The sequence below is a fragment of the Urocitellus parryii genome, chromosome 2, assembly GCF_045843805.1.
Source record: "Urocitellus parryii isolate mUroPar1 chromosome 2, mUroPar1.hap1, whole genome shotgun sequence".
Lineage (NCBI taxonomy): Eukaryota > Metazoa > Chordata > Mammalia > Rodentia > Sciuridae > Urocitellus > Urocitellus parryii.
This window is the reverse complement of record NC_135532.1, coordinates 211,987,819-212,104,217: the sequence shown is the minus strand read 5'-3', so window position 1 is coordinate 212,104,217 and position 116,399 is coordinate 211,987,819. Positions and strand designations below refer to the sequence as shown.

Sequence of the window (116,399 nt, the reverse complement as noted above, 5' to 3'; positions counted from 1 at the left end):
ATAACAAGCTCAAGGACAAATAATCATTGTAATAAAGGACTCAGCTGCCAGTTTTCTAATTTTTAGTTCATTCTCTTTCCACCACACCAGGATGCACTCGATTAAACATTCAACTGAATGTTTAGTTAAGAATAAATCTGACTCCCAGCTTTTGGCTGGAGGAGATGAAGGTATAACTTTCTTCTATGGTCCAGCATTCAGGTTCAGCCAACATCAGTCATCTTTTCACCTAAGTGCAACCCAAGGAAATCAAAGCTGCACATCTTGTGTGTGCCAAGTAGATATGGAAGTGGATATCGTATCCGAGTAAGCTCCCGAATCAGTCCCCTGGGTCTGCCTTCAGAAAAGCAGATGTTGGCATTGACATTGCCAAGGCAGTCTGTGGCTTCCAATGAAACTGACAGTTCAGACTAGAAAGAGCCAGAATGAGCTAGCACCTCTCTCTTCTGCCCTGATCATCAAAGCTCTTGCCAAATCATCCAGAGATAGAAAGGGACATTTATACATGAAACACATTGAAAATATCTCCTTTTATGACATTGTCAACAACACCTGACAGGGGCAGCTGCTCTTTATCCCAGAGAAGTGTCCAGAATCATTAAAATTATCCTGGGGAGTTCTCAGTGTGTGGGCTACAACATTGATGGCTGCATCCTCATCACATTAAAGATGACCTCAAAAAAAGTATGGTAGATGGTGACAAAGGAAAACATTTCATTAAAGGACCATTTGACAATGAGAAGGGAACAAAAAATAATACAACTGAAATCATCCAAATGTACTCTTTCCGAGTCTGACAATACAAACTCAAAGTTTTCACAATCATATAATTAATATTTACCAACTCTTCTGTTCTTTTAGGAGCGATGATGTATTTTTTTTGGGGGGTGGGGTACTGGGGATTGAACCCAGGACCTTGTGAATGTGAGGCAAGCATGTGAGCTGTATCTCCAGCCCTAATGATGTATCTCTTGACTCTTTATCAAACACTTACAAGAGATCAACAAATCCAAAACACAAGTAAAATCCCTTCCCACCACTGAAATCCAAAATAACTACATGGTATTTTAAGAATGCAATGGAATTATACTAATTCAATCCAGAAAGGACTCATATGCACATCAAAATATTTGCAGATTAACAATGTTTCTGAGTGGTACCAGTATGTATAAGGTTTTGATTCTTTTTAGCAATAAAAGCTTTTACTTTGTTAATATGCCTTCTGTTCCTGTGACAAAATACCTAAATAAACTCATCAATCAACTTAAAGGAGGAAAGGTTTATTTGGGTTCATGGATTCGATCCATGGTCACTTGAACCCACTGCTTTGGGCCTGTGGCAACACAGTACATTGTGGTAGGAGCATATGATGGAGAAGCCTGCTTAATTTATGTCTGCCAGGAAGCAAATTAAGATAAAAGAGAGACAAGTCTTGGAAGATGTCCAAGAAGATATGGATAGGGAAAATTAAATCTTAATTAAATATCAGAAAGAAATCAAAATGATAGGAAATAAAAATCCTCTCTCTATAATAACACTGAATGCAAATGGTCTAAACTCTCCAATCAAAATATATAGATTGGCAGAATGGATTAAAAAGCGGAATCAAATCATGTTGTTTACACGAGATCACCTTACAGAAGAAGACACCCATAGGCTGATGGTGAAAGGATTGAAAAAAGACCCATCGTGCAAATGGAGACCAAGAGCAAAGAAGATTACCTGCTCCAGTATCTGACCAAGTAGACTTCAAGCCAAAATTAATCAGAAGAGACAAAGAAGGTCATTTCAATCTGGCTAAGGGAATCGTCCAACAACCATATATAATGATCATAAATATTTATGCCTCAAAAATAAAAAGAAATTATTATCAACCTTTAAAAATAAATAAACAAATATTTATGCCTTAGACATCAGTGCAATAATGTTGGTGCATCTATGCACATAAAACAAACCCTATTCAATACAAAGAATCAGATAAACCTAAATACTGAGTGATTTCAATATACCTATCTCATCAATAGATAGGTCATTCAGACACAAACTTAGTAGAGACTCTTAGAACTAAAAAAAAATTGCTATGAATCAACTGGGCCTAAGAGACATCTACAGAACATGTACCCACCAACAACTGAATTCAACTTTTTCCCAGATGCCCCCAGAACCTTCTCTAAAATAGATCATATTTTAGGTCACAAAGCAAGTCTTAGAAATTACAGAGAGAGAAGGGGTGGGGGACTTCTTGTATCCTAGAAGATTGCAATGGAATGAAATTAGAAATAAATAACAAGATAAAAACAGAAAACATTTTAAAATGTGGAGATTAAATAATACCCTTTTCAATAAGGTTATAGAAGATTTGAAGAAATAAAAAAAATTCTGAGAAATAAAATAAAACATGCCAAAATCTCTGTGACAAATTGGTGCAATCACTCTGGAAAGCAGTATGGTGCTTCCTCAGAAAACTTGGAATGAAACCACCATTTGACCCAGTTATCCCACTCCTGGGCATATACCCAAAGGATTTAAAATCAGCTTACTACAGTGACACAGCCACATCAATGTTTACATCAGCTCAATTCATAATATCTAAGCTATGGAACCAAACTTTATGTCTTTTTTTTTTTTTTGAGAGAGAGAGAATTTTAATTTTTTTTTTTTTTTTTTTTTTAGTTTTTGGCAGACACAACATCTTTGTTTGTATGTGATGCTGAGGATCGAACCTGGGCCACACTCATGCCAGGGGAGTGCGCTACCACTTGAGCCACATCCCTAGCCCAAACTTGATGCTTTTTAACAGATGAATGGATTGAGAAAATATGGTATATTTACACACACAATGGAATATTACCCAGCCATAAAGAAGAATAAAATTATGGCATTCGCCAATAAATGGATGGATTTGAAGACTATAATGCTAACTGAAATAAGCTGATCCCCAAAATCCAAAGGCCAAATGTTGCTCTGACATGTGTGTGTTACTTGACACATAGTAAGGGGGGAAGGGAGGGAAGACTAGAAGTTCCTGGGATTAGACAGAGGGGAATGAGGGAAGGTAAAGAGGAGGGAAGAGGAAAGACAATAGAATGAATCAGACAAAACTTTCCTGTGTTAATATATAAATACATGACCAGTGAAATTCTACACCATGTATAACCACAAGAATGGGATCCTAATTAGAATGTTATATTCTGAGTAACAAGACAAAGATGGTTCATTGAAAAGATAAACACGAGTGATAAACCCTTAGTCAAATTAACCAAAAGAAAGGAGAGAACAACCAAATCATTAAAATTAGAGATGAAAAAGAAGATATCACCAAAGACACTTCTGAAATCCAAAGAATCATTAGGAAATATTTTGAAAATTTATACTCTATTAAACAGGAAAATCTAGGAAATATTGACAAATTTCTAGACATATACAACCTACTAAAATTGAATCTTGAAGATATAGAAAACCTAATGACAGCTGGGCGTGGTGGCGCATGTCTGTAATCCCAGTGGCTCAAGAGGATCACAAGTTCAAAGCCAGCCTCCCCAATGGTGAGGCACTAAGCAACTCAGTGAGACCCTGTCTCTAAATAAAACTCAGTAGTTGAGTGCCCTTGAGTTCAATCCCCAGTTCCAAAAAAAAAAAAAAAAACTAATAAAGACTAATAAAAAGCAACTAGATTGAAGCAATAGTTAAAAGCCTTCCAATAAAGAAAAGCCCAGAGCCAGATGGATTCTCAACCAAGTTCTTCCAGACCTTTAAAGAATAACTAATTCCAATCTTCTGCAAATTATTCCATGAAATAAAAATGAAGGAAACACTCCCAAATTCATTACATGAAATCAGTATAACCCTAATACCAAAACCAGACAAAGACACATCAAGGAAAGAAAACTACAGACCAACATCCCTGATGAACACAGATGCAAAAATCCTTTAAAAAAAAATACTAGGGCTGAGAGTGTAGCTCAGTGGTAGAGTCTTTGCCTAGCATGTGCGAGGTCCTGGGTTTGGTCCTCAGTATCACATATAAATAAAATAAAGGCATTGTGTCAAACACCACCTAAAAAATAAATATTAAAAAAATAAAAATTAAAAAATACTAGGAATCCACATTTAAAAACACATCAAGAAGATAATACACCATAATCAAGTGAGTTTAATCCAAGAATGCAAGGTTGGTTCAATACACACAAATTATAATTCACAACATAAATAGAATTAAGGACAAATATCATATGAACATCTCAATAGATGAAGAAGTGGCCTTTGACTTACTATAGCATCCGTTCATGTTAAAACTGTTGGAGAAACTAAGCATAGAAGGAACTTACTTCAACATTATAAAGGCTATATAGGACAAAACCAAAACCAAAAATCATACTGAATGGAGAAAAACTAAAAGTGTTTCCTCTAAAATCAGGAACAAGACAAGGATGCCCACTCACACCATTTCTATTCAATATAGTCTTAGAAATTCTAGCCAGAGCAATCAGGCAAGAGAAGGAAATCAAAGGGATACAAATAGGAAAAGAAGTTAAACTATCCCTGTTTGCTAATGATATATGATCCTATACCTAGAAGATCCAAAATACTCTACCAGGAGACTACGAGAGCTAGTAAGTAAATTCAGCAAAGTAACAGAACACAAGATCAACATTTCTAAATCAATAACTTTCCTATATTCTAATAATGATTTTACTGAGAAAGAAATGAGGAAAACCACCCCATTCACAATAACCTAAAAATTTACATATGCTTGCAAATTAATATAACTAAGGAGGTAAAAGATCTCTAGTTATGGTTTTGATGTGAGATGTTCCCCAAAAGATCTCATGTGAGACAATGCAAGAATGTTCAGAGGAGAAATTATTGGGTATTGAGAGTCTTAACCCAATCAGTGAATTAATCCCTTGATAGGGGTTAACTTAGTGGTAACTGAAGGCAGGAGGAGGTGGGAATTGGGGACATGCTTTGGGGTATATATATGTCCCTGACAAGGGGAGACCTGTCTCTCTGCTTACTGATCATCATGTGCGCTGCTTCCCTCTGCCACATTCTTCTGCCATGATGTTCAGCTTCACCTGGAACCCCAAGGAATGGTGCCAGACTTCTATGGATTGAGACCTCTGAAACCATGAGCCCTCAAATAAACCTTTTATCCTATACAATTGTTCTTAAGGACCTGATCCTTAAGTCACAGCAGCAAAAAATCTGACCAAAACAGAAATTGGTACTGAGAAGTGAGGTTGTTGCTGTGACTAACCTAACCAGGTGGTTCAGAAGTTTTTGGTGCATTTTGGAATTGGTGGGAGGAATTTTGAGATGCTTAGCATTACAAGCTGGAAATCCTTCCGATTGTTGTAAGTGGAGCTTAATGGCCAATTCTGGTGGGTGCTCAGAAGACTAGAATGCCAATAGGACCGTGGACAGTGAAGAAAGTTTTCAAGAGGTTTAGAAAAGTAGGACTGTATTAGAATTTGGTGTAGAGGCCATTCCTGTTATGTTCTGGCTAAGAATTTATCTGTATTTTTCCTGTGTCCTGAGACTTTCTGTGAGGCTGATTTTAAAAGTGATGGGCTTCTTAATCTGGTGGAAGAAATGTCCAGACAGCATAGCATTCAGGTGGTGACATGGATATTGCTAGCAGCTTTTAGCCAAGTTTATTGTGATATTGAGGAACAGAAAGCAAAGCAGAAATATTTGAAACACTTGGATTTGAAAGGTAGGAGTAAAACTGCGTCTAAGGAAGTTGCAGTTGTTAAAGACATTACTGCCACTAATCCTAAAGATTTAGCCAAAGTTAACAAGAAAGAAAGTTTGGGAGCATCTCAGGAGCTGGCAAGACCACATTCATCCCATGTTCAAGGAAGTAAAAGTGAAAATTCTCTTGAAAAGAGACAAGTGGGGAACATTTCTTGCTCAAGGGGACCTAGGAAGTTTTTTCAATGTGCTCACTTAGAGGCTGCTGCAGGGTCCGTGGAAGCTTGAGAACTGCTCACAATGGTGGCAGACCTTGGTATCAACCATGTGGTACTTGGTTCTGCAGGAATTCAGGCTGCTGGAGTTAGGGGATCATGGAGGCTTACACCAAGATTTCAAAGGAAAGCCTTGGAAACCAGGCAAAGTACACCAGGGTTGGAGTCCCTGTGGGCACTTCCTGAGAAGGGAAGGTGTGGAGATTTGAGGAGGAAGTTGAAATTGCAGTGGAGACACCCAAAATTAAGAAATGTCAGTAACGTGGGACATCATTCTAGGAAAGCTGCAGGAATTGAGCAGAGACAAGCCAACATAAAGGCCACTTGGACTGCAACCAACAAGGCCTTAGGGTTGGAGCTACATAAGCCCTTTGGATAGGACATCATGCTCTGTGCTCCAGATGCCAAACACAGAATGACAGCTCTTGTTTCCCCAGCTGGATTTTAGTCTTGCTTTGGTCCCATCCCTTTTTTCTATGCCCCTATTTTTGTGAATGGAAATGTTTACTCTGTACCTGTATATATTGGATACGTGTAAATTGCCTTTAATTTTATAGGAGCTCACAATGTGATATTGCCTTGAGGCTCAGAGAAAACTTTGGACTTGAACTTTGAGCAATCTCAGAACTGTTCAAATTATAGGGACTCTTGGAAATGGACAAAAAATATTGTGAGATAGTTGTGAGCTTTTAGGGGCCAGGGGTGGAATATTATGGTTTTGATGTGAAGTGTCCCTCAAAAGCTCACATGTGAGACAATACAATAGGGTTTAGAGAAGAAATGATTGGTTGTGAGAGTCTTATACCAATCTGTGAATTAATCTCCTGATAGGGGATAACTAAGTGGTAACTGAAGGCAGGTAGGGGGTGTCTGGAGAAGCTGGGAACTGGGGGCATAGCTTTGGGATATATATTTTGTATCTGGTGAGTGGAGTCTCTCTCCCTGCTTTCTGATCATCATGATAGCAGCTTCCCTCTGCCACACTCTTCTGCCATGATGTTCTGCCTCACCTAGAGCCCCAAGACATGGTGCTGAACTTCTATGGACTGAGACCTCTGAAACTGTGAACCCTCAAATAAACTTTTCCTCCTCTACAATTGTTCTGATCAGGCCCTTAAGTTATAGTGGCAAAAAAAAAAACTGACTAAAACATATCTACAATGAAAATTATAGAAAAATGAAGAAAAAAATGGAAGAACTTAGAAGATAGAAAGACCTCCCATGTTTTGGGATAGGCAAAATTAATGTGGATAAAATGGCCATACAACCAAAAGCAATATACAGATTCAATGCTATCTATCCCAGAACTAGAAAAAATACAAATGGCCAATGGACATATAATAAAAAGTTCAAATCTCTGTCAATTGTGGAAATGCAAAGCAAAAACAACAACAAAATTATATTGAGATTCCATCTCATTCCAATCAGAATGTCAAACATCAAGAATATAAATAATAAATGCTAGCCAGGCTATGGGAGGAAAGGTATACTCATACTCAAACATTGTTGGTGAGACAGCAAATTAATACAACCACTTTGGAAAACAGTATGGAGATTCCTCAATAGAATAAGAAAAGAACTATCATATGACCCAGCTATCCCACTTCAAGGTATTTGTCCAAAAAAACTAAAATCAGCATACCGTAGTGATACAGGCACATCAATGTTTATAGCAGCATAATTCACAACAAGCAAGTTATGGAATTATCCCTGGTGCCTGTCAACAGATGAATGGGTTAAGCAAATGTGGTATATATATATATATATATATATATATATATATACACAATGGAGATTTACTTAACCATAAAAAGAATAAAATTGTGGCGTTTGTCAGTAATTGGATGGCATTGAGGAACATCCTGCTAAGTGAAATAAGTCAAAGACTAAGAATATCAGGAGTCCAATGTTCTCTTTCATATGTAGAAGCTAGAGCAAAGTAAGGAATAAAACATGGGGGTGAGGGAGAATCTCTTGAAAATAGAAAGGAGGTCAGTGGAGTAGAGGAAGGGGAACGAGCTAGAGGAGAAGGGACAGGAAAAGGGAGGGACTGTGGAATGAAATCGAACAAATTATGTTATGTACATAAGAGAATATACTACAGTGAATTTGACCTTTAAAAAAAAGCACAAATTTAAAAAACAACAAATAAATAGAAGACCATGAGAGTAGAGAAAAGCAAATGGGGGAGGGAAGAGGGGAAGAAAAGAGGAAATAATAGGGACCAAAATGGAGCAAATTATATTCCATGCATGTATGGTATGTCAAAATGAATCCCACTATTATGTATAACTATAATGCACTGATAAATATTCATTTATTTATTTATTATTTTTTGGTACTGGGAATTAACCCAGTGGTGCTTAACCACTGAGCCACAACCCTATCCCATTTTATTTTTTTTTATTTGAGACATTTTATTTTTTTTTATTTGAGTCCCACTAAGTTGCTTAGGGCCTCGCTAAATTGCTGAGACTGGCCTCAAACTTGCAATCCTCACGCTTCAGCTTCCCAAGTCATTGGGATTACAGGCATACACCACCATGCCCTGCTAAACATTTTTTTTAAAAAAGAGAGAGGAAGAGACTGGGTCCCTAGTACCCCTTCAAGGGTATGCCCCCAAAGACCTAATTTCCCACTGTTATGAGGGATATTATTTTTAAGAGTAGGGGCCTTTCACATAATATGCTTGATTCTGAATTATGATATATGATACACTCATGGTTTAAGTCACAATTTTGTGATATATATTTCTCAATACAGTTCAATAAGCATTTTGTGAAGAATTGGTATTTTCCAGGCTAGTGTTTCTGGGACTAAGTTGAGTGTAGGATACAAGTGCCTCATAGGGAAAGCACTCACTGAAACCAGTGACACAAGGAGAAAAGTCTAGACACCAGTTTACTTTGCCAATATCTATGATTTCATACTCAGATCCAAATTGCCCTTTTAACTTTAGATCCGTCTTTGTGAGGAATCAGTATCCCAAAAGTCACAGGTCTGGCCAAATGAATTGAGATACCCCTGCCATCAATAAGAACATGTTTGAAGAACATACATGCTCTCTGTTTACCATAAGCCATTGATTTATAGAGGGACATATATTCTTCAGACCAAAGTTGAGTGGCTACAGCTGGGACAGTTTTAAAATCTGTGTGAGGGAGAGTAGTAAAGAAGGAGTACCAGGCAGAGAAGAGTCAAAACATGAATTGCCAAAAGAGGATGTCCAAATGGACAGGTTAAGTTTTCCTCTGTGGTCCGTGATGAGATCTTCCCAGGGTCTCATGAAGCATTTAGTAAAAGCCACATTCTCTACCAACACTTCTGGAGTTATGTATTTTGTGGATGCAAAGAAGTGGTGAGTCTGAAATCCAAGTTGGTGGTGGAGTGACAACAGAGGCTACCCAAAGAGTGCAATCACCTTTACATGTGACACCATTCCTGAATAGTGTCACAAATACCAATAACAGAGGGAGTTGCAGTGGGCATCCAAATGGGCAGCTACTGACTCGAGAGGTGGCGGGATTTTCTGATCAAGGTTAAAGTCAAACTTTTCCATTTGATCAACTGAGATACATTTGATGTTTGCAGAGGAAAGGACAAAAGTAAAATTGCATGGGGTATAGTGGGAAGTGGGCCACACCTTAGCCATTCACCACTGAGCAGTACATCATTAACCAAAGGTTAGAAAAAAAGACTCCAGTCTCATAAATGGCATCTAACTGTTGTAGTGTCCTTTCATCTTGGTTGTCTCTAACCCATTTAGCTGGGTTGAGATTGTCAGGTAGTATCTCTGGTACTCAGTTTCCTCCTCTAGAAGAGAGACATTTAAAATCAGTGCTCTCTAAAATTTCCTACAATTCCACATTCTTTAATTTTTGGAGATGGAGCCAGCTTCTAAATTTAAAGTAAAATTATTCTAGAGTTCCTTCCCTGGTTTTGATTCAGTAAAGAGTCAACTGGTTTGTAATGAACCAAAAATACATTTTACAGCAATCATCAAGAAAAGAACAGAATGAAGATAATCCCTCGTCTTTTTCCTTTGGAAGCCAGTTACCAACGCAACCTCCAATTTTACTGCCAAACCCACTTAGTCATCAGATATTTGGTACCCAAGCAGAATCCATTCAGTCCCTGATTATAGCGTGAAACCTGAGGCCACGCAGAAAAGTGGGAAGGAAGAGATCATGTTTTGTTCATCAAAACACTTTTCAAATTAAGCCATCACATCCTAAAATAGTGGATTAGAATCACCCATCAGGGCTTCTTCCTGAAAGCATGTAAATGCACAGTCCTTGTTTAGAAGCGGAGTGTCAATTACTGTGCAGATACTAAAATGACTAACAGAACGGCCTAATAAGACACCTGTCCATTTCCCTTTTTTTTTTTTTTTTTTTTTTTTAGCTTACCAACGCTCGATGCACAGGAGTTGCCTGTCACAGCCTTTTGCTGACAGTTCTGGGTGTGCTTGAGCAGTGATAGCATTCAAACTAAAATGGAGTTTCAGCTATTTCCATCCTCTTCTTAAAAATACATTTGAAGAATTACAGTAGTAACCACAAATGAATGGCTGCCCAGCCTCTCAAATGAGATACAAAAATAGCATGGTTAAGTCCATCAAGAAAAGGAAAGCTGCCCATCACCACTCCAGTTAAAAATGAAGAAGATTTCCTAGAAGAGTCCCTAAATAGAAACTGACATTTTTCTGGAAAGAAAGAGTCCAGTGAGGGTCAGAAGATTATCTCCTTTGGAGATTCTAGAATCTCAAATCTTATAATTTGTGTTGATGTTAATTGTTGTATTAAATGGAAGATAACACATCCATAGCTAGGACAGGTTTTACAGCTGCTCTTATGTCTGTGATACAAGCATGCATCATTAGACAGCAAAAAGCATTATTCAAGAAAATCATGCCAAATTAATCCAACAATTTAAATTAAACAAGTCTGTACTGTCCTTTACGAGTTCTCTGAAAAAGGAAGTTACTTCTACATCAGAAAATCATTCCTGAATACAACAAAAGTATATTGCTTTAAAAAGCCTTCTGGGCTTTAGCTAATTCACACCCTGAATGGTAAAATTATTTATATATTCAAATTTTTAAAAACAGCTCTCTGCAGAGTCTAATTAGCATGCTTTTAGAATCCTCTCTCCAAATTTAGAACCTGAAATTCACAATGAACAAGAATGACATTCCCTTTTTAACCAGAAAAAGTAAATGAAGATGAATCCAAATAGAGACGGGATAGTATTTTATAGTCCCTTTGGGTTCTTTAAATGGAGATTTTAAGAAAATTTTATCAGCCATTGATCCGAGATATTTTTAAGAGCTGGTCTTTAAGGACACATTAAAAAACCAAAGAAAATAACCATTTGTAAATAGGTCTTCCCACTTTTATCTATATGGGCAGTAGAAAAAAACTGAGCACGTGTTATTATATTACTAATGTTGGAGCTAGAAGAGTTCTTTTAGATCATCTAAATCATCCCCTGCTTTAACATATGAGAAAACTCACCCATCATTTCCATTTACTTTTATATTTTTAAAATATTTACACCTGTGAGTTTTATTGATATTTTGATGCCAAGATCCTGATGTCATTTACTTGATTCTTAAATTCATGTGACTTATTAAGGTAAGAATCTCATGACTTGTTTAATGACAGAGCTAGTATATCTTGAGACCCATTCTAGCATATCCTCACACAGTAAAGAAAACAACAATCATGAGTTACATATTCTCATTGTCTACTGTTTGTACATGAAATATAGAAAGCAGTAAGAAATGACAACTGATTGAATCAGTATCACTGAAGGAAGCAGTACAGTATCTGTAGATAAATTCTGCAGGGAGCCATAGGGTAGAGGCTTAGCCACCAATTCACTGCATTACCCTGAGCTAACCACAGTTTCTCTGATTTTCAGATTACTCGACTGTCATTTTTTAGGTTTAACTAACATTTAGATAGATCACAGATGCACCAGACACTACTTGAAGGATTCTAAACAAATAATTCTAAACAAATAATTCATTTCATTCTCACAATAACTTATGAGCAGGGCCAGCTTCCTGGGCGGTAGGACACAGAGTCTCATGTCCAGAAGGGTCCCACATTTGGTTTAATTTTCAGCTGCTGCCATCTTGAAAATTGAATAAGGGATCCAGCATGCTCATTTCATTGAAATCTGAACAAGGGGCTCTGTAAATTATGTAGCTAATCCTGTCAATAAGGTAAGAACCATTATCACCCACATTGTATAGATGGGGAAACTAAGGTGAAGAAAGATTAAGTAACTTGTCCCAAAGCTGGCTATTATTGGAGCCAGGTTGCATGCCATGACCATCCACTGCAATTAAGAGAGACATCGGAAGCCATTAATGCTGAATTCCCTGACACTTCTGCTATTCCATTAAAGTCCTTTAATAAAAAAGAATGTTGATTCATTCTTTGCTCCTTCCATCAATGCTTTTTATAGGTGCAGAGTTGCAGTGGATAAAGAAAAAGAGATGCATTCATAAACAAGCCAAATTTGAAAAAAGAACTGCTTAGCTAAATGAAAGGTGAGAGGGTTTTAGATGGTTGTGGCAGGGGCTTAGCTATTTAAATGACAAACTAAACAGGATACCTTTTGGCTATTTCAGACTCTGATCCTCAAATTAGAGCTTTTAGGAGTGGGATCCAGAGCCCTACATGGAAAAGACCAAGTTAGCCAGGAATGGTAAGGCCATAGCAGAGGCAGGACACATCAAAGGAAGCCCTCTGTACTTCCTTTTATAGATGTGAAAACAGCCCAACCACCTGCTTGTCCAATGGGCAAACATAAATAAAAAACTTGCATCCGCTGTGGATCAAATACTAAGGAAAAGAGGGCTCTGAGTCAAAGGTCAAATCCCTTGTGGAGAGAAGCATCTGGTCTCCTGGGTTCCCAGAAGTCCTCTTCTACCCTTTTCATACCCACCTTCTACCTAAAGTAACCTTGAGTGTTCCACTTTGACTAAAATCCACCAGCTCAGAGCAATGAAATATGGACCTTCCTCATTAAACCAGGACCTGATCTACACCACATGAGTTCTGAGAGGTTGTTTTATTATTATTACTATTATTATTATTATTATTATTAATTATTTGTCATGTTTCCATCTTCACTTTACTTTTTTAAATAAAACTTTTGTTTTATTTCTTACAAAATTAACCTCCAAATATAGGCCAAGGTTAAAAAAAAAAATTTGATCTAAAATAATGCTTCCAAAGAGAACCAAGAAAATTACTGTTCTAAATTAAGCAGTCTTCATTACCAAAACTTTACCCAGTACAGACCAGAACCATGTGAGTAAGTCTGAACAGACTTAGTAATTGATAGTGAAACAAGCATTATATGAAAATGAATGGTTTTAAAGACTCAAGAGTTCTCTGACAAAATGCCCATTTTCTGATTGAGTTAAGTAGAGCCAATGAGTTCTCATAGTGCTTTAGACTATTGTGATTTTCTAATTGACTAATAAAGGTCTCTGTGCCTGCTAATATTTAATCAATTAGGCAACCACAGTGCCTTCAGGGGGTTCTCCCAACTATCACCCTGCTCAGAACTACCTAAAGAGCTTTTCCTGATCCCAAATCCTTTCTGCCTTTGTATGTCACGGGACACCCTGTCCCTCCAATCTGGCCTGGAATTCCCTTCAATGACTTTACTGTTCTGTGTGTAACAAAGAGTCAGAAAACACTAACTTAAAAAGAATAAGGTAGAAAATGCTCAGGTGGAGGTCATGGTTGGCAACCAGGGAACACAGAAAACTGTCTCGCCTTGATTCTTGAACCTTCCGCAGCTGCACAGCTCACCATCTACTGGCATCACTTTATTATTCTAGGAAACTTTTTTTTTTAGTTGTTGATGGATATTTATTTATTTATTTATTTATTTATTTGTTTGTCAGTGCTGAGAATCAAACCCAGTGCCTCACATATTCTAGGCAAGTGCTCTACCACTGAGCTACAATCCCAGCCCCTCTAGGAAATTCTTGATGAGGAAGATGTAGTTTCAAATAACTTGAGTGTTTCAGAAAATTTCTACAAATTCACTTATCTAAATATGAGGATACTCACTAGTGTTCATTAAAGAAAAAAACAAAACTTCTCAGAACAACAGATCCCTTGACCAGGCTTATCAAATGATTCTTGGTGCTTCTTGACTGGTTTCACAAATCTTACTATGCCCCAAATTCTGAAACATCATATAACAAGCTTTGACCAATCTAAACCAAGCCCCACCACATTAAAAGACTTGTCTTAAACCAGACCCAGAAGTATACTACCTTTATTTTCTTGGCCCCAAGAAACCACTTGAACACTACTTTGCTTTATCAACATTTTTGAAATCTAGGGATCTTTAAAGGGAGTCAGTAATCAGTACTCCTTTCTCCTCTGCTACTGACTCCAACACTTTGGTCTTCTCCAGCCAAGCAACAAGCTACTGGCAAGAAGGCCTAGGAGTCTGTGGGAGTTGCGGAGAGAAATGGTGCAAGGTTTCTCCCGGTGAGTCAGGAGAGGACCTGGAGACTAGCAGTGGAGAATTGAACCAGACCTGCATGGGTCTATAGATCTCTGGGGAAATGGTCTCCCTGTCCTTCAAAAGGTGAACTGAGTCCTCCCTGACCTTGAGGCTGGGAAAGCATAAGAGAAGAGGAAAATAATTTTTCCTTCAGATGTCTCAGCAATAGGTTATACTTGCCTATATCTCTTCTGCCTGCCCATGAGACTTGGCTGCCATTTGGAGACCTGAACAAGCAGAACTATACCACAGTGAATGGACAAAGAAAAACAGACCCACATAGAAGAAGACTCGGCAGTGAGAGAGAGAGAGAATCAGACTGTTCAGATTTAGCACACACCAACAGAAATAGAAATGGAAGAAAATACCTTGGGGAAAACAATGAAGGAAGTCCAAATTCAGGTCCAAAAACAGTTTGAAGCTAAAAATTATAATTTTCCATCTAACATTGCATGAGATGAGTTGGAAGAAAGGAAGATCATATTGAGAACCAAAATAGTGGTGGAAAATATCTAATGGAATAAATAGCTTGAAGCACAAAGCAAAAATATAAATAGATATAAATCACAAAGGAAAACAACCTTGAGAGGAAAATGGCTATCATCCATAAATTCTACATCCAAATCAGCTACTATATAAACAATAACGAAGCTTCCAAGGCACAGAGGAAGATGAAAAGAGAAAAAAAATGAGGGATATATAAAGATAGGTGCTATGTGTGTGCATATATATATGCATATATATACGCACACACATAGCTTGATAATATATATGTGTAAATGAATAATGGAATAATATCTGGAAACATAAATAAATTACTAATAAGTTAATACTTATGAAATTATATAACAGTTTCTATAGTTTGATAGACATCCCCATGAGGATGGTACTAGTATTAAGCCCTTTTCACCAAGGAAGAAACCAAGGCACAAAGTGATTAAGTAACTGATACATAGACACAAAATCAGGAAGTAGCAGAGCCAGCATTCAAACCCAAACAATTTTGCTCCAAAGATTTTATACACAAGGTCTCCAGTAACTCTTTTTTATTTTATTTTATTGTAACATGTCATTTAAGGGAATACTAGTGTTTTCTTCTAAATAGGATGTAAAATTTGTTCCAAATACTCTTCCTCAGTGCTGCCTGTCAAGAAATCAAATGTAACTGTGATATAGCAACCCTTCCCAGGTATATTGACAAGTATGTGTGTGATCTCAGAATGCACAGGTGACCTAGATATGATAGGACAACTGGTAATGGTGGATTCATTTACATTGTTCACACTTCTATGTTCAGTGACTTCTAAAGAAGAAATATGCAATGAGGAGAAATTCTAACATTTGTATAGACTCAGAAGTTCTCAAATATTTCACCCAGTATTGGAATTGAAAGTTGAAGTTGTGGAAGGGGAGATTGGAGAGTAGAAGGGCCATAGGTCTCACCTAGGCAGAGGGGGAGTAAATGTATTCTGTATGAGTCTGCTCATCAAGGTGGCAGTGAAGCATGGTGAGTAAGACATGTTGGTAAGGGAAATAATTGCTGTCTTGTCTTCAAAAATGGTAAGGAAATATATATATATATATATATATATATATATATATATATATATATATATATAAGAACCAATAAGTATGAACAAAATGGAAAACACAATAACCATCAATGGAAAAACAATGAATGGCAACTTGATCAAACATACCAAAAAAAGGAAAAAGAGAAAATAATAGTGTAAAATAAATAACAAGGACACTGGGGATGTAGTTTAGTGTTAGAATGCTTGCCTGGCATGTGTGAGGCCCAGAGTTCAATTCCAAATTTAAAAAGAAAACTGAATAAATAATAACAAATAAGATATAAGGAATTAAAGTCTGTGTGTTAGACAGCCTTTTGGCACTGTGGCAAATCCTGAGAAACTACGACTTAGAGGAGGAAAGGTTTATTTTGACTCACGGTTACAGAGGTTTCAGTCCACGGTTGGCTGGTTCCAGTGATTTGGGTCTTAGGTACTTTTGAGTCGTATCATGGCAGCAGGAGGGTGGCAGAAGAAGCTGCTTAGCTTATAACAACCAGAAAACAGAGAAAGGGCGGGTGCTGAGGAAGGGGCTGGGGAGCAAATAAACCCTTCCAGGGCATGCCCCTAGTGACCTACTTCCTCCAACTACCTCCCATCACTCAGTAGTCTATTCATCTGCCATCAAATGGATTAATCTATTGACAAGGTCAGAGCCCTCCTGATCCAATCATTGCCTAAAAGCCCCACCTCTGAACCTTGCTGCATTGGAGATCAAGCTTTCAATATGAAACTTTGGAGGACATTTCAGATCTAAACCCTAATGGTCTAATAGATCAATCATTAAACAACTGGGCTAAAAGCCAAATCCTAGCAATACACCAGTCCTCTCTTAACTCTGGGGAATGCATTCCAAGATACCCAGCAGATACTGGAAACTGTAGACACTCTGAGCCCTGAATATACTACACTTTTTCCTATATGTAGATCACCATGAGAAAGTTTAACTTAAAAATTAGACTCAGTAAGAGAATAACAACAATAACCAATAAAAAATAGAATAAATATAGCAACATTCTATAGTAAAAGTTATGTGAATGACATCCCTCTCTCTTCCAAAGTGGGAGATGGTGCAGTGCCTGTGTGCTGAGATGAAGTAGAATGAAAGATGTCCTCAGGATGACAGGCAATATAAAATATATAAGTTATTTCTTTCCAGAATTTTCCATTTAATATTTTCAAGTGGAGTTGAAACTGTGGGTAACTTACCAAGGGGCTACCTGAACAACATCTAAAACAATGTGATAAAGAAATATTTCCCTCTGTAAGGGTAGAGGAGTGCATCCAATTTCATTCCTTCTAAGAACTGCAGACACAGAGCCTTAGGAGAGTTAGAGAAGAGACAGCACAGTTTGGGTTTGAGAAGCAGGTGTAAGAATGAAACACAGTTTAGTGCACTAGAAGATTTCAGCTATCAGTGGTTAAGGAGAAGAGCCAACTTCATCTGCAGTGCAGAATCCTCCAGTGGCTCAGGAATTGATGGCACCAGGTACCTCTGGCAGGGGCCAGAGATGGGGGGGTGGGTAGATTGGTATCTGTCCAACACACAGTCAGGCCTTTGCTTCCCTTTCAACTCTGAGTTTCTTTCCCACCCCAGGAGAAAGTGGTGCTTTATCCTCTGGAAAAAAGGGAAAGAGCAGCAGTCTGCATACATCAGTCTAGAAAGTGGGGGATTCTTCAATCCCCTTGTCCTCCACATCCACAGTGCTTTTGGGCAGGAAAATGAAGATGGTTGTCAGAGGAATCAGACAGGGAGGATCTAGGCATGTTGAGGTGGGGGATAGGTTGGGGGAGGGGTGTGAGGATCTGAATGTGTCCCCAAATCTGTGTATTGGAGCCTTAATCCCCAGTGCAGCAATGATGGGAGATAGAACCTTTAGGTCATGAGGGCTCTGCCTTCTCAAAAGGATTGATGCTGTTAGCACAGAAGTGGTTTCATTATCGTGAAAGTAGTGTCCCTGTAGAGACAGTACAAGTTTCTCTCTCTGTTACAACACTTGTAACATACTTGGACCTCCCGGCCTCCAGAACCATAAGCCTATACATTTCTGTTCTTTTTGAATTACCCAGTCGCAGGAATTCTGTCACAACATCATACAACACACTTACCTGGAAGGGGAGGGAGGCAAAGTTCCCAACAAATCTGGACCCCACAGACTGCAAATTTACCACTCAGAAGGGCCTGCCAGAGTCTGACTCTTCATTCTTGATGAAGAGCAAACACCCAAGGAATGTTTCTCACACGGGAGACAAAGAGGAGATATTTAAGAAGACCACTGACAGTGAAAAATATTTTTAAAGTGGACACATTCAGCTAGGTGTGGTGTGGTGGCACCCGGTAATTCCCGTAACTCAGAAGGCTGAGGCAAGGGGGTCACAGGTTCAAAGCCAGCCTAAGCAAGTTAGTGAAACCCTGTCTCAAAAAAAATAAATAAATAAAAAGGACTGGGGATGTATCTCAGCCATAGAGTGCCCCTGGTTCAATCCCCAGTACCCAAAAAAAAAAAAAAAATTAATATTGATATATATATATTGATCTATATATGTACATATATACATATATACACACACCTATATATGTCCACATGTATATTTAAGAAAAGATATTTTTTTTTAGAGAGAGAATTTTTAATATTTATTTCTTAGTTCTCGGTGGACACAACATCTTTGTTGGTATGTGGTGCTGAGGATCGAACCCGGGCCGCACGCATGCCAGGCGAGCGCGCTACTGCTTGAGCCACATCCCCAGCCCCAAGAAAAGATATTGTATCCAAGAAATCCAAGAAACAAGAACAGAAAACAAGAAATGGATTTCAGTTGCATAGGATACTTATGGAACTGCCAAAGTCCATTCTTTTACCTATGTCAACAAATGTTGACAGAATGACAGAAAGAACAATTGAATAGTGTGAGATACGGTTTTACCACAAGTCTTACACTTATGAAATTCTTAGCACCTCCTATACAAACAATTTTTTAAAGCTATCTCTGATTTTCAAGGAAAATCAAAGTCTATTTTTCTATTATTAAACACAATTAATTACTAGATGCAATGGTAATAATACCATTAATTAATAATAGCATTAATTAACACCATAAAAGTAGCATTACACAAATGTTCGGTCTGTACATAATGGAAGCCCTTCATTCTTGGGACTCACAGCACTTAGCACTCACCCTCCGTATCCCACACCCTGAGCTTTTACTAGGAAAGGGCTGGGGAGCAGAGGTGAGAAGAAGAAACAAGCATCCCCACCCAGGTTGGACAGTTATCCTAATTTGGAAAGGAAATGAAGACTGCCATGGAATGATGAACATTTCTCATAGGAGCTGGGGAAGTCACAAATGTCAAGTTTATGGACTCTTTGCTAGAGCTGCTCTTCCCAGAATCAGAAAATTGCTTGGGTTCTGGCTAAATGGAATTTGGACTCATGTTGAACTTTGGAACTCTAATGAAAGCATTCACACATTTCTCATTTTGATTAATTTTCAGACTATTTGAGTTAACTGAACTCTGCGCAGTTACTCTATTTCACCTAACCTCCTGGATATTCTGCCGTCTGATATGCTAAAACAATCATATGAATAACACCAACACTTATACTTTACTTTAATGGTTTGCAAAATGTCTTCTCATCCTTTCTCTCAGTAGCTCTTTTCAGTCATCCTGTGAGTTGGCACCAGCAAGACAGGGATCATTATGATGATGCTAATTTGACAAATGAGGATGCTGAGACTCAGGGGAGAGTGGTGTGTCCAATCATACCCAGGTGCTGAGAGTTAAACTGCAATTCAAATTCAGTTCTTGCAAGGTCACATTCATATTAGTATATAAACAGGGAAATGTGCATGTTTTTATGACACTGGTAGGTGTGCCAATTGGTGTAATGTTTCTGGCAGTAAGAATCAAACACTTTCAAATAGGGCTAGGAGTGTTGCTTAGGGGGAGAGCTCTTGTTTAGCAGGTACAAGCCTTAAAAAAATCTGTTTTAGTCAGCTCAGGCCACAATAACAAACAGACTGCAGGGAAGAAAGGTTCATTAACAGAAATTTATTTCTTGCAGTTCTGAGCTGAGAAGTCCAAGATCAAGGTGATTCTGCTTTTGCCGCTCTCTGCCTTACAGAAGGCCACCTGCTTGCTCTTTTCTCACATGACCTTCTCCTTGTCTGTGCAGGGAGAAAGCGAGCTCTCTGCTATCTCTTCTGTAAGGACTCTAATCTAATCAGATAGGTGCCCCACCCTCTGATCTCACTTAATAACTTACTTAAAGGGCCTATCTCCAAATAGAGTAACATTGAGAGGACCTCAACATTTTAATCCTAGAGGCCACAAACATTTAGAATATAACAATATGCACCCCTTTTGAGCTGGTGATTCCCCTGCTAGGAAATTAACTAAAAAAAAAAAAAATTAAATGCATTTACCAAAATATATTACCAAGGAGGTTTCTTGAAAGCAATGTTGTTGGACATAATACTTTTCATTTCTGAACTTTGGTTTACTCATACCCAAAAAGAGAGATAACAGCAATACATACTGCAGGGAGCTATGTATATAATGAAAGTCTAACACAGTACCTAGAATATACAGCTTCCACATCAGTTAAAATATTTCCATTAGCCATAAACAGAATACTCAACAAAATCATTCCAGAAATGACATTGGTTAATTTAGCAATTCAATAGTCAGGGCTTTGCTTTAGCTTCACCTGTTGTTTTCATAACTTTACTTCCTCATGGTCTCAAGACAGCTGCTGCAGCTCTACCTTTCACAACTTCCAAAGGCAGGTCCAAGTGGCAGGGTAAGGAAATTTTCTCAGAAGCTCTCAGCAGGCTCTCCCAGAACTGCGTTACTTGCCTACCCTAAGTCACTCCAAAAAGAGACAGAGTTATCATTGTTAACTTAAACTATTTATATAGCTAAAAATAATTTAAAATGGGGATACACGTGGAAAATCACTTTCGGGTAGGCTACTAGCCATGTCTCCACTGTTTCCTTCTATTCCTGAGATTTCTTCTTCTGTCTCAGACCAAACCTCTTTCTAATTCAGAGTTTGATACACCTCAGGCTTTAAATCCTAACACCTTCGTCCTCTTAGCAATCAGTCCTACGGCTCTGAATTCTCTTTTCTCTAACAAGCCACAGCTTGGGTAAGACTGGTCAAAGCAACTCCGAAATAGCAGGGAAGGGTCTTAAAGGCCTGGCAGAGTAGACAAGTCCTCAGGAGGCAAGGCAGACAGCAAGGCAGAGGCCTGCTCCAACAGATTGGCCACACTAGAGACTCTGGGTCCCAAGAGCTCAGTGGCCAGAACCAGCCAAAGGCAGGAACGTCTGGAACACAGAGCCAAACAGAGTGCACTGAACAGGGCTTGGACATCCTGCCAGAGGAACCAGTAGTAGTAGTGATTCCATTCTAAACTTCACACACTGGACTTCAGCCTGATCCTCTAGCCAGAGGTGGTGCCACAGGGTTGCCACACATGGAGGGCAGATACTAACAATGCAGGGGACCCAAAGGAGCACATGGGACCAAAATGCACTCAGCAGTGCTCTCTCAGCCATGATCCCCTTGCCAGGCCCCATCTACCTGGGAAAGGGGACACATTTTTTCTGAATATTAATTCCACTTCGGTGCTTATGAAAGTCTCTGAGCCTCACCAACCCCTGGGCCACCCAGAGGAAGCAGCCTTTTCCTAATTTTTTATGAAGGACCTTTGGGTTACTTGCACCCCTGGCTGGCTTGATCCTAGAGCCTAGGAATGAGAAGTCAGGGAAGTTCAAGAGACCCCAGCTCTGAGAAAAGCAAAAAAGGCCGGGAACTGGTCAAGCTGAGACTCTCAGTGGTATTTGAAGAAGAGGAACGCACAGAGGGAAGGATTTGTTTCTGCCTTGTCTTGCACTAAAATGGAGTCTCCTATAACTCTCTTCTACCCAACTTCTCTCCAGATAAACAGGTGCTCCTTCTAGAGGATCCCACACCATTTAAATGTCCTTTTGATTATTAATCATGCCTTGCATGTTCTGGAGTATTTATTCCTTCTATTAAAATGTTATGTTTCTCAAAAAAAAAATCACTGACCACATATTACTTGGATTAGTGTGTACAGAGAAACTCCTTCTTGTCCTGGTCTTTTCAGTTTTCAGCTCAGAGATGGAGGAAGCTCAGTGGACAGTGACAGGAGAATGAAGGGCTGATCTGATTTGCTGAAGGTTAATCCTCAGCATGGCATGGGGGACAGGGAATGGGGATGGAAGAGGTGAATATCTGCAGTAGAAAGATCAGGGGAAAAAAATCCTTCCTTATAGATAAAATTCCCTGGGGCAAGCTTTGCTTCCCGTGTTGGAGCTGTAAAAGGCAAAGGACAGGATCAGCCTGGACGTGATCAGTCATTGGGTCCTACTGGTGCTGGAGAAGTGGGTGCAAATCCAACGGCTCCTGGTGGGATAGATACTTCCAATGACACTCTCTTCCCTTCTCGGCAGACATGCTTCTCAGGATGAGCAAATCCTATCTGTGGCTCCCCAATCTCCTGTATAGGAACCTTTAAATGGACCCAGAGTTTTTTTGGGTCCCCAGAGGTTTTTGAACTGGTTATTCACAAAGTAACTATGAAATCTATCCAGTATAAACCTGGGCCCCTGGCCAGTGAGTTGCCAAGGCATGAAAAGATTTCAGGAAGGATGCTGTTTGGAAAAGACGGTACATGCAGAAAGAGAATCTCCACCTCTGTTACAGAGGATTAGTTGGAGGACATGCTGCATTTCATAGCAGACGTACCTTTGTGCTGATGCTTCCTGGAGTGCCATAATTAGACGCCAAGCACACATTCTGCCCTTAGGCAGCTCAACAAGTACCCAGCCCTTTCCTGTGTTTGATTCCAAATACTTCCAGCTTGGGACAGTATCGAATTTCTACACAGGACTTCTCTAATCCAGACAACCTTTCCCTGCTTCTGCAAAGAATGTTCTCAAGTTCAAGGTTGGTGGAGAAGGATGGTCAGGGCAGAATTGAAAACAGCAAAGCTTGCCTCCAGGTGGAGGGTTTACTTGTTGTTCTGTCCACCATGAAACTGGAAATGAAATGACTGCTGTGTTCACCACCAGCATAGACCACAGGGGATGGGATGGGAAGAAGTGTCGGTAGCTTAGAATTGTGGAACAGGGTTTTTCAACCATGCTGTAAACCATAGCTCTTGTTTAGAGGAGAAGTGGAAGATAATTTTGAAAGGAGAACAGAAAGAACCTCACAGAAGGAAAAAAGTAACATTTTGTTTTCAAAGGGTGGCCTACAGTGGCACTGACCCTGCTGGCCAGCCCAAGGACCACTCTTTGAGGGCAGGTCCCTGGAGGACCCAAGCCTGAGACTGGTGTATAGGAAAATGTGTATTAAGAAGAAGGGGAAAAGGGCTGGGGATGTGGCTCAGTGGTAGAGCACTTGCCTGGCATGTGTGAGGCACTGGGTTCAAGTCTCAGCACCACATAAAAATAAATGAATAAAATAAAGGTCCAACAACAACTTAAAAAAGAAGAAGGAGGAAGAAAAATACAGGCATGGCAGTGCATACCTGTAATCCCAGCAACTTGGAGGGCTGAGGTAGAGGACCCCAAGTTTGAGGTAAACCTAGGCAACTTAGCCAGACCTTGTCTCAAAATAAAAAATAAAAAGGGCTGGGTATTGGGGTTGTGACTGTGGCTCAGTGGTGCAGCGCTCACCTAGCACGTGTGAGGCACTGGGTTCAATCCTCAGCACCACATAAAAATTTTAAAAAATAAATAAAATAAAGGTATTGTGTCCATCTACAACTAATATATATATATATACACACACACACACATATATATATATATATGTATATGTATGTATGTGTGTGTGTGTGTGTGTGTGTGTATATATATATATATATATATATATATATATATATATATATATACTTTTTTTTTAAGGGCTGGGTATTGTAAGTCAGTGGTAGAGCGCCCCTGGGTTCAATCTCCATTACAGAAGGAGGATGGGGGAGAGGTAGGGGAAGGAAAGAAGGAAGAAAACAATATCACTGTCAAGGCTGGAGTTTGTGATGAGGACTCTCAAATTAAAACCACTGGATGGGTTGGAAAAGCTATAAAGGATGGAAAGCGATGGCCCTTTTGTTACACAGCCATAGACACCTAATGCAGGGAAATTGGGCAAAGATTCCTAAAAGAGATCAATGGAACTATCCTCTTCACCTTGAATTTGTTGTATCTACTTATGACCCCGCCTACATCTCAGAGTCAGTTTCCAAGACAGAAATCAAAAGAGGCAAGAGAAAGAATATTTGATCTGTTTTGTGACAAAAACTGGCCAGAGTAATGAAGAGAGAAAATGCAAAACGCAAAGTCCATGCCTCATCTGGTCAATGCCAGCCTGAAGGTGGGAGTGAGCCCAGCAACCAGCTTAGGCCTGCGACCTCCTTAGGCCCTTCGTAGCCACAGTGTGGACAGCTTCCAAGGTCATGGTGAAGACATCAGATGTGCCACCGGCAATCACGTGCAGTCTTTGGACTCTTTCACCTCCTGGGCATTTTCAATTTATTGTGGGTGTTCTTAGAAATCTAGTGCAGCCCAACTCACAAGTTTTGACCTTTTCCTATGAACACTGGTGCCCATTTGGAGGGGAAGAGGTGGGAAGTGGAAAGTAATTTAAAGTGGTGTCAGTAAGAGACTATGCTACAAAAACCCCCAAAAGTACCAAGTTCCATTGACACATTCCCCAATTCCCTTGACAAATTAATATGTTTTGGGGAGAAGTCGATTTTCTTTTGTTTGCAGGGATACTTTGTTCAAGTTGAGAGTTGAATAATTAACACAATGTTAGCTGCAAGTAATCAAATCCCCAACTCAACGAACAACAGTAAGGAATTTAACTGTATTGAGCACTGGGGTATTGCAAAGGGAGGGCAGCCTCAGGATGGATAATCCAGTGGCTTGATGACTTCATCACAGACCCAAGTTCCTTGCTTCTTTAAGCTTTGTTATTCTTACTGTTAGCTCTATCCTCATTCTGATTTCTCTCATGGTCATAAGGCTGCAATAAGGGGTCATGGCTAGATATGACAAAATTCAACATGAAGAATTAAGTGTCTATTCTTATGTGTTTTTTCTTGGAACCTTAACCAGATCCCTCTGTATTAGGTGCTATGTAAAGATGTATCTATAGATAGGAAGATATAGACATAGATACATAAACACACACACACACACACACACACACACACACTCCAAACGTTGGACAATTAAAGGAAGAATTGGCAAACTTTCTTTCTGTAAGACAGGATCAAATAGTAAATATCTTCAACTCTTCGGGTCATGTGATCTCTATCATGATTACTAAACTCTGGAAAAGCAGCCACAGATAATATATAAATCAATAGACATGGTTGTGTTCCAATGAAACTATATTAACAAAACAGACAGCAGACTGATTATACTTGGCTTTGGAGCCATCCTTTGCCAGTCCCTGTCTTAAAACAGCCACCAAATCTTACCTTCTGCAACTTCTGTGGGTCAGGGAGCTGGGAGCAACTTAGCGAGGTGGTCTGGCTCAGAGTCTCTCATGAGGCTGCAGTTATCCAAAGGTTCGACCAAGGTTGGAGGCTCTGCCTTCAAGATGGCCTGTTTCTGTGGCTGTTAGCAAGAGGCCCCGCTAGTCCATGTCATGGACCTCTCCATAGGGCTGCTGGAGAGTCCTCAGAATGTGATGGTTTGCTGCCCCCAGAATGTGCAATCCAAGAGAGGAGGAGGGAAGAAGCCATGATGCATTCTGTGATCTAATCAGGCATACTCTGCTCTATGCTCGATTTTAGAATTAAGCCATTTATCTAGCCTGCACTGAAGAAGGGAGGAATTAGTCTCCCCTTCTGAAGGGTGAAAAGATGGTGATAGCATTCAGTCAATTTTCGTGTCTTAGTCAAGTGTGTGATCCATTTCTAAAAACTGAAATTTAGCATTTTCTTTGAGGTCTGTGTCCCACCATGTATTAAATGTCCCTGATGTTGGGTCTTCATTTAAGTCAATTGACCCAAAACTACCAAGAATCTTTGGTTACTGTGAAGCCACAGGTCTGCCATGAAATGTGATACAGTTTGTGTACTGTGCAAGAAGAGGCACAGACAAGGAATGAATTCTAGCCTGCACTCAGTTCATGAAGTCTTATTTCCAAAGGAGGAAGATAACTTTGTGTTTCTTCTGTCCAGAGGAGATAACTGTGTAAGGATCCATGCAAGGTAATTTATATGCTAGCAATGATCCTGAGATGTTATTTACATGATTTGCTTCCTATCTTGTTTGGATCCTGACTCTGATATCCACCACATTCTGAGTCACTTTTTCTGCCAGTTTGTTGCTCACACCCAGAGAGACAGTCCTTTGAGGTTCAGGTAAAAAAGTAATTAAACTCCTATTTGTAATTTTTAATTACAATTAAGCAACAAAGAAATTAATTACTATTAGATAATAGATTAACACCATCAAATGTTTATAATTTATAAACATGCATGAAATCAAACGTTTTTACAGATGCATCATCAAGAAGAATTAAAGACTATTGTTTTATATTATCAGTCTAAGTTATTGATAAAATTTTGTAATGAGAACAGAGCCTTTGGGTGAACAGTAATCAAATAATCTGTCTAGGTACCACTACAACTTGACCCAACATCTAATTCAAATAAATAAATATATAGCAGACACTCTGTGGTAGGCAGCCTGAAAGATGCCCCCCAAAGATTGTGCTTCTTGCTTTTCACACCCATATAAATGACATTTTGCATGGTATATCATGTAGCTTTACCTAGATAGATCCTGAGTTGGAGGTATCCAGCTAAACTCTATCCACAGAAACTGAAATTAAAAAAAAAATGTTTGCTGTTACTCAGAAAGTCAAGGGTCAAATGTTTTCTCATATGTGGAAGTTAGAAAGGAATAAAAATAAAGATGACCTCACAGAAACAGAAGGGAAACCAAGAGTAGATGAAGGAGATTGAGAAGAAGGGAGAAGGGGAGGGCATGGGGAAGTACTAGTTACAAAATCTGCCAAATTATGCTATACAATGTGCATATATATAAGTCCTACTTATATTTGCAATTACAATGCACTAATTGGAATAATAATAATAGGATATAAGTAAAGAAGGAGAATCAGAGAGAGTGAGAGGAGGGAAAGGGAAGGTACTAGGGAATGAGATTGATGAAGTTACATTATGTGCATGTACAAATACGGCATAATGAACCCCACTAATGTGTATAATTATAATGCACTGACAAGAAAAGTTTTTAACATGTTTGCTGTTTTAAGCTGCTAAATTTTGAAGTTATTTGTAGTGTAATGATAGACACCTAATACATTCTTGTAGGCAATGTGTAATAGCCTCAAACTTGCAACAAGCAACAACTCTGCTACCTAGCTAATGTCATCCTCATAAGTAATGAGGAGACAGAATGTTTAAATGACTTTCCCAAGTTCAAACCCCACAAGCAAATGACAGGATTGGAACTTTAAATCCAGTTTGACTCCAAATTATCCCACTCATAATAGATTATTTCCCTTACTAGCTATATGTTACCCATACCTAGCTATATGACTTTAGGTAAGTTATTCCAACCTCTTAGTAATCAATTTCCATTTGAATTATATTTATATCAAAGAACGTTGAGAGCAGGGATGAGGAAATGAAGTCACTTAATTTAGCTGAAGACATGCAGTCAGGTCTTAAAACACCGAGATTTGTGTATTTCCACTGTGTGTGCAGCTGAGGCAAATAGCCTCCTATAGGGCTGCCACTCAGTGTGTAGAGTGGGAGACCTGTTTCTAAGAGGAAAGGAAAAAGAGGCTCCTTTTTATTTATTCTTTTTAGTAATATATGACAGTAGAGTCCATTTTGATATAATTATGCATAGAATATACTTTATCCTAATTAGAACCCCCTTCTTCTGGATGTACACAATGGTGGGGTTCACTATGGTGCATTCATATATAGATAGATAGATAGATAGAAACATAGGAAAATTATGTCAAATTCATTCCAGTATCTTTCGTATTCCCATCTCCCCTCCCTACCCTTATTCTCTTTTGTCTACTCCAATGAACTTCTATTCTTCTCCTCCCTCCCACTTTTTATGGTTTAGCATCCACATATCAGAGTGAACATTAGACCTTTGGCTTTGGGGGATTGACTTATTTCACCTAACATGATAGTCTCCAGATCCATCCATTTACTGGCAACTATCATAAAGTCATTGGAAGAAGAGGCTTCAAACCTGCTATGACCCACTGCCATGTCACAGCATCTTCACAGAGATCCTCCCAGCTGTAACGAATGTAATCAAGGTAACCAAACCTACTTTTGCTAGGACTCAGTGTCCACACCCTTAATACATAGGGAGCCTGACACATTGGAACAATGGAGGGAAAGATAGCAATGTAGTGTCAAAGAGGTCAAGAGTGTGATAATTAGGAAGGGAATGAAGGGAGAGGGAAAGGACAGAAACTGGGGAATGAAATTCACCAAATTATGGTATTTACAACAACAAATCCCAATATTATGTACAATTATAATGCACCAATTAAATTTTTTTAATTGTGGCTGTATTCACGAATTCTGAGATTTTGCTTTCCTTTATTATTACAGTCATTTTAATTTATTATTATTAAAGTCAGTTACCACTTTGATATGTGAGCTGTTTCGAATCTTTCAACTCCTTTAATGGTGCCTTAAAAACTCCAGTGTTTTAAGCTGCATCTCAAGCTAAAAAGAGAGAGAATTACTGCCCTAAATCTTGGAACAATAGCCTGTGGGGGTGGGAGGATTCCTTCCCATATGAGCTATGTCAAGATACCTGCCATTTGGGCATCTTTGGGAGATGAATGAACAGGACCTTGAACTCTGGCTGCTGAGAAGCTATGTGTAGAAGTAAGGATGCCAAGTGCGCATGAGTGAGCAGATGAGGTAGGTAAGGAAAGAGGCCCAACAACAGAGCCCCGTAGGGCTTCATGACTCTTGGCAAGGCAGTCTGGGTAACAACACGTGGTCTTGGCCACTTGTCATCCACTCACTTTTTGGACAGCTCTGCCGCTTACTGGGTAGGTGAACACAGTCAAGTTATTTGCCTTCTCAAAGAGGATAACAAATCAGGTTTAGTAACATCAATAAATAAATATGGCTAGAAGAACAAACCATATCTCAATAATAACCCTAAATGTTAATGGCTTAAACTCACCAATCAAGAGACACAGGCTAGCAGAATGGATCACAAAACAAGACCCAACAATATGCTGCCTACAGGAGACGCATCTGATAGGAAAAGATATTCATAGACTGAAGGTGAAAGGTTGGGAAAAATCATACCACTCATATGGACTGCGGAAACAAGCAGGAGTGGCCATACTCATATCTAATAAAATAGATTTCAAGCCAAAGTTAATCAAAAGGGATAAAGAAGGACACGTCATACTGCTCAAGGGAACCATACACCAACAAGACATGACAATCATAAATATATATGCCCCAAATAATGGCGCAGCTGTGTTCATCAAGCAAACTCTTCTCAAGTTTAAGAGTCTAATAGACCACCATACAATAATCATGGGAGACTTCAACACACCTCTCTCACCACTGGACAGATCTTCCAAACAAAAGTTAAATAAGGAAACTATAGAACTCAATAACACAATTAACAATCTAGACTTAATTGACATATATAGACTATACCACCCAACATCAAGTAGTTACACTTTTTTCTCAGCAGCACATGGAACCTTCTCAAAAATAGACCATATATTATGTCACAGGGCAACTCTTAGACAATATAAAGGGGTAGAGATAACACCATGCATCTTATCTGATCACAATGGAATGAAACTGAAATTCAACGATAAAAGAAGGAAGGAAAAATCAAGCATCACTTGGAGAATGAACAATAGGTTGCTGAATGATCAATGGGTTTTAGAAGACATCAAGGAGGAAATTAAAAACTTCTTAGAGTTAAATGAAAACACAGACACAACATATCGGAACCTATGGGACACATTGAAAGCAGTTCTAAGAGGAAAATTCATTGCTTGGAGTTCATTCCTCAAAAAAAGAAAAAACCAACAAATAAATGATCTCATACTTCATCTCAAAATCCTAGAAAAAGAAGAGCAAAACAACAGCAAAAGAAGTAGAAGGCAAGAAATTATTAAAATCAGAGCTGAAATTAATGAAATTGAAACAAAAGAAACAATTGAAAAAAATTGACAAAACTAAAAGTTGGTTCTTTGAAAAAATAAATAAAATTGACAGACCCTTAGCCATGCTAACAAAGAGAAGAAGAGAGAGAACCCAAATTACTAGCATACGGGATGAAAAAGGCAATATCACAACAGACACTTCAGAAATACAGAAGATAATCAGAAATTATTTTGAATCCTTATACTCCAATAAAATAGAAGATAGTGAAGGTATAGATAAATTCCTTAAGTCTTATGATCTGCCCAGATTGAGTCAGGAGGATATAGACAACCTAAACAGACCAATAACAATAGAGGAAATAGAAGAAACCATCAAAAGATTACCAACTAAGAAAAGCCCAGGACCAGACGGGTATACAGCAGAGTTTTACAAAACCTTTAAAGAGGAACTAACACCAATACTTTTCAAGCTATTTCAGGAAATAGAAAAAGAGGGAGAACTTCCAAATTCATTCTACGAGGCCAACATCACCCTGATTCCGAAACCAGACAAAGACACTTCAAAGAAGGAAAACTACAGACCAATATCTCTAATGAACCTTGACACAAAAATCCTCAATAAAATTCTGGCAAATCGGATTCAAATACATATCAAAAAAATTATACACCATGATCAAGTAGGATTCATCCCTGGTATGCAAGGTTGGTTCAATATACGGAAATCAATAAATGTTATCCACCACATCAATAGACTTAAAAATAAGAACCATATGATCATCTCGATAGATGCAGAAAAAGCATTCGACAAAGTACAGCATCCCTTTATGTTCAAAACTCTAGAAAAATTAGGGATAACTGGATCATACCTCAACATTGTAAAAGCAATCTATGATAAGCCACAGGCCAGCATCATTCTGAATGGAGAAAAATTGAAGGCATTCCCTCTAAGATCTGGTACAAGACAGGGATGCCCTCTCTCACCACTTCTGTTCAACATAGTCCTCGAAACACTGGCCAGAGCAATTAGGCAGACGAAAGAAATTAAAGGCATAAAAATAGGAAAAGAAGAACTTAAATTATCACTATTTGCAGATGATATGATTCTATACCTAGCAGACCCTAAAGGGTCTACAAAGATGCTATTAGAGCTAATAAATGAATTCAGCAAAGTGGCAGGATATAAGATCAACACGCATAAATCAAAGGCATTCCTGTATATCAGAGACAAATCCTCTGAAACGGAAATGAGGACAACTACTCCATTCACAATATCCCCCCAAAAAATAAAATACTTGGGAATCAACCTAACAAAAGAGGTGAAAGACTTATACAATGAAAATTACAGAACCCTAAAGAAAGACATAGAAGAAGACCTTAGAAGATGGAAAAATATACCCTGCTCATGGATAGGCAGAACTAACATCATCAAAATGGCGATATTACCAAAAGTCCTATATAAGTTCAATGCAATGCCAATCAAAATCCCAACAGCATATCTTGTAGAAATTGATAAAAGAATCATGAAATTCATATGGAATAATAAAAGACCCAGAATAGCAAAAACAATACTAAGCAGGAAGTGTGAATCAGGCGGTATAGCGATACCAGACTTCAAACTATACTACAGAGCAATAGTAACAAAAACAGCATGGTACTGGTACCAAAACAGGAGGGTGGACCAATGGTACAGAATAGAGGACACAGTAACCAATCCACAAAACTACAACTATCTTATTTTTGATAAAGGGGCTAAAAGCATGCAATGGAGGAAGGATAGCATCTTCAACAAATGGTGCTGGGAAAACTGGAAATCCATTTGCACCAAAATGAATCTGAATCCATATCTCTCGCCGTGCACAAAAGTTAACTCAAAATGGATCAAGGAGCTTGATATTAAATCAGAGACACGGCATCTGATAGAAGAAAAAGTTGGTTATGATCTACACGCTGTGGGATCGGGCTCCAAATTCCTCAATAGGACACCCATAGCGCTAGAGTTAACAAATAGAATCAACAAATGGGACTTACTCAAACTAAAAAGTTTTTTCTCAGCAAAAGAAACAATAAGAGAGGGGCTGGAGATGTGGCTCAGCGGTAGCGCGCTCGCCTGGCATGCGTGCGGCCCGGGTTCGATCCTCAGCACCACATACCAACAAAGATGTTGTGTCTGCCGAGAACTGAAAAATAAATATTAAAAAAAAAATTAAAAAAAAAAAAAAGAAACAATAAGAGAGATAAACAGGGAGCCTACATCCTGGGAACAAATCTTTACTCCACACACTTCAGATAGAGCCCTAATAACCAGAATATACAAAGAACTCAAAAAATTAGACAATAAGATAACAAATAACCCAATCAATAAATGGGCCAAGGACCTGAACAGACACTTCTCAGAGGAGGACATACAATCAATCAACAAGTACATGAAAAAATGCTCACCATCGCTAGCAGTCAGAGAAATGCAAATCAAAACTACCCTAAGATACCATCTCACTCCAGTAAGACTGGCAGCCATTAGGAAGTCAAACAACAATAAGTGCTGGAGAGGATGCGGGGAAAAGGGCACTCTTGTTCATTGCTGGTGGGACTGCAAATTGGTGCAGCCAATCTGGAAAGCAGTATGGAGATTTCTTGGAAAGCTGGGAATGGAACCACCATTTGACCCAGCTATTCCCCTTCTCGGTCTATTCCCTAAAGCCCTAACAAGAGCATGCTACAGGGACACTGCTACATCGATGTTCATAGCAGCTCAATTCACGATAGCAAGACTGTGGAACCAGCCTAGATGCCCTTCAATAGATGAATGGATAAAAAAAAATGTGGCATTTATATACTATGGAGTATTATTCTGCATTAAAAAATGACAAAATCATAGAATTTGGAGGGAAATGGATGGCATTAGAGCAGATTATGCTAAGTGAAGCTAGTCAATCTTTAAAAAACAAATACCAAATGACTCCTTTGATATAAGGGGAGTAAACAAGGACAGGGTAGGGACGAAGAGCTTGAGAAGAAGATTTACATTAAACAGGGATGAGAGGTGGGAGGGAAAGGGAGTGAGAAGGGAAATTGCAATGGAAATGGAAGGCGATCCTCAGGGTTATACAAAATGTCATATAAGAGGAAAGGAGGGGTAAGACAAGTTAATACAAATGGAAGAAATGATTTACAGTAGAAGGGGTAGAGAGAGAAAAGGGGAGGGGAGGGGAGGGGAGGGGAGGGGGTATAGTAGAGAATAGGACAGACAGCAGAATACATCAGACACTAGAAAGGCAATATGTCAATCAATGGAAGGGAAACTGATGTGATACAGCAATCTGTATACGGGGTAAAAGCGGGAGTTCATAATCCACTTGAATCAAACTGTGTAATATGATGTATTAAGAACTATGTAATGTTATGAACGACCAATAAAAAAATAAAATAAAATAAAATAAAATTTAAAAAAGGAAGACATTATAAAACCTCCTTCATGTATTATTGTGAAGATAAAAGAAGATCATTTATTTGAAAGGACTATGCAAGGTGGACCAATAGTGGGAATTCAATACATACACAGTTTTCTCCTTTTCTATTCATTTTATTTTCCTCAAGAAATTTAAATCTAGTATATTTTCTTTAAATCACTCCAGCTGCTCATAGAGAATACTGTTCCTCTGCCTAATTTATGAGAAATCCATTGCTTTTGTAAATACTTATCACATTACTTGCCCATAATGCTTATAGAAGAAATTATTATTTTCAAAAGAATGCAGAAGGAAGGCCATGATTTGGACAACTGGTAACAAATATGGCTTGTCTACTGGTGTAAGAACTGAGTTGTCAGCTCAGCTCAGGTGCTTAGCAAGTGTCTCAAGGGCAATTGCAGCAACAATAGTATCATTGAAAATAAATTTTTGTTTTACTCTGTCCTTATACTTTGTGTACAGTAATGTTTTTAATTCACAAACATTCTTTTCTCTTTTCTTCCTTTCTTCTCATTTTCCTGAGACAGCCTGTAAATATCTATCTGCCACCACATAGTTCATAGACATCCCATCAATGTATTCAATACCAAACTTAACATCTAAGCAGCAGTTAGGAAAAAGTCCAAGGTCTTATCACAGCATGCATGATCCCTCCAAATTTGTACTACATACTTTGAATGGATATTTTTTAATTCCATCATCCTTTCTTTTTTTTCCCCCTGATAATTGCAATCCCTTCTCCCTAAGGTAGGTTCCTCCCTCCTACTTGTGATTTTGGTAGGACATCCCCTCCCAGTGCTCCTCTCCTCTCTCAGCCATAGTCATTGGCTTAGGGCTGTATGCAATGCTCATCCAAGGTCCAGAGTTCTCACCCTGGGATTTTATATGAATTCTGGAAGAAAGGAGACCTCACTTTTCTTTGCAGTAGTGAAATTGGGATGCTGTAAACCTTGAGGTATCTGCAATCATAATCTGTCATTCCCCAACTACATAGAGGAAGCACTTCTTAAATGAGGGACAAGAAGACCAGCACGTAGAGGGAAGCAGAGGAGAGGAAGAGAGCAAAAAGACAGTTGTGATTATTTCATTTCACTATACCTGAGGCGACTCTGCCCATGGACTTCTCAGTTCTGTCAGTCAATTATTTCCCGTTTAAGCTCCTATAAATGAGTCTCTGCCATCTGGAACCATATGTTGAATATGGACACATATTCTCCAAACTCACATGGAGCTATGCTCCCCCTCACTGTCCATGCCCCTGGCCACACTGAAACATTCTCTGCCCATGGTGATTTTCAACACTGGATCTTAAATACATCAACCCTCTTCCTGGAGCCCTTGCCTTCAGATCTCAGCTTAAACATCAATTTCTTACTGGTCTTACTGGCTGCCTGGCAGCCATTAGGAAGTCAAACAACAACAAGTGCTGGCAAGTATGTGGGGGAAAGGGTACACTTGTTCATTGTTGGTGGGACTGCAAATTGGTGCAGCCAATTTGGAAAGCAGTATGGAGATTTCTTGGAAAGCTGGGAATGGAACCACCATTTGACCCAGCTATTCCCCTTCTCGGTCTATTCCCTAAAGAGCATGCTACAGGGACACTGCTACATCGATGTTCATAGCAGCACAATTCACAATAGCAAGACTGTGGAACCAACCTAGATGCCCTTCAATAGATGAATGGATAAAAAAAATGTGGCATTTATACACAATGGAGTATTACTCTGCATTAAAAAATGACAAAATCATAGAATTTGCAGGGAAATGGATGGCATTAGAGCAGATTATGCTAAGTGAAGCCAGCCAATCCCTAAAAAACAAATGCCAAATGTCTTCTTTGATATAAGGAGAGTAACTAAGAACAGAGTAGGGACAAAGAGCATGAGAAGAAGATTAACATTAAACAGGGATGAGAGGTGGGAGGGAAAGGGAGAGAGAAGGGAAATTGCATGGAAATGGAAGGAGACCCTCAGGGTTATACAAAATTATATACAAGAGGAAGTGAGGGGAAAGGGAAAAATAATACAAGGGGGAGAAATGAATTACAGTAGAGGGGGTAGAGAGAGAAGAGGGGAGGGGAGGGGAGGGAAGGGGGATAGTAGAGGATAGGAAAGGCAGCAGAATACAGCAGACACTAGAATGGCAATGTGTAAATCAATGGAAGTGTAACTGATGTGATTCTGCAATCTGTATACGGGGTAAAAATGGGAGTTCATAACCCACTTGAATCAAAGTGTGAAATATGATATGTCAAGAACTATGTGATGTTTTGAACAACCAACAATTAAAAAAATTTAAAAAAACATCAATTTCTTAGGGGGGTCCCACCCAACGCTCAGCTAACGATCACACTTGGTATAAGCTCCCATAATACCCTGAGCTTCTGCTTTCATAAACCCCACCCTACTTATTACTTGCTGTTTGTCTTCACCAGTGAACTCCAAGCTGCATGAATCCAGGAACTGTGTCCCTGTTGTTCACTGACATTTTCCCTCCACCTAGACTAGTGCTTGGCCCAAAGTAAGCATCTAATGAACATTTTGAATAACAAACAAATGTGTTTTTCTTTTTATTTTCTCATTTGAAGTTGACAAGAAATATATGCTTTATCATTATATTTTCAAAGCATATTTTATGTCTTCAACCCTACTTCTTAATACAATCAAGTACATATTAATTTCTCTGTGTTCCCACAGAGAACTCCCATTGAGAGTTCAACTCTCAATCCAGCTCATTTCCCACTTGCTTCCAAAAAAATACTTTTCCATATAAAAATGAGAAGCTCCACAGGTCAACCAGGGGTAAGTATCATTGTTCTAAAACCACTTTACTTATTCCTCTAAGGAACAGCAGATACCACCAAGTGGCTTCTCTCTAATTATTTTATAGGTGCTTTTTAGCTAATTTTAATGATCTCAATGAAATCGTTCCTTGAAACTTTTAGTCCTGCTTCTCAAAGTGTGATCCCTGGACCAGCAGAACCAGCATTACCTTGGAGCGTCTCAAAAGTGTAGAATCTCAAACCCCACCCCAGACCTATATAGAACAAGAAACTGCATTCTAACTAGAACCTCAGATAATGTCTAGTCACTACTCCAGAATAGCCACATCAGATGTTTTGTACCATAACATTTGAATTCAAACCACATGGGTTGAGGGCAGACTATAGGTAATAGAAAATAAAACTGGTGTTGAACCATCGAGTGTTGAGGTGATAGATTAGGACAATGAGACAAACTGAGAGTAACAATCAGACCTCTGTTCACTTATACAAAGGTGCAAGCAATAGACAAAAGAGAAAGGTGCCATTTCCCCCAGGCCCCATGTGTCCCCAGAGAATGGTGTCAGTTGAGGATTAGATGGCCTGTAACACAAAGAGCTGACTCACACATAGAAATAATCCCCTAAAACATGTGTACTTTTTTATAGACCCTTAGGCTGGGAGAAGAAAAGAGGAGAGGATGGGAGCAAAAAGATGCAGAGTCAAAGTAGAGCAAAGCTCCTGAGCCAACATTCCCAGTAAAGAGGCCTGGGAGGGAGGCACCTGGGCCAGGAGTACTCCTATGTGTATGGGGGAATGTGGGAACTGTGTCCCTGTAGGCCACTTTCTCCAGAAAATTAATGCACTAGCCAGCACCAAGCCTGGTGTGGGAAGAGCCGTTTCCCTCCCTGAGGCCTGCCAGGTGAAGCCTTGCTAGTGCCTGAAATCACACGAAGGATTTTGTCCTGGAGCCAAACTCCTTGCCCAGCTGATGCAAATGTTGCACTATTTAACAAAAGACTACTACGACGCTCCATTGGCTAAGCAAAGCAATCTGTGAACCAATACATATCAATGCATTTATCTCTGGCAATAGCTCTCAAAGTGTGGTTCCAGGACCAGCAACATCAAGCATCACCTGGGAACTACTTAGAAATTCAATTTCTTGGACCCCACCCTAGATCTCCTAAGTCAGAAAATATGGGGATGAAATCAAGCTGTCTGTGATTCAACAAGCCCCCTATAGTGACTGTAACAGCAAAATACCTCAGACTCAGCACTTTTGACATGGGTGCCAGAAAATTCTTTGTTATAAGGGACTATTCTATGCATTGCAGGATGTCTAGACAAGCCATGGCCTGTAGGCAATAGATACTAGTACTAGCCTCCTTGATGTGACACCCCAAAATATCTTCAGCCATTGTCAAACATCATGGGGAGAAACAAAATTGTCCCCAGTTGAGAACCACTGCCCTAGAGTATTAAATATGCCCTAGATTGGTCTAAGCCTCAATCATGGCATATAACACACACACAAAAGTTATATATATGCACTTAAGTATTTAGAGATACATGACAATTTGACATAAACTATCATTTGAATAATTTAGAGTTTACAAAGTGTTTGCACATATTGATCATTTGTAATTCTGCAGGAGTGGTAATTATCCTTATTCCAGTATTAGTGGTAAGGAAACTGAGATTCATACCGGTTACTGGTTGTGACCAACATCACAGTGACAGAATTGGAATTCAAACACGGGTCTCTGTCTTTCATAGGTGAAGATAATTATTTCATTAAACGAGTAAGGAGGAATATTTTTAGCCTTTAACCGTATTAGTACTTTCGTAACAAATTCAACATTAGCTGAAAAATAATAGCTATAGGAATACTTGGATTGTTCAATATGAAAAGTGTGTTGTGTATCCAAGATTAGGTAAGCCTATCCGTTGATATTGGCATGAGGTATAACATGAGCTAACTCTTGAAAATAAGTCTTATGATAGTCATTGTGAGCCTTAGAGATATCAAGAGATTTGTACTCAAGTCAGAGAAGTAAAAAATAGCACAATTAAACAAATTCAGGAATAGTCGTGCTCCCTCAAATCACACCCCTCTGGTGAGAATGAAATCAGAATCCCAGTGTGTCCACGGGATTAGAGAGGAGAACACCCAGAACTCCAAAGCCATTGTCCTGCTCTGACCCACGTCCCTGCAGAAGAAAGTTCTGCCCAACCAGACGTGGGCTCCCACAGAGCCATGTGTAAAAAACCTTCAAAGTCCGTGACTTTCATAAAATGGATGGGACACTCCTGCAGAGGTGAGCTGGGGATTTCCATGGGCACAGTAATAGACTTTGGCTTCTGAGTGTCCAATCGCCAGTAGCCAACTTGCTGACCTTTGGATGGTCCTCCGACATGGCCGAACTTGTTGCAGAACATAAAACTGAAATGCTAAATAAAGAGCAAGGCCAAATCAAAGTCATGAGGAGACAAATGACCCCACACAAACCTTTTGATGTCAGTTCTTTTTTGCCCTGAGAAGAATTTATAACCCCTTGCCTCCTCTTTAGAAAGAGCTGTTAATGATCCTATAAACTGGAGTTTAAATCTGGAAACATTTCTAATCAAGGGAGAGAGCACTGAATTTGGAGTCCAAAGCCCGGGTTCTGGTCAGGAATGTTCAACAAACAAACCACTCAGCCTTCCTCAGCCTCTGGGTTTTCTTTCTTTTTTTTTTTTTTTTTTTTTTCTATAAAACAAAGATCTGATTAGGGAATTTCAGAAGCTATAGGATTTCTGCCACTTCTAGAATTCTCCCCCTCCCCCTTTTTTTTCAGTACTGTAGATTGAAATCAGGGGTGTTCTATCACTGAGTTACATCACCAGCTATTTTGTTTGTTTGTTTGTTTGTTTGTTTTAAGACAAAGTGTCACTAAGTTGCCCAGGCTGCCCTTGAACTTTCAATCCTCCTGTTCCTGCCACCAGAGTAGCTGGGATTACAGGTGTACCCTACCATGCCCAGTTCTTGCATTATTACACTGTTGTGTGGTATTATAAACAAAACTTGCAGTTAGAATACCCATGACTTCGGAGACAGTATGCATAAAGTTACAGAAGCCAGGATTTGGAGTCATTCAGATCCAGCTTGAGATCTTGGTTCTGCAGTATTCTAGCTGGATAGGTTAGACAGCAACTCTAACCTTCCTCAGTTTCCTCATCTTCAAAATAAAGGTGATAATAACAGTCCCCAACTCAAAGGGCTATTGTGAATACTAAATGAAATTATATGAGATAGCCCCGGCACATGGGAAGTATTCAACAGATGGTGTTATACATTTGCAAATGGAGACTCAGGAGAATAAAAGTGAAAAAGTTTTATTAAAATCTATACCTCATATTGTGACTAAGAGAATTAGCACTGAAAAAAAAATGCACTGGCTAAAATATGTTTTCATTCTATAAAAAAAGATCTCAGAACTAGTAAATGACAGTCTCTCAACAGGCCAAGCCACATGTTTCCTGCATGATTCAAATTGGTATATAACAGACATAAAAGGTCCCTGCATACATAGCACCATTTGGTAATACACAGTTTTCTGCTAGCTTAGTTGGACTGGAGCAATTATAAATGTGGAAAGGAAAGTGTAGATATGTGCTGTCCAATACAGTAGCCACTAGTCCCATGTGCCTTTTGAGCTATTAAGTATGGCCAGTCCAAGCTGAGATGTATTGCAAGTGTAAAATATACATCAGATTTCAGAGACTCAGAAAAAGGAATGTAAAATCTTGGTTAATACTTTTATATGTCAGAAAGATAAAAATTAGATAAATTCATATAAATAAAATAAATGTCAAGGGGCTGGGGATGTGGCTCAAGTGGTAGCAAGCTCGCCTGGCATGCATGCGGCCCGGGTTCGATCCTCAGCACCACATACCAACAAAGATGTTGTGTCCACCGAGAACTAAAAATAAATATTAAAAAAATTGTCTCTCTCTCTCTCTCTCTCAAAAAAAAAATAAATGTCAAATATACTTTCACCTGTTTCTTTTTATTTTTTCAATATGACTAAAATTTTAAATTATAAATGCAGCTTATGTTATATACCTGTTGGACCACACTATATAGAAAGAGAGAAAGAAAACAAGCATATACACAAGAAGAGGGAAAAAGGAAGCCCTGTGGATGCAGAAGTTTGAATTTAAAAAAAAAAAAAAAAAAGTTCTAAGGGATAGTCTTGATGACTATCCAAGTAGAGGAAATCACCAAAACTAATCTTTCTGTTAGCAAAAAAGCTAAAAGTTACACTTAGGCATTTTACATATTCATTCTTCAGCATTTGGTAGAGGAAAGAAAAGAGTTAAATCTTCTCTTCTTTGGAGAGTGATTTTTAATCTTATAAAACATCTTGTTTTCTTTCAATGATGGGGAAGATGTAAAAATAGGGAAAGTGCACCCTCTGCAGGCAACTTGGTAATATTTTTAAAGAAAAGAAGGCACATTGAAGCTCTACAAATATAATGAATAAACGAATGTCTGAGGTACATTTGACATGATTGCACCTATTGTTTTCACCATCAACTCAATAATGATGCTAATCAAGGTCAGGTAACAAGTTTGACAGTGTGGAAATTGTAAGTGAATCATGTCAACCCCTTTTTTCTTTCCTTCACAACTACCCTATTTCCTGGCTTCTCCATTTCCTTCCTTCTTTCCTTCCTTTCTCCCTCCCTCCCTCCCTTCCTTCCAACTAATTTTTTATTTTTTCACTTTTCAAATAGCTCACGAACAGTTATACATTTTCTTCCCAAAATATAGAAGGTACAAGGTCAAGCTCAGCTTAGATGTTTACATTGTTTGTGTCTATGCAGATTCTTTTTGCAATTAACACTTCAGAAGTAAGCCATCCTTATTTTTAAGAGTATGAGTCTGGTTGTCAAGAAAACTCTCTTTGGGATGATGAGATTCAGTCTGGGACCTGAGAAGGAATCATCACCATGCTAAGGTCTGGAAGAGGGTCATTCAGGCAGAAGGTACAGCTGTGAAATAGCCCTACAGAGGGAAGGCATTTGGGCTGGGGATATAGCTCAGTGTGTAGAGTGCTTGCTGTGCATGCACAAAGCCCTTGGTTTGATCCCTCACACCAAACAAACAAACAAAAAAGAGGGAATGCATTTGGCATGTTTCAGAACAGAAAGAAGGCAGTGTGGCTGAGGAAGAGTGACCAGAAAAGTAGGAAGATGTCAGGGGCTAGATGGTGCTAGATCTTAAAGGCTCTGGTATAGAGTTAGTGCAATGCCATGGCATTAGAGAGCTTTTGTCTCAGTGGATATAAAACTAAATGATATGACATGCACGAAGCACTCGGGAGAAGGTGCAGAGCAAAGTCTCAGCAGGAGTGATACCATCACTGTCACTGTCGTTATATAATAAAATCCTGACATATATAATACCATAAAGTCCAAAAAATATTTCTTCTTATGAAATTCAGAGTCAAATTATTGCTAGATTAATGAAGTGAGAAACTGAGCAGAGGATAGGAGTAATTGCCAATCACCATATGGCCAAATGTTCATTACCAGGGAAATGCTTCATTCTATTACATTTTTATTATCATTGTCATTTTCACAATCAATATTATCATCAAAGAAACTGAAGTCAATCTTGGGCCCACAGTGTTTTAAGTGAAATCGGGGCTTAATGTATTTGAAGATCAGTCCAAACTGCTGTGGTCACCAAGAAATGACATCAATATTACCCTGGAGCTTCTTCACTTATGAGGACCTACTGTGTTTCAAGATTGGTAAGGATCCTTCCATCATTCCCCAGAGATGAAAAATACTATGGGATGTGAACACTGAGAAGTCCATTTCAAGCTAGAACCCACGTGGGTGTGCCAAAGATTTTTTCTCGTCACATTCTATCATCTGTGCCTTCCCTGTTCTGTAAGAATACCATATAAAGATGTCCTCACCCCATGGATCATTTAGTTTACTAAATCATGGTTTATTTTTTCCTCAGGATATCACATGCTATTTTAGAGTCTGTTTTCAAAAGGTCTTAAATGACTTGGCTCAAAATTGGTTTTGTATTAAGGGAAAGAACCGGTGTCCCAGAGTTTCAATCAGCACCTTAGCAAACAGGCTATGACCTCCCACAATCACCCAGAGATTGCCCAAAATAATAGTTAAGAGACTTGTAAGGTTCATTTCTTCCTGCTATTTTTTCTACATTTTTCATATCCTGCTTTCACCGAAGACAGGATTACAGGTGATAATCTTATCAGAAGGGATTGGAGAAGGGCGATGGGCAAATCGTAAGATCTGCTGCCTCATCCCATATTATCTTTACAGCAATAATTAGCTAAACCACTCAGCTGCTTTGCATGGCACTAATTTGGCTACCCAAGTTGCCTTTCATTGAGCAAGATAAAAAGTTGATTCTGCATCAAACCCATCACAACATTACTTCAAATACTAACCATGCTATTGGCCTTCCATCACTGTTAAGTATGGTAATATTTTATTTATATATATTATCCAGGAGGGTGACATTTTCCATATAAATGAATTTTACAGACTAGCAAAGTTCATCCCATCAAGAACCAACAGATTTTTTAAAGACTGGATCATTTTGATAGAATTTAAATGTATTTGTATGTTCAATGACTACTTAAACAAGGTATATGGATCTTTATTTTGTTTATAGCCAATGATCACGTTAACTGTAACACCCTGACACATGGAATGGCTTCACTAAATGGCCTCAATTGTGTCACGGGTTCTTTAGGTCTCCTTTATCGTATGATAGGTCCTTGTCTGGTTGGTGATTAGGTATCACTTTTTAAAAAAATTTTTTATTAGTTGCTCAAAACATTACAATGATCTTGACATATCATACATTTGATTCAAATGAGGTGTGAATTCTTATTTTTCCACGTTTACAGACTGCAGGATCACATTGGTTTTACAGCCACGTTTATACATACAGCCATACTAGTGTCTATTGTATTCTGCTACCCTTCCTATCCCGCCTCCCCTCCCCGCCCCTCTCCTTCCATCACCTATCTCTACCCACTCTACTCTGACACTTTTCTCTCTCTCTCTCTTTTTTTTCTTCCCCCTCACACCATCTTATATGTAATTTTGCATAACAATGAGGGTCTCCTTCCATCTTCCATGCGATTCCCCTTCTCTCTCCCATTCCCACGCACCTCTCATCCCTAATTAATGGTAATCTTCTTCTCATGCTCTTCCTCCCTGCTCTTTTTTGAGTCGCCCCCCCTTATATCAAAGAAGACATTCTGCATTTGCTTCTTAGGGATTGGCTAGTTTCTATCAGTAAGCCTGACTGATCTTAGCTTCTGTGTTCCCATTCCTGTTCTCATTTGCTCTGTGTGAAAAACAAGACCATGAAGCTTATGGGAAATAATGGTATTATTTTATAACAACTCTTGAGTCCAAAAGAACCTGATTAAGGGCATAAGATTAATTCCATATCTTAAATGAGAGAAAATATTTAGGCTTAAAGAAAGGCATTTTTCTTGCTAACTTTATGTTCCTTTATCCTTTCTGATTATTGCCAATGTTCAAAAGTCATCTTGAGATAAATGTGCATTAACATATTTTCTAAATATAGTCAACTGTACCTCTCATTTCTTGCTTCCAATTTCTAAGTAAATGTTCTTATTAGCTCACAAAGTTAATTTCTGAATTCTGTTAGACTATATTTTCCTAAATTGTCACAAACCACTGAATAATGATAGAAAAATCTTTTGGAAGGGGTTCTTGATAGCCATTACCCTTCTTCTGCATCCAGATTCTTGGTGTGATTTAGCTGTCACTTCAGTGAGTGCAGTTTGGCACTAGGTCAGAAGAGTGCATATCTGTTAAGGAACAGGAAATGGTCCATCAAATAGCAATGAGAAGATGTAATAGCTTCAGCAGACTGCTACATAAATAGACACAGAGATCCTTTCTTGAATCTGTTCCCCTGAGACTAATGACTGACCCTAATGAAAACTCTAGTGGAAATCTTTGTAATAAAAATAGCCAAAACATTAAGAATAGGGCAAGTGAAAATGACGATGGCTAATAAGCATTTGAGCCATCAAACATTCTTACTAATCTAACCACAAAAATAAGTACTGACCCATGGGCTAAGTACCTAAAAGAAATCATAAACCATCTTATATGAATCAATTAGTGTGTGAATCTTAAGGGGAAAAAAATTCTGCAGTGATCCTTAGTTCCCTTTATTGTTTTTAATGGAATCTATGTATAGTAAGAAACTCTCAAGCTTGTTCTATGCTTTGTTCTATGTTACTTATAGTGTTATACTTATACTTATTGTGTTTCTAGTTCAAGGAACAAGTTGTAAATACTTCCCTTATGTTGTTAAAAAATAATTCTGTTTAATATCTAATAATTTCTGTAGAAATTATTAAAAGCTCCAACTTTTTTAATCATTCCCAATCTACAAATTTATACACTATCACTTTTAAAAAATGTATTTCTACCTCATCTAGTTCCATATGGATTTGATATAGCTTATAAAAACAAATAATATCAATAAAGTTATTTTTAAAGTTGAGATAGTCTGGGCAAAAAGAGAACAAGCAAGAAAATAATAAAACCAAATGCTAAAAGTAGTATACACAAATTTTGCACCATAACCATATAGTCAGTAAAGGTGGACTACGCATTTGGCTCTAAAACAATAAAATTGCAAGATTCATAGAGCCCATAAAATAAGAACAGTGGCTGACTGAGATAAAATTTCCCCTTGGATCATATGAAAAGGACACTATGTGATAAAATTATTGACCTACAAAAAACCAACCTACAATAGAAACAATCTTGTTTTGGTGTGTTTTGTTTCATCAAATTCAGGTCTTTAAAGAACTAGAGTTTTGATGCCCTCTTTGCCCAAGGGCAAAATTTATTATCTAAGTGAGAATGTACCATATGGCATTCAGAGAATTTCCCCCAAATATAGATATTTGCAACTAGGTTTTTGATAAGAATTGACTAAAAGATAGTTAAAAATTATGTTCTCAAACTAGGATCCAGGGTGCAGATGTGCAGCGCAATAGAATACGGCAGAGAAGATTGAAAAACTACCAAAGGCAAACACCAAAAAACCTTTAGAAAGAACTGATATCTTGCTTTCCATAAATTTCTGAATTCATTTCCAGACATGAATAAATGTGAAATTAAGGCACTAGACCTCTTCAACGCAAAAACATTACCACACTAATTTTTCATGGGAACTTTTTCAAAATAGATATTATTAGTCATTCACTGTGGCTCAAAAAAAATCAACAACTCAGTAAAATACCAAATAGACAATTAATTTCAGTAATATTGCTTTCTAGTGAATCCTTCAAGATAAATCCAGCCTAAGGGGCTGGAGTTGTGGCTCAGCAGTAGAGTGCTCACCTTGCACGTGTGAGGCTCTGGGTTCGATCCTCAGCACGACATAAAAATAAATAAACAAAATAAAAATATTGTGCCCATGTATAACTAAAAAAAAAGCTTTAAAAATGTTTTCCTAAGATAACTTGCTGAATGGAAATGTTGAACACAAAATAAACATATCTTGGAACCCTCTTGCCAAAAAGTATGAGTGGGGATTTAGAGTGGGTGTGGTGAATTGGCTGTATTATTGCCCTCAATTTTCATATTGATGCTGTCATCCATCGTGGACTCTGGGCTTTGTCATGTGACATAGTCTAGCCAATGGGATGGCAGTAAATTGACAAAATACCTACAGTTGCTGCTTGTTTTGTTTCTTTGAGAATAAGCCCAGGCAGCCTGCTGGAGGATGAAAACATGTGAAACAAAGCTGAATTGTCCCTTGCCACAGACCCCTCATCTCTGCTGTCAGCTGCAGTCATTAATTCAGAAACCAGACAAGGATCAATGAGGGGTGAAGAAAAGACAAACGGATACACATAAAGAGAAGAAGGTAGGGCCAAGTGGCAGCCAAACTCTGATGGAGTTTGACTGACCCAGAGCTAGCTTAGCACATTTATTATATAGGTTTGATCAAAAGGTTATTTGTGGGAAAGTTTCAGCAAAGCCGCAACCTCAAGAACATAGGACTGGTGAGACATTAGTGTCATCTTGTTATGCTCAGAATCCTCTATCCCTGGGAGTTAGTGTCTGAACTCAAGGTCCAGACTGATAACAGCTGGGTGCCTTTGCATAGTAGCCTCCTCTAGCCAGCATCACCATAGCAACTGGGCTACCTTGACTTGCACCTTTGCACAGGAAGTTACTAGGGCAATGCAGGCCTGAGGGAGTCAAACCATGATTCAAATCATCACTCTCCACAGACCCAGACAAGATCTCCTGACCTGCCAACTCCCTCCCTAGCCTACCCCCTAGCTTGGTGAAGATCCCTGCCCTACTCAGCAAAGCCTAGAAGATCAATCAAAGTATCTACTTAGGCATATGAATGTACAAAGTGGCTGTTGTTTTAAGTCACTGAGTTTTACGGTGATTTGTTGCATAGTAGTAGCTAGCTAATACAGTGTCTGAATTTTAGCCATTCTTTATGTCATATTAGAAAACAGGATAAAGAGCTCCTAAAGTCATTTTTAGAATTTGACAATATTAACAGATAATAAATATCACTTTTACTCTCCATGTGAGGAGGGTGGTATTCAATTAATTTATCCAAAAGTAATGTTAAATATTGCAAAACAAGTTAAAACAAACAGTGTGGTCAAACATCTCTGTTCACTGATTTTTAAACAATCATTCAATTAACTAGGAGACTTTCATAGAAAATTCAGATGGAAATTCTACATAAGAACCAGGACTTGGGTTCAATATTACATATGTATGGTCTAACCTACAACTGGTTCCTGTGCTGCACAGAGTAGATCACTGAGTAAAGATAAATAAAAGTTGCAGTCTTATCTTGTTTTAGAAATATTCCTGCATAAAATATATAAAGGAAAAGTAATTTTCTTGCCAAAAGGCTGCTCTTTACACAGAATATTGGCCTGAGAAACACAGACTGCAATTTGTCATGAGAAACTGGCTCAAATATAATAGAGAAAAACTAATAAACTAATACATTTATAATTGAAACAAAGAGTAGAATATTTATCTTTTTTTTTAAAAAAAGGGGGGAGGGGTGGGTAGTGGGGATATACTTTATGTTGATTCATACCAAACAAAGTTGGAAAGGCCCGTTAACAACAAATCATAAACAATTTAATAATATAAAATAATTCACCAGGTAAGGTATTTAATTTGGTCTTTTTAATCTGCAAGACTATAAATTGAAATGTTTCTTGCATTAGTACATCATGCAATTTATTTCAAAGTATACATCTGAGAAAAGGGGCCCTCTTGTATTGCTTAATATTGGGATTTCTCTAAATTGTTAACAAGTTTATTTAAAAATATTTCCTGACACTCAGTTCTCACTGCTAAATATATGCCAAGAATTAATATATAAAATAAAAAAAATCAGAAGTAAAAATTATATTTGGTAAGATCCTGAATGGCTTCTGGATCTCATTTCAGATTAATTTAAATTTAAATTTAAATTTAAACCAAGACTAGCCATGGTGTTTTAGCTTCTTAACAATCACAAACACAGGGATTTTGTCAATCAATAACCCATGTAAAAATAAAAATCCTTCCAGATCTGATAAGCAGAAGAGGTTTAAATACAGGAATCAGATGCTTCAAAAATCCATGATGCTAACATGAACCTACAGGAATCATCCCAGATGTTATAGAACTGACCATCTTTGTGAAGAATTAGAAAGCTGGGGAATCAGGAAATGACTCAGGGCTGACTGAGATCAAGAGCATAACCATGACATCTGTGGCCCAGAAAAGGCAGAATGAGGAAGCTGTCACCATCCCCATGGCTGCTCCTCCACACCTGAAAGGCTGGAGAGCAAATACCAGGATAGTGATATCAAAACACAACATCTCAGGACTCTGTTTGCTAGGAGAAAAGCCCAGGTAGCATAGAAATAGACCCTACCATCTTCCAGTCCTCACTCACTTGTATTCAGAACCATGACTACAAGGGGTTCTGGGAGATACAGCCTCAGCTTTCACACAGTGTAGGATCTCACACTTGTGACAATACAATATGTCCACCCAGGAACAGCAACTCCTAATTTTACTAAAAGAGGAAATGAGAAGCACAGTTTTAGTTTACCAATAGTCCATTCAGAAAACCTCAAAGGAAACTTCTCTCTAAAGTCACTTGACATAGAGATTTCATCCATCTCCAGATATCCAAGATGTCACCAATAGAATTTCAATGTGTCCTACTCTATTTCACCCCTCTCATCCACACAGGGTAGCCAGCTCAATCACAGATTGCCATAAATAGGCACCAGAGCAACCAAGCCAACATTTAAAGTAAACGAAAAAAAAAAAATCAAAGCTTTCATCCAATCCAAGATCTTGGTTCTTGGAAAGATAATACACAGGAAGTGATTAACTATGATACATTTCATTTCTTTTCACCTAGCCTGATCCAGAAGGACTTTAGGGAGTTTACTCTAGCACAGCCTAGGATAGATTGACTAAACTGTTCTTAAACTCTGAATGTGGGCTATACACAAAGTACTCTTTGAAACAAACAACCACAGAATGACACGCTAAGGTTACAGTCACCTAGCCCCTGGTTACCAGTGAGTACATCTGGAATTCTTGGTTAAGCCAAATTATCCATGAAGGCTTATAGTGTCCCCTGAGGTAGTTGGACACAAGAATTCAGAAGAATCTGGGACTTTTTGTTGGAGACTGAATTATTCATATCCTCTCTCTTGGATATTGGAACACACAATACACAGAGACCCACCTACAGCGGCGAGTGGAGGGTGGGGAAGTTGAAAGGCCCCAGAGAAAAGCAAGCAAGCGAAGCTAAGAAGCAGAGAAGAGAACAGGAGGTCAGCAGTTTCTCAAAGTGAAGAGAAGCAAATGTCACTGTAGTAGAAGCCATTGAGGTAGCGACAAGCTAGGTATAAGAATGGTAAGTCAAAGACACTTCACCAACGGTAGCATAATTGAAAGTTACCCTACTTCTAGGAGAGTTTTTTCTTAATGTTTTAGTAATTCTTCATAAACTCCACCCACAGTCATGATCTCAGCATATAGTTTACCTGTCCTCATAACCTTGAAGAGCCTAACTCATATACCACTGCCCCCAAGATGGAGGGGAAATTGCTTCTCCAGGTTTATCCCGTATGCAAATGAAGTAGGTGAGACATTTACCATCCAATTTTTCCCTATGGTCCCCATAGAAGTAACTAATGGCAAAAATCTCTCTCTCTCTCTCTCTCTTTCTCTCTCTCTCTCTCTCTCTCTCTCTCTCTCTCTCTCGGTTCAGAAAGGTTTTCACCAGTTTTTGATAAACTGAGTATTTAAATGGCTCTTTCTTTTATGGAGTTCATAGAATAAAGGAAAGTCCTAAGATTCCAGAAATATGGCCCAACATCCAAGCAGTTTGTGGGTAGTCTGATATCAGCAATATATGCATCAGGGCAAATCTCATCAGATATATCAGAGAAATTAATCAGGACCAAAACCAACAATTCCTATGAGCTTTGAGCATAATACTCTATGTTATAGCTTGAATTGTGTTTCTGATATATATATATATCCTAATCTCCAAAGTGATTATACATGGAGGTAGGGCTATAAATGGGCAACTAAGGTTAAATGAAGTCATAAGGGTGGGATCCTGGTACCATGGGATCAGTGTCTTTGTAAGAACCAACACCAGAGAGATTGCTCTATTTCTATTCTCATACACACAGAGAGAGGAGGTCATGTGAGCACACAGAAAGGTGGTGGTCGCCTATCAGCCAAAAGAAAACTCAGGCAGACACCTTGACATCCATAGCATAAGGGAGGTGATAGTTGGGTAGGACCTGTAACAATTCCCCCTCCTACCCCAATAAAACTGAACTCACAAAGAAGTGAGTTGTGCTCTCCTCTTTGCGTCGACCTATCTTCTCCTTTGGGGGTGACTTTTTCCTAATAGACTTTGCTATAGTTTGTGTCTTGATCAAAATCTTCTCTTGCAAGAACACAAGAACTGTGAACTCAACACAAATCTCCATGAATACGATCATCTTGTGTTTCAGGAAACAAACCATTCTGCTAAGACTCTAAGATTAGTTGGGCACAAGGCGTGGACTTCTCAGCCTCCAGAACTATAAGAAAATAGGCTCTTGTTTAAGCCACTCAGCCTATGGGCTTGTGTTTTGGCACCCCGAGTTGATGAAGTCAGAGTCAAGGAGGCATCACCTCCCTGCTCCCTACAAATTTGGGGGAAAAATTGAGCATAACTAGCTCATCCTTATCCCTGTGAAAGATTCTTCTCCTGTGCCCCTACGATAACTAGGAAAGTAATCTAAAGCCTTGGATTTAAGGGTTCCTGCAGCCAAAGGATTAATACAGTCAGAATAGACTTAGTAACTTTGTTTCTTAAATAAGATAGCATGTGAACCTTATCTTAGGGTCCCAAATATGCTGTATTCCAGTAGAGGAATCTTATTTGTTGGAAGAGAAACAACAACCCTCAGCTAAATAACAAGAAATAAGAGAGAATAAACATTGGTCACAGCATAGGGATTGATATCAGCAAATGGTGAATCTGTCTCTATGTACCCACCAGCTCTCTCATCTGAACCCAAACATGCCCCCTACCACCAGCATTTGAAGCAAAGGAAATGTACAAGCTATCTAAACCAAGATGCCAGCCCTGACGCTGAGCTCACAGGAGATTCAATCACCTGGAAAAGATCCTCTTTCATTGTCACCACAGAAAGTATCTGGTGTGGCAACTGAAACCATCTACACCCACACAGCTTGTCATCCTCATTAGCATGATTTTGCTCTTCCAATGCCTTTATCAACATGAAGACAGAAATTTCTTTATTTCCAGAAACATTGGCCCAGGAAGATTAAAGCTGAAAATAATTGTATTATTAATTCTAGAAACTTCCTGAAAGATCTACCACCTCTTCAATAGAAAGCATCAAATGATGATTTACACACCAAAAACTCCTCAAAACTCTATCTGCCGAAGTCCGGCTGCAGCAAAATAACCGGGGGGTGACGAACAATTTGTGTACCTTGATACAGCAGGAGTGGGAGCCGTTTATTGTAGGACAGGAGGGGTATATATACATTCCACACAGCTTATCTAATTAACATAAACTAGACAGCAGTCAACCAATAAGGAATCTCCACACTTAATGGCTCGCTGGCGTTACTTCACAAACCACTCCCTCTGGCAAAATGCCAAGCGCCATCTTGACTTGTTTACGGACCCTAACATCTATCCTCAAAATCCTTACCTCACAGTACCCATCATTCTTGTATCATGTTCCATATTCAAACCTACCCAAGCCCCTTTATTGAAAGACCTGTCTTAACTAGAGTTTAAAAATTCATAAATGTCCCAACTTTGCTGCCTGCCACCACTGAGATGCTCCTAAGATTCTGTCAAGGTGCTAATCCTGATTGCAGTAAGAATAAACTTAGGGGCTGGAGTTGTAGCTCAGTGATAGAGCACTTGCCTAGCACATGTGAGGTACTGGGTTTGATCCTCAGCACCACATAAAAAAAAATAAATAAAGGCATTATGCCCATATACAACTTTAAAAATATTTTTTTAAAAAGAATAAACTGGGCTGGAGTTATGGCTCAGCAGTAGAGCACTTGCCTAGCACGTGCGAGGCACTGGGTTCGATCCTCAGCACCACATAAAAATAAATAAAATAAGTTAAAAGAATATTAGTTTTGTATCCTCAATATATTGACTCCATGATGTTTTAGGGAGTCAGCATTTTAGAGATGTCAGGAAATAACTGAGAGTGCCGCAAATGTTTAAGATGTTTGCAGGATGAAGCAAGAGAAGTATTACTTCAGAGGAATGGACAGGAAGTGTAAGCATCCAAATAGTGAAATGGTAAGATGGGCCTCACTGAGGCCAAAAGTCATCACTATGACTGGAGGGAATGTCTCTGCTATGGAGCCAGAATGTCTTTGTGTGAATGCGAAGGCCATGCAGACAAAGCCTTGTGCCAAACTAATCTTAGTCTTAGCAGAATGCTTTGTTTCCTGGAACACAAGATGATTCACATATTCACAGAGATTTGTGTTGTGTTCACAGTTCTTGTGTTCTTGCAAGAGAAGATTTTGAGCAAGACACAAACTATAACTAAGTCTATTAGGAAAAAATCACTCCCAAAGGAGAAGACAGGTCAACTCAAAAGGAGAGCAACAACTCACTTCTTTGTGAGTTCAGTTTTATTGGGGTAGGAGGGGGAGTTGTTACAGGTCCCACCCAACTATCACCTCCCTCATGGTTATGGACTGACAGACTACATTAACTAATAGCATAAGGGCAACTCTCAGTCATCTTGGCCCAGCTCACAGGTTCTTTTTTTATTATTTTTTATTTGTTTTAATTAATTACACATGACAATACAATGACCTTGACATATCATACATTTGAATCCGATGGGATATAATTTCTCATTTTTCTGAGTGTACAGGTTGCAGAATCACATTGGTCATGCAGTCACGTATATACACAGAACAATAATAATGTCTATTTCATTCTACTATCCTTCCTTTCCCCCCATCCCCTCCTCTCCCCTCCCATCACTTCTCTCTACCCAATCTAAGGTAACACTATTCTCTCTCTCTTTTTTTTTTTTTTTTTGTTTCTCACATCTTCATACATGTATCTTGTATAACGATGAGGGCCTCTTTCCATCTTCCATGCAATTCCCCTTCTCCCTCCCTTTCCCTCCCACCTTGGAAAGCTGGGAATGGAACCACCATTTGACCCAGCTATCCCTCTTCCCGGTCTATACCCAAAGGACCTTATACTCAAAGGACCTAAAAATAGCATAATATAGGGACACAGCCACATTATAGCAGCACAATTCACAATAGCTAGACTGTGGAGCCAACTTAGATGCCCTTCAATGGATGAATGAATAAAAAAAAAAGTGGCATTTATACCCAATGGAATATTACTCAGCACTAAAAAAAAAAAGAAGATCACAGGTTCTAATTGGAACTTGTCTTACAGGATTTATTATTAGTGGGCTCTGGTCTTAATCATCCTGCTTTGATGGTCTGGGAATCTCTGGTCTGTGTTGTTTGTTCAAGGTCTTGCTTAGGATGTTTTAGTAACAGAGCCCTTGTGAGTAACCATACCTTAACCTTTTGGTTTATACCTCCTGAGTTTATCTATCTCCCTTCTATTGTAAAAGGAATACATTATAGAGCTTAGACAAAACCGAGGTCCTGAACTAGTTGTCTTGTCGGATCTTGTGACACCATTAAGGCAAGGCTGTTGATTAACTGATTTATTCTACCCTAAATATTTTCTGAAACCTCTGATCCACTGCTCAGAGTAACCACTACCTAACAATGGGATGTCTGCAAAGAACTTTTCTGAGGCCATCTCCCTCTCACCTCCCTATCTCCCCTGGGGCTCTGTCAAGAGGCAATTGCTCATCACCTTCAACCTTACTGATGCAGTATGGGTCTTCTTACACAACCCCTTCACACCATAATAGCAGAACACAAAACCCCTTAGCTGCAGTCTAGAGTTAGATCCTCAGCAACCCTGTCACATGCATTACAACTTCCTGATCCCTTTGGTTACAGAATCATTCTTTATGATGGGTTAGACCTTGAACTCAACAAGCTGCCATCTTTGGTTAATCTTCACTATCTATCTTATTATATCTATATTATTATATCTTTAACCAACAATCAGGACTTGATCTTGGCCTTGCCTTGTCTCATGTGGTGCTGGACAGAAACTGTAAGATGGACATGCTTGTCTGAAGCCCAGCATCCTCTGAACTTCAGCCCACCCCATAGAGATAAGGTAAGGAGGGAGAGATTTACAGGCAGATTAAGGTGTAAAAATAACAATTATATTAGGAGCAGAGCACTTAGTATTGTTCCTCCCAACTGCCTTAGCCTTGTTTTTCCCCACATTTTTTATTGGCATATTATGGTTGTATGTAATGGTGGGATCTGCCGTTACATATTCACACATGCACACAACATAAGGATAGAACTTGGCCAATATCATTCCCCAATGTCTCCCCTTTCTTTCCCTTACTCCCTCCTCCCCCTGGTCCCTTTCCTCTACTCTACTAATCTCCCTTTGATTTTCATGAGATTCTACCCACTTTTCTTTTCCTTTTTTTCTCTCTATAAGAGAAAATGTACAACTCTTGACCTCCTGAATTTGGCTTATTTCGCTTCACGTAATGTTTTCAAGTTCTATCCATTTTCCTGAAAATGACATAATTTCATTTTTCTTTATGGTTGCATAAAAACTCCATTGTGTATGTGTACCATATTTATCTATTCATCCATGGATGGACACACCTAGGCTGATTCCATAGTTTGGCTACTGTGAACAGTGCTACGATAAACATGGGTATGCATGTGATGCAGCAGTATGATAACTTTAATTCTTTAGGATTAATACTTTAGAATGGCATAGCTGGGTCACATGGGGTTCCATTCCTCGTCTTCTCAGGAATCTCCATACTGATTTCCATAGTGGTTGTACTAATATGCAATTACATCTTCACATCCTCTCCAATATTTATTCTTGTTTGTACTCGTGAAGGCTGCCATTCTGACTGGTGTGAGATGAACTCTCAGTGTAGTTTTTATGTGTAGGTTCCTAACTGCTAACCAAATTGAACATTTTTTTCATGTGTCTGTTGGTGGCTTCCTTATTTACTCCTTTTCCTCATCATTGGAAATAGTTGGTACATTACTGAAATGGAGCCAAAGATAATCCATCAAAAGAATATCATTCTTTTTTCTGCTTCTCCACTCCAATTCAGTGCCAGCAGTGACATAAATAAGTCTGTGTTTTCACATTAAGCCATATTCTCCATAGTCCTAGGATACTCTGAGTTCTAGATGCCTGACTCCCACCTCTATTTTCTTGATTGTTTCCAAACCAGGAAAAGGAACAGGGATATAAATTATTGGGCCCCCATTAAACTCAGAGAAATGTGATTAAAACAGAAAAAAAAAATGTAAGTTTATAAAGGAACATTAAGAGCATTTTAAAAAAAGAAACTGGAGTAAAATAACAAGTCAACATAAAACAAGTCATAAAATCAAAAGCCAAAGAGAATGAATTAAAGTTTAATGGAAAACAAGATAATCTAGTAAAGTGAAATAAATAATACAAAAGGAGAACAAGAAAAGCCAAACAGCTGAAGATTTTTTGGAGTTGATAAAAATAAATATGAAAGCCAAAAAAAAATTAAACCATGGAGATAATGCAAAAACATTACAATACTAGAGATTAAAATTTTAAGGCAAATAGTCAGGTATAGTAGCAGACACCTGTAGTCTCGTTACTTGGGAGATTGAGACAGGAGAATCACTCGAGCTGAGGGGTTCAAGTCAGCCTGAGCAACATAAAGAAAGAAAGAAACTTTAAGGCAAACAAAAGAAAGATGAAAACAAATGATGAACTCAGTCCTTATTAGAGTTGAGTCGGATTAGAAATCCCGAGCACCAGGTGGAGCTGCTCCTAAACGGGGAGTTAGGAGGAGTCAGCTCTCTCTCAGGGGCTGAAAACCATATTTTCAATTGGCACCTAACGTGATGGTTCCAGGCTCTTAGATCAAAATATCAGAAACCTAGAATTTCTTTGACCTTTTTACAAACTCTCAGACAAATCTTGATTGTCTTGTTTGTTCTTGGGTTTATCTGCACACATGCCTACACGGGAAGAATAGAGACCACCCCTATTGTGTCTTAGTCTGTTTGGGAATCTATATCAAAACAACGAAGACTGGGTAGCTTATAAACAATAGAAATTAATTCTAACAGTTCTGAAGGCTGGAAAGTCCAAGTTTAAGGTGTGGACTCACAGATGATGCTTTCTAGCTGTGTCTTCACATGATGGGAGGGCAAACATACTCCTTGGTTCTCTCTCTCTCATAAAGGCACTAATCCCAGTAATCACCTTCTAAAAGACCATAGATGGGATTAATACTCTAACATTTGGAATTTGGGGGTGGGGGACACAAACATTAACCTTCCAATTCTTTGGTCTTTTCCTCTGGACACCCATTTGTTTGTCCATTAGCTCATTTGACAACCGTTTATTGAGACCACATTCCATACAATATCCAGTTGTTAGTACTGGTGACACAAATCTACCTATGGTTGAAAAATATTATAAATAATGTTTGTCATTACAAGTGAGGTAAATGCTGGAAGGAGAAGCACAGAAGCCATCACAATGACAAGCAGGGAATGTCTGGGAGTCATCAAAGGTTTTCTAAGGAAAGTGTTTGCTTAGAACAAACTAAGCCAAAGGGAGAGGAAGAACATTGTAGCTAAAGAGAACAGCCGGACTGAAGACTCCAGGGCACAAGGGACAAGCTGAACAACTGTGACCAGAAGACCTGCAGAAAGGCCAAGAAGAAGAAGATGCGGATGAAATAAGCAGAGGCCAGAAGCTAGATCCTAAAACCACAATAAAGATTTGCATTTTCTTTTTTCTATTTCCTTTTCAAGTGAGGAATATTTGACCCACTCTTTGAATCTAGTGGAAATGTTGCCCTTGATGTTTTGATTCTGTAGTTATTAATATAGTTCAACCCAAAATTAACAAGTTTTTTAAGCGGGTCCCCTCCCCACAGCACCACGGCTTCTTTTCCTCAGCAAGGCGACAGGGGCTTCCCCTCAGCCGCCGCCGTCCCCGCCGGCCGAGCTCCGCCGCGTCCGCGGCCAGCGGCCGCCATGCAGTTTATGTTGCTTTTTAGTCGTCAGGGAAAGCTCCGACTGCAGAAATGGTATGTCCCACTCTCAGACAAAGAGAAGAAAAAGATCACAAGAGAACTTGTTCAAACCGTTTTAGCACGGAAACCTAAAATGTGCAGCTTCCTTGAGTGGCGAGATCTGAAGATTGTTTATAAAAGATATGCTAGTCTGTATTTTTGCTGCGCTATTGAGGATCAGGACAATGAACTAATTACCCTGGAAATAATTCATCGTTATGTGGAATTACTTGACAAGTATTTTGGCAGTGTGTGTGAACTTGATATCATCTTTAATTTCGAGAAGGCTTATTTTATTTTGGATGAGTTTCTTTTGGGAGGGGAAGTTCAGGAAACATCCAAGAAAAATGTCCTTAAAGCAATTGAGCAGGCTGATCTACTACAGGAGAAAACAGAGACTATGTATCACAGCAAGAGTTTCATTGGGTGTAAGAAAGCGTACTAGAATACGTGCTGGAGTTCTGACATGCATCAAAATGTAGTAGGATATGTGAATTCAGTTTGTAATTATAATTTTGTCAAGTGTGTTATTTATATTTTAGCATTACTTGGAAAGTCTCAATTATATAAATCCTAAAGGATGGTCCCAATTTTTAAACAAATGTTTTCATAGGGAATTTTGCTCTGATAGTGATCTATCATTGGGGCTTACAATTTATTTTTCATTGAAAAAATTAGGTATTCATTAAATACTGTGAATTTCCAATGCCACTGGTACACAAGTAGAATTTCCCTATGAAAACGAAGCTTCATTAAGGAAGTATTTGGGATGTAATTTATTATTAACACTATTATTTTAATTGCTTGCTATTTCATTTTACTATATATTCTGAGTGGGGAAAAAAGGGACAGCTGTCTCTTCAAAAATGTTTAGAAATCATCTGAGAATTAAAATATAACTGGCTTTTCTTCTTAGATACTTTTTATTTATGGTTGTGTAAGTTTAGGAATCTGTTACTTTTTTAATACTTTCCACGCATTTGTAGCCTAATAATTCAGAGTTCCAACTTGAATAAATACTAAAAGGAGGAGACTTTCAAAACACTCACATAAGAAGTTTTAAACTTTTTAGAGTCATAAACTTCTGGTGGGGGTAGAATCACTTAAAGAGTCTAAAGGGTAAAGAGCTCTCTTCCTAGGAAAATAGACACAGAATTTTGCCTCTAATTTCAGGGAATTTTTGGAGGCCCAGGACATCTCTCTGGGACACTCTAGGGTCAGTTTAAGACCCCACCTCAGGTTACCTTTTCCCCTTGTTGATGTGAGAAACATCTTGTTATATAAGTTTTTAGGCATAGATATGTAACAAATCTGTTTGAAGGGTTCTTTAAAAATCTATTTTGAAGATTTTTAAAAAATTTATATCCTTAGTCTCAAAGTTGCATTCTTTGGATTTTTTGTCTTTGTAGCTGAGTGAATATTTAAAAGCCTTTATTGCTACTTAAAATACCATATGGTTGACTACTTTTCCCTTTGCTTAGGGAAGATTTTCCTCTGGGATCTCTGCTTGATATAATAAAATCCTGATGAACTCAAGACACTGTGAAAGAAAGTATTCTAATTGAATTTTCAGTTAACTCAGAACTGACCAAATGTCTTACACTGGAAATCTTTTCAGAGTTATTAGTAAATACAGTACTGTAGGATTTTGTAGGATGTCAGTCATCATTTTGTTCGTCATACAAAGTTAAAAGATGAATCTGAATGCCTGGGCATTGTTTAAGAAGTTAAATGTTCAGCCATAAACCAAAGAACAAAAGTAAACAAAAACTCAAGTTTTAGGCAACTTTACTGTGAACTAAATGTTCTAGAAATCTGATTGTGTCTGTATCAGTTTGTGTACTGTGTATAAGAATATATGCATTTCTCTTGTAGCCACGTCATGAATATTTTAATGTCCCTGTGTACTAAATGACTACTCATCGAGTATGCAGAATTTCACAGAGGAAATAGAGAGCTGATATACTTATGAAAGAAAATATCCTCAGCTTGCTGACTATCTTGTAAAAATAATAGAACATTTCAGAACCAGTACCATTACAATTGTATTTTTTTCCTGTTTGCATTCCTCTTTCCTGTTTTATTTCATTCTATATATGATCTTGATATAACTTATTCCTGTTCACAACTGATTTAAATTCTTCTGACAAAGTATGATCTGTGAATGTTTTAAGTAATATTTCATCTTCAACACATGCATGTTACTATTAATGAACCATTTGTGATTAATCTTAAAAGAGGAAAACATGGCAATCATTATTGTTTACCAAAGAGACTATGACTGAATTACTCTGTCAAAATAAGCAGTGCCATAATATTTAGTTGTTCAGTCTTCAATTGTTGAAGGGGGGGAAAAAAACTCTAGTGTGATTGTCTTGCAGACTGAGTTAAAATGTTCTAATGTATCACATGAAAGGGTATGTGGAAATAATACAATAAAATAAAATTAATTTGTACTAGTATATAATATTCAAAGTTAAAACATTCAGTTAAGAAATTTTGTAGTGCCACATTTATTGAATCACATTTGTGCGATATAATGATATTGAACTATCAGAAAGCTGTGTCAGAAAAGTCTCTTCTGCACTATTGCTCAGTGGAAAGCCCTTTCCAAGTATTAATACTGAGCTAATTTATATACTTCAAAAATTCCAATACTGTTCAATACTTAAAGTTTATATTTTACTATTAATAGTTTTCTAATATATTAAGTCTTCATTTAAATATGTAGTGCTTTGTTAATTATGGCTTTATATTTCTGAATACTAAAATTTTTAACATTGATCACTATTGTACATGCTTTTAATAAAACGTGTAGCATATTTTATCATAAAAGGAAAAGTACCAAATCATTCATTATTTTAATCTAGAGAATTTAAAGACTGAGTTAAGTAAGTTTTCATTACACAATAACTTCAGATGATACTCAAACTAGTTTATCACTGAAAGAAAACCTACCAGGAAACTTTGTATTAGGCAGGTAACAAATCAGTTATTTCCATTCTTGCCATTCTTGCTGTAATACACTACATTTGACGCACTGGGAAACATTGATCTTTCATTTCCTTTTTTTTCCCCTTCATCCCTCCCCCTGCCCTGCAACATGTTATTCATCTGGTTTTAATGCTGCATAAATATGCATTGTCTCATGCCTGTTTGCTTTGGATGCTGTGTGCTGAGCTGTAACAAGATGTTGCTTTTGTTATCTGTATACAGCTGCTTGCTTGAAATCAGTAGATTCTGAAATAGCTTTTCTTGCATGTCTAAAATAAAAGTATTGCATGTAAAAAAAAAAAAAACAAGTTTTTAAATATAGTTAATATAGTTCAACACAAAATTAACAAGTTTTCATTCAAAAAACATGCTTCTTGAAATTAAATAATTTTAATTCCTTGATAAATTACCATACATATTTACCTCAATTTCAATTTTCCCCATTTCCTGTTTATAAAGTTAATGTAAGCTCAATTTTTATTGTAAATTTTCAAAGAAAATGTGTTTCGTCAATTGTTTTGCCCTCAAGTTTAATTCAAGGATCTGGTTATAAATTTTCTAAAGGTTTGATTTCTCATAGTGATTTTTTTAATTAATCAGATTTTATTAGATATCATTTAGCCCCTTTCAGTATTATTTTGTGTCAATTATGTTTGTAAGTAATATTTTGAGTTAGAGAAATGTGTTTTTATTTATTTTTTTAGCTAATCCATGATATAATCTTGAATTATTCTATTGTTCAGGGCTGATCTATTTAAAGTAGTTCTCACACTTAGCAGTCTCAGAATTCCTCTAGACTCTTAAAAATGTTGAGATTCTCAAAAACCTTTTGTTTTTGTGGGTTATAGCTATCAATAGTTGCGAATTACGAATTAATCTGGTGCCTTTATGCATTCGTTTTTAAAATTGCAATAAAATCACATATTCACAGATGTATTTATTAAATATAACTATTTTCCAAAACAAAAGAAAATGAGAAGAGTGGCATTGTTTTACATTTCTGCAAATCTTTTATATGTGGCTTAATATAGGACAACTGGTTTCTCTTTCAAATTGTTGTAGTAGCACACATCATGTGGGACTCTAGAAAATTCCGTACCAGAAGAATAAGAGAGAAAGTACCTCACTGTTAGGATGAAAATATTTTTGTACTAATGGATCCTGAAAAGGTCTTGAAGAACCTCAAAGTCTTTAGACCACACTTCTGAGATCTGCTGATCTCTGGCAACGTTTCCCAATGTATTTGACGGACAAGGAAACATTCTTTTCATAATTATATATTTTAAATGCTTATTAGAAAAAAATGTAACTCATGATACACTTGACACATGCGATTATTTTTTAAAGCGCACTAAGTCTGTCCCAGTTTAATTTATCCGCATCCAAGTCAAGAAACCCACCGAAAACGTTTTGCGTTTTGTTTCCTACAGGAAGAATGCATTGCTTCCACTGGGAAACTATTTTCTTTGAAATCAGCTGTGTGTTGATGTAGAAAGACACTGCAGTCAGGCTTGGAAAAGGTTTTGGGACAGTAAAAGGGTTTATATTTCCAGGAAGTAAAAAAGAGGAGCATAGATAATGGTTACGAATGTGCACGTTGCAATCCGGGTGATCTAGGTAGAAATCATTTGCTCTGTGGTCTTGGGTATGATATTTACTATTTGTGAGTTTCCGTTTCTCTTCTATAAAATGGAGATGATAATATTAATTTGTAAGCTGGATCATTAACAAAGATACTGCAGGTAAAGCAAAGCACACGGAACCTGGCACCTGTGAGCACTCGACAGGCAGCACACCTTATTAGTGATTTTGATTGGCACCTTCACATTCCCAGTGCCTCCTTCAGTTCCCAGCACAGAACTGACACCCATCGATAGTTTGGGGGGGATGAAGACAGGGGCACCGTTTCAGGACTAAGGGCACACCTGTCCTGACACGCTGATGTCTGGGTCTGGAAAATTATAAGTTTAGGAAGTGTGGTTTATTGGTCAGAAATCGCAAACACGCTGCGAATCTGCCCTGGATCTCCCTGCGCATGCGTCAGCCCAAAAGCCCGACCGCGCTCACGGCGCTCGGCAGGATCGTTCGACCTGATCGAGGATCGTCAGGTCGGCTCTGGCTGCTGGAGCTCCTCTAGTTCTCGCGAGGTTTCAAGGCAGGCGGTCGGCTGGGGAGAAAGGAGGGACGGGAGGCGGTAGCACGCAGCGTCCCCAGAAGGCTGTGCGCGCCTCCCGCTTCCTCCCCTTCTTCCGATCGATCGCGTGAACGACTCTGTGCAGGCTGGCCATGGCGCTCCACGTCCCCAAGGCCCCGGGCTTTGCCCAGATGCTCAAGGAGGGAGCGAAAGTAAGGGGTGGAACGAGAGGGTGAGGTGGGAGAGCCGGCATGGGGTTGTGGTGGCTGTAGAGAAGGAGAAGGGCCTACTAACGGGCCGGGCATGCTACCTCTGGCACAGCGACCGAGGGAGAAGATTCCAGAAAGGGAGGAGTACTCGAGAGACTCGGCCGCCAAACGCCGAGTCTTTTTTATTCTCTCTCTGCTGTCGAGATCCGAGGCAGCAGTATGGACGACCCACACAGTCTAGCTGGGCGAGCGTCATGCTGCTCCTGCGTTTTCCCCTCCAGTACAGCGGGACTCTAATATTAGACTCTCCTCCTCAAAGGGATTTGTAAGAGTGAAGTTGAGGAGATGAAATTGCTTTGGGAACTGTGAGGCCGATTAGCATACAATTCATGAATTATTGGTACCAGGAGGGAGAAGGAGCAGGCGATCCCGACCAGAGGGCGTAAGAACAAGAGCCAGCCAGTTCTTAGTTGCCTCTTTCCGAGTGAGAAATTGTGTGGTTAGTGTGACAGTCCAAATGGATTCTGGTCCCAGCTCATTGTAGCCAAGTTGACATAAAACGTGCCTCTCAGCGTCCTGTTTTCCTCATCTCTTTTTTAAATTGAGGAAATTGGAGCAAAAAGTGGTATCTCTGAGTTCCGAGTGCCTTATTTACCTGTGTAGCCCACAGGATAAATGACACTTTGGTCCAAATGCTACTTAGTTTTATGATCTTGAATGTGATTTCAGGAACATAGTTTTTAAAAAATGTATCTTAACTGCACTTTGAAAATATTGTCTTTTGGATTGTCCAAATTGTCAAATAGTGGTGTTCTTTTTTTTTTTTTTTAATCTCCCACTTTTATGTGCTTCATTGAAGAAATAGATTAGTGTGGTTGAATATAAGGTTTTATGGGAGGTGGAGGGAGCTAGGTTCTTGGTTATAGGATGCACTTTGGAGGTAATTTGTATACCAAATAAATGTCAGGGTATGATGTATGTGTTGGGATTTCTTTTTGAAAATAGTTTTGATTGCTCTAAAAATGGCAGGCTGAAATCTTAGGTTTGAATTTGGTATTGGTAACTCTGAAAAGATAATTTACTTGAAATATTTTATCTCCTTTTTCTAATTGGACTTAGTTTTCCTCCTGTCCTCTTCACTACACACAAAAAAAAAATTAAGAGCCTATGTTTGTAATGTGCAAGTAGATCTCTGTAGTCCCTAAAAAGCATACTGCTTTATTCATTTCAAATAATGAGGAAATTGTGTGGAGAATTTTATAAATATCAAGCAACACGTTTTACATGTGTAAATCTTGAATGATTAACTCAACAATCCTGTGAGGTGGATACTATTATTATTGCCTAGATTTACAAGTGAAAAAATTGCCCAAGGTCTTGAAATTAGCCAGAAAGCTGAGATTGGTGACCATGGTTGGTTTTATGGGAGGTGGTGTTCAGACTCTGAAAACCAAGTATGGAATACTTACACAATACTTGATTTTTATTAAAAGAAAAGCAAAGATATCTTGTGCTGGGAAATTCTTGTTTATTGTCTTATTTTATTTTACAGCATTTTTCAGGATTAGAAGAGGCTGTGTATAGAAACATACAAGCTTGCAAGGAACTTGCGCAAACTACACGTACAGCATATGGACCAAATGGTAATTTCCAAATTCATGTTTTAAAAATAGAGTAATGGAATCCTTTTTATTTTTCTTTCAAACTTGTTCTGAGGATTATATTTACAGTATTGCTTTGAAAGTTTATTTCATTATTCAGTAATACCAGTACATTCTTGTTTGTTTGTTTATTTATTTATTTATTTATTTATTGGTACCAGGAATTGAACTCAGGGGCGCTCCACCGATGAGCCACATCCCCAGTCCTATTTTTTATTTTATTTAGAGACAGGGTCTCACTGAGTTGCTTAGCTCCTCACCTCTCCATTGCTGAGCCTGGCTTTGAACTCGAGATTCTCCTGTCTCAGCCTTCCAAGCCACTAGGGTTACAGGCCTATGCCACTGCACCTGGCATATTTCTGATTTTTAATCAGCAGCTTAGATCTCCAGAAAAATAGCCATCGAAATGTTACTTTTAACATATTGAAAGGATGTAAAAATTACAGCACTTCCACTTCCCACCCCTTTCCCCCTTTTTTGAGACAGTGTCTCCCTTAGTTACCCAGGCTGCCCTTGAATTTGTGATCTTCTTGCCTCAACTGGGATTACTGGGATTACAGGCCTGTGCCTGGCTCTTGAACCAATAAAGTGACATTATGCTATGTGCACACCTGTAATCCCACCAACTCAGAAGGCTGAGACAAGAAGATTGCAAGTTCAGAGCCAGCCTCGGCAACTTAGCAAGTCCCTAGGCAACTTGAGGAGACTTTGTCTCAAAATTTTAAAAAGGGCTAGGAAGATGGCTCAGTAGTTAAGCACCCCTGGGTTCAGTCCCCAGTACCAAAATTCAAATTAAAAAAAAAAAGTGGAAAGGGGACATAAGATTTTTCTACTCTTGCCTTCACCAGTTGAAATAAAGATGCAGATCTGTGAAATAAGAATTAAAATAAATATGAGTAGATTATTTTGGTTTTTATACATGTTAACATAATTTACATTTATGGAACACTTTTTGCATGCCAAACATGTTGTAAACAACATGGAAGTCCACTGTAAGATTACTTGCTAAATATTATGGGAAATTAGGGGGGAAAATATGAATGTATAATCAGGGATTATACATGGGCTCTGAGATAGAATGGAATATATATTGATTTTTTTTACAACACTGTTTTAAGAAGTAAATACATATTTTGTTTCTTAACTATGTTTTTCTGGGTATTTGGGGAAATATTTGAGTAATTGATTTTTTTCTTTTTTGACTATTATTTTTGAGGAATGAACAAAATGGTCATCAACCACATGGAGAAGTTGTTTGTGACAAATGATGCAGCCACTATTTTAAGAGAGTTAGAAGTAAGTTACTACTTTTTGAAACAACCAAGAAATGTTTTGATGACATCAAAAATTATATTTTATCATAGAAGGAAATTTCTTACTTCAGATTGAATAATGAAGGGCTACTTTTTTCCAACTTGAAATTTTATTATGCAGGTGTATAAACAGCTCTAGGTTTAATGTTTTAAACTCATTTTAAAAATCTATTATGTTATTAATGTTTGGAGGAATTATGATAAGGTACATTTGCTAATAATGTCAAATTGATTTTAGAGTGACAATGAAATGAATTATTCTATAATATAGAAACAGCTAATGAGCAAAACTTTTTTAGTCAAACAATTTGGCTTTATGAAAATAAAAACAAAAGTAATCCAGACACTAAACACAAATTGGAATTTTGCTTTATTCAGCAGCAGTTTTGATGTTATAGCCTATAGAACAAATACTTTTTGCAGGGTTATAAGGAAAGTCTGGCACCTAAATGCATATAGCCATTTCTCTGTAGCTGCCTTGTAATTGAAGGATATGTTCAACTTCAGGAAATTTTCCTGATGGTTAGCCTGTAAAGAATTCAATCTTGTGTTTTAAATGAAACTGCAGATAATTCAACATCTTAACAGTATTTTCAAGGACATATTTAACTCCACAGATTATTTGTGGAAGAACCCCATTGTAAGTGTTGATTTCATACACTGTGATGTTCTCGGAAGTTATTAAAATATAATAAGGATATTATTAGGATAATACCGCAATATTAAGTATGTTTTTTATGGTTGTCAATAATTATTACTTGTTTCTATACAAATATCTAAAATTGACTCCTAAGAACAAAATTATGTAAATTTGTTGTAGCCTTTTAAGAAAATTTTTACATTTCTTTTTATAAACCAGAAGTGATAGCCCTTATGGCAGGAACATACAATGAAATTAATATTGAGGCTCTTAACCAAGTCAAGTAAAATGTCTGGTTTTGTTCCTCTGAAGATATTTAATGTCTAGATCTAGTGGTTGGAGTTGCTTTATTTTTTAATTTAGCACATAATAATGTGCTGAACCTTATGAGTTGTATGTAATGGATGATGCCCATCAAAAGAAGATGTGTTGTGAAATTGTTTTCATTTGTGTTGATAGACCTAGAGGGACTTGGATTTTCTTGTGACCACACTTTTAATAGCATTTAATGATCAAATGGAATTACCTGGCATATAGGGAAATTAAAGTCTATTTAAGAAATGGAAATTGATGATTTTATGTTACTGTAAGGATCAAAAATTTTCACTTGATATTTCTTCTTATACCAGGTACAGCATCCTGCTGCAAAAATGATTGTAATGGCTTCCCATATGCAAGAGCAAGAGGTTGGAGATGGCACAAACTTTGTTCTGGTATTTGCTGGAGCTCTTCTGGAATTAGCTGAAGAACTTCTAAGGATTGGCCTGTCAGTTTCAGAGGCAAGTGCTCATTTTATAACTTATCCCTATTTAATTTTTGTCTGTATATACACTACTGTTTAAAATTTAAGATCGTTATCAAAGGAATAGCTAACATTATTGAGCTCTTTACTCTGTGCCAGGAAATACAGTACAATGTGCTTCACATGCCGTACCATTTTATCATCAGAAGAATCCTGTTAGTCCAATTAAACCCATTTTATTTTAAATGAGGAAAGTGAGACTTAGTTAGAAAAATATTGCACAAGATTCTATACCTCGTAAGTGGAGGAGTTGAAATTCAAATCTGGGTTGTCTCCAAAACCTATTCTCTCTCATAACTAGTAGGCTCTGCCATATATTAGTCTGTAAGTATACTCATTTTATATCAAAAATACCATATTCTTGGGGTTACAAAAAAGAATTACTTTAAGTCATGTGAAAATTATGTGTTTGAAAGAAGTACTTTTGTTTTTTACATAGGTCATAGAAGGTTATGAAATAGCCTGCAGAAAAGCCCATGAGATTCTTCCTGAATTGGTATGTTGTTCTGCAAAAAACCTTAGAGATGTTGATGAAGTGTCATCTCTACTTCGTACCTCCATAATGAGTAAACAGTATGGAAATGAAGCATTTCTAGCCAAGCTTATTGCTCAGGCATGTGGTAAGTACTAGTAAATGAAAGGATTCAAAATTAAAATATCTAATATGACTAATATTTTCTGTTACTTCAAAAAAAATTTTTTTTTTCCTTTTTGTCTTATTTTCCTAACAGTGTCCATTTTTCCTGATTCTGGCCATTTCAATGTTGATAACATCAGGGTTTGTAAAATTCTGGTAAGTTCAGAAAATTTATCGACATTCTCTAAAAGTTTTTTTTTTTTTTACAAAAAAAAAAATTGATCCAGACTTATATTTAATCTCATGTTTTAGACACTTAGTGCTTAATTATCTTTTGGGGCATTGTTTTACAACATTTAGTATTAATAGGTTGTAATGTTATCACCAATTAAGTTTAAGTGTATTGACATGTTGTTTCCCTGTTGTCAATTTTCCCTGCCATTCTTTTGGATTAAGAATAGTGTACAAAACAAAATACTAATTTCTTTGCCTTCTTTGTATATGCTGGATTATAACAATAAACTTGGATAATTTTGAGTGGGGTGAAATCTGATTTTTGCTCTATATTAATAAAATTCACAATGTAAAGATAACATCAAAACATTGAAGCATGTTTTTGATAAAAATTTTTTTATGTACTTTATAGTAGAAATGGTTTAGCACATTGGTATACTGATTATCGTGGTTGAATTTAGCTTATGTGATATGTATGCTCTCTGTGTATTTGTACATGTGCTATGTGTTTTCTGTCTGGGATGCACCTTGCTCATTAAATTGCAAGACTATTAGAGCATAATCTTTAGCCTCACACATTCCTGTAATATCAGCTACTCAGGAATCTGAGGTAGGAGGATCACAAGTTCAACATAAACCTGGATAACTTAGTGAAAATATCTCAACACTCTCAAAATAAAAAAGGCTGAGGATATAACTCAATGCTGGAGCACTTAGCACAAGTTCCTGGGTTCAGTTCCCAGTACCACCACCAAGAAGAAGAGCTGATTTTTGTTCTCTATTCAATCTATAGTAGTAATAGCTGTTCCTGGTTTATTGGCACCAAATACTTCGGTGAGTGGATGAATAAATGGTTAGAGCAGTTTTCTACCTTTGGTTCTTCTTAGTACACTGAGGGACAACCTCCCCTTCATAAGTGGCTCATTCCCGTGGTGATTCCCACCTTGAGCAGAATGGTCTGCTTTATGCCTATCATCCCCTTTTGTAGCCCTGGGTCTCTGTCTTGGTGTATTGCTTCATTTTAGAAAAGGCTGTATTTGATAACATACAGAGTCAACAGTTTGGCATTAATAACGATCTTGGTATTCAATTTCTTAGGGCTCTGGTATCTATTCTTCTTCAGTATTGCATGGTATGGTTTTTAAGAAGGAAACTGAAGGTGATGTAACATCTGTAAAAGATGCAAAAATAGCAGTATACTCTTGCCCTTTTGATGGCATGATAACAGAAACTAAGGTATGTAAACTTCAAACCTTCTTGAAATTAAAGTGAAAATTTGGGTTAGCTTTTCATATTACCATTTTAAGTTTTGATGTAGAATTTGCTTTTAAACTAATAAGTACCTCATAATTACTGAAAATTGCAGGATCACATTTATTTTTTAAGCCAGATTTTATATTCTTTGATATAAAATTCAGTTACTAAAAATTCTAAATTTGAAACATTAGATGGCACCAGGTTGGTTCATAGTCTATCATACAGCTATTGGCATTTCAGCAAGTAAAATAAGGTGAGCACTCTGTGTGCTCTTTGAAAATAGTTTAAATGTCAACATTTGGTAAAATCTGAAAAAAAAATGCTAATATAATTTGAAATTTTTAATTGTTTTTAAAAATATATGTAAAGTTTTAAGTTTGTATTTAGCTGGACTCATCCCTGCTATTCTTGAAATTTAAAGTATTGCTTTTGAAAGGTTTAGCTGGATTAGGGGAGAGGAGTGTCCATTTAGGAATGATCACAAAATTTAGGAAGAGTTTGGGAATCATGTCCTTTCTAGTTTATGTTAAACTGTTTGATTTTCATAAAAGACAAAAAAGGACACCTGTCAAGCATAGCTAAAATTAAAGTATTTCTCCAATTTTTCCACTGAAGTACCTGTTGAGGAGCATACACATCTGTTTTAGGAGTGAAGAGGAACAAGCTGAGTGTTTATTAATATCATGTATTCTGCTTCATAGTACATGCATGTTTATTTTCATGTTTTCTCCCAAATTCTTAGGTTATTTCTTAAGTTAAATCTCATCCTCTGCATTTGAACACCAAAGTAGTGAGGTGGTTTTAAAGAGAATACTTAACTTGTTTTGCCAGGGAACAGTATTGATAAAGACTGCTGAAGAATTGATGAATTTTAGTAAGGGAGAAGAAAATCTCATGGATGCACAAGTCAAGGCTATTGCTGATACTGGTGCCAATGTCATAGTAACAGGTGGCAAAGTGGCAGACATGGCTCTTCATTATGCAAACAAATACAATATCATGTTGGTGAGGTAAGAGCTGCATTCTGTTAACCAAATTATAAATGATTTTTAGGTGTTGAAACACTGAATAAGTTCAGCAATTCTGTGAAGGTAGTTAATAAAGGGAAATAACTTATAAGATCAGATAAATTATTAGATCAAATAGCAAAAGAATTTAGAGGGATATCAATAAGTAGAAGAGGAAACTGAAAAGGCATTCTGGGTAAAAGGAACAGCTTGAGACAATACACAAGCCTAGAACTTTGTCAGCCAGAGTGCAGAATAAGGAGGGTGCCTTGTAGTCCATGAACACATCTATAGAGAACACTAGAAAACTTATCCATTCCCATTCTTAACACCTAGTCAAACGTGCAAAGTGAATCACTGTACTCTTCCTTATATGTGCGGTCGTACACAACAAAGCAAAAGTTGTATGTGTGCATACATACCAGGTCCCTGGTGTTTTAGAACTATAAACCTCTGATTTCCTAAAGTGCGATGGGAATAGGAAAGGTAGTAGAATGAATTGGACATAATTTTCCCTTGTTTATATATGAATAGACAGTCAGTGAAACTCCACATCATGTACAACCACAAGAATGGGATCCTAATTAGAATTACGTTATACTCCATTTATATATAATATGTCAAAATACACTACTGTCATATATATCTAATAAATAAATAAAAATATCTCAGCAGAACTGGGTAAGCCAAATATGCAGGAGAGTAGGATTTAATTGTGTTCAAAACACTCAGAGGTAAATAATAGTTTCATGCTATTTTATACATGACAACTCACATATCCAAAACTTGATGTGTCTTTATATACTATATGGTTGGAATTAAATGTTGTATTAAGGTCCTTTTTTTTTTTTTTTAAGGCTGAACTCAAAATGGGATCTCAGAAGACTGTGTAAAACAGTTGGTGCTACAGCTCTTCCTAGATTGGTACGTATTTTGAGGAACAATCAAAGATAGTTGCATATATTTGAATTTTATTATAACAATCTCTTTTTTACAGACTCCTCCTGTCCTTGAAGAAATGGGACATTGTGACAATGTTTACCTCTCAGAAGTTGGAGACACACAGGTGGTTGTTTTTAAGCATGGTATGTAATAATGGCAAAATATGTTTGTGCAAATGTAAGTTGTTTGTTTTCTTTTACTTAATCTCTGAATATGTTTATTGACAGAAAAAGAAGATGGTGCCATTTCTACCATAGTACTTCGAGGTTCTACAGACAATCTGATGGATGATATAGAAAGGGCAGTAGATGATGGTGTCAATACTTTCAAAGTTCTCACAAGGGTCAGTATTAACAAGAAGCTTCTTTAGTAATCTCTAATTAGTCTTAAAAACGTAGTTGGTGCTTCTTCAAAATGAGTGGTTTAGCCAGGCATGGTGGTACTTGCCTATAATCTCAGCTACTGTGGAGGCTGAGACAGGTGGATTTTTACCAACGATTTACCTTTCAATTGCTGAAGAATACGATAGTTTCTCAAAATGATCATATGAAGGACTTAATAGCAAAGCAAGGCTATTTCTTTACTGTTAAATAGTTCGTGTTTTTTTTTTTTTGTTTTAATGTACTAACTTCATTTGCTAAAGCATTGTTGTCAGTGCCTAGAATGCAGATAAAAGACAGGACTGTCCCCATTCTTCACTTTGGTCTTCCTTTTTCATGTACTAGATACTTCAGAAAGAAAATTTGTCTGATCATTTTTACCAAGTTCAAAAGTAGATTTTGAATAACAATGACTGGTTGAAAACTTAGTCTGATGGAGTATTAGAATCTGAAAAGATTAGTGAAACTACCTTTTTAATGTTTTGTTTTTGTTTTTCTGTTTTGTCTGGCTTTTTGAACAACTTACAGGATAAACGTCTGGTACCTGGAGGTGGAGCAACAGAAATTGAATTAGCCAAACAAATCACATCCTATGGAGAGGTATGGCTTTTACTGTGTAACTTTCTTCTCATTGCTTGAATAAAAAGCAATAATAAACACATTTTGTTTTAGACATGTCCTGGACTTGAGCAGTATGCTATTAAGAAGTTCGCCGAGGCATTTGAAGCTATTCCCCGGGCATTGGCAGAGAACTCTGGAGTTAAGGCCAATGAAGTTATCTCTAAACTTTATGCAGTTCACCAAGAAGGAAATAAAAATGTTGGACTAGACATTGAGGTATTTGATAAAAAAACATGAACTTAAATTGCTTTGTGAATGCACAACCTAAAAATAGGAGCAGTACATATAAGGGGAAAATCAGAAATAGTGAACTGATTTATGAACAATTTGTTTTCTTAAAAGTTAGTTTTCAGGAGAAGGGAAATAGCATGGATGGTGAAAGGAGACCCTCATCATTATACAAAATACATGTATGAGGATGTGAATTTGGTGTCAACATACCTTATATATAATCAGAAATATGATAAATTATTGTATAATGGTGTATTAAGAATTATAATTTAAAATTTTTAAAAATTAGTTTTCATTTTATCTGATAGAATAAATTTTTAGTTTTCCTTTTATTGATACTCTTATTGTGTGTATGGAGTAGTATTTACACATGGTTACTTGTCTGGTACTTAGGAGTCATGCATGCAGGTTTTTGGTTTTGAATGTAAGCACTTTCACTGAAAAGAATTTAAAATGAAAGGATGGAAACTGTTTTGTGTTTGACAGGCTGAAGTTCCTGCTGTAAAGGACATGTTGGAAGCTGGTATTCTAGATACATATCTGGGAAAATATTGGGCTATAAAATTGGCTACTAATGCTGCGGTTACTGTACTTAGAGTGGATCAGGTGAGCAAAAGTGAAACTTTGGTATCTAAAAATGGTAGTTTCAATATGGTTCAACGGTATGTTTTTACAGAACTAGAATATAGCATAGTTCTTTGTTTTCAAAGGAATGTTTCCTTACCCTCACACCTTAGATGTTCAAATCCCATCCCCCATTTTTAAAATTTTTTCTTCTCCTGTAGTTTTAAATTATACTGAAAATATTGAGTAATCTTAAATCCATTTGCCACAAAATTCTCAAAGTAATTATTAACCAATGAACTATTTATAAATACTTTATAGAAAGTTGTATTTGTTAGGGACACAGAATATATACAGTAAGTAAAGAAAATCATGTGAAATTAAACTTGGAAGAAATCCTAGGTGAAAATTAATAGACAACTAGACTTATTTCTAAGCACAGTATGGACCAGTTAATAATTATTATATAACAAAAGTAAAATATATATATATATATATTTTTTTTTTAATAAGGACTCTTTCATAACTGGAGAATGAGCAAAAATGGAACTGGGTATCCACTTTCACCTTACTAGAAATAAGTAGAAGGGCTAGGAATGTAGCCCAGCAATAAAACACTTGCCTAACATGGGGAAGGCCCTAGGCTCAGTCCCCAGTACCAAGCAAAAACTGTTTTGTTGTGCCAGATTTGTTAATAAGAGGATTCTGAATCTGCTTATCAGGTAGTTTTCAGTAAAGAATATGGTTTTTCAGTCAAGATGAGAGAAGCCTAAGGAATTGTTTATTCTAGAAATGATGTGTTAAAGGAGAACCCAAAATAGAAGGGGACAGGAGCAACTTAAGTAGACTAAGATATGTGGTGAAAAGAAATCCTGATAGTGGAAGTTCCTTAACTGAGGAACTTCTCTGAATGCCAGGTAAGACTATAAACTTTATCACAAAGAAATTTCCTAAATTTTGATAGTAGGGATGTTATTGGTATGTGCCCTTGGTTTTTGCACTCTGCACATAAAGATATATGAAGAACCCATCCAACTACGTTAGCCAAGCTGGGGTTAGAATAATTACCATCTTTAAAAGTTAGTCGTGCTTGATTTTATGCAGTATATATATTCTCGAAAGAGACTTTATTATGAGCAGTAGTTGATGTAACAGGAGCTGGATCTTTTTTCAAATATCTCTTTCAACTCATGCTCAAAGGAAGTATAGTACCCAAATAGATAACATCAACATCGCCTAAGGTCTTGCTAATTCTCAGACCTTACTCCAGACCCACTGAATCAGAAACTCTGAAGGAGGTCGAACATGCAGCTTTAATAAGTTCTCTGTGTAATGGTGATGCCTAATAAAATTTTAGGAACCACTGTTATTTTTATGTTGTTGGGGTTCAAACCAAGAGCCACTTGGTTGGCAAGCACCCTCCACACTTAGCCACATCCCCAGCTCCCTTAGGTTTAGACTTCTTATAGAGGCTTCTGAAAACAGGTGTGAAATCTATTGGAGTGGTGGTAAAGATGTTTCATGTTCATGTTGCTTAAAATAGAAGTCAAACCCCTTGATGTTGTACAGGATGATTTCTTCATATAAATTGGGAAAGCAATGCATAATAGTTCAGCTTAATAGTTTATATTAGCTTCCCCCAAACTTATTTGAGGCCACTGCCACCATTTTTGTTTTTTAATAAAATCTTTAGATATGAAATCGTTATACTGTACTTGGGTAAAATGTTGCTTTAGCACATTTTTTTTAGATAAGCTGAAGAAAGTCTTGTGGCTTATTTTTTAGTTACCAGCGAACTGGTGCTTGAACAAACACTTGTTACTATTTGGTTCTCGTTGGTAGGAGAAAGTTTTATTGTTAAACTTTTATCTATCAACTACTTCAGATTATAATGGCAAAACTGGCAGGTGGACCTAAAGCACCTAAACCACAAGGAAATTGGGATAAAGACGGTTGGCAAGACGAACCTCATATATAAATAACAAATCAGGTGCCACACTGACTGGTTTATTCCAGGGATGCATGCAAAAACTTTCACGTTTGCTTAAGTTATCAAAGTGCTTGTTTTGGAATGTACTTTACTAATCTGTGTGGGCTTTTTTTTTTTTTTTTTTTTGCTGTTTTTACCCCACAAGCAGGAAGCTTTCTCACTCCCGAAAGTTCACTGTAATTTCTAACAAGGAAGCTAGAAAACTTTGTGCTGTGGCGTTTCATATGCAATATATATAATTGATTGCTTATATTAAGAGGATTGCTCCATCTTATAATTAGGCCAATAGAAAAGTATTCTTAATTTGTGAAGTTTGAATTTATAAGCACTTTTGTGTTTTACAGATCATCATGGCAAAACCAGCTGGTGGGCCCAAGCCTCCAAGTGGAAAGAAAGACTGGGATGATGACCAAAATGACTGAATAGCCTAATTTTTACTATAGGTGAAGGTTGTATTTGAAGTAGTTCACTAGGAATTGCCTAATGGTTTTCTTATTCTCCTTAAATTAAGAAGTGTTTTGTGTTTGTATCCTTGGCTGAATGATAAAATAAATGTGTTTTACTGTAAAAGCCTGTCTGGTGACCAGCTACTGAATTTTTTTCAATCTTGTAAATCCCAGTAATTCTACAATGAAATTGATTGACACAGGTGCATTAAAATAGATTGGAGATCATGATCTAGAACTTATGTATTCTTGTATTTTTATAAACTGAGAAATACATATTTTCAAACCCTTTCATCATTTGCCTATTTTCTCAAAAGAAATATAAAACAGTATTTTCAAACATTATCATTATATTTGTTACTCAACTTAATGGAGTCATCACATTAGCTGTGGGACTTCAGTCACTTGATGTGTGTAGTGACCAACTGCCCTTGCATGGCCTGTTGCCTGGTTTTTTAAATTTCAGTACAGCCACGCCTATGCAGTCACATGTTGTCAGATGCCACTTTCCACAAAGGAATGGCAGAGTTGAGTACTTGTGACAGACCAAATGAGTCCAAAAATCAGAGTTTAAGTATCAGGCCCTTGATTGGAAAAGTCTGCCAATTCCTGGACTAGATTTCCATAGTAAGCAAGTGGATTTTCATAAAGCAGATCCTCTAAGATCAGTAAGGAAAGTTGAAAAACAAAGACCATGTACAAAAAGATTTATTTTTATAGGATATGTGCTATTACATGTATTGGTGACATAGGCCCTTCCCTTGAATAATAGTTCAGAATTATATTGTTTTTGGTATTTCAAAGGATTTGCTTTTTTTGGTACTGGGAATTGAACCCATTGGCGCTTTACCACTTAGCCTCATCCCCAGCCATTTTTATATTTTGAGACAGGGTCTCCCTAAGTTGCTGAGGCTAGCCTTGAATTTGTGGTCCTCCTGCCTCAGCTTCGAGTTACTGGAATTACAGGCCTAAGCCACTGCACCCAGCTCAAAGGTATTTTAGAAACAGTTTGGTTGACTGGTTTTTATATAAACTCATCAGAGGAATGATGCAAAGTTTTCTAATTCATAAAATTCTAAAATGTTGAACTATACAAGAAGTTCTGATAGGCTTGATGTTCTAAACCTGGTTGTAACTAACCCAGTATTGGCTAACTTGGGTAAAAAAGGAATTTTTTAGAAGGACAATTTGCAGACTTCCTCTTGACATGCTGGCATAAAAGAGGATTTGGTATCAAACTACAGTCTAAGTTTGTCCTATGTTATACTTTGATAACAGCAAATATTTAATGTTATCTAGTGCAGTCAATGTAACTTAAAATCTAAAGTAATAAAACAAGTTTTGGGGGAAGTCAGTTTATTGATGGGTCATAATTCACCACCCAAACATTAAGCACAGGAATTAAATAATTCAAATTTACTTTTCAGAAATGAAGCGAGAATAAAAACCACTATGACAATACAAAAAAAAAAATTCACTGAATTTTTAAGTGCTTTCCCTTTGATACTTAAATAAACATGATTTCTTCTGTCAGGTATTTAGTATTAAGTGAACATGATTTATAGTCTTTAATTTTTTATTGTTACTAATAACAGCCATTACAAAAAAGCCACAAATGCATTTCCAAAGAAAGCACTTTTTTGTTGTTACAGTATTCTCTCATAGAATAAGAGGTATGCTTGTGAGTTTAGAACTTTAGCTGTAGGCACAGCTTGCACATGTGTGTCGCTGATGTGAAACCACTGCCCTTTGGTTGATTCCATTTCAAAATCTGTCAAGAAGAAAATATAAAATTAAATATAAATGGGAAAATTCAAATTGATTATTTTCTGATTTTGCCATAATCTGCTTAGTGCCTACATTTTCCAGGACAACTTACCTTGTGGAATATCTCCATGAAGAATGAGATTAGAGAGATGACTATTTGCAGTTCTTGCCTTGGCATAGGCAGTGTAATGCCCCGACCTCATGGTACCACTGTGTTCAACAACTCCATATAATGAATATAGTACTCTTGTGTTTTCTTCTGCAACATTCTTTAAAAATGAACAGAATCCAAAAGTTAGTTCTAGTTCCATTTGTACAGATGTCATTGGCAAGGTAAGTTTACACTATTCATCCTTTCAGAGTGTAGAAATTATTCATGAGTCTGAACTTAATTTTCTCCCTTACTTCTTCTTAGCCTACAGATACTTCTGGGATTTTTTTTGTTTGCTTTGTTGTTGTGGGTTCCCACCCCCCCCCGAAAGTTGGCATTGCTGTTTTCCTGCTGCAGAAACCATAAGCCATGAGCTGCAAGTCCTTAACAAAACAACAATGTCATCTGTGTACCAAAAACCAACTCACATTTTTAGATGCCCTCTAGGGACAGAAGCACAAACTTTTAAGTACTCACTTTCCTTTTTCTTTAAAGAACACATACTCTATAGGGCTAACAATAAGGACAAGCATTCTTCAAGACAAGGACCAATTACAGGTTACTCTCAAAAATCCTTAGAGTATCACAATCACTACATTCATCTTTATGCCTCCATATTCACCAAAGAACTTTTTACTTCATTCTAAATCCTGTCAGCTTTCCAGATACTTCAGTGCTCACTGGAACCCTCACAGAATTTTCATTACCATTCCATTTTAGCTACTTATCATGGTCAGAACTAGATTCTGGGCTTTGGTCATCACTCAGAACTGTTGAACTTCAGAATCTTACTAATCTAGTTTCAGTCCATAATTCTATTCAACTTTCACCTCAGGTATTCTTACTATTTAACAAATCATCTAGTCCTCCTTTTATTCTGGCCTGTGAGACTTCTTTTGTCATCATTGTCCTCATCACCATTTGCAGTACACACTTTGCTGTTCAGGATGTGTGTGAAACAGCAAAAGCGGGCACCACCTGAGAATTTATTAGAAATACCATCTGGAGATGGTATTTCTCCACTCCAGCCATACAAAATCACTTTGTAGGTCGGATTCCCAGGTGATTACCTATGCACATTTGAAGTGTGAGAACTCAGACCATATGTGAGCTACCTGATTCTTCCATGGATGCCCTCCACAGCTATGGTCCCAACTATTCACCACTTCCTTATCTCCAATCTTTTATTCTCTTACTAACCTCACCTCCCACTTCAGAAAAACTGGGACACAGCCTACCCAACTCCAAGTTGTCCATTCTCAAGAAACAATCCTCTCCCTTATGTTCAAAGACCAAACTCCAACCCTCAGCCCTCCTAGCTTCCTCTGATATCTTCAACTTCTAGATTTTCCTCTAGGCTTACAAACCTACTTAAGTCTTAGAAATTTTTGGAAATAATCTTCAATGGTCCACCTCTTTTCCTTTTCAATAAAGCTTCTAATAATATATACATACTTGATCTCCATAACCCACTGAAGTTCCAATGCTATTCTTAAAAATTCATAGCATGACCTCTATGCTGTCTAGTTGTTAGTTTTTAGTCCCTTTCTATGATATTCTTGACACTCAGTTCACACTTAGTCTTTCCTTGAAACTTGAGCACATGGCAATGGTATTTTAGGCAAAAGATGGATTCCTGGTGACCTTGTATTCAAAAGTAATGAGAGGTATTTCCACTTACCAGCTAAAGTAACCTAGCCTTGTGGTGATAATAATAATTATAATTTACTCACCCACTCTGAAATCACACCTTAAAGAATTTTAATTGGGAGGGAGGAAAGTAAATTCTCATCATTTTAAAATTCACACAGAAAGTATCCTCTCCTACCTTTGCCCTGTTCACTCAGATGTTCAAAACCTCTGCCCTTGGCTACCTGATCTTTTTCTTCAGGCTCTATATAGTACACAAGTGATCCCATCTCACTACTTTTTTTTTTTTTTATGTTTTAAATTTGTTCTAATTAGTTACACATGACAATAGAATGCATTTTGACACATCATACATAAATGGAGTATAACTTCTTATTCTGGTTGTCCATGATGTAGAGTTACACAGGTGGTGTAATCATACACACACATAGGGTAATAGTGTCCATTTCATTCTACTATCATTCCTACCCCTATACTCTCTCCCTTCCCTTCAGTCCCACTGTTTAATCCAAAGTTTCTCTATTCCCCCTTTCTTTACTGTGAATTAGCATCCACATATCAGAGAATCCATCTCACTTCTAATCACTGCCTACATGATTTCCAAACCTGTATCTCCAGCCCTAAACTCTCTGCCCTTGGGCTTCAGACATGTTTCCTAGACATTAACCTCATGAATATTTCAAAGATATCTGATACTCACTGTATCCAAAACTGAACTCATTGTCCTTTCTCCACTTTCTAACCTGTTCTTGTATTTCCTAACTCAATTTATAGCATTCTGTCTGCCTATTCATACAGGCTACAGTAGTCACCCTCAACTGCTTCTGTGCCACACTAGCATCCAGGTAAAGGCCTCTGTCTCACCTTGCAGCACCAAGCAATTCTCAGTGGTTAATGTTGCTGTATCCTGAAATATTCACCTTCCCTTTCCCCTGCCCTACTTTATAAGCCTCATTACTTACTGAATAATCCAACTTACTACCTCTAGAATTTCTCTCCTAAAACCCAGTCTTCATATGTCAGCACATAACCTATGTTTTATGTATATATATAAAACCTCGTCACCCCATTGCTTTAAACTCCTCAGAGTCTCCTTGCATTACTAAGAAGTTCCTCATCATGAAACTCTTCATTGCTATCTCACCTCTCAGGCTTCATTTCCCTACTTCCCTGTACTTTCTATAAGCTAGTCTAGAACTGCTAACTTTGCCAGTCCCTACACCCTATACTACACTGTTATGCCTTTGTTCCTGTTGTTCTTTGTGCCTGAAGCACTCATGTCATTTTGACTCATCTTACTAACTTTTACTTTAAATATTAGTTGATGCATCGTCTACTTTGCAGGGCTTTCCGAGAATCACTAACATGTTGGATTAAGTTCACATGTGTTCTATGTATAATAATCTGAACATTCAACCATATTTATCTGATTTCTCTTTAAAGAATTTGCTTTAAAATAAGACCACTCTCACCTACCTTACATTTAAGGGTACAAAAAGGAGCCAAATCTAAGATTTCCGGAAACTTTATGTGTTTGTTAACTTTGCGTAGGTTAAAACCAGCCTAAAAGAGAAGGACAAACAAATTCAATTTCTTACCCTAGAAAGGTGTGCATGTTAAGTAGTACCCGCCTCCAATATCCAAACATGAGCATATAGTCCTGGTTCAGTCTTGGAGATTTGTTTTTGATCCCAAGTTGATTTTTTTTGGCTAAGTGCACGTATCTCTCTCTTTCATTCACACACACACACACACACACACACACACACACACACACACCAGAACATTAAGAAAGCTGGGCCAGGCATAATGGCTGCAAGCCTGAAATCTTAGCAACCAGGGAAGCTGTGGCAGGATCATCACAACTTCCAGGTTGAATGTTTCTGCCTCAGTCACCCAGAAAAATCAGATTAGAAGTTTAGAACAGAATTTGAAAGTCACACTGCTATTGCAAGAAAAGACTGGGTCACCAAAATGATGCAAGTCCAAAGTATCAATATCTTTTTATCAAGGATCAGTAAAAATAAAATGTAATACACAAAACAGAAAAATAACTATAATATTCCTGAGTATGAGATTTAAGTATTACATTACCTTTTTAAGTCTGGAATTAAGGTTAAAATAAGGTACTATAAAAAGAGCAGCATGAGTTCTAAGAAAAGTGAGGAAGAACTATACCTAAATGCCGTCTCTTCCTCTCTGACAAGCACTTGCCCATATATATATATATATATGTGTGTGTGTGTATATATATATATACACACACACACATACACACACACATATATACTTATTTCTTTGAAGACAGAATTAAAGAAAACCAAAGAAACATATTAATATATTAAAACAATAACAGTAAATATTATATACTTAAAACAAATCTGGGATAACAAATGGTACCTGCTGAAATCTCTTTAAATGAAGAGTGAGAACAGGAGGAGCAAGAGAAATTAGCATCTGCTTTTTGGCATTGGTATAAACATGTTTTCTTTCACCTAGAGAAAAGGACAAATTTTAGCAAATGAAAGATTATTTTTGACTTCTGAAGTATTCAGTTTGCTATAAAATCAGATATCTAAAGCAAGGATCAGCAAACTGTAAAGGAAAAGATATTAAATATTTTAGGCTTTTGGATCAAGGGGCAAATATCCAAGGATGTTTTCTAGATATTTTATATAGAAAACAAATTTCCCATAAATTTTTATGGATGAAATAAAAATTTAATAAATTAAGTCTTGAGTGCACTCTACTAAAGAGAAGAACAAAATTACTTTAGATGACACATAACATTTTGGTTTGTTAGGGTTTGAAGTGGCTGTTTCCTTTCATCACAAAATTTACAAATATTCGCTTATAAAAAACATTTTTGAGGGCTACAGGTATAGCTTAATGGTGGGGGGCCTGCGTAGCATACATGAGACCCTGGGTTCAATCCCAGCAAATGCTTGCTCTCACAAATTTATTTTTAAGTGGAACATCATCAAATTGGTTGACTAGAAGTGCCTCATGCATTTCCCTCCACAAAAAAAAAGAGCCAAAAAAAAAAAAAAAAAACTATGTTTTAGCTCAGATACCACAAAAACACAGGTAGATGCTCAAATTTAGCCTATGGACCTTAGTTTGCCACTGCCTTCTCTAAATCAAAAAATTCTATATGGAAAAAAAATTTCCCACAAAAGCAATATGTTTCCTTTTTATATCTACATGTCAATAAATTAAAAAATAGGATTTTAAAATACTTCAACCACTTTTAGTAAAAGTCCTCAGGAATTTGTAGCCCTTTCCTCTCTCACTTACCTAACTTAAAAAAATAAAAAAGGGAAAGGGAGGAAAAGAAGAGGAACTGTCAATGTCTGTTTCTTATTTGATGGAAACTGTACAAAAGGATGGTCACTCTAGTCCTTTGCAATAGACACATCACATAAGTACGCTAAAAAGTTCAAGCATGACTTCCTGGATGCAAGGGAAACAAAGATCATCACAAATGCCGACAGGGAGCTATGAATGCAAGGAAACACTATCTGTCAGGAAGCTGTGGTGATTGCATTCCAGTGGAATAATCTACCTCTGAGAAAGGTGATGGACAGTACACTGTCCCACTTAACCTATTGCTGCTGTGATATCACAGAATACTAGTCACCTCAATAAAATTCTTCTTTCATTCTTCCATTGAAACATTTACCTTCAAGAAGGCACTTATTCATGCTATCCAAATCCTGATAAGATCACAACAGAAGACTACTCCATCTCTACAGTGCAAAATGTACCCCTTCATATTAATTTTATTTACAGTAAGAAAATCTAAATACCTTTTGTATTTGCCTTTGGTCCATTATATTGCCTCCGTGTGCAGACTTCACAAAGCAGTTTATTTGCATCTCGAAGTTTCTCATTACGGGTGAACTGATATAAACAATGTTGAACTGAACACTCATCAGTGTTCAAAGTGTCTCTATTTGCAAGAGTACAGAAAGCAGTTTCTGGATCTTCATTTACAACCTCATATACTTTTGTCCCAGAAGTATGACTGTCATTCAGAATCTCTATATCTATTTCATCAGGTTGAAGAACAGCATTTAAGTTAAGGTTTTTGAAACCACTGGAAATGTCCATCTCTCCATTACTCCCTTCTTTCAGAAAGGTACCATTTAAATTCCTAGTACATTCAGAGGGAGATGATGCCAATTCCTCCAGATCATTATCCATATCGATATTTTTAATATCTATTTCCTCTATGGACTTTTGATTGTCAGTTATATTTTCTATCATTTTTTCTTGTCCATTCAAATCTTTTTGATTAACACAAAATTCTTTATGTGTAACTTCCTCTTGTGAAATATAGTTGGATTTAATTTCTACTTCTTCCTGAAGTGACATTTCAGCCTCACATTCATTGTCTTCAGGATGGTCAATGGTACAGATATCATTTAAATGAAGAACTTTTCCTTGAATTTTTTGTTGCCTTCGTTGGTTCTGTGTAAAAGGAATATAAAACATTACAAAGGCGGGGGTGGGGTGGAAGGGGACAAAGAAATGGAGACACAGGAATAGAGCACATGTACCACATCAAATTTTGCTATTTACTGATCAAAAATAATTTCATAAGGAGGAGTTCACTATCAGAATCTCATTATAAAAGTTCCTTGGCTATCAGGGTTCAAATAAATTATGAAGAAAAAGTCTTAATATGAAATCAGAAACAATCAAAAAATTGTTGCACTGGGGAAATAGAAATATGCAAGGCATAAACCCTTTTTTTAAGAGAAGTGATCTAGACAGAGTACTACAACTATTAAACTCAAGCAGCCAAGCATTACACAATGTGGTAGATTTTACTGTATTCTCAACAAAAAGATGTATCCATATAACTTATGATTATGATTATTTGGTCAAAGTTTCACTAAGATAAAGAATAAACTGGGCTGGGGATGTGGCTCAAGCGGTAGTGCGCTCGCCTGGCATGCGCGGGGCGCTGGGTTTGATCCTCAGCACCACATAAAAATAAAATAAAGATGTTGTGTCCACCGAAAACTAAAAGATAAATATTAAAAAATTCTCTCTCTCTCTCTCTCTCTTTACAAAAAAAAGAAAAGACGCGTAAGTACAGGACTGCTCTGGACAGAAGGATGGATGACAAAGTTAATGAAAAAGCACAGAGGTCACCTGGACACATGTACAGAGGACAATTAAGGATTTTCCCCTTAAAAATCATTCTTTTCGCTCTTTTTTTTTTTTTTGCCTCTGTAGCCTATTTCCTCTTGAGAAAAACAAAGCTATTTTATCAAAATTCCTGTTTTCTGAGTACCTAAAGACCCAAAGGTGTTGGCATTTTTGGCTGTAATTCAAAGGATAGTCTCTGTGAGGTTAATCTATAATACCAAAAAGATGAAGAACAACACAAGATGACACCAAACACTCTAACGTGTCAGTAAAAACAGAGGAACAAACAAATGAAAAGAACAAACAAATGAAAAATGGAAGAATAATTCAAAAAAAGAAAAGATAAATAAAATGGCTCTGAAACATGAAAATATGTTTAACCTCATTTATACTAAAACAAATGCAAAACAAAATTGCATTGAGATAGTATTTTCCACCTACTAGACTAGAAGAAAAGATTGTATCACCCTGCTATCAAGATCAGAAGAAACAAGTGGTGGTGTGAATATAAATTGAGACCTTTGTGGAAGACAACTAGAAAATATCTATTGAAACTACAAATGTAATCCTTCTTCTCAAAATTTACCCTACAGGTGATATAAATACAGGATTATTCACTACAGCAATGACCAAAATTGCAAATACTAAAAACAACCAAAATCAACAGAGAAACAGCTAATGAATTATAGTACATCCATGAAACAACTATAATGCAGCAGGGAAAAAAAATGAAGACACTTTCTATCCTGAAATGAAATGGCATCCAAAAATCTAAGTAGGTATATAAGCAAACAAAAAACAGGACCAGAACAGTGTTTTTAGTAAAAAAAAAAAAAAAAAAAAAAAAAAAAAAGTAAAGTTTCTAACATATTTGTATTTCCTTAAATTTTCCAAAACAAATTCCAGAAGAATACATAGAAAACTAAAGACAGTAGTTATCTATGTCATAAAATGATAGTAGATGACTTAAGTTACTGTATATCTTTATATATTTTTAAATTTGTAAATGTCAAGTGTTAACAACTCAAAAAACCAAGTTAAAAATGAACTGTTTATTAAAAACAGTTATCACACATGATGCCAGATTAAAAAAAGAAATGCAACTTTTCTTTACATACACTCAAAGCAATTTCCCTGCAGATAATACTAAATGAGCTAATTCTATAATTGTCAAATTCAGACAACTCAATAGTTCAGAATGTAAAATAAAAGCATGATTTTTCCAGTTACACACCTTGGCTTGCTTTTTCGCTTGCTTCTTTGCTTTTTTCTGTAAGTGCTTACTTGTTCCTGAAGGAATATCATGTCTCTCTTTTATGTAACTGTCATTATCTTTTTCTCCCTCGCTATCTTTATCTTCATCCTCCATTGTCTTTTTCAGATTTTTATCATTTATACTTTTCTTACCACTCTTAAAATATGGAGAAAATATTGGTTAATACCAAAACTTTACATCCACCTGGTGGTTGAAAGAAAATTCATATTACCCCAAATTTTTTTACTTCTATTTTATACTAGTTTTACTTCCAAAATATTTGAAAACATGCCTAGGACAAAATGCATTCATCTCACTTACTAGAAAGCAATCTTCACATACTGAGAAAGAAAGCAAATAAAACAGCAAAAAAGGAACTTCACATCTAAGTGTAATAGAAAGGAATGCAATGGATGTTACTAACTACATGCTGTATCACATTGTAAATGAGTCCATTTCTAAATGTCTTTTCTGTTCATAAATGATTTATGTATCAGACTGCAGGTACTTCTTTTAATTCTTTTCTTTCCTTGTATGTAAATGATAGTTTTACAGAAAAAGAGAATAAAGTAAGTGTGGTATGACTTTAACCACTAAGTAATGAGGCAAGGGATCCCTACTTCACAGGAAGTTGAACGATTTATCCCACATTCATGAAATGTCTCCTTTTCCCTACAACCACTTAAAGGTAAGCCAAACCAATAAGGCTTACAATTGAGATAATAATATCTATTTAATATTTATGTACATAAGACTGCAATGGATCTGTGGTTAGCCTTAAATAATAAATAATAATTTTAATGGGAGGAAAATACTTCCCTATGGGTAAGGCAATCAAGTTAATTACCTATGAAGAATTATATACATATCACCCTTTCTTTCTTAAAAGAAAAATATATCCCATTTTTGATTCAAATCCAAAAATCTATTCTATCGAAAGTAAATTTACGAAAAACTTCTTCATGGACTAGTAATAATAAATTTGAAAAAGGTGACGAGGTTTTTTTCCCCATAAAAAATCTAACAGAAACAAAAAAAATCTACTTCAACAAAATAAATTTTATAGTCTTACCTGATCATCTAAAACTGGGAGAGACAAATCAAGGAAAGATTCATGAACCAAAGAAACCTTAACCAAACAAAAAAGAAAATGTAAAAGGAAGGAAGAAATTCACATTAAACATTACATATCAAGATCCTCCCCATTTGGGTGAAGAGGAAGTAGGTTTTAATAACGGGTTATGAAAATTTGAAATGAAAAAAATACACAATTTTGAGGACTTCAGATTAGGGGAAATAAATTGAAAGATTAAAGCAACTTCAAATTTTAGAAGTGCTAAAATTTTCCAGCAAAAAAACCATACACATTTGGATAGTTCAACAAAGAATATTCTATGAAGTTAGATATTTCCTTTTTTGAAGGGAACAATAAACTGTTTTCAGGAAACATTAATGAATACATGCAGCCCACACTATATCCACTTACAGTGCTACACTCATCACACATGATTGTACTAGTCAGTTCACCACCAAAGATACGGTCCACAAAACTTGGTATTGATTTTTTCTTTTCATAATCTGTAGGGAAAAAGTTTGTAATTACTTTATGTAATTACTTGAATAAGAAAAGATAAAACTATTTACTTACCTAACTCTAAAATTTTTCATTTCTTATCCAATAATTTTTCCTCCATTCATAATTAGCATTATTTATCTTTATACTATAGAAGTCAGCAGCTACATATACTCTGCCTCTAGACATAACACAACTGAACACAATCACCTTTTATGAATTAAGAAAAGAAATGTTCTTATGGATGATCTCTTAGTCAGTGTGAACCAAATAGTGCAAGTCGTGAGACTTTCTATATACTAATACCTCCAATAGTAAAATAAGCAGATCAGACGAGGATGAATGTCTAGCTCTAACATTCACTGATTTTCTAATAAAGGCATTGGTACCAAACTTGGAGACAAAATGCATGTAATTTACTTTGTAAACTCTAAAACTGAACTACTTTTATAATTAAAAATAAAAAAACTCAGGAAAATATTTCAGATGAAATCTTCCTTTTGATTTTTCGAAGTTCCCAGAAAGAATCTTGATACTCTTAATGTAAGGTGACATAATTTTATTACCTAATCACTCAATTTTCCAAATATATAAAATTTATATGTATTATTCAAATGATAAGTGTCCACTGATATAAAAACATACTTTTATAATAAATGGACACAGGAGCCACAATTCTCTACTACTGGCCAGGCTCTCTAGGGTACCAAAAAGGTAGAATTATCAACAGTTGATTGGAACCACAACTTTATAATACAGTACCTCTTAGTCACTTATGGCCATTTAAATTTAATTAAAACTAAATATCAATTCAGTTCTTCAGTTTCACCATTCAGATTTCAAGAGCTCCAGAGCCACACGTGGCTAGTAGCATCTACACAGGACAGCATGTGGAAGAGTTCCATCACCACAATAAGATCTACTGGACATATCTGTCCTAAATCTTTATATGTCACCCAACAGTAAAATCGAAGTTGGCTCTATGATTAATAACCAGCTACTGACAACTCATATTAATGTGATTCATTATTTACTATTAATTATAGTTCTAAGTTTTTTAAAAACAAGACTGTGATATCATCTTAGTTCAATCTTTATAAATTTCAGTATAATAATGCATAAAGAATAAACCAGAAGTTAATTTTTTTAAATATTCACCTATGGAGTACTAAATAATTTTTAAAAATCAACAGTGATGTAGAGAAATTATACGTTAATAATTGAGGATTTGAAATACAAGTGCCGGCAATCTTGTCCTAAGGTACAGAGGAATTCAACTATAGTGTTTTAGTTCAAAAAATTAGACATTACCTTTAACTTTATTTTTTAGTTCTTCATCCAATTTTTCAGTAGAATTACCAAATGCTTTAAGAATTCCTTTACTCACTCTCTAAAAGTAATAAAATGGATATATATATACTATTAAATTTTAAAGTTAATTTCCTTAGAAAATATGTAATCAAGAAAGGATCAAGACGTAGCTCTCCAGATTTACTGAAATAAAAATTAATTCTTCCAAAATCACATTTTCAAAATTAATTCAAGGAGCTAAAAAGAATTATAACTCTAACACAATCAATAACCTGAAAAAAGGTACTATCTTATCATTTCAAGATCTTAAGTCTATGTAAACCAAAGCTTTTCAAAGCATGCCCACTTCCTTAGGAAACACATTGAAATGTCTTATCCTCGAAAAAGAGTGTTTGCATGAGAGCTATAGGAACTGACTCCAGAACTAGATGTTCAGCTCTGCCTTTACAGGCTGAGACCTTGAACTAAGTACCAAACTTCTCTATACACTAGATTCAGTTTTATAGAATGAGAAAATAGTAAGAGGACCTACCCCACCGACTGGTTGTGAGAACTACAGACAACAGTGCTCCACTAAGTGTAGCTCTAGTATTAGTTGCTATTATGGTTACTATCACCATTGTGATATTATATTAATTATATTCACATCACCAAATACATTATTTTACATCCTGGCAACAGACAAATTTTTCTAAATGCAACAAATGTTCCTTAAGTTTTATAAAATGAAAATGCTTCTTACATTCAAAAAACTGCTCTTAATCACACTCGGAAAAAGAAGAAAGGTATGCTGCAACTGGGAACTGGTTGGGAAAAATATCAGTTGGTAGAGCTAGTAAAATAGGACCCTTAAAGAACAATGTTGCTGTAAACCAAATCAGGTAAACTAAAGCATTATGAAAAGGAGAATCATTTCTAATTCTCTTGATCTATTCTAATGAAGAAAACATTAGTTGAAAAAAGCCAGTACAGAAAAAAAAAATTTAAAAGTACAATAGCTTCAATGACTAGCTTCCACTGCTTAATAACATTTAAATAACAAATAGCAGACAAGCTCATGAGATGGGATTATAAAATATGGTGGTAATAATATGCTAACTTGGTGTTCTTCTGCTCTCATCCCATCCAGTAAATAGCGAAGTAGCTCCTGGCTGTCTTGCTGCTGGTAGCCTTTAAACCGCACTGCTCTACAGAAAAGGAAAAAAGAAAAAGAAAAGCAACAATGAGTCAATTAAAACATGAAGCTATTTTTAAGAGACCTTAGGATCCTATCTTAATATTAGGGTGTCCCAGTTTTCTCAAAATTCCTGTTTAGTCTAATAATGCCCTTGGCAGATGTAATTATCACATAAAGTTCAATTCTTTAAATACAAATGAAATAAATTATAATTAGTATATATATTTACTGGGTTGACTCTAACACCATTAACTTTTAAAATTATTTCTCAGCATTTTACTGATGCATTAAAGGCACAATCAAGTGGATACTCACTTTTTACAGACCTGAGCAAAGAGTTCTTTAGGTGTCACAATTCCCTTTTTGGTCTCTTGCATCTCATTAAGAAACTGGCTCATGGCTAAAGTAAGAGGACCTGGAGGCTCAAGGTTTACTTCTAAGGGTTCCTGAATATGGAAATAAAAATTACATTTTTCAGTCAAATTTTAGAATCACTTACTCTACCCAAATGTAACTAGTTAACATATATTACCAATGTTCCTGATAGAGTTGCTCTATTTAAGTTTGAAAATTATATAAAAAGATATAGAAACATGACAGGTACAGTGGTGCATGCCTGTAATTCGAGAGACTCAGAAAACTAAGGCAGAAAGACTGCAAGTTTGAGGCCAACCTAGGTGACTTAAGGAGACCCTGACTCAAAATGAAAAATAAAAGGGCTGGGGATTTCACTCAATGGTAGAGTGCTCCTAGGTTCAATCCCCACTAACACACACACACACACACACACACACACACACACACACAAAGATAAAAGAAACTCTATGGTAAAAGACTATCTTATAAAGAAGTCAGCTCTATTTTAGTTTTAGACTATCAGGAAGTTACTACCAAAGAACTGAAAAACTTAAAGCAAAATGTAAATAATAAAAATGAATTCATTTGGCTATAAGTCACTTTAAAAGATGTTAAAACGAAGGGCTGGAAGTATAGTTCAGTGGAAAAAAATTTGTCTAGCATGTGTGAGGCTCTGAGTTTGAATCCTAGTACCAAGAGGGGGGGTAGGGATAAAAAAAGACATTAAGAACAAAAATGCAGGCCTAGAGTTTCACAAATATCAACATTGCCAAAAGTGAAGCAGAGCACTAGCTCACAAAGCAAACAAATGTAAAGGCTCCTCATAAATTCCATTAGCCTGTTCATGTTTAATTTAGTAGTATAAAATAAAAACAAAAGGGCTGGGGATGTTGCTCAGTGGCAGCATGTGCAAGGCCCTAGGGTCAATTCCCAGTACCATGGAAAAAAAACAAAAAGTACAAAATTTTAAAAAAGCAAAAACAAAGAAGTAATGTAGAAAATTGTTTTCTTTGAAAACAGTTCAGAACATAGATATTCACAGAGGAAATTTATAAAAGTTTTTTTAAAGTACATACTGTTAGTGCCAAATCAGGTGGTTCAATTTTTACAATTGTTCCAGACATTTTCACTTCTTTCAGTAACTCTCTAAGCACTGGTGTTTGTGACAAATTCTAGAATGAAGGATGGAAAAGGGAAATTACATAAAGGCAAATTAATTCATTCAAAATTTCTTAAGTGTGCATTCTACCAAAACATGAAATCAAAACCAAAACTGAAATGAAAAGTCATGACCTGTTCTTTCCCCGACTCTGGCTAAAACCCAATTCTGAGCTTCTTCATCACTTCAGAGGGACATTCTCCTTCATCACCTGGTTAGAAGTACCTATCCTACACTACCATCACAATTTTTTCACCACCACTTTTAATTACATTTTTGTTTTTGTGGAAATTATCCTGGGCTTTCCTGACCAAATGCAAGCTCCAATAGGCAGGAGCCATGATTGCTTTAAAATCCCATCACTCCCATTCACTACTATGGTTTATTCACATGCAATAAACAATTACTTGAGTTATGTTGAATGCATAGAAATAAATTTCATGGGGAAAAACTTGATACTATAAGTAACAAACCCTATATTTCAAAAGGGTGGGGTGGAGGGGTATGACACTGTCACCTGCATAACTGCATTGAAGAAACATGTATTTCCCAAATTACTGAGTCCTTTCACGGTTATTTGGGAAGAATTCATGGGTGGATTTTCTTTAGTCATGTTTTCCTTCTTTTCTCTTTCTTGTTCATTTTTACTCTCTTTTTCTAATTTTTTGTTTTCAAGTTCAATGTTTCCATTATCCCTGTCTGCTTAAAAAAAAAAAAAAGCAGCAAAAAAGGCAAAATATGAAATATCCATATCACATTCAAAGTTATACTTGAAACAGAGCATTAGAATTCGTGACTTTTACCTAATGCCATTGTCACCAATTTTAAAATTTTATTTTATGTCCACATTCTTTACTTGTTTGTTTTTTATTGTAATTTCACAGGTAAAAGAAATGTTCACTTGTAGAGAATTCTTATGTAATAAAAAAGGGAAAGTTTATATGAAAATGTATATTGTTTGGTTTCATTTGTCAACCAAATGCTTATATCTCTTCTGAAATTTGTTTATGCATTCTTCTTTTTAGGATATTTACCTACATTTATTAGATAATGCTTAAAATCAAACAATTCCAGGAGCCAAAAATCAATTCTCAAAAACAATTCTCTATCCTTGTCTAGATCTGACAAAAAAAAAATTGGACCACAATTATCAAAAACATAAGCCTAAAGTAAATGCTGTATATCAAACCAATTAATTTAATTATCATGAAGAAACCGAGAAGTATCTGACCATTAGAAGGAGTTACAAGTCTTTATTTTATTTCACGATTCACTATAACTTTGTTAAAAGTATACCACCTAAATACTATATAAAACAGATCAATAGTAACCCCACAGTCAAAGTCTCCATCCAGACTGTCATCACATATAACTACTCATTTCTCACAACACTATAATGCTTCTCATTCTAATACCTCATAATGGCATAATTTTTCAACATTTTACATTCTATATCAAAAATAGTTTCAGAGTTTTAAAGTCAGTCACAACTAACCATTATGCAGCTACATGTAACATCAGGTAGCACAATAAATAAGTCTAAATATCAGCAGATATATAAATCAACATTATAGTATCTATTAAGAAACAAATTATTTTACCTGGTTTGGGAATTATAGTACCAGCTTGTTTTCTAACATAATCAACCACTTGGCCCAATCGGTTTGAACTACTATACTGGACTTCATTATCACAGAGGTAACACCTGTGTCCAAAAAGATCACAGAAGAAAAATGATAAATTGAGAAGCAAAAAAGGAGAGCTAGATGACAATTCCTGAAACCCAAAATATGTACTGTCAAATTATTCTATTAAAACAACTGAAAACAAAAATTCTGTTTTCTAAGCTGGGTTTGGTGGCACAAGGGACTTGGGAGGCAGACGCAAGAGGATCCCCAAGTTCAAGGGCATCTAGTGAGACCCTTTCTCAAAATAAAATTTAAGAAAAAGTGGCTGAGAATGGAGGTCAGTGATAGAGTACCCACAGTTTGCTCTCTAGTAATACATAAACATAAATGCACAAAATCTTTTCCTGAAGACTATGAAGACTATGTATGTGTCTGTGTGGCGCTGAGAATTGAACCTAGGGTGCTCTACCACTATGCCACACCTCCAGCCCTATTTTGAGACAGGGTTTCACTAAATTCTGAGGTTGGCCTTGAGCTCATAATCCTCTTGCCTCGGTCTCCCAAACTGTTGGGATTACAGACCTATGCCATTGTGCCCAATGAAAACTACGCATATTATATATGTAGCATAGTTCTAGCTAACTATTAATAGGAAATCTGGTGATTTCTTTTAATAGTTAGCTAGAACTATTCTACATATACATACTGTTAAAAACTCCAGACATTTTACTGGACTGGTTATCATATTAAAGTCAAGTCATTTCTACACATAATGTAAATACACATTATTTATTTTATTTTTTATTGTCTTTTTTATTATTTTTTATTTTTTTTTATTGTTGGTTGTTCAAAACATCACATAGTTCTTGACATATCATATTTCATACTTTGATTCAAGTGGGTTATAAACTCCCATTTTTACCCCGTATACAGATTGCAGAATCACATCAGTTACACTTCCATTGATTTACACATTGCCATTCTAGTGTCTGTTGTATTCTGCTGCCTTTCCTATCCTCTACTATCCCCCCTCCCCTCCCCTCCCCTCTTCTCTCTCTACCCCCTCTACTGTAATTCATTTCTCCCCCTTGTATTATTTTTCCCTTTCCCCTCACTTCCTCTTGTATGTAATTTTGTATAACCCTGAGGGTCTCCTTCCATTTCCATGCAATTTCCCTTCTCTCTCCCTTTCCCTCCCACCTCTCATCCCTGTTAATGTTAATCTTCTTCTCATGCTCTTCGTCCCTACTCTGTTCTTAGTTACTCTCCTTATATCAAAGAAGACATTTGGCATTTGTTTTTTAGGGATTGGCTGGCTTCACTTAGCATAATCTGCTCTAATGCCATCCATTTCCCTCCAAATTCTATGATTTTGTCATTTTTTAATGCCGAGTAATACTCCATTGTGTATAAATGCCACATTTTTTTATCCATTCATCTATTGAAGGGCATCTAGGTTGGTTCCACAGTCTTGCTATTGTGAATTGTGCTGCTATGAACATCGATGTAGCAGTGTCCCTGTAGCATGCTCTTTTATTATTTTTTTTAATATTCTTTACTTGTAGTTGGACAATGCCTTTGTTTTATTTATGTATTTATTTAAGTATTTATGTGTTTATTTATAGTTTTGATTGTAGATGGACACAATATTTATTTATTTACTTATTTATTTTATTTGCTGCTGGGATCAAACCCAGTGCCTCACATTTAAGAGGCAAGTTGATCAATCACTGAGCCACAATCCCAGCCCTATTTTATTTATTTTTATGTGGTGCAGAAGATAGAATCCAGTGCCTTATACGTGTTAGGCAAGCACTCTACAACTAAGCCACATCCCTAGCCCCACATAATTTAATTTATACACATAATTTAAACTACAGACCTACACCAACAAAATAAATTTTACAATTAACAAATGATGCTCACTGAACACTGTTTTGAAAATAGTTTTGGCCGTGATCGTATAGTGGTCAGTACTCTGCGTTGTGAAAATAGTTTAAGTAAAAATCTGTTTTAATGATGTAAAAACACAGAAAAATACATGCCAGTCTGACATTTATTTTCATACAACTCATGGTCAAACTTTTACTTTATTCTCATTTATCTGAAATGTGTTCTTAGCATTGTAACCTTTAAACTAAAGACAACCCACCGTATATTTTATAATCTCATAAGCAAGGGGCTGGGGATGTGGCTCAAGCAGTAGTGCGCTCGCCTGGCATGTGTGCGGCCCAGGTTTGATCCTCAGCACCACATACAAACAAAGGTGTTGTGTCCACCGAGAACTAAAAAATAAATATTAAAATTCTCTCTCTCTCTCTCTCTCTCTTTAAAAAAAAAAAAATCTCATAAGCAAGAAATCAAAAGAACAAAGATTTCTATATTTTCTATATGCTGCAATTTTATGTGTATACAAAAGTTGCAAAAGCATCTCATAACACCACATCACCTTCTCTAGCCTTCTGTGATGGTAAACACTGCAAGAAGTTTACCTTTCATGCTCCTTAAACATCTTCAAACAATTTCATTTTCCAGTATTTAACATAATAGGCATAGGAACTAACACTCACCACACACTCCAGTTGTCCAAACTGAGAACCAGACAGTGTGGCTCTGATCTTGGTATCATATAGTGCTTCAAAGCATGCTGCTCCTGAGAATTTCTGCCACAGCCCTAGAGAAGCAAAATCATAAACCTCAAAGTTATAAAAATTCATGAAAAGAGAAGAATTCATAATTGATCATGAATACAGAAGTGTCTCAAGAACTTTTTTACAATTTTGAAAATAAAATGTTAAGCTCTAGAAAATCTGGATTTTGTTAAAAATTAAATATCCATAAGCAACTTAGGACATTTACGGAAGATGGTATCTAGAAAACCATGCATTAAAAGTACTCTTCCTCTCTAATTTGTCTTTCCTGTCACAAATAAACCACACTAACACAAATCGTCATATCTGCTTTGGACCCTTAAGAGTCTCCCAAATATTCTCTTCACTTTAGTATCCCTCATAACATGCTTAATTTTTTCAGTTCAATGTTCCTAAAACAAAGCTCTGTTCATAAACAATTCAAAGATTACAAATTGCTCTCTTAAACTCCTAAGGAACTGATACCCTCTGATCCCAACCTATTTTTCCAATGTTAATTCCCACAATCTCCTATTTACATATCAACTATCAGCTAAAAACACAGTAGTTTTATAAAATTTATCTGTGGGAGAAACTGGCAAAATGCTTAACAATATCTATTATTTCTTAGGATTATATGTGAATCAGTAACTATTTCAATGAAATTTTTCAACTTATACAATATGGAAAAGCAAATTGGCTCTCTGCCCCATCTTTACCTTCCTGACAAGTCTGCCTAGTAGTCCAAATTCCTATACACATAACCTGCCATCACTAAGGACTGACTGGTAGCCAGATGTTTAGTACCACAACAACAGATGTGAGCAGGTGTAACAGACAGTCATGCACCAGGCAGTCACATACACACCTTCAAGACCAAAGTATTCATTTCCCCAGCTGCCTGGAATGTGGCCTGATGAGAACTCACAGCAAAGTCCATCTAACCCCAGGATTATCCTCAAAAAAAGGGAGTGAACCTGCCCATGATACTCTCTAGGGACAAGCCACCAGTAATGAAGGTCTCTGTATGGGTATAAAGGCTCTTTGCCTTAATTTAGGATATTGCTCAAAGGCCAGAGTTCACTATATAATCAGCTGAGCACCTGTTGCAACAGCTTAATTTAACTTTTCCCTCTGCTTATTTCTGCTTCCTAACTCTTTTAATAGTGTGATACTTGAGAATACTCACCAGTAAACTGCCAACATACAAATCTTACTCTCAAAATCATTTCCCTGAAAGTATGCATCTGTCCTAGTTAGCCATAACAGTACTTTTAGATGACACCTTCTAAAACAAGTTTGAAGAGTTTTCTAAAATCCCAAATTAATAAAATCTAAGCATTACCTGATGGCCACATTTAAGACATAGCCAAACTGAAGGATTTTCTTCTGTTTCTTCTTCAGATTTATCTTTTACTTTGTTGTCCGTCTTACAGTCTTGACAAATATTCCATTCCACATTGACTAAAGCCTTTTTCAAATTACCTTGTTCCAATCCTTTTCTAATGTGTCTACATATAGGTTCTATTAAAACAAATAATTAAAAAATGAGGCCAAAAATAGATTTTTATTAATGTCAAAACTTAATTTTTCATTCAAACTTCAAAACTGAATTAACCCTATAAACAATCAAATACCCTAAAATCTTGCTTGATATTTGGCTACTATGATAATTATGTGGCTTTTTCTTTTTTTTCCTTTTTTCTTTTTGGTGGTCATACTGGGAAGTGAACTTAGGGTCTCGTGCCTAGGCAAGTATTCTACCACTAAGCATCCAAGAAAGAGATCTTATTCAAATTTGAAATTTTCATTTTTAAAGTTCTAAATATAATCACTACCATCCCTAAAAATTCACTTCAATTTATCTATTTTCTTTAAAGGAAGGTCCTTTATGTGTTTTCTTTATATTAAAGAAGTTGGAGAGAAAGTCCCTCATTCAGTCAACACTACACCTACTTCAGGCCAGGCACTACACTAGATACTAGGCAACCTAAAAGCAAGCAAGCCACACCTCTTCTCTTTTGAATAGCTCATACTCTGGTAGGAGCAGAAGCTAAATAAATTAATCTGTAAGAATTTCTAAAACATGCTATAGCATCACAAGAAGAGGCAGCTAAAGACTCCAAATTTTTCACAAGGGAGATAACATATACATTCCTGGACTATATTAATAGTAATAAAAAAATCTCCAATATTGATTAACACATCCTATAAGTTGTGTTAATAATACATGCTAAGTGTTTTACATATAATACTTCCTTAATCCTCACAATCACCCAGAAAGAGCACATTAGTATTTTCAATGACAAATGAAAAACTAAGATTTAGAATCCAAGGTCATATAACTACTGAAAGACTGTGCCAGAACTTGGATGAAAGTTTCTGACTTCACAGTTCACACTTCAAACTACGACCTCAGGGAGTAAAGGGCAATCTGAGAACAATCCTATGAATAAGAACCTGCAAATGTTCATGCTGTCTCCCTGAATGGCAGGGTCTCAGATGGTACAAAAATAAGCAACTGGACCCTGAAACTAAAAACTATACTGGGGTCAAGTGAATAAAGGGCTTTACAAGCCTTCTAAACGGTTTTCATTGTTTCAGGAACACTGAAGTTTTAGAAATTATTTAAGTAGCACAACTGGCTTTATGCTCAACGAATGTGCACCAAGAGAAAAGTAAAAACAAATGAGATATGCAAGACAGCTGCTGAATTCCAATAGTCAAATTAAAAAAAAAAAAAAAAGCTACCCTTTTGAACTATCAAATCAGCAAAGATTTTTACAAATAATCATAACCAACACTGGTGAAGGTTCAAGTAAATGGGCACTTGATTATGCTGCTAGGGGGCCTATAAATTAGTAAAACATTTCTGAATAGCAATTTAGCAACCCAATCAAAAGAGCCTTGAAAATCATTATACCCTTTGATTCAAAACAGTTCTACTTCTAGGATCTATATTAAGAAAATAATTGGATGTGCACAGATATTTAACAACAAAGATGTTCATTATTATTCCATTCTTAAAACTAAAAAGTGAAAATTTACCTAAGTCTGTAACAGTAGAGAATTAGCTAAGTTAATGAAATATGCACTTGTGACCCTTTACATCAATGGAATTATACACTACTAAAATGCCATAGAAGACTAGTAAATTACATATAAATGTAAACATTAAAATGCAGATTACATAACAATAATATACATTTTGATCCTATTTTTATATGTTAAAATCTTTTTAGGAAAACAAATATCCTTTTAGGAATATAAATGTTAAAGATTCAATTAGTGCAATATACCTGAAGATTCAGAGGAATCATCAGTTGGAACAGTTTTTCCCTTTGTCCGTTTCTTTCCCATGCTGGCACTTTATGGATTATTTACTGACACAAAATAACAATCTAGAAAACAAGATAAAGTTAGATTAACCAAGAAAAAAAATGTTTTATATTGCTCTAGGAAAAGGAAATACAGCTAAGCCATATATAATGTCTTGCATGTCTATCACATTTTATAATTTACAAAGACTACTGACATATATCATCTAATTTTTTAATTGCATTTTTTTTAATCATCTAATTTTTAATAAGAACTTTGAGGTAGTTGGGATAGTACTTCCCTGTCCTCATACCTTGGGAAAATGATTCTTAGCAAAGAAAGGCAAGAGGCTTTCAAAAAATCTAAATATCAGGGGAGAGCCTCAGTCTTCATACACAGATCTTGAAAAGTCTCAACACTTGACACTAAGAGAAATTCAACTCCTCACCACATCAATTAAAAACTCTGAGCTGGGCATGATAGTGCACACTTGTAATCCCAACCACTCAGGAGGCTTAGACAAGAGGATCACAGTTCAAGGGCAGCCTACTAAGTGAGACCATATCTCAGAAATAAAAAGGGTTTGGGATGGAGCTCAGTGGTAGAACACTTGCCTAGCATGCAGGAGGTCCTCGGTTCAATCCTTGGTACAGCAAAAATATAAAAATTTCCTTAAAAAATAATTCTGAAAGCAACTTCCTAAATAGTTAGAAATTTTACAAAATAATTTCAAACCTGCATATAAAAAGTGATGCATTTTTCTTCACCAGAATTTCCAATAGTATCAGCTAACAAAAAATTGATTACAACTTCATTATCAACTATTTACATTACTACAGTATTGCCAAAATCACTTTGGAATACAAATATGACTGTAGATCAAATTTCACTATTTTAATCAACAATTCAAAATTAGAAAACAGGAAAAATGCTGAAAAACTACATATCTAACTTTAAAAATATTAATAATTTTGAAAAGCCATTTTTTTGTGCATTAAAATAATTTGTTAGTGACAAATCCTTAAATGATTATAAGGTATTGTACCTGAAATGTTCATTAAATTCTGATTGTGTAAGTGGAGATTAGGGCAAATTAGGGCCTGGAGAAAACACTGTTACTGTGTGTGTGTGCGCGTGCGAAAACCCAGAGTCTAATACATGCAAAGCAGGTGCTCTAACTGGCTTAGTGTCTTAGAAATATTCCCCTTTTTGGCTTTTGGTGCCTTAGTGTAACTGAAGGTCATTCAAAGAGATTTCTATAAAAACTGAAAGTACAATTGATAATTATCTTTTCCAAGTATAACTTAAAATGCTTAGAAAATAAGTAAATGAACAAAGGAACACAATAGTATACGAGGATCATACAAAGGATGAATATTTTATGTACTTTTCCTTACCTTAAAGATAAACATTTAATTGTAGATCTTAGAAAAAAATAGTACCCAAGTTCTGGCCTCCAATCCAACTCCCTCTAATCTGTGCTGCATTCCAGTACCAGATTCGTTTTCCAATAATGCCATTTTTAATCACATCACTCTCTTCACTGAAAGCCTTTAATAATTTCCAAGTCCATATTCCTCAACTTTACCATCACAGTCCTTCATAGTTTGGCCCAAATGCTTTGGCAATACTGACTCTCATTACTCTTTCACCAAAAAAAAAAAAAAAAAAAAAAACTACCTGAAGTAATAACTACATGGTGCCTTTGATCTTCTAAGTCTCAAAGTACTTCATAAATATTTTTACATATGATTTCACAACCCTTTAAATGGGGACATTTCACTAAAAGAAGAAACTCAGAAACAAAATAGTGAAAGAACACAGGGTTACAGAAATATAACTAAAACACAGATGTTTGGGTTCTAAGACCACCATTCTTTCCCTTCCAATCAAATCCAACTCTTCAGTAGCCTCTACTCCAAATACCTTGTCCCAACCTCTGTGCCTTTGATTTCTGAGTTTTCTCCATCCATCCAAAATCTCCAAGCTTTCCATTTCAATAAAGTCTTAGTCAACACTTACACTTTAAATAAACCTCTCCACTAAACTTCCCCACTATTTTAGTGTGCATTATTCATCTTGTCCCTTTATCTGATACTTATCTTGGGCTGTTTCTTAAATCTTTAACCTGAACATGTCATTTTTCTCTCAGCAATAAGAAATTGTAGGAAAAAACGGTTCTAGGCATTATTTCTGAGTTGCCTGTAGCATCTACCACCAGTGCTAGTATACAGCAGTTCCTCGTGAAATACTTCTTTTTGTTAAAATGGAAAAAACGAGTACCTGAGGCATAAAGGATGGTTACAATGTGCAAAAGGTAGGTACAAAAGAATGGAGCGAACAAGTTCTGGTGAAGAAGAAAAGGAAGAAGAACGAAGAAGTCAGAAGTCTGCAGTAGTGAAGACAGCACTAGTAAATCTGGTTGCAGCAGCTCACACTCCAAAGGAACACTTGAAAGGCGAATCCTAATTGCTGCAGGTAAAGGACACAGGAGGTCACTAAAGAGGTCCAGTAAAGTTTTGACAACTATAAAGGCAACTAAAGAGTCATGAAAAATAAGTACTGTATCATCAGCTATAAAACAACAATAAAGCTACTAGATGTTTTCAGTTGAGTCTCAGGATAAGAATTAGTAAATTAGTCAACTTACTCTTTACATGAAGATTTTAAATCAGCACTAGCTCTACCACATCTCATATTGATCCAATTCCCTTCTTCTGCCCTCCCAGTCTTCCCCTGCCTACTCGCTTCCATTACAAATGTGTGTGGAAAATCCTGTCAGATCTTTCTGAAACGTGGCTTTCAAGTTCTGCCTAAACTAGTCCTGCCTGGGAGTACGCATCTGGTTTGGAGACAGATCCTATTCTTACTAAGCACAAGGACGCAGCTACAAACCCACCCTACTCATAGGGCGCTCCCGGTAGCTAGCCAGCCGCCCACCTACATTCCCAGAGGCCACCACGCCTCCTTCCCATCTCATCCCACCCTTTGCAACTGCTGCGCACCCACCGGGGAATCCTGGGGTCCGGGGTCGAGAAGGACGCCAACACCTGGAATTCATTGGCCAGCTTCTGGGACTGCCAGGACATCAAGCCAATGAGAATAGCACGGGAAAGGTTAGAGTAACACGCTTAAATGGGGCCCTTCCAGGGAGAACGCGGTTGGGGCGGAAAAATTCATGGTCTACGAGCGCAGGAGCTCAGAAGAGTGGTGATCGCGAGTCAGTGGAGGCAGAACTTACCCACGGTGACAGCGCCCATAACTGCATCCCCTAATGGGCCTTTGGGCTAGGCGGCCGGCTCCGTCTTCCTCTCGGTGACGAATAGAGAGCAACAGAGCCGAATCCACCGTGCCCCTTAGGAAGCCGGAACTTCCGGGAAGCGGCATTATGGGAAGCCACTTGGCCCAGGGTCGGCCGCGCAGATGCTGATTGACGCCCGCCTCTGTGTAATCCACGCCGGAAGCTGGCGCACAGCAGTGCGGAGTTGTCGCCGATGAAGTTTTTCCTGGGTGGGTTATCTATGAAGTAAATTAAATCTTTCTGAAAGCGTGGGTAACTGGTGGTGGTCTGTGGTTCGGAGCCTTCTGAACGGTAAACACGAAATTTATGCCGTTGGATCAACGTGTTGCACGGCCCAGGTTGTGGGTTTCTGGGCCGAGTCACAGGTCTGGGCATGAAGGTAGTTGTTTAGTTTCTATTCTCCAGCCTGAGGAAACTCAGAAGCTCTGTTTCAACTGCACCACTTGCATCTCGGAGGTTTCTGGAAAACTACTAAACAACCACAACCAAAAGAAACTACCTATACACACAAGAACATGGATGTATCTCTATGATACTGAAAGTATACACAAAATTACCTACTGTATGATTGAACTAGCTGAAGTTCTAGACCAGACAAAACTAATTATGGTAGGGGAATATGAGCATGGCCTTGGGCTTGAGCCTAAGCCACTCCATTTTAAGAACTCCTGTTTGAAACCTGCAGTCTCACCAGGCATGCCTACTGGAGAGGTCCTGTGACAAACAAGTCAATTCTCGACACCCTGATAAGGCTCAGAGTGAAGCCTCAGGCAATCTGTCCTCCACCTTTTAGAGGAAAAGGTTCCCGATAAGAGGGAAAGATTAGGGTGGGGACCACCAGACCAGCTGTTTCAATCCCACAGCAAATGTCATTGAGAAATCCAGTGGCAGCTGTTAAGAACTGAAAGGGGGGGGGGCGTCAAAAGCCTCAAAAGAGCTAATAACAAGACATTCAGCCAGCCAAAACTGATGCCCTTACACTGAGAGTCTGATGAGGACTTGCACTGACATCCCAACACTTCTCATCCTTTGCTGATCTTCTGCATCTTCCTCATTGCTCTCAAACTCTACAGCCACATCTTGACCCTGGTGAGAGCCTCAATTTCTCCTTAAGTCCGTCTCCTAGACTGGCGGTCAGCTTCACCTAAGGAGAAGCCTGTCTTGGTTCCTGACCTGATCAACACTGTCTGAGTGAGTGTGCATCTGCTGGACTTAAAAACCTAAGGCTTGAGAATTTTGAGCTAACACTTGAACTTAGCACGCAGAGGGAATGTCTGTCATAAGTCTGCCATGATTAAGTGTGTTTTCAGTCCTTAGAATTAATTAATCTAGAATTGTTCACTGTGAATTTATCTAGAATTGTTTGCTCTGAATTGATTTTGTCTATTGCAGTGCCTAGCATTAAGGATTGTCATTTTTCTTGACTAAGAACCTATAGAGTGAAAGTGTATTGAATGATTTGAGTGAAAAAAGCATTGAAAATGGCAGAGCCATGTGCACATTCTTTATTTCTCCTTGACTTAGCACCTTTTGCCCATGGAGACTGGGACAAAACATCACAACAGTGGTTGCCTTTGCGGGAAGTTGAGCATGAACTGACTAGGAAAAAGCTTAAAAGGAACTTTTCTGAAGTGGTAGTAATGTGCTATATCTTAGTAGGAGTTGGGTTACTTAAGTATGCTGAGGCTGGCTTTGAACTCAGGATCCTCCTGTCTCAGCCTCACCAGCAGCTGGGATTACAGGTGTGTGCCACTACACCTGGCAACCTTATCAATCTTATCTTTGCTTTAAAAGAATATCCTCTAAATGGCAAGAAGTTGATTAACTTTCATTGTCTTTACATAGGAGATTCCAGTAGCATCTTTCCAGCTGTGATAACCCAAAATGTCTTCAGAATTGCTAAGTGAACAAGGGGAATCCTTTCTTGAGAATTGCACTGCAAAATTTTCACTGTAAAATTCTCTCCACTTTGTTTATGCTTAAAATTTTTCATAATAAAAGTTAGAAGTAGATTATATAATGGCATAAAAAAATGCCCAATCAAAACACCAGGTAAAAAAAACAGATATGAATACCTGTGTATTATCATTTTTATTTTTTAAAAGTTGTTAAAGTTAGCAGTTATGTCTAAATTGAATGTTTTCAAATCTTGACATTCATAAAATTATAAAACATCATAAAAGTATAGTGCACGTAGTTGGACAGGGAAGACAAAAACATTTCTAACTATTCTCGTGTTGGGAGTCTCCTTCAAACAGTCCTTCCATTAACAGGGACAAATCTGTGGATGGATATGGTTCCTCCCACCTTGATTACTGGAAAGAACACCTAAGGTTGCCACGGCCAACATCTATCCTCTCTTGAATCTCCCTATTGTCTTGCTACTCTGGTTCAGGGTCAAGGGAATAGATTAGAAATGCACAATCTGGGATTCCTCTCCCAATATCACCTACCTAATCCCGACCTGACGTTGTTCGCGTTTGAGGAGCTTTACTTTAAAGGACCAATCCTGGCCCTACTAAATGCTGCCCGGGTCACTCCGACAGTGACAACAACTGGGAAATGACAATGATGTTGGGATGGGGCAATATAAGACTGAAAACTGCGACACAGAAGCACCTGCGGGGTCAAAGAACTATGCAGTTCCAAATGCACAGGAGAAAACACGCGGCCGCATTCCGGACCAAAAGGTCAGGACAGTTAATTACTTCCGGGACTCGAAGCCTCGCGCGCGTAGGCGTTATTCCGGAAAGCGGTGTCCCATTTCTCCCAGGCCGCCCCGCAGGACCGGCTGAAGCTTCAGTCGCCCAGCCCTGGAACTTTGTCTCCCGAGGGGATATGTAAGCCAGGAAATCCGGGCTTACAGCAGCGATGGAGCCACGGCTCTAGGTGAGTCTCGGCGGGGGCACTGGTAAAGGGGACTGAGAGTCTTCCCAGCTGAGAGGTCACACCAACTTCCTGGAACTTAGTACGTGATAAGACCGCCTTCCCCCCCTCTGCGAGTCCACTCATTGGTCCAAACCCACCTCGCCGTTTCCTAGTCCCGCCTATAGCATCTCAGAAGACCCAATCAGGAGCGACGGCGTCTTCCCGCTGCGCAGTTACTGGGAAACGTCGCGACTTGAGCAATCAGAACCCTGTGCTTTGAAAAGCTAAGCTGCTGGGAGAGCTGGTTCCACTCCGGAGGCTCGTGTTTCATTATACATTGTAACAGCAATTACTGAAGTCTTGGGGGGTTTTCTCGTCAAAGAAAATAAGTTGTCAAATAAATGTCTTAACCTGTGACCTCACTCCCCTACTTGACCCAATCACGGGTGGTCGCGTGCTTGTTTGTTAATTTCAGTTTGTCTTCCCCAAACTCATGAGATCCTCTCCAAACTTCACTCCCTCCTGGCTGACTTTAAACAAATACATAGCTTGAAATAAGTGTAGGTAGCTGGATGTGGTTGGTGCACTCCTGTAATTCCAGCGACTCAGGAGGCTGAGGCAAGAGGGTTGCAAGTTCGAAGCCAGTCTCTGCAATTTAGCAAGCCCCTGTCTTTAAAAACTAAAAAGGGCTGAGGATTTAGCTCACCAGAGGATTGAGCACCCCAGAGTTAAATCCTCAGTACCAAAAAAAAAAAAAAGATTTTTTAAAAAATTAGCCTTGACTTCCAAAATTACACCTCAGCTAAATCTCTAATAAAAATCATATATCTACCTGCCTGTTGGACATCTCTATTTAAAGGTATCTTAATAGACCTATTATTTGATTTGTTGAAAACCAAGCTTCAGTTTCCATAATCTTCCCTATCCAAGTAAATAGCAAATCTTACCATCCATTAGCTTAAATCACAGAGTCATTCTTATGTAGCTCATGTAATTCATCAGTAAATCCTGTTGGTGCTCTCCAATGCCCTGTACATTGCTCACCTCCCTGAGCACCTCCCCTAATTCAAACCACCATCATCTCTCCCCAGGTTATTGCAGAGCTTATCTGCTCTTCCTGCTTACCTCTTCCTACCTTGTAGCGTGTGTGAGCCTCTTCATAAGTTAAGCTCCTCTGGTGGTCTTCTGTACCAGGGAGGATAAAATCCAAAGTCCTGGATGGCCCTGCAAGTCCCAACACAAACTTCCCAGTTTGTCTCCACTAACCTCCTCTTCTTTCCCTCTGGTCCCAGTTCACTCTACTTTAGCAAGCTAGTCTGGCACCCTCCTGCCTTCTAACTTTTGAATATGCTCCTTCTCTTTGGTAGGTGCATGGCTTTCTTTTTCAATTCCTTTGTCTTGCCTGCCATCACTTTTCCTGACAACCCTGTGTACAAACACTTTTGTCTCCCTGCTGTTCTGTGTCCTTGTTGTCATTTCCAATCTTTGTAACAGTTATCCCTTGGGCATACATATTTGTTTTTTCATGTCATGGCCTCTCACTAGATTAAATCTCTATGACAATTGAGATTTTTGTTCCTTTTATTCGTTGTTACAGTGCCAATGACAATGTTTGACACATAAAAACTGCTTGAGAAACATTTGTTGAAAGAATGACAAATAATCATTATAGCAAGAAGTCATATAACTCTACTCTGTTACCAGTCATTCCTTTAAGCACTTTTCACACATTCGCTTAATCTTCACAGCACCATTATCATTCCTGTTTTGGAGATGGGGAAACTGAGACTCAGGTACATCAAATGACTTGCCCAAAGTCACACAGTTAGTGGCAAAGCTGGGACTTGTACAACTGAAATCTGATAAAGAGTCCATACTTTAGCCAGGTGTGGTGGTTTACACCTATAATCCCAGCTGCTCGGGAAGCTAAGACAGGAGGATTGTGAGTTCAAACCCAGCCTCAGCAAAAAGCAAGGCACTAAGCAACTCAGTGAGACTCTGTCTCTAAATAAAATTCAAAATAGGGCTTGTGATGTGGCTGAGTGCCCCTGAGTTCAGTCTCTGGTACCCACCCCCAAAAAAGAGTCTGTACTATAAACTATCACAATTTTTTTTTTTAAAGGTAAATTCTGGGCTGGGGTTGTGGCTCAGGGGTATAGTGCTCGCCTAGTACATGTGAGGCACTAGATTTGATCCTCAGCACTGCATAAAAGTGAAATAAAGATTTGAAAAAAAGGTAAATTCATTTTCTCTAATAATCACCAAGTGAATTGTTTTCTAGCATTATTCAACTTCAAAAAAGACTAGAGAATATGTTTATGAAATTATAAATCTGGGAATTTTAAATAGTTATGAGAAAAATTTAAATAATAGCAAATGCTTAAACTATGTTAAGTGAAAATAGTAGGATATAAAATTATATGAAGTTTCTGGTTTCTAAAGAAAGCATTGTGATTGAAGGATGGAAGAACACATGTATCAATAACAATTGTTCTATTTATTTTTATACTAGGAATTGAACCCAGGGGCACTTTACACTGGGCTACATCTTCAGCCCTTTTTATTTTTTATTTTAAGACAGGGTCTCACTAGGTGCAGAAGTTGGCCTAGAACTTGCAATCCTCCTGCCTCAGCCTCTGAGTTGCTGGGATTACAGTTGCATGTGCGACTGTACCCAGCCTCTAATGGTTATTTGAAAAAGACTTAAAGGTGGTGAGTAATCATGGTAATATTTAAACTACAGAAGTCTGGATGACTAGGTGGCATCTTCTGCTCTTCTGTGGTAAAAAGAGCTAAATCAATTAGCCAGGAAAAGAATGTCCTGAAGTAAGATAGGTTTGGGGTAGACAGCATACTAAATTGACCTCTTAAAAAGTCATTGCACTGTTGGAATCTAACAATAAGGATTCTGAAAAGGCACATATAAAATGCGTACACGCTAATCAGTACCCAAGGTCACCCTAAAACACCCTGTTGAACTTTGTTTTGTTTACTCTATCTCAAGAGCTTCTCCTAGCACCTAGCCTTCTGTGATTCCTCTCTCCCCTCCTCCCCACCCCCAGCATGGCATTGACACTGTAGTAATCAGTGTCTTAAGGAAATCAGTTGAAGATTCACTGAGATTAGGAATTATATGGTGTTGACATTGATTTATACTCTAATCTGTGGAGACAGTCCAATGTGTACAAGAGTGCTTCGTATTTTCCTGATTTATGTCGAGTTAACTCTAATGAATGCAGCACCCTGCCACCTTTCACTTTTAGTCATTCTCATAATGCTTAATTGGTTTTTGGCAGGACATACCTATAATTTATTTTTTTTAAGTAGAACTTTTTTCCCTCTTCAGAAGTACCATATAACAAGTTAGCTAAATCATTGAAAAAATACCATTTCCTGGTATTGAAGAATAAAACTAGGGGTTGAGGCTGTAGCTCAGTGGTAGAGCTTCTGCCTCACACACGTGAGGCACTGGGTTTGATCCTCAGCACCACATACAAATAAATAAATAAATATATTGTGTCCATCTACAACTAGAAAATATTTTTCAAAACAGAATATAACTATATTGGAGGAAATAAAGTAGACTTGAATAAAGAGAAAGACATGTTCCTAAAGAACTTGATAATACTTTATCCAAGGCAGCCTTTGTGAATTGGATCCATTTTCAGTGAGCTACCTTTTTGTGCTACCAGATATATAAAACAGTCTTATCATGAACAGTGGATAAGTTCACTGCACAAGGTAACTTTTATTTAAGAGTGTTTAGCTGGCCTTCCATGGCCTCTAAGCTGCCCCACCCCTTGTTCTCAGTACTGGTGCCCAGCCAACCACTATGTGAATCTCTTCCTAAAAGTCCATGCTTTCTTGCCTGCCTCCTTGGAGCCCTGCCTAGAAACTGCATATGATCATCATCATCGTAATAACAGTGTGCAGTGTGAGTTGATAGACATTAGAGGCAATGTGCAAGATTCTCCCGGGAAATAGGCACTTTGAAGAGACTCTTTAATAAAGGGGCCTTTTCCAAAGGTGTGGCCAAGTTCAAAGGATCAATTACACTCCCCAAGTGCAAAAGCCTGCTGGAGCCAGGGACAAAAGGAATGCCTGAAGAAACTGTGGTCTTCAAGAGCTTCAACCATGGTCAGAATCCTACCAAAGCAAAGAAGGAAGAATGAAAAAATACCCTGGCCTCTTTCTCTTCCCATTCTCCCATGTCCTGTGAGCGCATAGACTGAACCCAACCACAAAAGGCAGAGGGATAAGATGCTTTCAGGCTATGGAGGTCAGCTGCCTAGAGTTCAGTGCAGAGATAAGGACTAAGAATGGATTTAGAGGACAAGCAAAAAGAAAATAGTCATAACAATGAGCCCCTGAATTAGATCTTGGTAGTTGGGATTGTGAGGAAGGCATAAGTTCAGGAGTGTACAGTCATCCCTCCATATCTCTGGGTTCCATGTCCATGGAACCAGTTATAGATTGAAACCAATTATAGATTGAGAATATCCAGGAAAAAAAGTTATGCCTGTATGAACAGATTCTTTTAGATTTTTTGTCATTATTCCCTTCACATGGCCTTTACATTGTATGGAGTGTTATAAATTATCTAGAGATGATTTAGAGCATATAGGAGGATATGTAGGTTATATGGAAGTGCCATACCATTTTATACTTGAGAATCCCTGGAATGTAATATTTAAACATCAATGCCTACATTATAATTAGTGGCTTTTAACTATATTTTGAATATATCTGAGTGAAGCTATTAGACAAAGGAATTATTGATAAACAGGAATAAATGAAAAGTAAATAGATATTTAAAAGGAAAACAAAAATAGTTATATAAAATATCAAAAGCTTAATGAATAAAATTTGGAATTTTTATGTAATTTTTTGTTAAATAAATATAAATTTAAAAAAAAAGAATCCCTGGAGTATAGAGTATAGTATCTGCAGGGCATCCTGGAACCAACCCCCCATGGGTACCAAGATAACTGTACTGTTTTACTTGTGCTTGGGGAGGCTACAGCCTTCATCACTTAGCTGTGCTGCTTTCCCACCTCAAAGACTAGCTTTGAACCTGTGATCCTAACTTTAAAAATGTTAACAGGGATTACTTGATTACTTACTTCCAGAAGCTCTCCTCCGTATGCCTTCTTCACCTATCTGTGTCTTACACTTTCATGAAGGTTCAGCTCAGATCCTGCCTTCTTCCTCAAATCTTACCCTTTTTTGGCCCATTTCATTGATTATGTGCTCATGTTATTCCTATGATAATACCTATGTCATTTAATGCAACCTTTTTGTTGTTACTTTTGTATCCTATTAGATGTGTATCCTGATCTTCAAACTAAGTAATGCCAGGAAGACATGAAGGTCAAAGCTTTACATATAATAGCTGCTTGATAAATTTTACCAAAGATGAACAAGAATGATGTGAAGACACCACTGATTTAAATAATGATGTTTAATTTCACAAAATAAAATATTTTAAAGAAGGTAAGCCAAGTTTTCCTGTGTAGCAATGAGGTGTTTTTTCAAAAGAGTAATCATTCTTTTTCTCTGCTCAGTTTAGAGATAGTACATGCTAATGACAAAATTTCTTTCTTCCTTCAACCCCTTTCAACCAACACTAATTGGTGAATTCATTTCTAACTCTTTTCTATGCATATACAATCATGAAAAAATAATATAGCATGAGGCCCTGGGTTGGATCCCTAGCAATGAAAGGAGAAAAAAAAAATATATATATATATATGCACACACACACACACATAATATGTGACTCTATATAATAATATATATAAAATATATATGTGAATACTGTGGGATCTATATAGATATAGATATATATACACGCATTGTTCTAGCTACTTTTTTTCAGGTAACCGTATGTCATGAACATCAATGACGATAGACATTTTTAATGACCTCATAATATTTTCTTGTTTGCATGTATATTTATTAAATAAGTGTCCTATTGTTGAACATTAGAGTCATTTCTGATTATTATTCTATGCAATGATTTAATTAACATCTTTAGTTTTCTGATATGAAACATCAATACGCTGCTATGGTGTAGACTTACGAAAGAAGAGGAGGCACTTACCCACTGAGCCACATCTCCAGCCCTATTTTATATTTTATTTAGAGACAAGGTCTTACTGAGTTGGTTAGCGCCTCACCATTGCTGAGGCTGGCTTTGAACTCATGATCCTCCTGCCTCAGCCTCTCAAGCCACTAAGATTACAGGCATGTACCACTGTGCCAGGCATGCTTTTGATTTTTTTACTCTGAGACAGGGTCTCACTGCTAAGTTGCTGAACCTTTGATCCTAACTTTAAAAATGTTAACAGGGATTACTTGAGCTGTGGGATGATTAGCCATTACTTGCTCTTCTTTATTTTCTAAAAAGAAGTTAACCATACACATAACTAAATTCTCTTACTCATTTATTCATCTTATGTTTCCTCTCTTCTGGATATATAATTGGTATAGCTTTTTGACTGTAATTTATTTACTTCAATGAAGTTGGTCATTGTGGTAGCTGAAAATACCAGGTGTACTATATAGATAATAGGAAGAACAAAGGAATTTAGTTATTATTAGAATAGTATGTCTCTCACTGGATTGCCCCCACATTTTTGGTCTTAAGCATAGTACATCTGAAAGTAGAATAAGGAGGGGAAAGACCAATTAAATTTCATATTTTATGAAAAAAATCAAGTACCTTTTGGTAAGTACCCATGTTAATCTATTGAGTTCTCTCAAGATTGTATATGTAAATTGTCTCTCTTATTCTTACCTCCTTAGAAACTTACAGATGTCCAAAAATGATTGAGATAGAGCAAGCAGAGGCCCAGCTCTCTGAGTTAGACCTGCTGGCCAGTATGTTTCCTGGGAAGAATGAGCTCATAGTGAATGACCAACTGGCTTTAGCAGAACTGAAAGATTGTATTGAAAAGAAGACTATGGAGGAGCGATCTTCAAAAGTTTACTATACCATCAATATGAACCTAGACATATCTGAGAAATCAATGGTAATTTAACTTTGTTTTGGTAAGGATTGGAACATGCCAAGACTTACAGTAACACGGCATTCTTTTCCCTCTTTTCCTTTGTCTTTCTTCTTGCTCTTCTCAGGAGATATTTTCTCTGGCCTGCATTCTTCCCTTTAAGTACCCTGAAGTTCTGCCTGAAATTACTGTCAGGTATGTTACAGAAACACTGACTAATTTTAGAAAGTCAAAAGTCCTCAGAATAAAAGCAGTTCTTGAGTTTTCTCTTCCAAGAAAATTGATTTAATTTTTCCCCCTTCTTTTCTATCAGATCAGTATTATTAAGTAGATCCCAGCAGACCCAGCTGAACACAGATCTGACTGCATACCTGCAGGAGAATTGTCAAGGAGATGTCTGTATATTGAATGCCACTGAATGGGTTAGAGAACACGCCTCAGGCTATGTCAGCAAAGATGTCCCATCTTCCCCCAACACAGAAAGTGCAGTCCAGCCAGTTGATCCCATTCTTACAAGACTTTGGATTTACAGCCATCACATCTACAACAAATGCAAAAGAAAGAATATTCTAGAGTGGGCCAAGGAGCTTTCCCTGTCTGGATTTAGTATGCCTGGAAAACCTGGTGTTGTTTGTGTGGAAGGTCCACAAAGTGCCTGTGAAGAATTCTGGTCAAGGTTTGCTTTCACATAGTCTATATATCACATCAATAACAGCAGTATAAGAGGTTTTGGTTAGGATCACAACCAAAATCATAGCTGATTAAAATAAACACCAATGAGATAAAAGTAAACTTAAGAAAAAAAAAGATATCTTTGCTTATAAGATAGGACATTTGCTAAAACTGTTTTATAACTTCTGTTATAATGCTGTAGAATATTCAACACAATTTTAAAAATTTCCACTTTGAAAATTTCTTTTCAGACTCAGAAAATTAAACTGGAAGAGAATCTTAATTCGCCATAGAGAAGACATTCCTTTTGATGGTACAAATGATGAAATGGAAAGACAAAGGAGATTTTCCATTTTTGAAGAAAAAGTATTCAGTGTTAATGGAGCCAGAGGAAACCACATGGATTTTGGTCAGCTGTATCAGTTCTTAAATGCCAACGGATGTGGGGATGTTTTCCAGATGTTTTTTGGTGTAGAAGGACAGTAACTAAGGAGAAGAGTATTTTGTATTTTGTCACTGTTGACTTTTTGTTTTTTCCCACTGTTTCTTGAGAGATGAAGTAGTTTTAAAATTGAGTGCAGTGGCACACACCTATATTCTCAGTGACTAAGGAAGCTGAGGCAGGACGATCACAAGTTCCAAGCTAAAAACTAAAAAAGGGCTGGGGGTGTAGCTTTGTGTTGGAGCACTTGCATGTTAGGGTAAAAATAAAGCAAGAAAAAGAAGTGTAGTTGATGAAAATGTCATGATTTAAAGAACCTGCATTTCAATTTTTAATCTTTAAATTATCAACAGAAATTTCTTGACATAAAAACTACCGATTTTGAAAAAGAAATTACTTATATAATGTTGGTAGCCCAACTTGTCAGCCCTTCCCAACATCCCCTTTTCCTTTACCTGCTATCAATAAAGAAGTTGGGAAAGCTTAACTGCTCACCTTCGCAGCCTCTGTTGCAGCTACAGGTAGCCTTGGGACACATTTACAGGATTTCTGTGAAAGATTTGCTTCTCAAATAGAAGTGATAAAAGTGGCTAAGCCATCTTTTTCCCTATTTTTGAAACAAATACTGAAGTTATGGAAGAAGCTGGAATGGTCCTTTCAAATGAGAAAGGAAAGATCATGGGAACCAAAGAGATACCAGTGCTCATCATGTTGGTCTGCTGATCCAGTACCATCCTCTGACTATCTGTAGATATCTTATTATGAAATAAAACCAGTTTTATTTAAATTTCTTTTAATTTTGTTTCTTGTTACTAGCAGCTAAAAGCTAGTTTGCAAATAGATTTTGATTTCTTCAAAGCTTTAGATCAGTGTCTACCCCCGCCACTTGACATACTGATAGTGAAGTTTTTCTTAGTTGTTTTTCAGTTCATCTTCAGTTTAGTATACTTATGGTCTGCCCCTGCTCCTGGGCTTGCCTCACAGAAGGCTGAGATGTAAATAGAGCTTGTACTTTTCAACTGATCGTATCAAATTGGTAATTTAGAGAATTTTGGCAATTTGAATTTTGACAAATATTTTTATTCTAGAAGTGACTTTCTGGAAATTAATTTTTGGCAAATTGACCTAGAGTCAAATAAACACACTGCCTGATGTCTCAGTCCTCTGTAAATCAGTTCCAGAAGTATTTATTAAATACTTGTTAATTGCTGATTGGTAACCATATGTTGAATATTCCTTGAAGAGTCAGACTTGGTTAGGGTTGGAGTGAGATATAAAGTATTGTTTACCTTTGTTGGAGGCAGTACATGTGCCCATCACTGAGTGAATCAGTGAATAAAATATATATAATATGTTAGTATGTAAAAGTTAGAAGGAATAAGAGATCAAGGCAATGTGGACACATCTTAAATATAAAGATGGTAAACACAGATGGGAATCAGAATGGCATTAAAACACAGTGCTGCTGGGCGCGGTAGTGCAACCCTGTAATCCGGGTAGCTTGGGAGGCTGAGACAGGAGGATTGTGAGTTCAAAGCCAGCCTCAGCAAAATTGAGGCGCTGAGCATCTCAGTAAGACCCTGTCTCTAAATAAAATACAAAATAGGGCTAGGGATATGGTTCAGTGGGTAAGTGCCCCTGAGTTCAATACCTAGTACCCCCCACACCAAAAAAAAAATAGTGCCCATTTTCATGTCTTCTGTACCTCCTTATTGCCTTCTTGCTGCTCACCTCCTGATACCAACCATCTGTGTGTCTAGAGTTTTGACTCTTCTAGCCACTACCAAATTTGGATAAAATTTGATATCCCTAGAGACCACCAAAGGGACCAAATTATGTATGTATTACTTTTAACAGAATTAGTCATTGCATATTATCTTTAAAAATACAATGTTATGTACAAATAAACATGAAAAGTAATAAAAACAGGCTGGGATTGTGGCTCAGTGGCAGAGCACTTGCCTAGCATGTGTGAGGCAAGGAGTTCAATCCTCAGCACCACATAAAAAGTAAACAAAGGTATTATGTTCATCTATAACTAAAAATATTTTTAAAGAAAGTAACAAAAACATAGACTACAAGAAAAAGATTTGTAAGTTCTCTTCCCCAATACAGACCGCCTGTCAAATTTAGATATTATGATATAAACAAGAGAAGTACAGATTTTCCAATCTCATGAATAACAAATTCCTTTGAAAATAGGAAAAAGTATTGCAATCATCAAAAGAAAAAAAGCAAGTTAGGTGATCCTGCCTATCTTATACATTGTAACAGACACAATAAAAGCTATAAGAGGGCTGGGGATGTGGCTCAAGGGGTAGCGCGCTCTCCTGACACGTGGCAGCCGTCTGCCACAGAGATGTTGTGTCCGCCGAAAGCTAAAAAATAAATATTAAAAAATTCTCTCTCTCTCTCTCTCTCTCTCTCTCTCTCTCTCTCTCTCAAATAAAAGCTATAAGAAATCTGAAATTAAATGTTAAAGGCAATAGCTCTTATGTCCTCTGAAACAAAAACAGAAATCTAAGATTAGTTCCACAAATCTAAATTAATTGAGAAACAAAGCCACACTGATTCCAACTGCATAATTTTAAGCACATTTGCTTTTGTTCAAAACTACAGCTTTTCAGCACTTAAAAACTATTACACACTCAACTATTATGCAACTTTTTTTTTTTAAATAAAGATGTTTATCAGGGAAACCCAACAAAAATCATTGGGGAAATTCTATAAAAACTGCAAGGCAGCTGACAAGTCCACAGCCCAATTGTGCCACTGCAGTGGGGGTAGATTTCAGGAAAAGCCACAGCAAATGCCTGGAGATAGCATGGAAGACATGATTTACTGGAGAAAACTTCCCTGTGTATATGTGATTGCTCCAAGAAAAGTATAGTGGCGACGTGCTGAACCAGTAGCACCTCTAGCCCTCAAGGTGCATAGCCAAACAGCACCCTCCTCCCCCTCACGGTGTTTGGTCGATCCATTGGCCAAGGGCTGGAATCCTGACGAGCATCCTTTCCACAGTGCTTTCAGCTCTGAGCCAGTCTCCTTTCAGATAGCGGTTTTATATCTTATGCTGCAGAGCAGTGACATCAACAGCATTCTCTTGTTTATACACGGAGCACTGGACAGAGCAACTGTCCTGGCGTACCTACTAATAACACTAACCTTTACTAGTTCCCAATGTGCACAAGGGTCCTTAAAGAAAATATCTAGCTGGACTTCCCAGTTCGAGCTGCTCCCATTACCCTTAGCTGGGCTAGGTTTGGGGAAACAGAAAGGAAGCGTTCAGGGACATGATAATCTGTCCCCCTTTGCTTTAGGGATGATACGCCAATCTGATGTCACTAAATTCGGGGAAAGGTTGTAGGCTTTAATGTTTTTCATTATCTCTAAAACGTGAGCGGCGGGGCCTGGCGAGCGAAGAGCCAGGTCCTTCGGGCTCCTTGTATTCTGGGGCGGTAGCTCACAGCAGCTGTCTCTGAGCCCCTACCGGCCACCACCGCGCCCAGGCGCAGCTTCGGCGCTCTAGGAGGATGCGCTAGACACTTCAGGCGTGCGGCCATTCTGTGAGGCGTGTCCCTGAAGCACTAG

The 116,399-nt window shown here is 37.3% G+C and overlaps 3 protein-coding genes and 1 pseudogene across 7 annotated transcripts; 3 read left to right on the top strand and 1 right to left on the bottom strand.

The window, feature by feature from the left end:
• The first annotated feature begins 57,225 nt into the window (after window positions 1–57,225).
• On the top strand, window positions 57,226–59,722 carry LOC144253258 (AP-1 complex subunit sigma-2 pseudogene; annotated as a pseudogene).
• A 2,848-nt stretch (window positions 59,723–62,570) lies between these two features.
• Window positions 62,571–75,508, top strand: Cct8 (chaperonin containing TCP1 subunit 8). 2 transcript variants are annotated; one of them, XM_026396172.2, is made up of 16 exons: window positions 62,571–62,717; window positions 64,267–64,357; window positions 65,592–65,671; window positions 66,958–67,107; window positions 67,570–67,750; window positions 67,862–67,923; window positions 69,040–69,177; window positions 70,030–70,208; window positions 71,063–71,129; window positions 71,203–71,290; window positions 71,375–71,490; window positions 72,056–72,127; window positions 72,200–72,364; window positions 72,866–72,985; window positions 74,829–74,933; window positions 75,278–75,362. In XM_026396172.2, exons 1-15 carry the CDS (start codon window positions 62,658–62,660, stop codon window positions 74,919–74,921), a joined length of 1,662 nt encoding a protein of 553 aa, XP_026251957.1. In that variant the 5' UTR covers window positions 62,571–62,657; the 3' UTR covers window positions 74,922–74,933; window positions 75,278–75,362. The 2 variants fall into 2 exon arrangements, with proteins under 2 accessions (XP_026251957.1, XP_026251959.1); XM_026396174.2 differs by lacking the exon at window positions 74,829–74,933 and having other exon boundaries at window positions 75,278–75,508.
• A 92-nt stretch (window positions 75,509–75,600) lies between these two features.
• On the bottom strand, window positions 75,601–101,863 carry Usp16 (ubiquitin specific peptidase 16). Of its 3 annotated transcripts, none has more exons than XM_026396136.2 (19): window positions 101,757–101,863; window positions 100,799–100,987; window positions 98,497–98,598; window positions 96,543–96,721; window positions 95,138–95,241; window positions 92,541–92,644; window positions 91,457–91,638; window positions 90,857–90,952; window positions 89,739–89,869; window positions 89,346–89,433; window positions 88,247–88,325; window positions 86,849–86,940; window positions 86,435–86,491; window positions 85,342–85,518; window positions 82,757–83,420; window positions 81,348–81,442; window positions 80,424–80,510; window positions 77,259–77,415; window positions 75,601–77,150 (listed from the first exon to the last, which is right to left on the bottom strand). In XM_026396136.2, exons 3-19 carry the CDS (start codon window positions 98,555–98,557, stop codon window positions 77,026–77,028), a joined length of 2,478 nt encoding a protein of 825 aa, XP_026251921.2. In that variant the 5' UTR covers window positions 98,558–98,598; window positions 100,799–100,987; window positions 101,757–101,863; the 3' UTR covers window positions 75,601–77,025. The 3 variants fall into 3 exon arrangements, with proteins under 3 accessions (XP_026251921.2, XP_026251922.2, XP_026251924.2); XM_026396137.2 differs by lacking the exon at window positions 101,757–101,863 and adding an exon at window positions 101,166–101,476; XM_026396139.2 differs by lacking the exon at window positions 85,342–85,518.
• Window positions 101,864–101,945: 82 nt separating this feature from the next.
• Rwdd2b (RWD domain containing 2B) lies at window positions 101,946–113,578 on the top strand. Of its 2 annotated transcripts, XM_026396140.2 has the most exons (8): window positions 101,946–102,025; window positions 102,890–103,007; window positions 104,090–104,705; window positions 110,008–110,177; window positions 111,492–111,718; window positions 111,822–111,889; window positions 112,008–112,370; window positions 112,618–113,578. In XM_026396140.2, the coding sequence occupies exons 5-8, from the start codon at window positions 111,512–111,514 to the stop codon at window positions 112,850–112,852; spliced, it is 873 nt and encodes a 290-aa protein (XP_026251925.1). In that variant the 5' UTR covers window positions 101,946–102,025; window positions 102,890–103,007; window positions 104,090–104,705; window positions 110,008–110,177; window positions 111,492–111,511; the 3' UTR covers window positions 112,853–113,578. The 2 variants fall into 2 exon arrangements, with proteins under 2 accessions (XP_026251925.1, XP_026251927.1); XM_026396142.2 differs by lacking the exon at window positions 104,090–104,705.
• Window positions 113,579–116,399: the final 2,821 nt, after the last annotated feature.

What these genes read in the sequence shown, in the direction of transcription:
- Rwdd2b (XM_026396142.2), top strand. Translation starts at nt 111,512, where the DNA reads ATGATTGAGATAGAGCAAGCAGAGGCCCAGCTCTCTGAGTTAGACCTG. An exon ending in CTGCCTGAAATTACTGTCAG is followed by an intron (nt 111,890 to 112,007) that starts GTATGTTACAGA and finishes CTTTTCTATCAG; the next exon opens with ATCAGTATTATTAAGTAGAT. An exon ending in TGTGAAGAATTCTGGTCAAG is followed by an intron (nt 112,371 to 112,617) that starts GTTTGCTTTCAC and finishes ATTTCTTTTCAG; the next exon opens with ACTCAGAAAATTAAACTGGA.
- Usp16 (XM_026396136.2), bottom strand. Translation starts at nt 98,557, where the DNA reads ATGGGAAAGAAACGGACAAAGGGAAAAACTGTTCCAACTGATGATTCC. An exon ending in TCTTCAATGCAGTTATGCAG is followed by an intron (nt 90,953 to 91,456) that starts GTGACAGTGTCA and finishes CCTTCATTCTAG; the next exon opens with AATTTGTCACAAACACCAGT. An exon ending in TCATGGAGATATTCCACAAG is followed by an intron (nt 77,151 to 77,258) that starts GTAAGTTGTCCT and finishes TCTTCTTGACAG; the next exon opens with ATTTTGAAATGGAATCAACC.
- Cct8 (XM_026396172.2), top strand. Translation starts at nt 62,658, where the DNA reads ATGGCGCTCCACGTCCCCAAGGCCCCGGGCTTTGCCCAGATGCTCAAG. An exon ending in TTGGCCTGTCAGTTTCAGAG is followed by an intron (nt 67,108 to 67,569) that starts GCAAGTGCTCAT and finishes TTTTTTACATAG; the next exon opens with GTCATAGAAGGTTATGAAAT. An exon ending in ATGTTGGACTAGACATTGAG is followed by an intron (nt 72,365 to 72,865) that starts GTATTTGATAAA and finishes TGTGTTTGACAG; the next exon opens with GCTGAAGTTCCTGCTGTAAA.